Genomic DNA, 144,179 nt, shown 5'->3' on the forward strand with positions numbered 1-144,179 from the left:
CTAAATGTGTGTTTGTGAGGTATCTTGGTGGCATTTTGTTCATGACTGTGTGGGAGCGGGGTGTGTGTTTGTTAGTTTGTGTGTTTGCGTGTGTTCCCAGGCGAGGATTACCTTAGCACTCATTATCACTCATGGTGAAGATCATCATTATAGCCTTGCCTGCCCTGCATGACTCCTCCACCTCCCTCCAGTAACTCACTACTAATACCCACACTGCTCTGAGACACACTGTAGGCTGCAGCGGGCAGCAAAGGGCCCGTGCTGTACTTAAAATGAGGCTGGCTAGCAGGTATGGTTTTCTTCCATCAGGAAAAATGCAAGATAACACAAAATATTAGCTGCGAGTGAAACACATTCATCCATAGAAAGCACACATCTCGAAAGCAGGCAGACGTATGCCGCTGTTGGTATTGTTTTGTCTGAGTGAAAGCTGCTTACAAGCTGCTCCAGTGGTTTACAAATCTGTCTCTGGAAAACAATTTCACTTTCACAGACCTCCCTCACGCCCATTGTTCTCTGTCTTCTGTCTCCCAAGTGGGCAATACAGCCAGCTCACCCCTTGATCTCACTTTCTGCATCGAATGCATTGTTCCCCGATGGAAGCTGCATAGCAGACCTATCGCTTTGTGATGCAAATGCTGCATGTATTAAAAATGGCAGTGTGAATTCAGCTATATATTATTGTTGTTTTATCCCATTTCTGGCAAAGTTCAATTTTCAATTAATTTGCAATTTTGTTAATATAGCGCCAAATCACAACAAAAGTCATCTCATGACACTTTACAAATAGAGCAGGTCCAGACCGACTCTTTATAATATCATTACAGAGACCTGACAGTTCCCACCATGAGCAAGCACTATGGCGACAGTGGCGAGGAAAAACTTCCTTTTAAGAGGCAGAAACCTCGAGCAAAATGGTGTTGAAGACATTCCAACAGTGATTCAAAGTAAAATGAAGATATTGTTTTGTGTAGAACTTCACTTTGCAGCAGCACAAATGCATTAAAGCAGGAATTCAGTGTTTATGAGGTGACAGTGCGCATTTCATCATCAAATTCTGACTGTGACTAATGTGTCTGTTGTGATCTGGTTCCTGTTTTTATTTGGACCAAGCTAGGAGTTCTTCGGCTCAGTTTTGTACAAAACAACATCCCTACTATTCAGCTTTAGACTGGCAAGTTACACATCGGAAGCATGGAAGAGGAAAAATACTATGAAATTATGAAATATATGCCACTCAGTAGCAAAGTAAGGCTTTTGTCACACCAACAAAGTGAACCTTTTTCTCCCCTTTTTTCACTATTTGTCAAAAAGTAATCTTGAAAAGCTGAAACCTGTCATCTAGTTCTTATTGCAAGTTGAAATATAGTCTTTCAAAATACAACCATATCATTATTCATGAGTGACATCAAATCACATTTCACCAACATTTAATGTTGACTGAGAAAAGTGGTGGGTTGTGAATAATGTCATCTCAAACAGTTGAAGTTCTGATCATCTTGCCGCACACCAAGAAAATAATAAGATCCACCAGCCCACACAAGCAAGACAGAGAAATACTACTAATCCTTTTCATGTGCTCTCAACATACTGTAGTTTTAATGAGAACTTGAGCTGTTAAACATACTGCTTTTACAGCCTGGCCTGTAGCCAGTGAAACTTTTAGACCTCCTTATGCTGCAATGCACTGAAGCTGATGGATGAACTTCAATCACTCATTCAATAACATCAGAATGGAAACACACGCTCCAGGGGGTACTTTCTTGGAGATGATCCTGCTCTCCTTTTAAATGCAGAAAAAGAAAGAAAGAAAAAAAAACCTTCTTGGGTCTTTAAATACTGATTTGCTGTGTTATGTGGCACATAAGAACAGAAAAGAACCCATAGGGCACAAAGAAGGCTGCAGCAATGGTTATTATCTCAGTTCATTTGACAATGACATATAGAGACAATCCTAGATGGAATATGTTTAAGCACTTTTCTGGTTGTTTTGCCCCCTTTTGTAGTTCTCCCTGACAAAGAGCCTGTGCTGCAAATTTCTCCAGACGCTGGAGCAGCTCCAGTGGGAAGGAGCGATGAGGTGTGGCTGAGGTGTGCGAGAGTATTTCTAAATGTAAACAGAGGCATTCGCGACCATTGAGTCGCATCTGTCTCTGTCAGCGGATCTGCCTCGTGTCTTTTTTTTCCACACAAAACCCCCGAAATATTCACTGACACGCACGCTCACACATAAATTCATCTCCTTCTCTATCCCATCATCCCAATTCACGCTCCCTTTCAGTTGTTTAATCACTGCAGAGGATTGTGGGACACAGAGCTGATATAAAAAAAAAACAGATATTGAGAGAGCAGATATTGGCTGGGCAGCAGTCGACGCAATTTCTAGTCTCAGCGGTCTCAACTTCAGCTGACCTTGAGGTGGTGTTAGAGGGGGATATAGCAAGTTGTCTGCCTGTCTGGCTCAGCAAGGGTCCCTCTCTCTCTCTCTCTCTCTCTCTTTCACACACACACACACACACACACACACACACACACACACACACACACACTTACCCTCACCTAACTGTTTTTCAATTTCCCTCTCTCAACACGGTCTCACATAAAAGTATATCGTGTTTTCTCTAATCCGTCCACCTCTTATGCTGTCTCTCCGTCTCCCTCCCACTGTCTGATACACTCATACACACACACACACACACCAGACTAATCTCAATCAATTGTAACGCCTCGCGGAAATCAGTGCCTCCCTGCCAATTCCGGCTGCCACATGCACGTGTTTCTTGATTATAAATGAACATTTCTTTTGCTTCTCTATTGTCGGTTGATATATACATAAAAGTGATTCAACCTACGACCGGTTCACGTTTTACTTTTTGGGCTCCTTACCTCTGTGTTCTGTTTCAAGAAGCGGGTCTACCGAGTTATCTGATTAACTTTGCCCAGTAAAACCGAGACCCCTGTCAAATCTGGAACACCGACTGATGTACAACTAAGTTTTTCCGGGTTTTCAGCCAGGAAATGTATCCAGATACCTCAATAAAACTGCTTCTCGAAACAGGCCCTGGCATTTGACAGGTCTGGGTGTATAATAATATAAGACTGGGTACATTCTAAAGAAAGCTGGCAACTACGGGTGCATACGCCAAAAAAAGTCTTCCTCTTGCTTGCTTCAACACTAAAAGAATATGTTGCCACAGGTGTAACAGGGACTCCAGCATTTGGTGCCTGTAAACTAAATTACACTTTGTGCTTTGTTTCTTTGCTAATTACGTAAGTGTGACTTAATATTTACTATTAGTGCTTCTGGGACATCCTACACACAGTATGCTTTTAATTCACACATTTACTCTCTTTATATTTACATATCTTTCTCAGTCTCATACAGTACATTGCATGAAGGAATATTGATTTTTGAATTATGTTTGCTCCCACTTCCTTATCCTCAATAATCCATACTCTGTCTCACTCTTTTACATCTTTGCATACATCTTTGCTATATCTTTGATAAATATCAAGGTTTTAAACTGTATGCTGTTGGTATTTGGTGAAGACCTGTTTGCATTTGAGTGTTTGGAAATAATCAACATTTGCTCTTTTTCAGCTCTCTACCTTGTTCTCAGGCTCTAGAGACTTTTCATCAGAATGGGTTCTGATGGTTTACTGTACATGCATGTCAAAAAATAATAAAAGCAGTAACCACTATGGACAGAAAAAGTAGATGGAGGGGAAAACACCTCATTTCCCCGTTATAGATGATGCCCTGCTGAATCTGCTGAGATTTTAACAACCTAAAACAGAAACTTAAACTATCACATGATGTAGCTCACTAATTAAAAATGAGAGTCCTTGTAAATACAAAAATTTGCCTGAAGCACTCACGAAATCCAGCATTGTTGAAATGTTAACAAAGGGTCTAAAATGGATAACTAAACTGTGGCATGTACGAGTAACCTGGGTTACACGGATTATTTAAAAGGTCATCTATTGCCTCGACTTCAGCGAAGTAAAAGCAGTTGAGCTGCAGAACAGTGTGAGGCAGAGAGAGAAAGGGATTAACCCTCTTCCCCAGGACAGCAGGAGACGGTGCGTGCCTGTCTTCACGAGGATGTGTGCATGTTTCTGTGTGTATGTGTGTTTAGGGATGGCATATCTGTATCCCGCTCACTTCCTCTGTGCATGTGGGATGCAGCCGGTAGGTGGAAGGTGGTCTGGCATTTAAGCGTTTGACACTATCAGTGGTGTGTGAGTGAGTGTCAGGAGTGTGCGGGTGTGCAAGCGTGGGCGAGAGGAGGAGGTAGGAGGAGGAGGGTGGGCGGAGGAAGAGGGTGTGTTTGTGTGTGTGTGTGTGGGCTGGTGGTGGGAGGGATTTCCACTGAACCACAAAGCAGATGGTGCAGATGTGAGTGGGTGTTCTCTGTCTCAGCAAGGCCAAGTTTATCCAGCAGCCGTATGGAAGTCCAGGGATTCATCTCCATCTCGCTCTCCATTGAGGATTCCGCTGCTTACTAGCTCATTGCCAGCCTCGGGCTAAACTGTGAACATTTGTATGTATACAGCACAACTGGCACACTGCCTGCCACATATTGTGGCAAAGTTTAGCTTGGTGAAAGTACAGGCTTTAAATTATGTGAGGTGTCAAAGTGATGCATCATCATCTCGCATTGCTCATCACACAGTGGAGGAGAGGGGTTAGGTGTAGGATGAAAAAAAGGTTTGTCAGAATGTAGCTATTTATAAAAGAGGTGTTGAGTGTCGAGGTGTGAAGCTGTTGACAGCATAGACACCTTGCTTTTCATATCATCTAATAAACCACAATCACACATACAGTAGAGTCATTTCAACATTATTCCTCCATGTTTGGGTGAATGTCACAAACACTTTTCCCATGTAGTTTTGGTTAACATTCTTGACTCCATGGTGGTGGAAAGAAAATATCACACCATTAATAAATGTACGACCCAATTACTCCACAAATCAATTATTCAATTTTCCCATGAATTAACCATCGACGCAATCAGTCACATATGAGTCAGTCAATCACTGTTGATCCAACAGAAGCCTCCAACTCCTTTCTCCCGACACCATTCTGCCCTTCTCCCATCTCAACAGATAAACGAGATGGGAGAAATACTTGTAGATGCAACGTCTGATGTCCCTGCCCGCAGGGCAGCCTGGGGCCAATTTTCATCATTACTTCCATGTTCTTACAGTATTCTACTGTGGCCTGTTCTTAACACGTTGGTGGCATTTTCAGTATGCCAGGTATGCGCCTGTAATCAGGCTCTAACAGTCAGAAGTAATGTCGCTTCAAGAAATCCTGTCTTTGCACAGGATACAGTCCTGGCTCACCCAGCTTGAGCTAAAATCGAGGTGTAGCAGCAAGTGTGTGTGTGAATGGGTGAATGAGACCTGAACTGTAAAGCGCTTTGGGAACTGTTAAGGTTGAAAAGCGCTATAGAAGTGAAGCCATTGATCATTCCAATTCGTTGGTCACATTTAACTTTTAGTTCAGTATCACTGGAGTGCCACTGATGTAAACTTTCAATCAATTAATTCATTAAAAAAAAACAAAATTATATATTTATTAATTAATGGTACCCTGCGCAGGTTTTGGATCCCTAGTTGGGCTGTAGAGCAATATGAGCACATGTGCTGGTCTATGTATCTATGTACTGATCAACAGTTGGTTTCAAAATAATGGAAAAAATGGCTTTGCAAATGTTTCATGAGGAGGAAAATGCATTCAATTTGTCAGAGCTAATACACACAATGTGTTTGGGTTAAAAACACTGAAAGTGTTTACAAAACTCCACATGGTACCTTTAATACGCAAATAGTACAAGAGGAGAATTTGTTAAATTATTTAAGAAATTAATTCAACAATAACATTTTAAAAATAAATCAAATCATCATTTGAAGACAAAATAATGAAATTGATTTATTAATTAACAGATTTAATTATATATTCCTTTAACTAGAGTTTTTAATGAATTATTTAAATGTAATTGCTGCTTTTACTTTAGCGATTTCTCAATCGATTACAATTAGAAACTGAATACGTCTATAATTGTTCTGGTGTCACTCAGGCTCCGTAGTTTTTACTTACACAGCACAAAACAAGGTGGATTACAAAATCCTGCAATGGACATGCACAGTGAAGTCGTATATAAACATCCAAGAAATAAAGTCACGTTTTAGCTGGAGATGAGTCAGCTGCTTAATTAGGATCCAAGAAAAACATGTCATAAAGAGGTAATTGCTAAGTCTTTGTGTTTTCTGGCTTGAGAGAAAGGCAGCAGAGCGGAGTTAGCTAGGTGGAGCTTTTATTGCAAACCACAATAGAGGCTGCAAAGTGAGGTTTGAAAGCTATCAATGTTAAATATAATTATAATTTCATAAAGTAATTGAGTCATCGGTACAGATCAGCTATCTACTGCACCGCTGCAGATAAATTGTTCATTTCTTTTGCTGTGGGGCAGGCAATATCTTACGGTCTCTTTAATTGACCCAGTAAAATGTGATCAAATCTATCTATATTATAGTCACATTACAACATAATAACCAAACTGATTAACCCACTAAATTGCACTTTACCACCATCTGATATGCATCAGTATGTGTCAGATTATGTGTGGCCACTGCTGCAATATTCCCCTGCTCTATCAAAACTTCACCCTGTGGTCATTCCTTGCTTTCCTTCCTTTCATCATCTTGCTCTCATTATAATTATCATCCTCCTTCCCCCTTTCCTTTTTTTCTGTATTTTTCATCTCTCTTTTCTCTATATCTCCCCGGCATATGACTCCGTTCTCCACTCCCTCAGCTCCTTTCTCAAACAAAATCCCACAATCTCTCTCTCTTTCTCTCTCTGTCTAATAAGAATTGGTAGGACCAGGCAGGAGGGGACAGTGGCAGAGCAAATGCCTGAGAGCAGCAATTTGTTCACTTTGGATTGATTAACACACAGTGCCCCGCCTCCCAGCCACCACCAGTGGCCAGCCAATGAAGTATCTGATTGACAAATGAAATGGTGATTGAAAAAAAAAAAAAAAACCCTGCACACACACACGAGGACTTAATGGATGTCGATCCTACCGCTGACAGAGGCCGAGGGACTGATGTTTTGCAGACGTGTGTGACATTTCAAACTGGTTTGGCACAGATGTTCTTTGACCTTTTCACTTATTTGTACACATTTTACACATTTGTCCATTTTTATTGTTGCTTTGTAATTCCCAAATGCATGTCCAAAACAAGCCTATATTCTACAAAACATGGTTAAATACTAATATGCTACAATCCAGGTATTGTGTCATCTTTTTATAATAAATAGAAGGTCACTGGGAGGTGGTCGGTCAGGGTGGCTGAATATTGAAAAAGGCAATGCATACACTTGTGCATTTCTTAAACTTAAGTGCTTGAAGTTTGCTTAACCATAAAAAGCTGCGCAAATCAATATTTTTATATATACAATTCATCAAATGACATTTTGGCTTCTTTCAGCAGTCAGCAACTGTTTTATTGTCTCACCGCTTATCAGTCTTGCTGCCAGCCTCAGCGGGCAGCTGTTTTCAGTGAATCAGCTCTGATGAACCCAAACTAAACTGCTACTTCTATATAAACTACCTGCTCAGCGTCAAACAGCAGACCGACAAAGTTAGCTGGTGAACACAATGGAGCATTTGGAACCAGATATTTTCCTGAGGAGTTGGTACCAAAACAGAGGGAGAGTGAATATTGGACTAACGTTAATCAGATGGCCAGAAACATGACTCCAAGTGAATGCCAATGTCTCTCTGTGTCTGTTGGATCTGTAAATAAGCAATTGTTGGCTAATATGTTTACAATATTAACTCTATAAAGTGAGGACATGTCACTGTTGTGCTCCAAAGTGGCCAGAAAATAAATAAACGGTTTAGCAGATATGTTCAATACAAAAAGGTTTTCTTGTTATGTTGATAGAAAATGTAAACTGGGCCGTGTTTCTTTATATTTTCTGATTGGCATAATGTAATTAGTAAGAGACAGAGTTGGTCCAAGTATAATTTGGTTAAAACTTTAAATCAATTCAATATTAACATGTAATTGATGTGATGCCATCTACCTATTTGACCAGTTTGATTATACTATATACTATACTTTTGTCTGTGTGACTTGTCAACAAATGGACTTCTAAGAGCATCTACAGGGAATACAGGACGAGTGCCTCTTCATGCACAGGGCTTTGAGGTTATGATTAAGAAGGTAAGCCTTCGTCATTCAAAAGACAAAATGAATCATGCATTTCTTTATATTTCTCCCCAGGCAAATACAGAAGAGCTTCTTCTTCCTTTGTTTGATGTAGACCTTTGTAAGTACAAGTCACAGTCAGGTCTGCAGCTGGCACAGAACACAGGATTGGACAGTATTTTCAATGTTATTAAGCAAAAGGTCGATTCAGTTTGTTAATCTGAGTCTGCTCCACGGGTTAAGTGTGAGGGCATCTATGGCAACTGTTAAAAAACACGAAGCAAACAATCAGGTAATGTGACACACTTTCCAGCAGCCATATTATAGGCCCAAAGCTCTTGGGCAACGACAGCTGTGAACAGCTGGTTGTGTTGCTAAAAATATGACTTGGCTCTCTCTCAACTGAACTGAGCACGTGCTTCATTACCGTGCTCTTCTTGACTTGGAGCTGTTCATTTCACTATTGATGCATCAAATCAATGTCTTCTTCTTCAGCTTGTTAGCTAGCGTGTATCAGCATCCTGTTGTGGACACAACTGATTAGTTTTGAGTTAGTTGTAGAAGCTGTTCCCTTGTTGGCATCGATAGCCAGGTGATTACTAGATACAAGCTAAATGCATTATAGCAACAAGCAGATTATTTCTTCTTGAGTGGATCAAAAGCAATACGTTTAGAAAGCAGGCTGTAAAAAGTTTTATGTCAAAGATAGGAGCATCTGCCTTTGAGGATGGAGTGTCAAAGAAAAAAACTTTCTGTGCTAATTTCTTCTGTTCAGCTTTCACATTCATCAAGTGCACCCTCTGGCAACCTCCCCCATTTACCTATTCATTACACAGCCATTCAATCACCTTTTTATTGTCTGTCATAAAACTCTACACTGACATTGTCTCTTGTGGGTGTAACACCTCATATGTTTGGCATTCCCTTTAATGTCGCGATAAAATGTCATTTTGAGAGCTATTTTTATTTGATATCCATGCGGGGGGTAAAAATGGGAGAGCCATATGTGAACGAGGAGTGTGGCAGCAGAAATGTGTGGTGGTTTTATTGGTTGAACTGTATTTACACCTCCTGGTAGAAAATGAGGGAACCACTACGTATTCTCTGGTTTCAAGAGGGTAAAAGCCACAACATTATAATATGAAAGTAGAAAATATATCGATTAATGTAGTAACCAAAGTCCCATTTCATTGTGTTGGCACTTTAAATGCCATGCTTGATTAAGCATATACAATACACTGATATACACATATCATGAAAATAGTCACACTTAGTGTTTATCGGAAAAGCGCGTGGAGCAACTCTTCATGGTTGGTTACATCTATTGCATGCCAAATTGCCGTTGTATTGAATTTACTGCTCTCATGACTAAACCTATCAGCTACTGCAGGAGTTCGTTTAGCAATTTAATGTGTACATATTGAAAGGTGGTAAAAACGATGATACACTAATTTCACAGACTATATTTTTTCATTGTTTTTGATGCATTTTTTCTTTTCATTTAGAAAGGCAAATCCTTTCACACACCCAAAACACAGATCTCTTTGGTGCAATCTTCTGATGACTAATTAGCCGCTAATTTTAATTGATAAACACATCTGCCCAAATTCATTATGTTTCCAGCCCAGTTTATTAAAAGAATGCAATATCAAATTAACCAAATCCGTGCTTATGTGCAATAAAATGTCATGGCACATTTGCAGGCAGTTAACACTTAGACACATAGATCATCTCATCTCTGGCAATACTAGCAGGTGGTGGCGTCTCGGCTTGTAATGAGTTTTCATTCTATGTGGATGGCTGGAAGCTAAATATCAAGTGCTGTGCAGCTGAGCTAGCCTCTTGTAAGCGCCACCACAGGGGAGCTATGACACGCTAACATTCATAATCCGCCTATACGCTACTGTACACGTAACACCATCACATGTGTGGTCACCCAGGCTATACGGGTGCAGTGGGGGACAGGGAATGCGTGGGCACCGAGCGCGCCAATAGAGTGGACAGCTTGCCAGAGTTGAGCAATGAAGATCCAAAGGGTCCATCTGTTGAGAGCATAAGTTGGAATTTTTAATTTGTCAAGCTGAAAGTAAATTCTAATTTCTCCTCAGTTTTTGGCACCATGATCCTCATTAATTACACAGACAGAAGTTCACCAGATACACACAAGTGTGACACCACGAAAAAGTGTCAAATACAGAATTATTGTTTTTTTTTCTGTCTTAAATAAACATTAATATTCATACATCTCTGCATTGGATGGCTGATAACCAGAATGAGCAGCTTGACTGAATCAGTCAGTGTTTTCTTCTCTGTGGTTTGGTCTCATTCATGGGTATCTAAGCATGTTGTTAGGTAGATGGATGTACAGATAATGTTTGCATGACAATGTGCCAGCGTCCATGAGTGTCTCCACACGTGTGTGACGGGCAGAGTGATGATTAATGGCGTTTGTATTATTCCAGGCTGCCAAATTGTTCCCACTAGCTTCTAAGCAGACAGAGGTTAGTGCAATTTAACCTCTGCTCATTCTCTTCCCCTCTGGTCCAAATCCAGCCTCTGCGCGACTGATTACGCTAAGAAACATGCATAAATCATACTTTGTCAATTGTTGGACCAATTCATTATATTTTGCATCCCACTTGGCTTAGCAATTACATTGATTCACAAAGGCCAAGTACAATGCACAATGGGTCCTGTTTACCCTCAATATTGTCCGTGCAGGTGCCAATTACTGTACCTGACGCTCCTAACGCTTTCTCTGGTTAGTGCAGTGTGTATGTGTGTCTGCAAAACCCCTTTACAGGTGTTGATCATACAGGATCATCTTTGTGTGGATGTCTTTGCATTGTATTTGTGTGTTTCCAATCATAAACACCGTTTTGCAGCCTAACGTCACACTAATGGCACAACACACCTCCGCACTTTCCTCCTCCACATACCCCTCCTCCTCTGGAGAGGACCAACGAGAGCTGAGATTCCACATTGAGCCAATTAAGCTGATGGGTAGGTGCTGCGCTGGCACGAGCATATGTTTACGATCTCATTATAAACACACTTCCATGTCCTGATAGGGGCCGCCTCATCATTATTCCGCGCCGAGAGTAATTCCCAGGTCCTTAATTTGGCAACGCACTGAAAACAGCTATCCCGCCAGGAGTGGAAATGTAAATTGAGATTGTCAGTACCTGTGACTCAGAGGTGGTGGTAGCAGGGCGTGATGGTGGTGGTGGTGGGAGGGTTGAAGTACTGCAGCATTGTGGGAGATGCTCGTTGATTGTCCGTCGCTAATTAAAGATGCTTGAAGATGTGACATGCGGGGGTTCCCTCGCAGCAAGGTGACATAGCTGCACATGGGGAAACTATTCAAACCACCCCTACATCATAATTCACTTCTGCTATGGAGCACACGAAGTATGCAGATAGTCAGTCGTCATCTTGCTAAAATATGGCTATAGCCACATCACTGTTCTGCCAGAAGAAGTACGCCAAAATATGCAAAAATTATAATTGGAATATTGAGGACAAAGGTGGACATTAGAGAAGTGGATTATGCCGCCAATGTGGTTTGAAAAGTTTCTGTGGATGTTTGGATACCTTTCCCTGATGTAAGAACTTGTCACAAGTAGATTCTACCATACAGTAAACAACATAAATCAAAATGACCACAGCTGCTGTTCTTCGGGAAAGTGCATATACAAACTTTACAAACATCATCTTTTCAGAGACTGAGTGCAGACCTGTCTTTTCTCAAAATAGATTTGGGGTGGAGGATCACTTTATACAACCCTGCTGCTCTGGGTTAATGCACTTGCCATGTCTCGAGGGAGTCACATATTCAGTGACCAGGATCTTTCTTCCTACAGCCATGTGTGACAGCTATGATTGCCACTGGTTAGATATGGAATGGAAAAAACCCCCATTTTCAATAGAGAATATGCTGAAGTTAAAGTTGCTTTTTGTTTCATGAACTCTTACTGTTTTTAAAAAAAAAAAAACTTTTATTGTCTTTGAAATTCCAAATTCACTCACTTCAATAGGTACGATTGTGGGAACAACCATAAAAAAATGAATGAGTAACCTTAAAACAATATGGAATTCTAAGGAAGCACAAAAGGTATGTCTTTAATTTCTGGCATATTAATGGCATAAAAACAGAAACTAAGCATGGTACGAAAACTACCATTTCTTTCCTATTTAATTTTGTACATCATGCTGACCTTTTTCATTATGGTATAGTCCTTTAAAAGAATTATAAATGATAATATTCTTTTGCTGCCCAGCCATAGCAGTAAGGTTTTAAACAGTTCAATGACGTTCAGAGTCATGAACTTTGGGCAGCATGGCCACCTGTAAAATTTGAATAAAAAATGGAGGCCCTGTGTCTCTATTTCTCTCTATCGCACACATTAAATATGCAGACTCTTGGGTGGATGCTATGTCGTGTGGAAGGAATCTAATTGCACGCAACATAAAGGGTACAGTACTGTACTTTGCGTGCAGAGAGTCCATGCAGTATTTTCAAATTACAATCATCTGCACCTGCCACAGTGGGCCTCTCATCTCTATGTACTCACAGTGGGGATGTTCCTCTGAATGAAGCATGACCAGAACTGGTACATGCTTTCATGCTCTGGTGCACAGTGAGCACATAGAACTGCAAACACACACACGCACACACACACACACACACCACAACACGCTGATGGCGTCAAAGCATGCACACTGTTCCTCACAGTGTGCACACAACAGGTGAACAGAAAGTGTCAGACAGTCAAGAAGGCATCCAGTGTGCACATCGTGTGATGGGAGCACATGCAGATACAAAAATTTACACAAATATACAAGACAACGAGAAAAATTCTGCGAGAGTAATTGCATGAAAACAATACAAGTGTGCACTGTTGGGGGTTAGAGCACTGTATGCAGCTAACAGGGCTAATAAAGTAAATATAGAATGAGTTATGAATATTCATGAGCATGCAGCACGCTGGAATCCTGTGAAGCGTGAACATAACAACACAAGCAGGAGAATACATCACTGTAAATACATCCACATGATTTATGTACATGCCTCCTTGGTGGAGATTGGCTTTTCCTCACGGCAATAAGAGGAGAGACAAACTTATAGAACTTGGAGGTAAAAATAAAAGAAAAAAAATACTGGGATGTTTGAGGTTAAAAGTTTTCCTCTACAATAGGAAGGCCTTAGAATTAACCTAAAATTGAGCCATGGCCGGAGCTGTGACAGTGAGTCACCTGGAGTGGTTTATTGCTGATATGACAGAGAGTTTAATCTTGCCACTTTACTCAAACCCATTGCTTTGAAGTGGGGGGAACATGAGTGCGGTGGAACTGGACCAAATTTCACCCCATATTCCACATAGGTTTCGGTGGCACCCAACAGCAGGCATTCACACCGCCACCTTGATTGGCTCAATAGGCCGTGAAAACCAGCCACTGGCTTCTCACGTGCAGTCCTCCTCTTTCGAGCATCAGCAGTCAGCCAGCCATCCGGTTGCTAAGTGAAAGTGAATCTCCATCAATAACGATTAGTCAGTGCCGAACACTATGTCTCACCCTTTCTCTCCAGCTGTATGGATATAGATGGTTGTTTCTTTTCCACCAATATACAACATAATTACTTGTAGTGAACTGTCAAGTGAAGAAAAGAAAGTTTAGCAATAGCCTACTTCACTGGAGCCTTGGGTTCCAGTTTATACAAGAAAGAGGATCATGTATTGAGTGTGTTTCTGGAATGAACAAGATAGCAGCTAATTAGTTGTAGCTGTGTTTTCTATTACCCTCTGCCCTGCATGTAAAATGCAGCTTTATTTCTCTGCATGTTTTAGTCACGCCGGCTGGCCAAATTTTACAGAACTCCTGAGAATACAACCGTTGTTTCTGCTAGTCTTTTGTCAGAATTAAATCTCACCTTCGCGAGCTTCCAAGTGATGCAATTCCCTAAAGAGTCGCTGGCAGGCGAACAGATATCAGCCTCTGTGCTCTCAGCTCATTGCCCACCAGCAGCTGAGCAGGCGATGCATACATGGCTCACAGCGTGGGAGCAGCAAATAACATGCCTGTATGCTGAGCCCACTGACTGTGATTGTCAAGGTGAATGGACAGGAGGAAATTAGGTTCACCACCCACCAAGCTAGTTATGTGCCTCCCATTATGGATGCAGAGAGCTTTGGTCCATACCTTGAAAATAACAAACAAACATTGCGCAGCTTCAAAAGAGCCATCCAAGTTAAGCTGGGGAAAGGCAGTGAGGCAATTTTCAAGCCAATAGCCTCACCAAAGCATATTAGGCATCTGATTGCCACTTTCATTTTTCTCATTTAGCTACAGATATGGTACACAACTACTTTTTTCACCCACTTAAGTTTGCACAAATCATATTTATGTCGCGCCAGTGTTATACATATGCATGTGCAGTCTATGATTCAGCTGGAAGGGAAACCAATTTCCCCACTGCACCGTAACTAAAAGCGTTTGGAGAAAATAGAAAATGGATTGCATTAACGTGCAGTGCACACTGCGTGGTAGAATGGATATTGAATCATTCCTGTGGTCCCCCACGAGCACAAAGAGGAAAAAATGAAAGCAGTCAAGTAGTAAGTATAATGGCACCCGCGAGAACGACCTCAAAGGCCCACATGTGTAACCCCCACCCCTGTCCTGCGACACGATGCAGTGGTCAGTGGTGGGGATTCAGATGTGATCATTCCAAAGATCAGTGATGGATTATCAGTTTTTCCTCTATGTCAGTCCGGCTATATCTATCTACTTCGTGCGTGTATGTTTACTGAGTGCAATTTCTGATATGAGCCCCTTCTGGCAACTCAGAGGCCAGAGGTCCCTGGAGAGAGTGCATCCTTTAATTCCTCTAAACAAATAGATAGTGGGTTAGCCAAAGCGCCTCTGTGGTGGCACAAGACCAACAACACACAGCTGCCTGGCTGGCTGCAGCCAATCCGCCTCCAAGACATGCTCAGGAGGATAGAGATCAGAGAGAGAATCAGAAAGAGACAGACAGAGAGAATTTGTGTGAGAGAACACTGAGTGCTGCGAAGGGAGAGGGAGGGAGGCCGACAGACGGGGGGGGGGGGGTTGGTCTATGTGAGAAAGGAGAGGTAGCAGAGCAGCATAGAGAGAAGCAAGTGAATAGGACATAGGCAAAATGATGCAAGGTGGGAACGTGTTTCTGTGTGAGAGCGAGATCCAGCAGATATATATGCGTATGCCTGCTTCTAAAATTGAAATTCATGTAGGGCAGAATACAAGATCCATCATATTTCTATTCCTGATGGTTGCAAACATAGACAGATTTAGATAAATAAACCTACTTTTCATCATATAAAAGTCCAACCACATTTCATTCCTAATACCCTCCATAATCATGACCTCATTCCTCATAGTGTGCATTTTAACTTTTCTTCTCACGTATCAATGCATTTTTCTTCTCAGTTTTTACACAACTTTCTATCAGCAGTGGTGGGGAGTACATTACAAGTATAATTCATCAAGTTCTGTACTTAAAACGTAAATATTTCTATTTTAATCTAGTACTGCTTTTGCCAGCTGCAGTTACTAGCTACCTTGCAGATAAGGATTTTACGTATAAAACATGACGAGTTTTTAAAATATGATAGATTATATATAGATATATAAATATAGATTCAAGTACCCAACAGTAAAGTAGTTAAAATATAGTCAACCTCAGCCAGCTACAACACTAATTTTTTGCCATCTATCCCCATTTTCCCACCTAAATATTAAAAAAGGACTATTTTTGATCATTAAACCCTTGTGATGAATTTGGACATTAAGTAAAGTTTTCAAGGATTTACTTCATTGTTGGCCTTCCAGTCGACTTTGAAGGTTGGCTTTTAATGGTCTTATTTGACAGGATCATTTTTTTGACATAGCATTCTTTTTGAAAAGTTGGTAAAATGTTAAAATACTGCATGTAATGTTATTCATCAGTAATTATACCTATGCAATAATATAAAATATAATAACCTTTGTTCTGTGATGTACATGTCATCCACGTGCAGGACCGGACTGGCCATCGGGAGGCGGGATTGTCGGTAGTCGGGCCAGCTGATTGGTCTGGAGTGTCAGACCAGTTTTAGAAATATAAAATGAAATGGGTAAATCGAAGTGAAAGCAACATGGGGCAACATGGGGACTGTCAGCCCCCCCCCCCCCGCCTGCTTAACCTGATGGTATGATCTCTGCCTGTCATCACATGAGATTTGTTGCACACACTGCACGTGGCCGAGCAGTGTGGAGAAAAAATGCACATCGCAGGAGAAAGAGAAAAGGTGGAGCTGAGAGGGAGCTCATTAAAAAAGGCGAAGAGCCCTGAAGAAAAGTGCAGAAAACATGCTGGCAGGGTCGCCCTCAGCACGTCATAATATCACGACTACCTTTACTGAGTTGATTCTGTGTTTCAAAAACTCATAAATGGTATCAGCACTTAATCGTGCTCTGCAGGAAAGCAAGAAAATACAGACTTGTATACTCTGTTCTGTCATGTGGAAGTGATCCAGTTACTCAGAGCTACCAGAGCTTCTTGATGATCAACACAAGTCAGTCAGAGCTCCTGACACACAACACTCCTAATTATGGAAGTGCAATTGAGTAACTCATGAAACCGAGGACAATTGGCTGTTTTTAACTATTTTGGATGTATTATGAAGCAGTGTTTGTGTGTAATAAAACAAAAAAATATGTTACTGGCATAAACATTCACAATTTTCAACATAACGTACAGCATACATGGTGTGTTATTAATGTGTGGAGATTGGCTGAATAATTATCCCAGTCCCAGTAAGGAAACCCCCCAACCTCCCAAAAACTCCACATAATGTCATGCTGATTACACTATACAAGGGCAATGCCAAGCTGCATGGTGTAAAACTGTTGCCAAAAATGGTACAATCCAGCCTGTATTTACTATATGCCGATGCATTGAGCCGAGTCATTGACTGTGGACTGCAGCTTTATCGTTGCTTAAACAGATGGAGCCGGCATCTCTTTGCATCTCGCTGGGTAGGTCACCAAGCTCACCAAAACAGTTTTAATTAACCCAGATCTCTGTAGGGTGAGTTTCTCCTAATCTTTATGTGCTCGCAGCTGGGCAGCACCACCCGCTTGTGTTGGTGTTATGCAACTCCTCCTGCCAGCCAAGAAATGCTACGTACACACACTCACACACACACACACACACACATACACACACATCATCTGTCCTACCCTCAGGTTGTTTAAAAAGGAACAATCTGCTGTGAAATATTTAGCTCTGGTAAAATACAGCTGTTGGCAATGTAGCTTAAATTTTGTTATCTGGTGGTGTCATTTTTCTTGTAACTGGGGATAACCGATCATAAAGTAATGTCATTTCAAAACTTGTGAGTGTATCTATAATAAAATAAAATATTTTCTGTCTGTAACATCTATACTAAATGTCAGGCTTTGGCGTCAGTCCCTCAACATCAAAAGAGCAAAGTCTTCTTTCTAGTGTCATAATTTTGCACTGATGCTCCACTGTCACACAAGAAGAAGCGGCTGAAATCAGACTTTCTTCATTCCTCAAAAGCCCAGAATGCAACGCAAGAAATGTTGTCTTTTAAGTGAGACGCTCACTTTTACTCCTCTTGTGCAGAGGAGCAGTCTTAAGCATTTACTATGATATCATCATCACCATCACTATTGTGCTCTCTCGCTAAAATGCAACAAGTCCATGTATGTTCTCTTTGGGTTATTGTTTTCTAGGAAAAATAGGAAGTTATTAACTGATAGATGTAGGTGAGGCAAGTGAAGACGATGAGTGGTGACACACCAAGACTGACTATTTACATATTGTGTAGGGTGGATTATGAGTCTGGAGTCCCGCCCACCTGTAATCACAACATATTAATATTATATTTTTTAAAAACCTTCATAAATCTGGTAAGTCATTTGGCAAATTTTGTTTCCGCAAATGTGCCTCTGAGGACCATCAGATGTTGTGAGTGTGTGTGACTGATTTCTTTTCACAGGGTTGCTGTTTTGTTGCAGGTCAGCCTGTAGACAAGAGCGCTAGCTACTTGTAGTCTGGAAGGATTTTCTGACTGCTCAATGAATCAACTCACTTTGATCCTTAACACTAGTGTAAGCGCTCAGAGTTTTAATTTCCTCTCAGTCCAGCTAAAAAGATTTATTTTCCTGTCATAGCAGGAAAAGCACAAGTGTAACTAATACATTTAACGATGGCTTGGTCCCATATATATATGTGTGTGAGCCAATGTAAGTACTGCAGCATTAATAATACCAGGTTAAATACAATGCCGTCATTATTAATGTTCCTATGTAAATGTTTGACAAGTAAAAATGTCTGCTGTAAGAAAAGTTTATTTATTCTGGTTGGGCCAGAATCAGAGTTTTGTCGACCCTAATCATGATTCATGTGAGATGCACCAAGAAAGTAAAAATAGTTCAGATAATAAACCATTCAAGTGCCGGAGCATTGACACATTGATGATATTCATGGAAGACACTTTCCTGAAGGACGGGATATTCCAGTCGGTGAGTAAATGTGTGTGGCAGTCTGAAAGGTGCCATCTGGCAGGTTGTAGCATGTGTGTCCGATATTGTCGTACTTCCAGTGACCTGCTAATATGTTATGATGATAAGATATGCTACATCTATTATAGGGCATGGTCTAAATGAAGTCACAGAAAGCAGGGTTGAGGGGAACATGACAGCAGGTGGAAAAAAAGCAGCAGCAGCTCGGTCTGATGGTATCAGCGAGGAGAAAAGGAAGGTGGAGCAACTTCAAAGCAGCTTAGATAGATGGGAGATATTGTCTCGTGAAAGATGCTCGCTTCGATACAAGTCAGTACAGCAAGTGACATCAAAGTGACGTATGTAAGGCAAAGCATGGATGATCTTATTGTCGGATGCATGGATACAGATCCCCAGCAATTAAATTGTAACACATCCATATCTTTAATTACACATGGACAGCGCACACAGCTTGTAAGACCTTCTGTATTTCACCACTTATCTTCTGCTATTTCCCTAATGTGGGCAAACTGCCAATTAACATTCAGGATGCATTTTCTCACTTTATTGCAGCAATGCATTACATTCAAGTGGTTTTGGTTTTGCTGTTCTATTTTGCAGGCACATTTAAATAGTGATTTTCACCACTTGGCTCAGGTTCAGCTCATCCACAGGCACAGAGGACTGTGTTGCAGCTTTCAGAAACCCTCTAAATGACACAGCGGCTTAATTCATTCAAGTTTGTGAGCCATATTCGATATGTCTCACCGTGTTTAAGCACACCAGGAAGTGATTTGCAAAACCTCTGTGAGTGTTCAACACTGACAACCACTGTGAGCACTTTATGAGCTTAGCAAAAGCAGCAAACAAACGACAGCCCTCCCCATGTCACTCCCTCAAGGAAGCCATTTTAGTTAATCCTTGTTCCATAGACCTTGGTAGGGGGGGTCCAAAAATTAATTTAACCACTTTAAAGCCCCCTATTGCTACAATCCCTGGTTCATTTTCTCACTAGAAATCTTCCCTGAAAACATTAATCTTTGCATCGTGCATATCTGATGGCAGTCAGGGGGCTTGAAACATATTACTCTCTCCCCTTAAAAACAGAAGCTGTTACATTTTCTTCATTAGACCTCGGCTACAGCTAGGATAGCACTCTTTTAATCTGGCGGTTTGGTACATTAATCTGCCTCACATATGGTCTTCTGGGTAAATCAGACAAGCTCCAGTGTGCTCTGCACAGGACTGCCCCGCTGGAGCTATCAACTCATCGCTTCCTCAGCAGTAACTAAAGCTGCTATAAGCCGGAGTCAACTCTCATCCACTGTTTCTACACGTTGCCATTTCTGTCTGACACCCTCACGCTAAGACAGGTTCTCTCCCCTAATGTTTTAGCATACAGAGAAACTGTGTGTTTCAAGTAGTTTTTGAATCAGAGTGTGTGTGTGTATGTGTGGGGGGTGTGAAAGAAGTTGTAAATAGACTTGACATCCGTTCCTCCATGCTGTCAGAATAATTTACAGCTGTTAGCTTGCTTTGTCTGGGCTCAGTGTTAATCTTTTGCAAAAATGACACACCTCCGACTTCCCCTGCTCAGCATCAACTTCAGCAATCTAAACTGTCATCAGGATTCGCTGAACTGTTCTTCACCTTCAAAGTATTTTACTAGTAACACATGAGAAAAAGAATGCGAAACCGGGCCCTGTTCTTTGTATGGCACGCCATCCACTCCAAATTTCTCTTCGATTCTTCTACGGTACAGGACTGTCACACTTGTAAAATGTCGCATTTTAACGTAATCCAGCTGGCATTATGTTTCCTAAAATCAATTGTATATGAACAGAATTCTTTATTTATTTTCACAAGTGTACTAGGCAGCCTTTATAAAGAGCCAAAGTGAAACTGGAACTTCTGGGGTCCAGAAATAAGAAAACGTCATACCTTCAAAATCCCATAGACGTTTGTAACAATGCAAAGAACTACAAATCCAGCCTTGGACCATAACATTGGTTTAACTGCCTCAACCATCCCAAACTCCTTCTTACATGATTGAAGCTTTGGTATTGTTGTCAAGCTAAGATCTAATGTTCATGTATGTTTACAGCGATCTCTGATTCTGCACCATTATGTGTCAGGGAGAGATTAGTTCTCCCAGTAGATTTTTTGCTGCTGCTGGAATTCTTGAACAGCTCCCTCAAACAGCAGGGCTTATAACTGTATAACTATTAGCAATAAATGCTAATGCTAACAAATCCTTCTGTCAATTCTGTGACACGTCTCTGACTGAAACTCAGGAACCTATTACATTTATGAAAGCAGTTGTAAAGTACTGTGAATGTGCAAAACCAACTAAAACCACAGGATCACTTGTAACAACAGTGCAGCATCTGCATCTGTGAAACGTAATCTAAGAGGTGTTGCTTTGGCTCACATCATTTTTGGCATGGTTGATTCCATATGCCATGAGTCAGTATCATTAATTCAAAATATTTCCCCCAAAGAGGACTTCATTTCCCAAGACACAGCAGGAAAAACACATCATCAATCATGCAGTCCTGTTGAGCTCTTCTAGTTTGACTTGCCTTATTGTTCATGGGCACAGGCATTTAAAAGCTCCCCTGTGAGATGATTATAGCTGGGACTCTACTGGCATCCTCAGCAATTTGTAAAGTTGGAGATGGCATTTATTCAGAGATCTAAATGCCATCATAATTATCTCAAAACACTCTTAATACAAATCCAGAGATCATTAAAATATGAATATAAATATGAATAGCTAGGAGTGACAGAGTAGTTGTTATGCTAACTTAACATATGATATTCCACTTACGGGCTTGTTAAAGGCAATAAAGAAGGGAGAATTAGCCAATCAAAGGGAAACACTTGCAGTGAAATCACAATCTGGGTTATGACGACAAATTTCGAATATTTCACAAATATCTGACAACCCTTCTAAATGATAGGAGTTTATATAAAACGGTTTCGCTCTCATCGCAATCAGCTGAAAGTGATATGTTGTTTTGACACAGAGGCTGAGGCCTCTAACTGGATGTCGTTAGGATTAAGCAGCAGAATGAGGGTTTGCAGTTAAAAGGTGGGCTGGATATCCTCTCTGTTGGCACATATTTCAGGACATGATAGATGCAGTAGGTACACTGAGGGAGAGCGCAGAGAATTTATTTTTTTTCCCCGAAAGCAGGGATTAACCTCCATTGGTTGTAATTAGATGGAGCAGTCACTTCCACTCCACTACAATGAATTTGTGTACCAGTGGCTCCAACATGCTGGTGCTTCATTTTCTCTGTGATTCATTTGTCTGTGTTGAGCGCTTGCCTTGGGCAAAGAGCTCAAGGAGGTTATATGGGCTCTGTGCAAGGGAGTAGAGACCCCTGTTCCCCAAAACACACCTAACGTGTGCTTTCAAGCCTTCATGGGAAAGCAGCCATATATCATGACAAAAGTGACACTATTCTGCATCACTGATCAGTACCCTGTCACTTCACATACTGTAGTTTTTGTGAATTACATCTGAATTACTTTCAATCAATAAAAATGTTCATTGCAGATAAAAAGTAATCATCAGACATAAAAGTGGTCATCTATACGAGCTCTACATGTTCTCATTGTTCCCTTTGATTTGATTGCCTAGTCACTTGTTCTGGTGTGGATGGTGGTGTAATAATCACCAGCCTGCAAAGTCATAGAACAACTATTCCCACGAGCAACACCAGACCTATTTATTTAACACATTTTGAAATGTGGGTGGTGATTCAGACATCTGGAACCTAGCTAGACTAGACAACACTTGCCTCCAGCAGGTTGACCAGTGGGTACAACACTACACGATTGCCATGGTGAACTTTCCTGCCACTATCTGCTTTCCTGTCTCTCCTCAAACCCCCTGTTACATGCTCACTTGGAATCATTCCATGCACATATTCATACACCTTCAAACAGTTGAACATTCCTATCTGCTCGACATCAGCAAATCTGACTGAGAAAGAAAACCATAATCAATGGCTGATGTGTCCATCTAATCATTAGACTCAGATCAAACAACAAAAATAGAGGATATAATATTTATCAAATTAAATAACTGTCAGAGATGTGGCTTCCATGTAGCAAGTAAAATTAAATAATCATCCCATAAACCTTATCAGTATGGGACCTTTATTGTAAATGAATATATCTTTTTTTTCCGTGCTTGAATGGGTTATCAATTTCATCTCCGTTCAGCCTTTGCATTTTATTGCATGTGTGCACTGCATACACATTATATTAACGGCCTTCAGAACTCTGGTGCAGAAAGATCATTTCAACTTATGATTTATAGTGCTAGTTATTAAATTTACTGCAAGACTAGTGACATATTTTGAATCACCTTTTCTGTTTCCTGTAAACAGAGTTTAGCCACTCTTTTACAATGAAACCAGTTTGATAACTTCACATCACTGCTTTAATATCCATTCAATAACATCCCACTCTTGTTCGATGCTGTGCAATGTACGGCATTTAGTACAAGATACACTTTATTATTTTTTGTTACTTTGTTTTTTAATGATTATGTCAGGGTAAGGGCCAGGGGGACTTTAAGTTGAAAGGAAGGATTAACCTCCATTGGCTGTAATTATGTGGAGCAGCCACTTACACTTCTGTAAAATGGATTTATTTACAAACAGCTTTGCCTGCTGTTCCATTTTCTCTGTTATTAATTTGTCATTTGTCTGCGTTGAGGACTCAGCTCGGACAAAGAGCTCAAGGAGGTAAATGGGTTCTGTACCAGGGAGTTTAGGATTTGGCAGTGATATGTCATTAGACCCCTGCTCCCCAATATGCACACAGATTCATATGTGTGCTTTCATCCCATCGTGGACATCTAGCTAAATCATTATGCAGATGACACAATCCTTCATGACAGAGACAAAACAGTACATCATTGAGTCTAATTTGCTTATAAATCATTATGCAGATGATTCAATCCTGCACCAGCACACCATCCTATCTATTTTTTTTAAATAAATTTCAGCACAATTCTAGAAATAACTATGTAAATCATTGCAGATAAAATCAACCTAATGCCATTATGTGGTCTAAATGAGCTCTGCAAATTTGCAACACACTAGAACAATGGGGTGAGGAGTGTTTGATTAATTGATTTTATGGATATAACAAAGCGGGGTCAGAATAGATAATCTCTCTGCTGCAACAAAAAGCACACAAGGCCAAGAGCAGAACAACACATCCGCCATAACAGTCTTATTTACCAGCCAGAAAATCAAAGCAGCCACTTAATGAATCAGCACATCTCCACACCATCAGCCATTTCAGTAGAGGACAATACAAAACAGCATTAAAATCCATAGTTCCATTGGAGACAAAAACCCAACGTGGAGGATTATCCGCTCAGCAAATTAGACCAAAGAAAAACAGTTAATGTGTTGAAATGGGAGAGAAAGGGGGGGGGGGACAGATCTTTATGGGTGTAACAAGATACAAACAGGCCTATAATCTGCTTTTAACAAGATGAGTGATCATGGCCTTTCATCAGTGCGTTGAAGCTGCACAATCAATGGTGGTGATTTAGCCCCCCCTGAGCTCCAGGGCCCCCTCTGTGGTAGAAGTCTGGATCTTCAGTCATCAGGCACACGTCTTGCACAAGACAGCACCCTCGCCTGCGGTGCGTCTGAACAGGAGTAATGGCAGAGGGGTGGAGAGGAGTTTAGGGGAGGCAGGAGAGGACGAAGGTGGGGGCAATTTGTGCAGACAGAAAACGAAAGACAAAGAGGACAAGAAGGAGGCGAAGGAAACACGAGGGATGGAGGTTTGAAGAGAGGCGAAGACTCTATACTTGTCCACTGCCCTGTTGTCAGGTAAATGCCATCTGGGTGTTTTACAGATGAGACTGTAGCTGTTGGCATTTTGAATACACCTCCTACACTTTATCCTTCTCTCCTCCTCGCTTACTTATTCTCTACACTGTGCCTCCTCTTACACAGGCTCTGCTGAGAACATCGCAACATCTGACATTATCTAAATCTGATATACTTTTAGAAATACCAATAAATGATATTCATGCTGAAAATCAGAGCCAGTGAAACAAATAAGATGGAGAGGAAAATTACACTCAGAGGTATGGTATGATTTTCTTAGTAGCAGGATTGTGCCCATTATACAAATCTTGATTGTCGACCATCACTGAAAAACACTATGTACTGTCAGGTTGAGGCAATGTAGCTAAATACTCCATCTATAGTATTTCTCTCCACCCACACAACCCATCAAGTCTATGCTGTTACCATACTGGAACAGGGAAAACCATGTGGAGAAAACCCTATTGTAACTTTATGAGCGTAATTTGATTTTGTTTGTGGTGACTATTGATCATTCAATAGTCAGACTATTATTAAAATACATTGCATTATCAGAACATTATAAAACTGCAAGAGGATTTTCTACAATATCTGGAATTTGTAAACCCAGGCTCTGCAAATGCTTATGTTCCTTTGGATGCTTTTTACAGCATTTGCAGGTTCTTGGATGTACAAAGGTTTCCTTTTTTTTCAGTAAATAACCGCTGGGCCACTTTCAGATTTGGACCATGGTGATGACAGCACTGTACGAACTCTATTAGCTATCACTCACACTTGTTTCTTCATGTGCAATTTAGGTTTTACCCTGAGGTTTCGAAAATATTTTGAACATTTGTGTCCTACTAAAATGAACAGTACCTCTATATTTCTCTGAAGGCCATGAAGCTCATGAAAAATAGATTTTGAAAGCCTTGAAATATTTTTACTCTGCCTCCAAACCTCTCTGCTCATAGAATAGCAAAAATAACAATAGATGTATTATTGAGACAGGAAATGCCTGACAAAAATCATCCTCTGCCTCCAGTAATATGAGTGATTGTGCCGGGAGATTTGGAAGAACTGTGAGCATACCCACGCCGGGCTGCTCTGATAAAATTGCCCTGCTTGCTCTTAATTCCACAATATTCTCTCTGCTGTTATTGTCCATCTCTGAGAATGTAGGTCAGAGGCAGGCTGTTGACGTTCTGCTGAAAGGTAGATTTACACCGCCACCCAGTCTGTCACAGCTCCTGACTCACTGACTGGACGTCGAGTTCACACCCATCCTCGGAGATAAAGCCTGAAATTTAATTCTTCTTTCTTCTGCCGTCTGTTTGCAGTATAAGAAAAAACACGGGTTAGCGGTAAGCTTCAGCTGTAGACATTGTTATTACATTAAAGCTAATGGGACAGGGTTCCTGTTGCTCATCTTAATTTTACCCCCCACCACCACCACCACACACACACACACACACACACACACACACACACACACACACACTTAGGTGCACAAGTACATAATTATGTGTTGGGCCTGTAACTGTCAAAACACCTCCAATGTACCGTGGCTAAACAGATCCAGTTAAGACACTACTGATGACTCCATCTGCTGCTCTGTATCACTTTGGCTGCATAGCTGGTGTAGACAATGCGTTAACTTCAAAGGAACCACGATTAGCCCACTTGACTTACTAAACTTACTCGCTAATGAGAAAAGTAGCCAATTCCACGACACCTCAAATCCTTTTGAGGCTTTCAGTTGTCTTAATTTCTTAATTTACAGGCCAAATGATATGTTTCTTTTTGCTTTCTTGGCAACGCTGCTTCTTTGCCTTCCAAAGGGTGTGACAGAAAAGACAATGAAATGATCTCCTACATGACTCTCTAAAAAGAAATGCATCAAAAGAATTTTAAAAAGCACAAATCAATCACTTTCTGACCTCACCCCTTTCGACTTGACTTTTTTTTGCTACTTATTAACTTATATGAGAGTGTTAGAATAAGCTTTGTTTAACCAGAATGACCAACCATTCAGGAAACAGGGACCCTCAAGGTTGACCCATATTGGACCCCCTCCCAATCTAAAGACACAGATATCTTCTTCAAAAAAATAAACATAATATGTTATAGGGTAGCCACTTCTTTACATCACCAGATTTCCATGTTGTGCCCGCTAACAGTGGAGCAACAGCAGACTTCTGAGTATATGTTGGGTAGATCAGTCAACATACAAATGCTTAATGTTGCATGTGATTTTCTGTTTCACCTCAAATATTACTTCAGTTTTCCCATTTGTCTATCATCACATGACTGAAAAACAGAAAATTAAAATGAAATTGCATAATAAGGAAGTCAGCAAAAATGCAATGTAGTGCCAAGTGTGAAGATCCTTACTTTTATTATTTTGCCACTGGTTAATTTGTACCTGATGCTGCTTCAGATCGAGCCAAGCCACCAGTCTCTGGCATACTGAACTGTGACATAGTCTTTGATTTCTTCAATTGTTATTGGTTCTTCTACTTGAGTTGTTGCATAGAAAAACTGCCATGTCATGACCTCCGTCCTGGAAGTGGGTTTGGAATATTGTGAAGTATTCCACTTCAACAGCTGGGATATTGTCCTTGGAAAGTGATATATTTGATGTGGAGTCTGTATTTGGTCTTAAAGTATGCATTGTAAAGAAATCGCTGCATGTTTCATGTGCTGCAATTTCAGAATGCCTGACCCACGACACCACTGCAGTCCATCTCTTTCAAAGGCATGTGGTATGGTTCCTTGTAAGAAGGCTAGGAAAACTCCCAGGGAAGGTGTTTTACTTCTCCGGTAGTTGTGCAGCGCAGTACAAAGCATTCAAGAACCATGCCTCCACTTGGAAGACTTTGGTGTGGAAGCAGAGCGGAACTTCTTTGCAACTGCTCATGGCAAAGGACCATGTGACGGCATTGGGGGAACAATAGAACGTCTGGCAATTTCAGGACCAAATACAGAGTCCACAACAGTTGTACCTCTTTGCTAAGGACAATATACCTAAATATAATTGAATTTCTGTTTGAAGTAGACATGTATATTGAAATACACTGCATTTTATTCTCTACTTGAATATAAATAGTGGTGTTACTTAAGATATACATCATAATCATCAATTGTAATGCCAGTAATCTTTCTCAAGAGAAGTAATGGACATTGAAATATATTCAATGTTCAAAATGCTTAGTGTCCTCCATCATGCATGACTCTGGATCACAAAGATGATTAAAAAAAAGATTAATAGAAAATAATTTAAGACCCTAGTTGTCAAACTTGTGCAGCGTGAGGGAATATACTAGGGGATTTTAATCTCCAACCAAGTATTAACTGACAGAATTGCTTGAATGATCTTGAAATGAGATGAAATCACTGAAAGACAAAGATTTAAAATGGATTCATCACACTGGCCACACCTTAACTATTCTATTAGCCTGGTTCCAGAGCTCTGAATCGCTGCCCACATCTCAAATGTTCTCGAACAATTCAATGAATTGGCCATTCAGTCTGAATATCAGGCTACTATTCCATTGCTGCAGCAGCCAAAATGTCAATGGCTAATTACTAATGGTTGCCTTACTGTGGTTCCCAAGGTCTCTGCTAATTGGCTATTTAGACCCAGGGAAATGGCACTGCCTCAAGGCCAGTCACCCCTGGATACCTGGGAATAAGCAACCCGACTTTCACGAGCAGGAGACAGAGGAGGATTAATCAGTCAAGAGAGAGTAGACAACGAGATAATGGGTTTGAAGACTCGGTGCAACATATCTTTCAAGGTTAGAGTGCAAACCTAATGACCCATGTAAAACAGTATAAAGAGTTAATGGAGCCTGGTCTTGCAAAATTCAGGAAATTAGCGTGATGTGTATAAAAGGAAATAACACGGCCCACGCATGTAATGTGAGACAGGTTCATTTTCCTAGCCAAAAAAGGATTGGCGGAGAATACAAACAGACAGTTGATTGTCAATGAAAGGAGGGTAAGGGGTTGGATGGACATTTCCAGCAACCCAACTTCCTCTTCTAATGAATGTAAAGAATCGTTTTTTTTCAACCCTAACCCAAACTTTAAACTAAGTAATATCCATGACATTAAACCTAAATTTAGCCTTCCAGGAGTTCCTATGCCTAGCAGTGACAAAATAAATAGTCCCTGCTCACACATCGTCGGCAAAACCTAGGTATCAAACATCCAATAATATGAGATTTCTAAAAGTAACTCATAATATAACATCAACAGCAAGCTGCATGTGATGTAATCATTTCCTGCTCTGTGGTGAGGATTATGGGTCGCTATCTGACAAGTATTGAAGTGCTGGCAGACAAATTCAGCAATCAGCAGTGTTGAAATGAGCAGAGCACAAGTAAGACTCATGATGGATTTTTTTATATTTCCTGTTTGTTGTGCTGTCGTAAAAGACAAGACTGTTTAGTAAATGTCTGTTATGTTGTTGTTGTGGTTATTCCTCTATTCTTTCTGAAAGACACGCTTGACTTTCAGAATATGAGGGGCTACTTTGAAACGCTTGTATGACGACACTGAATCGTCTTTACTTTATAATCCCAAATCCATGGCAGATATGATTGAGTTCAGAGATATTAAGGCTAAATTTAGATATAAATTTGCAGATTTAAAAAGACAAGTAAGAAGGACTCATAATGAAACTTTTCTGCATACATTAGGACTATGACAAGATTCATTTTACCCTGTTTTGCACTGAGCCTTTCTAAAAAATGAAGACCTCTATCCTAAATAAACATGTACCACGAAATAAACCAGCCCAAATCCTGCCTGTAACCTTTACCTCAACAAACCACAAATCATTTCTGACCTAACTGAAAATGTATTGAATTTTTTTGCTATTACAGAATCCTTCAGATGTGGTGGTGCTCACATTAATCCTGTCCACTACACATGTGTTTGGGTTTATTTGGGTTCACAATTTTATGACATTGTGTTCGAAGTCATTTGAATTATAGAACTATATTAGTGGTCACAAATTTCATTTCTCTTTACTTTATTATTTAGAATTATACTAAAAATCCAAACATTTTCAGGAATCCAGACATGTAAGGGAATTTGCAACACACATTTTCCTGGTGGTCCATTGTCAATATTATTACTACACATTTTGAAATAACAAACGTACACACGCCAGTATACACAGACAGATTCAAGGTGGATGGATCACACATGATCCTTTTTTCAGCACTTTTCCTCCCTCACACTCTAATGTTCGCTTCTGGGAGTTACTCAGTATAACGAGAGCTGTGGACATGAAAACACTTTAAAATAGATCACAAGGTACAGTAGAATGGTACTGGCTTGTATTGGGTCTGACTTAAGCAAGGCTTCGCTCGAGGGTGCTTAAGCAGTCAAACAGCAGTCTGAGTCATGAACAGCAACCATATGTGATCATCATCAGCATGCTTTGCCAATCTTTAGGCCACTACAGTATAACACTAAGCAGCTGAATTTAAGGAAGGTCAGCTTAAATAGAACGCTCAGTGACTGTTGACTGTGTGAATTATGAATTATCTAATAGCTGCTGTGGCGCAAATGACTAAGCATGTAAAGTATCACAAGCCCAATGGATAACAGATCCCTGTCCTGTCATACAGCTATGTTAGATGAAAAAAGGGATCTTTAATTCAAACCATCTGTTGGGTGCCTTAGTCCCTTTCAATGTTGTATAACCAAATAAACCAGACCAAATAATAGATTAATTATTCAGTCTCCTAACCCCAAATAGGTGAGGGGTGTTTTTTTTTCTCCCAGTGGCATGAAAGAAAAAAAGAAAAAGAATGGCAGCAGTCAGCACTATGGGCTCTTGCACTGAGGGCACCGAGCACACAGACAGTTCTATTTCCAGCCACATCCACTCTGCACCCTCCTGAGATGTAGATGAAGTTTTATCCTGGTGCAACAGAATGTCAGCAAAAAAATACATACATAAAAATTAGTGCATCCTTTTTTTTTGCAAGAATGCAAACAAATTAAGTGGCTAAAACAGTCATTCGGACATATTGTGTTTGTTTGCAATTGGAATCATGACCCTCACCTGCCCATTGCAGCCTCCCAAGACAGCAGATTACATCCTGCTGAGTGGTTAATCGGACTGTTGAATAAATTCCCGTTTTAGAGTGTGTGTGTGCGTGTCATGTGCTATTGGATTCAGTACAATGGGGTTTAACACAAACCCCCAAACTATTTGCAGTCTGTACAAAAATTACAAATCTTTGAGGCGAATAGAACCAAAGAGAGGTCAGACTGACGACAAAAGCAATTTCCCCTTCAGAGGCACACTCCACACACACACACACACACACACACACACACACACACACACACACACACACTTGGGTTTTCAATGGAAATCCACCCATTATAAGCAAGTATTGGTGTGTTTGTGTTTCCTTGTGACGTTACCGGATTTGTTTGCTATTTATTAAAATGGTTTTTAAAATGCCCCACTAGAAGACTGCAAATTTGTATATAACTTTCATTAACCAGTTAACATAATCCAGACCAGATTTATTAAGTGATTAGCATTAAGGCTGCTCATTCAGTTAAACAGCTCAGATTTTGTTCAAATTGAGCGAGTTGCTTTGGTACAAAAGAAAACATTCCACACACTTCAGGGTGACCAAACACTGCAATGGTCAGAGTCTTTTATACCTCTCACCACTGATGAGCTAATCAGCTGCACCTGACTGCACGTTAGTGTTAAGTGAAGCCCCCTTGTAGGTTATTGATCAACAGCAATTCCAAGAGGAGATAAGACAGGAGAAGGGAGCCAGTGTAGCAACGAAGGGCAGATTTATACGTTTTTTTTCCATAGTAAGGGGGTTAGTCACGCAGAGCCATGCTGTCAACAGCCGCAAACAGTCTAGCTGCACTGACGTGGTGCGAGTGTAAAGTTGTAATGGTAAAGTTGTGCCAAATAGTGCAAAATATATCCATATCTAGTTGATTACACTTGTTTATATTGAAGAATAACAAAGCTAATGAAGCTTTGCTAACTTGGTGACAGACACATTGCATTTCCTACACTATAAAATCTTCATAATGAAAGCATCCCATGGGTTCACCAGTGGAAAGCTTTTGGTGTGAAGCAGCAACAGCAGGGAAGGTTTGGTTTGCATAAGTAGAATACAAAGTGTTCAGTAAACAGTCAAATAAGGCGGATATCTGAAAGTACAAACTGGAGCAAAGGAGTGAATTTAAACCCCAAACCACAGAGAATCAGGTAGAAGCTACAAAAGTAATGAGAGCTGAACACAAAGAGACTTTTAAACACAGAGCTTTCATGACATTAGCTGCTGAGGACAAAGCTCATATTGTAACAAAAGGTAACAAGGAACTGGTCTTTTCACTTTGTCAGCCACTTGAGGGCAAAATCCTGGTGATAAATTAAAGATAAAATAAAGAGTTTTGACTTCAAAAGTTGACAGAGGCCAACAGCACATACCATTTGTTATGGTCTAATTTCTAAATTCAGGAAGAAAGCGCAGGCTCAGCTGGCCTCCAGGTCCTCTGTAGGACCCAGCTTTGTGGGCCAAGTCCTTCAGAGGATCCCTGAACTGGGACACAGTGACACGACTGAAGACACAGTGAAGATACCTGTATTGGTAAAATTGCACCGCACACGCTGCCCACATCTATCTGTTTTTTCAGCTAAGGAATAGCCTACAATGAGTTACCACATAAGTAAACACTAGATTATGCATGCAATGTCTGCCCTTTTTTCATTTTAAGTAGCAGCTGAGTATTTGGTCAAGTGTAATGCCTCACTTGAGAATTTAGCTAATGATCCATTTATCTGAATTATGTTTTGAATTATGTACACTCGACTCACTTCAGCTTAGACTTACACAGTCTCAACTCCCAAGCTTGTTGGAGTCGAGGGACTGACTTGCTTCACGTGCTCTATCATGAAAGTCCTTTGGAGCTGGCGCATTGACTTTAACAGACAATGTTGATGGACATCCGTTGTAAGTGTCAATAGACATCAATTTCAATTTAATAAGAGACAGAAGAGAAGTGTGATTAGGTACACGTGGTTAAAGCTGAAAAGCCAGCAGCTAAATTTGTCAGAGCAAATAATCAGTTGTGATAAAAAAAAAAAAATAATGAAATTTGTAAAGACTACAGGACGTCCATTATGGTCGCCAAAGGGTGCGTTTTGTTTCTGCACAATGCTGTTGCTCCCCAATGGATGACCAGCGAATATGGATTGTTTTGTGTGAAATGATGTGATACAGTAAAGAAATCTATACTGCATTAACACTCAATTAAAGTCTCATCCTAACCACATCTCAGTCCTATTGGTCGTCCCACATCCCAGGCATGGATCTGCCATCTCGTGCTACACGCTGACACACAGCATGGCGCCGGGATGAATACCACAGCCCAGTCGGGAAGGCAGGGAGACAAGAGAACTCAGCATTTCAACTGGCTGAGCAGAACCCGAGCCGTGGAATCTAGTGGAGCCTTGCACGGGCAAGAGTGACAACGGATCAATACCCGTGATTAATTAACTTCTAATGAGTTCATCTGAGCGTTGAGAGACCCAAAAAGTTGGACAGGTCCCATCGTCTCTTTCTCTCTGACCTATTCCGTCCCCCGCCCTTCCTCTCAGCCTCTCCTGCGTCTATCGATCTGATATGAAGGCAAATGAAGATTATCTGTTGTTTTTATTTGTGATGCCACTCTCTCCTCTTATGGGATCTTTTCTATTTAGTGGTTAAATAAAAACATTTGAAATTATAAGCAGTGCAATACCTGAAATTGATTATTGGTTTCCAATTTTGGGTCGATTGCTGTCTTGGTTCACAGCACAATGCAGGTACCTCATTGTTAACCATTCCTATTATTGTGCATCAATAACACATAGCACAGTGAAGATCGAATGCTATTGAGCTGACCTGATTTTCTGTAGCTACTAAAGTTAGAGCTGCGTAAGTCGTGGTAAAGTCAGTGCAGCGATGGTAGACACACAGGTTCCCACATGTGATTACCCCAGCAGTCATTATGATCCTTCAGAGAGTGAGAGTGAAAGCTGGGAGCGCAGAAGCAATGGAGATGAATGGTCATGTGAATAGGGAAGTGGATTGGGGAGTCCAGGCTCCCCGTGTAGCTTGGTCTGCCATTTTCTCTCTCCATTTCTCAACTCTGAGGGCCGAGCACAGAGTTATTTGTCTTGCAGTGAAATTAGTAATCGCGCCGCCATCCATCATTGGCTGACCTGCTATTGATCGCCACTGCACCTTCTCTTTTCAACTAAATTATATTACAAAAAAAGAATAACAAATGTCTGCACAGTCTGAGTGGTCCACACTTCTGCACGCCTCAGCAAAAAACTCAGAGAAAGGAAAAAAACAAAACAAATGCAGAGACTTTATTTTTTGTGTAACTGTTGTGAGACATGTCAAGCAATTCCATTCGAAGAGATTAGAGTTGTTGTTTTGAAGGTGACAAGTGCGGACAGGCAGGTTTAAACCAACATAGACTTTGAAGCGGGGGGAATTTCCGCTGGCACGGCTTGTTATACACCAGTGACACCTCAGTGACAAATGCTGCATGCTGTTCCCTTGCCCTAAACAATATACAGGATGGAACATGCTGATACAAGCATCGACTTGTAAATGTTTCAGAGGTGAGGCACTTGCCCTCTCCAGTAGAAAGATTTTGCACAACCTTCTGGATCTAAATATAAACTTTCAATTTCAACTACAGCTATGAAAATGTACTGCAGTGCACCAAAATGAGGTCAAGAGCAGCTTTTTTTGTCTAGACTTTTTCCATTACACAGTCAATAACAAAGACAGGCACTGCGCTCACGATTTGCCTGCTATTGATCACTGATGCCCCATGACTACCAAAACATAGTACACAGAGGTCACTTGTCGCCGCATATTCACTTGTGTCCCTTACAATGGCATGACTACAATAGGATTTGCTGTTGCGAGTTAGATTATGAGCTTAGTGGCTTGCAGTCAGTGCATGATACAAATACTGACATGATACAGACTGTTAGAGGTTGGAGTGTGTGGGAGAGAGCTGTACACTGCACAAAATACAGAGAAGGGAAATGTCACTGTGACAGAGAAGAATATTATGTTTGTTTATTTAATTTAAGAAGGGACAACAATGCACATTGATTAACATAAGCACTTGTAAATCATGTAAATGTGCCAGATTTAGCTATACAGGCTATATATTACAAAACAAGAAAACATACAAAAAGTGCATAAGCACATCAGTACAGTCAAAAATAATAATGACTAACCACTACTCCAGATTATGCCCAAAGGTACTTTTTGTATCTGGCATTTTACAATCCCCTCTGGCAGTAGTTTGGTTGAGTTTTGAGATGAGTTTTGATTTGGTTCAATAAATTCATCGAGCGGAGGCAGGAGAGACCGTGAACGGTTTTATACAGAGGTAAATTATCTGCAAATCTGATCATGTTTCCCCAGTTTTATGTACAAGGTGCTCATTCCAATTTATTTCTTTTATTGCATTTTCAAGATTGGTTAACAGATTAATAGGAAGTGTATATTATTCTAGCTTCTTGTATGCTGATAGATCTGCTTTTTAGTGAGCTTCCTTACAGTCAGAGTCATGTTGTGGTCAGACAATCCTGTAACCAGATTGCAAGAAATCTTTATTCTTTCTGGTCTATTAGTGAAAGCAATAAGGAACTAGTATTGTACATTTTGTGTTCCTTTTCTGTTTCCTTTTTGCTTTATCATTACGAATTTTATATTAAAATCTCCTAATAAGATCTCATTATTAGCATCACACTCTTTAAGAAGGTTATTCAATTTATCATAAAACCCACATGGACCCTTGAACATAGTAGCCTATAAATTCATATAATATAATCATAGCGAAAGACACTTGTGCTGAGAGTTCATTTTGAGACCAATACATTCCAAGTCATTCACAAACAACCATTGGAGTGCCAACAGCTTATACTGTCCTTGACAAGAAATATCCCACCGCTGCCCGGTCATCAATTCTGTCTCATCTAAACATATTCTAGCCATGGCCTTTTTAATATGTCAGCAGGGGAGTTTTCATGTAACCACGTCTCTGATAGGTATAGGAGGTCCAAATATGATTCTTATAGAAGATGTTGTAGTTGTTAACTTTTAATACCTCTTCGAATATTCAAATGTCCACATAATAAACCGCTTGGTTTAGGCTGAGAGTCTCACAGAATGTCCCACAGAGGGCATTAAAGCAGTATTAATTACAATACAGCTTTCTAATTGCTGAATGAGAAGGGGATTGTGGGAACATATTGGTAATAGCTGGTCGCAGCTTCCAAAACCTGCAAAGAGGCAGATTAGAGAAACTGAGATTACCGTCGGGAAAAAGAACCATTTATCAGGAAAGGGGTTAAAACCTAGTGCTGCATGGCACACAACCTCTGCATTAAGTGCCTATGTGCATGCATGTGTGCTGGTGTGTGTGTGCAAAGTGACAGGATGAGATGGAAAGGTTCATGTATTAAATCCCCTTAGGAGCAGATCAACACCAGGGCAAAGCACTGAGGTACACGGTCCTCTACACAGAACCCACTGTTTCGCATCTGACCAACAGGCTTCACTCAGATTTTCCCATTTACAAATCCCTAATCCCTAACCCAAGAAGTGGGACACTTTAGCAGAATTCTCAACCATATAATCACAGTACAGCGAACTTTAATCCCACAGGCTCTATACTCTCTCAAGAGTACTGTACATGTTGTGTAAAAACTGTTTGTCACACAGCACAACCCATAAACTCTGATGAAAAGATGGTACCTACTCACTCGCCTCTTCTTTTCTTTTTTTTTTCTGGCTCTCGAGCCATCTGAAAGTCTGCTCTCTGACAGACACAACAGACACATGAACTTACCTTATCTCCTTCTCTATCCTTATCACAATCCTTCCATTCCTCCTCACCTTCCCAACCTCATATCCCCATGGATTCTTTCACACACACCAGATATCCTCTCAGTCATCCAGCGCTGTGTCTTCTTCAAATGTCTTTGCGCCGTGGACTTTGAACTGTGGATGCCCCAGGCACCCAGCAGAGACCTGAGAGGGCCTGCGGTTTGGCCTCCAATCTATCATATCTCGCCTGCAGCCATGAAGAGACAGACTCCTTCCATCCAGCACACTAACACACAGCACAAGTATTGACCTCATCAACAGGCCATTGAATCCCATTGCTTCTCAGATTGCACTCAGATTGAGTTTATGTGTGGAAAAGAGATCATCTGACACTACTTCAAAAAAGTGTGGTTTAGCCACATGGCAAATCTGAGACAGCATTTACCAGTGCTGGAACTTGAACAAGATACTGCTGTAGCTTCTAAGGCAGGTTTTCGTTCCCTGAATCAGAGGCAGTAAATTGAAATTCCTGAATTTATTTTTTAAACTGTAGACAACTAATTTGAATCTCTTGAGTTGTAAGAGTTGGTTTACATGTGATCATTCTCAGCCTCAGGTTTCCTTCATCCTGAACAAAGCATTAAAGGATTTGCTTTTTAGCTTTTTACTGTCTTTTACAAACAAACCAAGAGTTAACCAGCTAAACCAAGTCACATAGACCAACATGTAACTCATTTTTGGTGACCTTTGTAAATTCATGTAAGCCATGCTGTACATGTGCTTTAAAGTACAACAAGTTCATAAAATAAGAATAAAAACTCCACTCAAGTATGTAAAATATACGTTATATTATTAATATAACAGATTTAGAGGACTGCACAACCTTATGTGAACAAAACTTACCAGTGAATTACACAAGTTTAACTGAAGTACGAAATATGAACAAATTGGACGTGAAGGTTAACGAAGGTTAACAGGTTAATGAAGGCTTTCATGCACCTAAATGTCCAAAACCAATCTGTTGTGAAAACCAAAATTTCTCAGCATGTTAACACACTGCTCCCTTTTTAGAACTGCCTGAAAAGAAAGAGCCTTTTTGGGATTTAATCATTTCTTTTTTTCAAAACTTTGCTGTAGGCAGAAAGCCCGTTTTCCCCGAGTGATGCCTAAATGACCACTTTGCTCTCAATTGTATTAAAATCTATTTTTTCGGGGTCTGAAAACAAGTCTTCCTGAACAGACACCACCATTTCCTTTTTCAGCCTGCCAGAGGATGGCTTATAAATGGTCTGAAGACCTCCATTAGTATCTGCATGTGTGATTTATTGACCTCGGGGAGACTTCCGCTGAGGTGTAATGTAACTGGACAGTCAAGGCCGTATTTAGCCCCGATATAATGGATAACTGCACAGAACAGCTTCTTCCCCAAAGCCGTACAGTTGATAAATACACAAAAGTCGACCTAATTGTATGTAGAGTTGTGTATTGTATGTTTTTCCTTTTAGCACTTATGACCTTATGTTTGCGCTGATGTTGTATGTGGTGTACTGTCACAGCCACTCCATCTGTGCTGAGATTAGTTCCACCAGCCTAGCCGGGTAATAATAAAAGAAACTTGAACTTGAGAACAGCAGACAAGAATGCAAAAGACAATTTTCTCCAGCAGAAAGAGCTCTTCCGTGTCAAGTTGTATAATCTGTACTCCAAGATGTATGACTTTTTTCATTCCCAGCCAATAATTGATATTGTAAAATAAAAATGTAATTACAATGTGAACAATGTTTTTAGGTATAAAAGTGTCACCTTGACATTTTGTGGCCCAATCTATCACATGCTAATTAACATAATGCACCAAATGTATGCCTCAGTGAAGGTTGTCCTGCCCTCATCACAAACTCCCACAACTCTGCATCACTCTTCTGATCATCCATTCTGGAGGCAGTGCTGGGCGTTTGAACATCAACTGCCCGTAAACCTTCCTGACAGGAGAATGAAGACATATTTCCCTCGTCTGTCCATGTATCTCTGGTGATTGTCTGGGAGGATGAGAACATCATCAATAACGTAACGTTAGAAAGTGGGTGGGTGGTGTCGCAACAGCTACACAAACATCCCACTGACACCTCTAGGATGCAGTGAAATTAAATCAAATCAAAAGGAATCACTTTGCGCCTGATGCTGGTGCACATACAGTCTCTTACACACACACACACAATTAATAAATAATATTATAATATTAACACACACAAAAACAGAGTCTGGGAAAGCTCCATCTGTTCCTTTCACTGTCCAGTTCTTTATTGTGAAAAATACAGAAACCAAGAAGCTCCCTCCAATTTCTGAATTCATCAACACAAGGGGAGCGTCCATCTGTTTCCAGTCTCCATACGTGGCCGAGTGTACGTTTACCTCCAAGTCAATGCCAGCAAATTACAAAGAAAGAAAGAGGCAGCAATTGAAGGCTCAAACCATTAATTTCCCTGGAGAAAGTGTGCACTCTGCTTGGAGGGCCAGAGTGACCTTTCGCTGACAAGACTGGAGCGGAAGAGACAGGCGCAGTGGACAAATGAGATATTAGAATACAGCAGTAAGAGGGGATGGAGGAGAATACAGACAGCTGGATATATAATCACTGTAAGCATGTCGTTTGACTCATATGTATCCGAAGAGAATTAGAATTGTATATGCTGTAGTATCTTTTTGTGTGTTACTATATCGATGCAATTTTTAATTTATAATATTTGTTTTTTTTTTATTTCATCATGTGTACTCAGCTGTGTTTTGGTCCATGTTGAAAGATGAACCTCTGAATAAATATAAGCTAGCAGGCAAATTACCTTTTTGGTGCTGTTCTTTCACTCAAATGCATTTGATTGAGAAGAAAGACATCTTTGTACAGTATCTATCAACAAAAATCAAATAACAATCCAAAGCAATTTTTTGTTGTGTGCACCCTAGCGCATGTCATATGTCAATCACCAAGCCACTGAGGGCGCACAGACTGGTTTACAGCTTTGAACAGTGCAATTTAAAATAGCAGCAGATTGAGTGTGGGCTTGCATTTTTTTTGTTACGCCGAATTTTTCTGATGCTGAGAACAAGGTTTTGTGAAAACTCATTTAAAAATCTATCCAGCAATTCTGACGGCTGTCACTCAGCACGATGCAGATGAAGTTGAGTTTAAGTTGTCTGCCCAGGTCTAACTGAAGCATTAATAAAACTGGAATTGCATGTATTTTTTTAAGTGTAAATATAGGAATTAAGGTTTTCTGAGGTAGGGAATTTATTTTCCAAGTTCCAGAGTTATTCCCTTTCGAGGCGAGACGCCGACTGAGATGACTGTCTAGTGCTCCCCAAGAAATCATGATTGTTTTGTCACAGTCCTGGTCAACTTTAGTTCCAACACTGACTCTTTACCCAGCTCTCCAGCATGTTGAGAATTTAGCTTTTATTTATGTGCCCATGTGGATAAAGATAAAACTGAAAGAAGGTACAGATTATGCAGAAGAGATATAAAAAGAACCCAAGGGGGTTATAAAAACTCCTCACCTCAAAAGAAAAGGAGCATGGTGATAAATAAAGAAACAACCAAGTCTGATTGCAAGGCCTATATGGCTCAAGTTAGGAAAACAATAAAAGTAAAGGCAGTAGAGCCATACAACCGAAACTGTCTCTTGGACCATATCGCAAATTTCAGGATTTTGTAGCATGTGACATTTTGATGGACAAGGTCACCCTAAACAGGATACTAGTCTGTTGCAAGTTTTCTCATGTGGATCTCTCTTGTGACATTGATGTGTATTGTTTGTTTTGAGACCATTCTTACCTGGCAGGGCTGAAGCTGAGAAAAGTAATAAAGGTAAAAGGCAAGGAGCCATTGTGAGAGTTATAACCAACCTGTGAGTGTACTGGCTCTGGAGTCTGCTCTCAGTGCCACTGGTTTCACTCAGACATTTCTAAATCTGAGTCAATTTTGTATACTGGGTCCTATGCTTGCATAGTAAAGGGAAATTCTGGTTTTAGGCAACCTGGGTCTTATTTTCATAGATTTGGCCATTATTCCTACTGGCAACAATAACACTGTCCTCAACAAGTTAATTGCTGTGATCTATGAACATGATGACTTCCCTAAAATAAAGGGCTAGAAACATGAGCATGATAGAGGTTTTAAAACAACCCTTCAAATTAGCCAAACTTATTTGGAAAAGAAAATAAGCCAATGTTAAAATGTTAAGATACAGAACAACAACCTGGTTCAACTTTGACCTGCTGTACTTACCATGTGCATTCACACAGTTTTTCTGTACAATAAGGGATTATTACCAACACTTGGCTGTGCTTACTCTAGGTTTTTAACTGCAAATAAAGTGGTCTCGATCAACAGGGGTGTCAAGATCAATCTGAAGGGTCACACTGGGATTTCTCTCTCTTTTCTTTAATACTGGTTACTTTCACTGGCTAAGGATGACTAAGAGTCCACAGCCACTCTAGTGCCACTGTGAAGGTGTACTTGAGCACAAAGGTGCTTTGAGCTAAATGCTAACATCATCATGCTAATGTGCTTACAATGACAAAGCTACAATGCTGATGTTTAGCAGGTATAATGTTTACAAATTTCACCATCTTAGTTTGTCATTTGTCACTGTATTTAGTACTAAATGCAAAATACAGCTGATGGGAATGTCATTACTTTCGCAAGTATTTATTTATAATCGTGTATATACAAATTAAAATGTTGTCTTGATGATGGTGCTAGAGGAAAAGTCAGGGGGTCAAAGTTATTTAAAAACGTCCTGAGGGGGCCATGAATGTGTGTACCAAATTCCATGGCAATCCATTCAATAGTTGTTGAGACATTTCACTTAAAATCACAAATATCAACCTCATGGTGGTGCTAGAAGAAAAGTCAGGGGATTACCAAAGTCAGTTGATTCATCCTCTGAAGACCATGAATGTCAAATTTCATAGACATAGAAACTGCTTTGTCTACAGGGGTCACAAGCCAAAATGTGAAGGTTTAGATAATGTTGGCTTGTTTACAACCCATGTTGGAATAATGTAGGATATGTACAGTATATCTGTTATGGTCCTCAAAGCAAAACTCCCCCAATTTTGGGCCTTATTTCTCCAGCACACCAGTTTGAGTCTGGCCAAACACTGTTGCGTCATGATGGCAATACTTTTGATACATGACATGCTTAAATGCATGGTGGAAGCAAGTGTATCTCACACTTCACTGATGTATAGTGCTCACTTTTTAATTTGAATATTAAGACATCACATCACCTATAAATGCTGACGGAGGTCTATGACCAAAACATAGCTTATGTAATAACCTTAGCACTGACAGGAGTGAAGAATTTCACAACTTTCCTTTTTAAGACATCAAATCACAAAACTTCAGGAGCTTAATCAGAACAAGCATAATAAAATACCTTTTGCAAGGGTACATTAGAGAGTTTGCATGGACTAAAAACCAGCAAGCTTTCAGCCAACCTGCAGTCCTGTATTAATTATAACTGTGAGGATGTGAGGATCAGTGCAGTAATCTCATAATATACATCCCCTACCCACACAGAGAGAAAATCAACAGCAACCCCAGCAGTGACTAATGACTAACACCTACTTGCTTGGTCTAAATTACACAGTAGCCACTTCAGTTCAATGGATATGGTGCACTAATGCACATTGCTATGTTGTGTACTGGAGATATATGACAGGCATGGGCACTTGGAAATACCTGAGAGGGTACTCAGGCCAGAAAGTCTAAGGTTATATAATATAGAAATCAATTGAAAAAGCAAAAACATAACAGTGTAATAAACAGAGTGGGAAATTGTGTTTTTGGTCAAACACGCGCAGTAGCTGGCAGTTACCGCAGATCTACTAGCCACTCATATTTTTTACCATTACATTGATTTTTATGGGAGATGTTTTTGTCCAAAGCACCGTACATTTTTTCCTCTCACGCAATCACTCACGCAATTTAAGGTTCAATGTCTGGTTCAACCCACTCTACCATCTTAGCTACAGTCACTTTGGTGCATCAAACAAATTATTTGTATTTTTGGAAATGTTGCATTGCATCTTTTGTGACAATACTTTTTATAACTTTCACAGTAGTGGTTCATTAGTTCACATAATTTTTCAGGATGGTCTCTACACTGATTTCATCATGGTTATGGTTCGTATGGTTATGGTACGGTTATGGTAAGCGGACTTTTGACTGGGTGGTGAAAGTGAAAAAGCAATGCTTTCCATTAGACAAGTGGGTGTCTCAAATTTACCAACTATTCATGTTTTTATCTTTTGTCATTACCATCGCAAAGGTGCACTTGAGTACGGCCCTTAACCCCCGACTGCTCCAGTGGAGCTGCGTAATAGGCAGCAGATTAAAGTGTATTTGCACTGGGCAGCTTCTGGATGTAAAGATGTACCTGCAAAAGAGAGCATGGCTCTCAGTGAGACTGCCCAAATAAATAAAGGTTTAAAAAGACACCTCTACATAAATGTCTAGAAAACGTTCTTTACAGGTTCCCTTAGACTCAATGTGCATAAAACAACGTTCTAAAAACCACCATGGGAACATATAAAAATAGATAAAGGGTAGCAGCCCTGAGAAACAGAAACTTTGCTTTGTAACCATATACTCCTCATCTAAAAACATGGTCCTTAAACATTCCAGTAAGCACAAACAGACTGCTTACCTTACCATGTACTGTATGTCAGTTGTATGAAATGCTTCTAAGAAGGCAATGAAATTACACTGACTGTGTTCAGGAAGGAGCCTTTAATTGGGTCTGAGTGTATTGACCACTGGCTGCGTTATGGGCAGTCGATACACGGGGGGTAGCGGTCAAAGGCGAGAGAACCTGCCCTCCTGCCTACATCCTCAGCTTCATGTTTCTGCCCTTAGGTCATGGTTGTGTCTGTCTATCGTGAGCAAACGTTCACAGAGGAGTCCAGTGAGTTCAACCACTTTATTGCATTTTGTACTTTTAGATTTCGTAATTTAAGACTGTATTTTGTAGAAGAATATCAATGAGTGAGGTAATATAATCCATCTGATGTGTCTTTTGAAGTTGTCAACCTGAACTTTAGTAGTACTAATTCACAAATTTGCATTCATTAATTACAATTAATTACAAGATAAAATGCTCCAGTTAAAGAGCACAAATTATACCAAAACAAGCTGTTGAATTATGCTGTACAAATTAAATGCAAGAAAAGGAATATGAGTCACAATTAATTGAATTTTCTATGACTTTCCCTCCCTGTACCATTCCCTGACGTTACAGACATTACAGACATACCTGTGAAAAATCTTGCCATGTGTTAATGTACTTCCTTCTTTGATGTCATGGAAACAGATCACAAAGCCAAGACTGCTATTTACTAGCCTTAACAATTAAATGGAAATTTGCCACCTGTGTTCAAAGGGGATGCGGATCGCCATTTTTGCATAGTATCACAGAAAAAAAAAAAAAACGCTGCTTACATGAATATGAAGTACACACGTTATTTTACATAAGACACGTATGTAATTATGGGATGTGCAGTGTAACAACTAACCAACTAACAACTGCACCAAAACATGTCTCATGAAAAGATCTACCATGGCATGCTGTGAGTAGTCACCATGCTATCTAGTTTTTGCCACTAAAACATCACAGTGTTATGTCTTGTATTTAAGCTGTACATTTCTTTGTTCAGCTGGCGTGAATCACGCCTGAAATAACCTGTTTTATTATCACAGCGTAATTGCAGTCAACAACATGGCGTGATTAATCAAAGTGGGGTTTTTTTCCGAACCGGCTGGAATTGCCTCTCTCTCATTTAGAGGAGCACATCCAATCATGACATCACAGGCACATCTCAACAAATTAGACGGGGCGGTTTCCATCTAATGATGTTTATCGCTTGATGTGTAGATGTAGGGACTTAATCACATTTCCTTCACTTGGTGTGAAACTAAGTGTTTATCCTTGAGCCAGGCTAACACATTTGTGTTTAGTGATGCTGTAAGTGCATCATGACTCGAAAGTTATCTACAGACGACGTTCAATTACATCCTGACAAGAAGGGAGGTTTTCCAAACTTCACGCAAATGCTTTTCTCCTTTAAGCCAATTAAGGGCTTTTGACGAAAACACTTCTTTCATTATTCATCATAAAGCATGTCGGCCTTGTCAAGTAGGACTGCTTTCACCCTGATCTAACTGCTGTTAAACACAACACCACTGTGAATAGTGAAACGTGTCAGAAACACAGATACTTGCTCCGGGTGCTGGCGGTCTGTTTCCACCAGCCCCTGCCAAGAATTTAGTCCTGTGAAGATGGCCTGCCGAGCTGACGGTAATTAAACTCCACATTTCCATTGATCTCCGTCATCTCTTCCTACATTCTCCCTGCCTCTTCCCTCATTCCTATTCTCATCCTAAGGAGGGATCCTGAATAAATAATGCAGGTTTCCAAGTGCGGGTGTGTTAATTGGCCTGTCTTTATGAGCCCAGAGGGTTCCTGCTGACCTTTTGTGGAGATAGCCAGTAGCCCGGGGCCAGATGCCTGCAGAGAGACAAAGTGAGAGCTGTTAGCCATGGGATTGTGTGGAGGCAGCTGCCCAGAGCCTCTACTCTAGTAGGGATAAAGTCCAGCCTTTGAGCTCATCATGCCGGGTCTAATTACTTGGTCAGCCCGTGATATCTATGATCAATCCAAGCCTAACTGGTGGCCATACTTTATTATCTTTATTTTTCAAGACATTTCAACTGAGCAAACATCAAACAACCAATAATGCCTTACATCGCAGCCATGCAGTTCTTCACATTCACAACAAATGAACAGTACAAGCCTGTTGACAACCGAGGAATGTTACAGTTTGGGTTTAGGTGTGTTACTCATAAACTGCTCCCACCCACTGTTTCCCTCTGTTAAACCAGGGAAACCCCCAGCCACAAGCTTTGCTAACCATGAGGCCAACCAATCAACGTGCAGTAGTCCATACAGAATTTAAGCCTACCCATAATCAATCTGCATTGTTTTACTTAATGCAACAAATCATCAGTACAATCATTTCAAGCAGTAATGTGCTTTGAGTACAGAGAGCAGTATCCTTCCGGTAGAGCCTCCTTTATTTGGCTTGAATTCTGCCCTTATACCGATTTTCATCAAACCTTACTATTAATGAATAATATCCATTCAGTCGAGATGCAACTAGAAATGACAGAGCCACACAAATGCTAACAAATGGTCCATCCCGGTGTGGTGCCTGGCTCTGCAGATGGCAGGTCCAAGAGTCAAATCTGTGACTGCAGGACACGTGAAGGGTGTCGCAGGACGACATGTGAGCCATCAATCATTTATGAATTTTTCAGAAATGCTTTGGACACAGAAGGGTGGCGATAGACTTCTAGCTGAACCTTGAATATTTCAATTATATGTCATTGTTTTCTGTTATAAAGTGGCACAAGCCATGAGTCTGTCCATGCATGCTCCTCTGGTGCCTGTTATGAGTAATGTAATGGATTTCAATCCATTGTTCATTAATTTCTCCACTAAACTCTAGGCTTATAAGTGCCTTGTGTTAAGATGATAGAACACCATGTTCTCCTTGAGAGCTCATGCTATCATGGGTAGGAGTCATTATGTCACTTAGAGCGGATCGTGTATTGGTTTTAATGTAAATAGTGGCCATCATATGTGTCTTTGGATAGATGCTTATGCCCACTGGGAAAGACATTAGCTTGGCCTGTTGTGAAATGCAAACTAACTCACCAACGTTAGTAAGCTTCTACTTTAAACCAAAATTGAATTTGAAAAAAGACCTTGGATTTACCATCGTCCTGTTTCTTGGATATCTAAGTAGAGAATCCTAAGGCTAAACCTCTTGTTGTTTTCCATCAATTTCATAGGCAAAGCTGGCAGAGTAAGCAGATGCATCCTGCCAGGCTCAGGGCTACCCAGCTTCCTCTTTCCCTTCCTGCTCAGGGCTACTTTGAAGCCCCTTGTACCTGGGCGAGTTCTTTAAATCAAATGCACTGCCGTATCAGTAATTCATTTGGGCAGAGTACATGTGAAATGGATATGGAAGATTTATACAGTGTTTCGAGGAAACGATGTATATTTATATGTTCTACTAAGAGGCTTTTAGGGGTTTTTTTTGGCAGGCAGAGAAGTTTTCTTTTTTTTTTTTAAGAAAATGAATAGTTTTGCAAGCCAGACTGGCAGATTACTGACAATCTAAGAAATATAGTCTTTTTTTGTGGTTAATCATGTGCTGCAGTCATTCTTTTAGTGACCATGGGCATGCAATCTTGATGCCCCTGTCTTATCGCCTTTTGTAAGCTTAGAGAAAAAAAGATTTCAATTCTATGCAAGATTGATTATACATTTTTCTCAATATCTGACAGGAAATCATATTATTCTGAAAGATTTAACAGCAGACCACGTTTAAATTCAAACATGGACATGCCATCAGACGGTATCAATCTGGGTCTATTGCTGTGCAATACATGTATGCCACACGTTGTTGATGTTATAGTATGATACCATCTGTATATATCTAGGGAGTAAGAAGATCTCATTATATGATTTCACATTTCACATCATGAACGCTGTAACTGCCAGGGATTGCATATGAATTTTAATATTGGACTTCAGTGGATTGAAAGATTATCAATTGATAAAGTTGTCTGAAATAACTTTGTTGTGTATCATGTTACATTTACTGAAAACGAACGACTTTAGACGGTAATTGTCTTGAGGAATACAATCAATCTGAAAAAGTACTGCATCATTGCACTCCTTGTGGTGCTTTCCCAGAGACTAATACAATGAGAGAACAGAAAAAATAGACTAAGCTCATAATCCAATCTGATTCAGAACTACAATGAGATCTGCCTTCACTCAGCTTGTGAAAAACAGAAGCCCCAAAATAGCCTGGAATTTGGTGGCAAATCCTAGACTCCCTTAATAATTTGATACGCGGAACTGAGGCAACCGCTGTGTTTTAACCATTTCCATTGTAGCAGCTGTGGTATGTAGTGAGTGTGGCTTCTTCATTTTAAAAGAGAACTAGCCACTGTGTCTCACTTACCATACTTTGAGCATATCTCAAACACATTTTCAGGTTCTAAATTTGATGGTATGGAAAAAGATCAAGTCAAGAAAGGGAGCGGTTGAAGTGAGGTTGGCAGTGGAGATTACACCAAATGAAGTGAGGCAAATTACCTAATTCCATTCAGAGACGGTGTGTAATCGGCTTTATCTACCGTGGAGATGGTATTAGACCCCTAAATAATCTGGAATGAGAAGGATTTAAGAAATAAGGAACCAAGAGAGTAGTGCCTCAGCTGTCAGGCCAGGCTTGTCAGCGCACCTTGTAGACTTTTAATCTGACCTGCATCGACCTGGAATCCAGGGGAGCGCAATATGGCTTCTTTATGTAAGACTCCATTGTTCTGAATTGTTTCTTTGTTCAGGGCAAGTCAGGACAAATTGGTCTGGTGTATGGCTGTTACACAGCAACACAAAGCAGACTACATATAAGACAAGTGTTTGATCTTAAGGGTGGTTGAGTAGCTTGTTTTTAAAGTGCAATGGCCACACACTCCTAAATAAGAACCAATAAACCCATGTCCTTTATGAATAAATAATGCTGAATTTAACAAAGCCTTTTAAGTGCTCACAGAAAAGCAGACAGACACATGTGTAAAATAGAATATTTAGAAGCTGTGGATAAGATGTTGTTTAATTATTTCCCTGATTCAAAAGGGGGGCTAGGCTGAATTTTGGATGCCTGATCATGTTTTTTAAAGCGCCACCGTGAGGCCAATATTTCAAATGTCAAGCCATGATTGCAGCGTGGCAAGGGATGGCAATGTGCTGTCAGTTGGTCCACCACTTTGTTCTAGACTAAAATATCTCAAAAACTATTGGATGGAGCGCCATGAAATGTTGTACAGACATTCATGGTTCCCAGACAATAAATCTTAAATGACTTTGGTGATCCTAACTTTTTATCTGGTGCCACCATTAGGTCAAGATTTATTTGGTTTATGACCAAATATCCGCAAAGCTAACATTTCTATCATCCTCCAGTATGCATTGCGTTTAGTGCTAATTAGCTAACGTTAGCATGTTAACTGGCTAAATTAAGATGGTGCACATGGTGTAAACCTCAGCTTGTTAGCATGCTGACATTAGTGTTTAGCTGAAAAACACCGCTTTGCCTAAGTAGGTAGAGCCTCACAGAGCCACTAGCGTAGCGTAGACTCTTAGGATATCCAAACTGATAGAACTGTTACATAATAATATGTTGTATTACTGATGCCTGGGCTATTAGGTGGGTTTCAGGGGGTCAACAATAAATAAATGGAAAATGGTCATTCATAACTGATTACAAATGTTTTTGCTTCACTCAAAAGGTTAGGCCAATCATTTAAATGGAAAAATAAAATAATACAAAGTGTATGATATTTCCCCTTTTGACTAAATTGTATTGCACAGATAAAAATGGCCTCACGTCACAATTCAAAGTGACTAGTGTCACCTCACACTTAATACTCACAAAGACACATAATGTGCATAAACCGAGTTACAGTATTAATGTTTTGCTAAATTGATGTACTTTTCACTTGATTAGAACCACTCAAGACATAAATATTGCAAGGAGCTGACTGTACCAGGGGAAAAGTATGCAGTAGATATGCTACATTTTGTAAATATCTGCTATATTCGCCTTTTTCACACATCAATACAATAGTCACCGAATTAAATGCAAGCAGATTTGATATCAGCATGATGACAAAGCAGCAGGCCGGGACACTACAATACAATAAAACCTACAGACATAAATGAATCACCTTTTGTTTTTACCAACTACTAACACAAAACGACTTTACTGTCAGATCAGATGTTCAACCAGTGCATCAGCCTTAACGACCTTTTTATAGATATTTCCATACAAATCTTGCCACACGGATCATTGTGATAGCCTATCAATTATAGCAGCTCTTTCCCTATTATTTGCAAGTACTGTTATTTTATGCAAATGGCATTACAACACCATGATTAATTTGTTAACTTTATTAATGTTTGCCTACTAAATTGTTGTACAGTTTCAAATAGCAGATTGTATCACCAGCAACATACATCTGCCCTTTAATCCTGATCCTGCTAGCCTATATGTATTTGAATAAAATTAAGGAATTATAGGCCTATCCTTAACATATGATTGACTGAAAGGAAAAGGGACGAGGCTACAGTCACAGGTTCTCTTTCATTTTGATTCTTAACCGTTTTTGTTGTCGAACATTCGTTAAGGATTGCGTTTTATTATTTTACTTTACTTTTCATAAAGACCATTGGTGCACCTGCAAAAGGCAATTTTTTTTCAATTATAGAAAGCTCAGTTTCTTAGCCTGTTTATTCAACCATTACTGTTTGTAGAAGCAATTTTTGTGGGCCCCTCCACAACTTTGGATCCTGTAAATTAGTACCACATGCCCCCCACGCCCCTGCAAAAAATCAATATAATCTACCATTTCATACATACAAGGGAATGATGCAAAATGCACAACATCTGATGTGAATTAAACTGCATCTTTGAAATGCCACAACCAATTAAACTTCAGAAATATATAGCAATGTCTTAATTAAGATGTAGTACTTATTTTTTGTCTTCTAGTGTCTTTCTGGAGCTGTCTCACCAGCCACAATTTATAAAAAAAAAATTCCATCAGTGAGCAGCTCATCCATTTCTTTTGTGCATTGCATCGTGGTAGCGTCGACAGTACAGTCATAAATCGACTGTAATTGCTATGGTTACTGCATAGTTTGAGTGTACTTCATTTTATCACTTTTCCAATGTGAACACACTACATACTCAAAATCTACTTAGTATGTAGTATGGATTTGCGACACGCCATTAGTCTTGTTCAGTTACACATAAGATATCTCATAGACCAATGCTATGCAATTAGCTGAGCAAATTAGCACATTCATGCTCCCAAGGGAACCAACTCTGGTGTTTTTAACGGCCCACGGACTTTCATAGTCTGTAACTCTCAAGAAAAACTAGATATTTCTAGCCCTAAGGCAAGGTAAGAATAGCAAAATTATCAGTATGTTCCAACCTTCCAACACTTGACAACACACATGATGTGTGAAGTACACTGCAACCTCTGGGAGCGGCAAGACCTTAACCCTTTTTTGATCTAATAAGAATGTAAAAGTGTACGTACTTGACTACAGGCTTTCACAAGTTCCTAAAAACTTCTGGAACTTGTTTGAAATTCATTTCAGGAACGCAAATATTCCTCATTAAGTAATTACAAAAGCCACACAGAGACTGCAAATGTCTGCCAACAGTGAACTATTCTCTAATGTGCTACTGGAGATTTGATTTTCTGATTTAAATTGATTGAAATGAGCTGTTTTCTGTTTGAGTTGATCGATTTTTGTTTGAAATCTGTCAGATCTGTGGAAATGAGAGATCCAATTAAATGTTCCTGGGCCGAAAGGCTTCATCAGTTTTCATAGGTTTTTCAGATTTCTTGCTCGCAGGCAGACAAGGAAAGGTAAGAGTAAAATCATGATCTTCCTGCTTCAGGTAACAAGTTGTCATCAAATACAAACCCATATTTCTCAATCAGCTGACAAACATTTCCCTAAAAGCATGTGGACATATGTTCATGAATCAATTCTAAAGTTGGGAATTTTGTTCTACATAATTTAGGTTAGATTGTGAGTGTACACGGCTGTGGACTGAAAAGGCAGCAGGACATCTGCTATCTGTGCCCCTATCACCCAGTAGACAAGACAAGTCAAATCCACATGAGACAGATGCACAAAGCCTGTGTTCATCCAAGCGTCACTCTTTCTCTCTGTCTTTCTATTTTTCTTGTTCTATTTTTTCCTCTCTCCAGCTATCACTTGAAAAGGAGGAGAAAATCAAGGTCAGGCCACCGAGCATGTGAGGTTGCAGGAGAATAAATTTCCACATACTTGTCCTTTCCGACCCAGTGACAGTCTCAAGGAATGTAGCCTTGTCAAGCCAGGTAATATATGACTAGTGAAGACATATGGCATGTTTACATGGGGCTCTTTGTTACCGTCTACCTTCCCTTTCCTCTCTCGTCTCACACATGACACTCAAATCCATAAAGGAAATGATTGGGTGGGTGGGTGCTTAATTCATGACTCAAAAGCAAGTCCACATTGTCGATGTTTGAGTAGAGGAAAATCTAATTAAAATGGCAAATGGAAAGAGGAGAGAGCGAGTGAGTGAGAGAGGGTGAAAGTGAGTGAATCAGCATAATTACAGTTTAATGCAAACAACTCCACATTGTCTTTATTCCAATGAGTTAATGAGGTTACAGACTGGAAAAAACAATTCCATCACTGCTATTGTCTTCTGCAGGCCACCAAGGAAAATGAGCTGTCACCCGATCTTAATGGCGACAGGGTGTTCACCCAGGCCAGAATTAATATCTGACTCCAAGGCCTAATGAGCAGAGTGAACTCTTTGTCCTGCAAGTTTGGAGAAGAAAGGAGAAGAAAAGCAAAAAAATAAAAATAAGAAATGGATGGCGCAGAGAGTAATGGCACTTGTGAGGGAATACATCGCTGTAATTGGATTCTGCTCCTCAAGGGCAATTTCAATTCAAAGATGCCTTATCAGCGTGACGATCGGAAAATTAACAATAATCCCACTGTTTCACTATACACTTAAAACTATACACAAAGACCTAATTAGGTAGCAGTAGTAATAAAGTTGATTACAGCTAATTTCACCTTTTGTGACCAGCACTTGTACTTACTATCCTTTAGTCAGGCGTTATATACATAGCTAACCTTAAATTCACAGTACAGTTATACATGCATACATGTTCATACACTGGAACCCAGTACACAGGGCTGTAGCTGCAACTGAGTGACACTGAGGTCCTTGGATACTGGGAAAAAGATATATAACTCCTATATTCTCTCTTACTTATTCCACAGCTTAATTCATGCTATTAGTTTTGTTTTGTTTTCAGCTGTTCTTTTATTTTCAGCAGGAGAGTAAAAATGCTGCTTGTCTTCTACGTGTCCTAACCCTAATGTTGGCATTCTGGAGATCCCAAGTCCTCTTTAATAGCTCCAAAAACCTACTTAACATTGTTTTCTTTTAGCTTCGTACTTCACAGATTGAATTTGAGCAGAAACAGAAACCCCTGTTGTATCATATGATTCAGCACAATGGATTTCATATGCACTAAATCTGTGATTAGTGTTGGCAGAAGAGTTTACGCAGCACTATCCCTCCCAAACTCCAGATACGTCTGTTAGGATTTCTTTTACTGTAGTTTTATAAAGAGGTCCAACCCTTCTGGGGTCGAACTGGAGTGTATATATATATATGTTTATATAAATATATCCATGCATAGCCAATATGAACATATAAAACATCAGATATTTCTTTATTTGGTGTAATAACAATGCTGTATGGTCATTTCCATATTTTGCGCAGTTTACAGATGCTGCAGTGGGGTCTGGACCCCACATTATGAGAAAATGAAACCAATGTTAACTCATCGACAATTACACGCATATAAACTTGTGTTTATACCCGTCATTTAACATAACTTTCCATCAATGCAATCTCTCTGTTCAAAGGTATTCTTTAAATGTGTTTTGTTGATTTTGTATCTTCTGATGCATTTTATATACCACTTTGTGTGGGTATGTTTGTTCAATGTGGCCTACAGGAACAACCCACAAATTTCTTTAGTATGTGCAGAGTTATGATAAAAATAACTGGTATTCTAACGATTAGTTTAAAAAATAACAGTATTGCTCTGAACTGGTTCTACCTATCATATTTCTCAAACGCATACTGTGAAACTCAGCCAGCAGGGATTCCCTCCCTGAGGAGGAATTTCATTTTCTCTCCTTTTCTTTACAAAGATTTCTGATATATATATATTTTTTTATTGAATTCAAGCATATTTTATCCTAGTCGCCCCATGCTGCGGGTTTTGGAGGGAAGTTGTAAAAAGAGTGATATTGCCTTAAGTGACAAATGTACTATTCCAGCTCAGTCATGACCTAGCAATGGCCAAATGCAGCAAGACATTTGTTATGGAGGCAAACTTCTGCATCTCTTGTACCTTTCTCTTGAATATTTACATATTTTGGAGGACTATGGACTAATGAATATGCCACAGTCAGGCTTGATGTGAGTGAATGATTGATGGATGACCCTTGACATACGCATAACATGAACCACCAACATTATATTTACCTTTTCATTCTGTACTCTAGAGTGAGTAAAAGCCCTCACTATTAGCTTTCATTCATAGACTTTAATTAACACCAGTCCTACTGTAGCTCCTGTGGCAGTGGGACACAACTAACTTTCCCATTACCAAAGGAACTCATTTATGCCCCTGTTCTCCTTTTGATCCGTCAGACTTGTGATGAAAAGAATAGTAGAGCCTCAGCCTAGGGATCCGTTGCCTTTGAGACTCAACAGCTTGACTCATTTCATTACTGTCATGAATTAAAGATCCCCAATCTCCTTTTTTCCATTCGCATGGCAATGATCCACCCTTAGTTAATTTACAGTCGCTCGTTGTGCAAGGCCTCCAGCCTCAAAGCTCCCATGACAATTTACCTGTGTCCTTTTCACTTGCTAGCGCATATCATTGTGATATACTATAATGGAATGAGCGGAGGACTCAGGAGTGAGTGGGCATGTTGTATAATGTGCTGGGGGAGGTATAGTAATCAGTTACAGTACACCTTTCACTTCCTGGCACAAGGAGACGTCTTAAACAGTGAGCCAAATGAGTGTTTTTCTAGCTGGGGATATATTTAGGAAGGGTTATATTCTGGGAATGTCTTGTTGTGGCCAATTTTTATGATCATGTCAACACTGTAAGCTGTGACTCAATTAAGATTTTTTTATATGCAACTCATGTTCTTGTCAATTTAATGATGTTTCTGTTGTAAGCTAGGAGTTACTTATCACATGCAAAAGTTCTTTTACAGCAAGTGTGAATACATTTTCCATAGGCTATAATTCTGTATACAGACTGCAGCAAATGTATGAATGTTGGTTCAGGAAATGCAGCCTTGTTGATAACAGTTCATTATTATTTTCTTTCTCTAGTGAAAAGCCTTATAAAATGCAGCACGGGAAATGCCACTTTGCCTGATACAGTACACTCGAGGGCACACAAACACACATCATACAAATGCATGACAGGATTATGCACACACATGTTTGCCCACACGGAGGCATTCAGATAAAGCAGGAGGGACAGAGACAACTGTGAAAGGTGACAGCATTTCCTTTTCTCGCGGGGTGACCTCGATCTCAGCGGGTCGCTGTGGCGGCTTTGGACTGTGTCTCCACTGGCCATCTGGCCCTGCCGGTCTCCACTGTGAGCAAATACCAGACGAGTGGCTCACTGACATATTCTGATGGTGTGATTCAATATTGGTGGTAGTTGTAAGCTTGGGATTAGTTTTCTGCACATACCCCCATTTTCACTCGACTACAACGCCCACCTGGCTGTGGTTTCCATTCACCTGCTCCCTGCGGTAATCTGTTGGCTTTTTCCCGTCTCAGTCTACATACTATACTGTAATTAACGCAAGCATTTGATCCTGTGCCAGTGTGCCTCAAAACACACACAACTGTATGTGTCACAATTCAACAGCTAAGCTGCTATTCCAAGTGAAAGATTGAGTGTGCAGTTTGGAAAGTTTCCTATATTTCATTATGAATGTGCATGCCAGCAAATGGAAAGATTCCAGATTATTTTATAGGAAATATAATAAATATATACAACATAGTCCCCACTGTGAATTCAATAATTTATCTGCCAGAGCTTACAAACCCATGCTCCTCCTATAAGTCCTCGCTGTCTCTTAGGGCGAGCAGGGAATCATCTTCCACAGATGAGGCTTCTCTGTCCCTGTCCATGGCGCTGAGGTTAGGTGTTTATGTTTGCCGGTAGGGGGCGTGTGGTACCTAAAGATAATAGCACCGCTGCTGTGAATCCAATCCACCTCGGTTTCAGCAAACCCAGCATAGACGCAGACCAGAGCGACGGGGAGCTGGTCTTCGGCTCAATCAGCATTGCCGGAGTGTGTCTGTGCTGCTCAATAATCTAATCACTTCATAAAAACAACCAGTATCACATCAAACGCCAGGAAACGGAACGTATAATGTCGGATTCTCTGCAAGGACACACAATGCCCACAGACAGTTTGACTGTGGAGAAAATACAGACAAAAAAATGTCTGCGTGAGTTGATGGATAATGATAGTTATAATAATAATCTAAAAAATGCTCTAGACAATTTCTAAATAGGAGCAGTAAATCATAATGGGTAGAAATAAAGGGCGTGCTGATGTTACGTCTTAAGATAAAGAGGAAAAAACACAAGGAGAACATATTTTTTGTAGCAGTCCCAGGTCTCAGGTAAGTTTGAGGATTTTCAATGTTTCTCTGTCTGCCCGGTTAACCAGGCAGGACTGAAATCATTGTTTTTTCTGCCGGTTTTTAACAGCTCCGCCTACGACATCAGAGCAGCCAAATTGTCCAGTCCCCGGGAGGAAGCGCGGGTCCCACCAGCAGGCCTGGCTCTGCGCCGGTCTTTTGGGGGTGTTTTCGTATGCATGTGCGTGCCTGGCCGTGTCCGATCCAAATAGATTCGCCTCACGTCACCTTCCTACCCACCCACCCACCAGCACCACCACCACCACCCCCTGCACATAAAACATTCATTAGAGCGCAGCCCTGCGCTGCAAGAAATGTCTGTCTGAATAAGTCATAAAGTCTCAGATTCACTCTTAAAATCAGTTTTCTTTTAAATAACATGTTATTCCAGTACAGTGTTTGTGTAAGCTATGTTCTATAAATAGCCTAACTGTAGTGAAACCAGGCAGAAAACACAGCAAATGACAGAAACACATACAAGCTCGTTTGCTTTACCTTGATTGATGGACAAATTCCACTTTGGGATTCAAGAGGAATATTTTTTGCAGCGTGATACATAGGCTGCCCATAAAACATTCATCTATGAACCCCCCCTCTCTGTCTCTGTCTCTCCCTCGCTCCCTCTTTCTCTCTCTTTCCGCCAAACGCACCTCGCCGCCCCGCCCTCCCTGTCCACCCCCCCGTGGTAAACGCACACCGACGCTCACCAGTGCGGCCGACATCCGCGCGCATCCACCACTTTTCTCTGTGTACTTGGGAAATATACAGCGGGGCCAGAGATCGGACTGGATATGTGCTGCAATTTCAAAACATGGATCCAATACTGATTTTTCGCCTGTGTCGTTGATTCTCCACTTCTGCGTTAACACTTTGAGCTCTTCTCCGGAGCTGTTTGCGCGTCCAGTATTTTGGGGAGGTGTCGACTGGTGTGTCGAGTCTACTGATCCCAATTTGGATGTTTATTGCTGACTATTTTTTGAACCCCTCGTCCAAATGACTGAGCTCGGGTGCAGCCGGAGACGTGGCTCCCCACTCGGGAAGACCTACGGCTAAAGTTTGAAGGGTGCAGGGGTGCTCGAGGCTGTCCGTCTCCAACCGTGCACTGGATTTGCAATTACCCATATATTGCAATAAACCGCGGATATCCTATCTGTCACCACACGCGCTGGGATTCATTCGACTTGGATTTATACAGCCTCTTGATTTCACCCCCATCTAAATCATGAAGACCGTTATTATTGATGGTGAGTACACATTCGACAATAGGACATCTTTGTAAAGTTTTCTCATAGAGCAGACATGAGGATCCTGCTGGGTTACTGCGCAATGATAAAATCCACATCTGGCGGTGTCACTGCTCTGTAGAGAGCAGACACAACCAAAGATAAATCAGATGTCCTAATTGGAGTTTACTCTGCTGTCTCCTCCGGGGTTTGGCACAATATGCGCAAAAACACCTCAGATCTGCACATTAAAAACATTATGGTTTTATTATTGAAGCAGACTAACAAGCGGCGTCAATGCCAGTTATGGATGTTGCGTCTGTAAACGACCTTGACTCAGTGGCTCTTAATTGAGTCGTAATTCAGAGCAGATTCTGCGCGTGCCCCTTTCTTCCCTCTTTGTAGGCTACGCGTGTGCGCATCAGTGCGCGAGCGCGCGTGAGAGAGCGAGAGGCCATGTAGTGTTTGTGGCGGTCAATATGCTCCGCGTGATATCGCAACTGAACGCGGGCATCCGATCAGCCCGTCTGGACGCTGTGGGCTGAGCTTTTCATGAAGTCTGCAGATGGTCCGCTTGGCGGCCCAATAATACCGCTTTACTTTCCAGCTCCTTGGCTTATAATTGGTGTTTTTGTGGCATCGTCCCACTCAGGGTGCCGCCAAAAAGACAGGAAATTGGGCCTTGTAGTTTTCTCCGACTGGACGTGGAGCTATTCTAATGAGGACGGGAATGCTCGTCCATTCCCGCCGGAAATAGTTAAGAATTGTATTTCTTGGCAGGAGCACGCTGCAGGCTGTGTGCCTATCTGTGTCGGTGTGCGCGCGCGCGTGCTCGGATAGGTGGAGGGAGCAGAAAGCACCTGGCATGTCAGTGCGTGCGTTCTCGCCCGCCTGACTGCACTCGCGCCTGTGTTGTGTGTGAATGTGTTTAATGCGGGGCAGAGAGAATAACACTGACATGGCGTGTGGTGTTTGATAAGCAGCACCACCACGAGATAAGTGCATGTGATGCATGTAACATCCAATTTGTTCCATCAAGAGCTTGTGGAAAACCCTCATCTCCACCCTGCCCCACCCCTGCGCACACACACACACACACACACACACACACACACACGCAGAGTGCTTATGCAACATGCTGTACACACTCCCCTCACGTTGTTCATTACTTGGCTAAAACTGCAGGATTATGGTAAGAAAGCTGCAGATTATTGTGGGCCTACAGAGTAACTTTGCATTTCACAACTAGAAAAATCAAAGAGGCTCATCTACTTGTGCATTCTCTTTGATATGTCACAGGGTGATGCAAATTCAAGTGCACACCCCTTCATTGGCACAGAATGGCTCTGGGTCCCTCAGACCCTTCAGGCAGGTTTTCATCATCCAACTGCTGGTGTGATTTAGCACCAGGCCCCTGACACACACCTATGTCTGATTTTCTTTTCCTGCTGCAATTATAATCGGTATCCATCTCTCAGGCTCCTGATTTGGCGGAGAAAATATGGCCTGTCGTGTTTTGTGTTTAAGGTGTCAGAGTGAGGGGGGACTTTAATTTGCACTCTTTTTCAGCCAGTCAGCATATGATCAAATGACTCTGTGGGAAAGCTGTTGCTCGGGGGTGCCGTTGCTCCCTGTCTACTGCCAAGCAAAGCCAATAAAGCCCAAATGAATGGATAAAACCATTATGGTGGAACTGAAAGCTTTCTGTTCAGGAGTTTTAAACCACTACACAATGAGGGCATTTTTTTCAATTAGTTAACTTTGTTATTGTTTTGGTGGTGCCTTGCCAAAAACTCTGCCCTATTTTCAAAAATAGGCCACAAGATGCAGCATCTGAAGTGGAGAGATAATTGTTTAGAACGTATCGAGCTGTAAAGAAAAAGATGGCACGCAAACAAAAAAAAAGAAAAAAGAATAACAATAGCTAATTTGCATAGCGGCATTAGGTGGGATCAAACATTGTGCCATAAACTGACAATGAGACATGGCATCTTCCGCATCCTGAAAGGGAATGTGAAATTGATCCATCTTTGTGTGTTTGTATGGGTGTATATATGAGCACAGGGGGAGGGCTGGGAGGGATAATGTGTGTGTGGGTGTATTGTTCTATGAGTGTATGGGGAGGTCTGAGGAAGGGAGAGGCAGTGAAGACGAGGAAAGACAGCAAGAAAGGAAGAGAAAATGCATTTGGATTTGATTGCGACGTGTGAAGGTTATGCGACTTATCATGCCTGCCGTTTGAGTGACTCGCCACCGTGTTTTGTCCAGTCAAAGTGTCTTCCATCACACATGTCAGGACGTCAGCTGCATGGAAAGTGAGAGGAAAATAATCAGTAGCCCCATCAAAGAGGAATGTGTTTACATTCTTGGGGGTTCTGGATGAGCTTTTTTATCCCCCTCTTAATGGGCCAAGGTCAGCAATGAGATCAGTGAAAGCTCAACTCTTATATATGTTGGATTTTTAACTCCCCACAGTATAAAATGACCATAATATATATGTAGCTGGGAAGGTTGTTGATCAATCCAAATGACTCATTGATTATTCTGCCAGGTGCTGAGATTTCTGGCTTTAATTTCTTGCTTTTTCTGCCCGTATTTCAAGACCCTCCCAGTCTCCCCGGTCTCATTTATTCACTTTTCTCAAGTCTTTAACAATTGCGGGTTGTGCTATGAGCAAGACCTTTCAGCTATGAAGACTAATAAGCCTCATTACCTGTGCCAGAGACCTGAGCAGCTCCAAGAAGAGGAGATAATAAGTTTTGCTAATGCTGTTGCAATTCCTTCTGGTCACCAATAGAGGTCGATAAAGGTCACAGATTGGTTATTGCCCCTTTGTGATGCAGTTTTGGGGGTCATTGGCTGCAACCCAAGACCAAATCACATTGAAGAAGGCAAACAGATTGTTTAGCTTGGCAATTCAATTGTGTTCTGCCACAAAACATATCAGCATTGTCTTATGGGTTGCTAGAAATAGGGTGAATACAGTAGGTAGTTTAAGGGTAATTGGCTCCAGTGCAGACATGTAGCCTGGGTTCCACTTGTCTTGGTCTTATCTACACAACACTGCATTTATTTGTTCCATCACAACCAGATATCTCTTTGTTTCTCTCACAAGTCAGTAACATTCCCATCCAATCACTTATCTGTTTCATAATTTAAGTTTCATAGCAATGGATAATAATAATAACTGTAATAACTGATTGGTAATGGTATTTAAAACTTGCCCAAAAGAGTTTTAATCCCTTAAAATATGCCCAGAATGTAATTGTTCTCTTCATGGGATGCACTACTGGATGATATAATAACATCTCTACAGAGAGGATTTTGAATTAAAATAAGAAGATTTAGTTTTAACATGTAAATATGAGAAGTTTTATGTAATGTGGTAATGCTGTACATCGTCAATATAAAATAACAGAATATCACAGTTTTAGTCTAATGACCCATTTTATAGTTACAACATGGCAACTTTTGACCTTACACTGCAAGATTATTATTGTTATTAATGTTATATTTTATTATTGTTTCGAATGTATTTAATGATGATTTCATATCCAATTAAATTAGGACTATATTTGCAGTCACAACACACAAAATTCAAGAGTTTGTGCAAAAAATGTGATTAATACATGAAAATGTCCTGGATTCCTTATACATTCGTGATCCTGTGAGCCATTATATTTATATTTCTTAAGCATATTTCATAAGTCTAAGGGATGAAGATGTCAATATTTTGTGTTACAGAGCCTCGGTGGTATTAATGCCTTGGTTACAGTGACAGACTGCAGCAGGCTATCTGAGAGCGGATCTGCTATGTTCACTGCATTCTGATGAGCACACTCCTTCAGGGGTTTCTTTTAATTGGCCGTGCCCTTCAAGTAGGACTGCATTTGTTTATACAGTACATGCACACACATACACACACACACACAGATTCCCACTGATACACACACAGGCATGCTGGCCTCAGATATCCTTGGAACTATCCGCTCTAGGTTATCCCATCCTCCCAGCCCTTCACTGCTAATCAGCAAGACAGAGGAACTAAGTGGATAAACGAGTAAAATTCTATTTGTTTATACAGAGGAAGCTAAGGGGCGAAAATATACAGAAAGCGGTAGAACTGGAATACACTATTCCCCCAGATTGCCAGTCCTTAATCCTCTCTGTGGGTTATTATTCTTCTGTCAGAATATTTGGAGGGACAACAAGCAGAAAACACACTGTAGATGCTAACTCCCCACTCCCTACACTCCTCTCCTAAACTAAAAAAGAATAAATAAAAAATAACAATAAGTGTTGGCTCTTGTCTTGAGTAGGGTGTGGGAGAAGAGGGAGGACCAGAAGAATTAGTGTTATGCAACTTTAGGGTGGTGAGGCCAGTGGAGTCTTTATGGGGGGATTTATTTATGTCTTTATTCAAAAATCCACTCTGACACTGTATCATAATCCTTTAAAGGTGCCTACGCATGACAGAGCAGATCAAAACCTCCAATGAGCCTAAGCCCAACCCTAAAATAAAAGACAAGTGAAATTTGCACACAATATGCAGTTACATCAGAGCTGTGTTCGCACCGGAGTCGTGATTATATACCAACCGGCTGAGCCAGCAAGCAACACGAAAGCCCCCCCAGGGGAGCGAATATGAATCTGTTGATTCCTTTAACGCGGCAATAACATTATACGGCTGCAGCTCCTAGCCTGCACAAACAGAGCTGGCTAATTTGTCGAACACGTTGCCCATCTCACTCCACCGCACAGTGTCATCTTTCAATCTGGGGTTTCACAGTTGTTCTAGCTGCGTCCTTGGAGCTCACAGTGCCCACTGTTCTGTCCGTGTATCCATGAAATTTGCATGGTAGTTCTAATCCTACTGCAGATCCGAAAGTGTGCACCGAGCTGGCTGAACGTTGGTGACGCTGATTATACCACAATGGGGAGGCTGACTGATGGCCTAGTAAATTGTTAATTAGACAGAGCAGAAGCCGCTCTTAAATTAGACGCATGAATGGAGCTGTTGTCAGCCTTATAAGTCAACCCTGCTCCGCTCCTCTTTTTGCAGGCTGCAGTGCCACTCAGATAGATAAAGTGGCTGGCTGATCCAAGACATGCAGCACAAGTACAGTGTCACTGATCACAGTGTTAGGAGGAACTGATTAACTCCAAATTTTGACTATCAATGCTGATTCAGAGATAAAAAAAAAAAAGAATAATAATGATAATAATACATAAAGGGCATAAAATAAAAAACATAAAACATACAAAAATATTAGAAACTGTCTAACCTCTGTATATATACAGTACACAATATGTGTGCACAGATCTATAGCAGAGAGCTTGATGATAGCAAAAAGGGAAGGCCCATCAATACTTGGCTTCAGTGAACACGGAGGACATTTTGATATAATTAGCCTCATTTCGCCGACATACGACCCGATCTGAAGTCTGCACTCAGTCCGTATTGGCTGCTGCGCTTTTAACAGCAGGACTGAAGTGTATATTTTAGAGGGAGTATATCCTGAGGAAGAACCTCTGATTTTTTTCCTCCATGGATGGATAAATATTCTCTGGTATTTTTAGCCGTGCTGATCTCATTAGCGTTAGTGACGCAAAATCGAATCCTCATCATCCTGTGCGAGTCTGCCTGTTGTTGTGAATAGTTTGCAAACTCGACAGTCGGCTTTGTCTTTTGAGGCTGCGTCTTACTCGATCCCTGCCACCAACCTCTTTGAGGGAGCTTATGCCAAGAGGGTCACCTTTCTCCACCGTATGCATTGTTGTATCTTATTCTTCTCGTTGTTTATCTTCATTCAAGGCAAAGTTCTTAGGACCTATTCAGAGGGACTGTGTGACTTGCATAAATAGCTGCATATATGGGTGTTTTTATGTGAAGGACATATACTGTATGATAAATTCAGAGACTGCATATTTTTGCCAGCTTTTAAAGGGTAGTTCTAGAGTGTGGGGTGAAAGAAAAAAGCACCTTGAGGTGACGGAGTAAGGTGCGCACTTAATGAAAGAGAGGGCGGCTTACTCAGACAGACAGGCCGGACAAAACATAAATGAGTTGGATAGATGGATGAATAGATCGTTTTCTATAGATAACTTATGGCAATCCATTTATTTATGGCATCAGAGCAACACACTGAAAAAAAGTCTCCATCTTAACAAGGGGTTGTATGTCATTACATTCTAAAATCTAATTTTCTTGAAACAAATTCCCATATGGTTTATTTGACCCATACTGTTTCAAGACTTTAATCTTTAAAGTGTCATTTATTTTATTGGCGTGCAACTATCTGCCTTCTCTAGTCTTGTTTCAAGATAGTGATGCTCATTTTTAGAAGTTTCCTTAAGAATTCTTTTCACTCCTGGTTAGTTTGGTGACACTCGTGGTTACTGTGGTAATAGCAAGTGCGGTTTAATACTTTAAAAAAAACACTCCTTGAGAAGCTACTTTGTCAGAAATAAAACAGAAGAGCAACTGGTGTTTACAGTTCAAACTCAGGTTTTAATAAAATAAGTCAGTCGATAGTAATTGCAACCGCGATCTGATTTCCTGCCGTACAAGGTGTGAGTAGTTTTACACACAACAGCAAGGCACAGTGGAGTTGGTTACCTTGCTGAGAAGTTGGCGGTGTGCAGCCTGTCGCCTGCAGCTCTTTATCTAACAGCTGACTGATGGCTGCTCCTTCTTGTTCTGTTACTCCATTGCACAAATTTAAAATGATCCCTTGATGAAAAATGGCCGTTGTCTTGTTTTGTAGATGCACTTTTGATGAATGATCAACCCTAACCACTGTGACAAACACATTGCATAGGATGTTCCGTTTGCATTAGCTAGCATAACTTAATATGGCTCTGGCACGGTGTAAAGAGAGTCAACAGCCAACAGCGAGGCTTTTATTAATGAGATAAAGTTGCACATGCATGGTAAGGGGACTGCCTGTTATTCCAAAACCCCAATAATCCTAAAAATGTCCCATTGGACTGAAAGTCCATTTGTCCGCCTGTTATCCCAAAAACAAACGGCCATTGGTCCAAACGCCCATTGCTCCATTTGTTCCCAACGGATCTTTCCTTCTTTAAAGTTATAATGGTTAAGATTTTAATGAAATCAAACCCCATTTTTGGCTTACTGTTTATGGCCATAATTTTTCTGCTGTAGCTATTCAATGTATTTACATTCAGTAATTATCTCTCTACATAGTACTTTATTGGTAATAGCGGACTCCGCCATACCAGTGCCATGTCAATTTTCCAATATCCCATTATTCCGAAACCCCAATAGTTCAAAAAATGGCCCATTTGTTGGTCAGCCCGATATCCCGAAAACAAGCGGCCATTGGTCTAAAGGCCCATTGCTCTGAAGACACACACTCTCCTGCAGTTGTTTGTTCAGTGACTACCGGCCCTGTCCGTGGTGCTGAATCGACCGGGGTTCTGCCCTCAGTTCTTGTGAAGAATGACCGAATTTATTAGTGTAAACAGGAAAGTGTTTCAAAAAATACCTCACCATGGGCTATTGGGGTTTCGGAATAATGGGCTGTCGGAAAATTGACATGGCACCCGTGGTAATAGCAGACTCCGCCATTACCAGTAAACTACTATGTAGAGAGATAATTACTGAATGTAAATACATTGAATAGCTACAAATATAAGGCCATAAATAGTAGGCAAAAAACGAGGTTTGATTTAATTAAAATCTTAACGATTATAACTTTATTGAAGGAAAGGTGCGTTGGGAACAAATGGAATTACCTGACTTCTTTGGCAGGAGGCCTGAGCTGCAAAACATTTTATTTTCTCCTTTTGGAATAGACTCATTAAGATGGATGTCTTCTGTAGCAATCCATGTATTCAGTGTGAGATGAAGTGTGTTGATAGATAGATAGAACGATAGAACGATAGATAGAACGATAGATAGAACGATAGATTTTACATCGTGCCATACTTACATTGAAAATTGAGTTAGAACAATGTCATTTCAGAAACAGACTGATTGCGATTTCATGCAGTCACATTGCAATACATTCACAACAGTAATGTGTAATGTGTCTCCCCGTGAGCTTGGTAGGTAGTTCACAGCTGAAATATGAATGGAGAGCCCGTCAAAGGAAATAGGTCGTCACTCAGGGGAAATTGATCTGTTATAGATGTGAAAGCTCATTCCGTAGGTGCTAAACATATATAATATATACCTGTTCTGGTGGCTTTATACACGAATTCCACAAATTGTAGTGTCAGATATAACTTTCTTTCATACACAAATCAATGTCCTCAATGGCAGGTGGGAGGAAAAGGATTTGTCGAGCAGGAAATGCATAATCCTGCAACTGCTGCAGGAGCAAAGTAAGACGTCCTAAACATACTCACAAGCATAAAAGTGGAATCAATGAAAATCCCACTCGTCTGCTACAATAACAGTGCCCTATAACCTTCACTTTGAAAGAACAACACCATTGTTTATCTGCATGTAATTGGACAGGGCTGCCCTCGCAAAGCAAAATACAGGGAAGGGTAACTCCCTCCAAGCTAAGATGTAACATCTGTGTTCAGGGCAGTTCATTTGAATCAGGGGCCCAAAGTAGGTCATTCTTATTAAAATCCAAATCTGACAAGTGTGCTTCACCGGCACTCTCCTTTTGTCCCTGTGGATTGTGTGCTGAATACTTATTCCTTCCGATTCCTTCCTATCTTTCCTTCACTCTTGCTTTCTCTTACTCCTCTCACACTGTGTTGGTCATTCTTCTCTTTCTAATTCTAATACTGTCTTACCCACATACACACTGTCGCTCACCTTTCTGTCTTCACTCTCAGGTGTAAATGCTGATTATCTTGTGTAGATATCAGGCTACGGCAAATTAAATGTGACCGCAGCTAGCCTGCCAGGACGTCCATTATAATGATATCTGTAATCTGCTGGGCTCAGGGGAAGCAGTGGGGAGGGGTGAGAAGATAGAGGGATGATGATGGAGGGGGATTCAGTATATATCCGGTAGCTGGCAGGAGAGTAGCGGACATGGATTTTCCTCCACTGATGAGTTTTGCGTGGACCACAGGACCATATGTCATCCATGGGTTTAAGTCCCATGAACCAGAGTACCATCCAAGGCTGAAACAACATCAAAAGCTGAGGTCATGAACCATTGTAAACAGTATGGCGAGTAAGTGGAAAACTGACCCCCCCCCCCCCCTCCTCCTTGTTTTAGCCTTTTTTTCTTCTTTGACTACAACTTTTGTGCTAAGTGTTCCTTGTTGCCGTGTTTCTGCACCATAAATGGTGGTTTGACATCTTAATCCTTGTATTTTCTGTTGTAAAGTATCAGTTTCAGTAGTGTATGATGATCTGATGGTCTGTGCAGCCGTATGGCAGCAATCAGTGATCATGATAACTACCTTTTTTTTGGTCTTTATTCCATCCACTCCTGCTGTCAGAATTGAAAAAAATGCATCACTTCCTGTTCCCCAGGCATTTTTTCCCAAGAAAGATCTACACTGGGTGTTTAGAACAGCAATATAAATGCTTTGTAATATGTTATCAGCGTCAGTGATAGACCATTGAAACAACAGCGCTTAGTTCCTGCAGTGCAGCATTTTCTCGTGACTCTCATGTGGTAGACCCGCGCAAAGAATTTCACAAGGAATCCCTTTGACATGCGGGATCGGAGAGCACAAAGGAGGAATTGATCTGATGAGCGGAAATATTGTACTGGGGATATGTCGCTGTTGTGGGTGCGTCAGCTTGGCTCGGTTTCCAAAACCTCTAATCAGAAACAGGGCTTGTTTTCACATGCCTGTCCGTGTTCCCAGCAAAGCCTATCATCACAGCAATTATTCCAGGGAGGGAGCTGAGCACTGCCAACACTCCATCTCCGAGCTGTAAACAAATTATGCTGAGGGGTCTTGATGATGTCTGTGTGAGAAACTAAATAATCTGAAACCAATTCTGATCGTCCCGCTGTGCCTGCCCGGGTCCTCAACCAGCAGATATTCATGGGGGTGAAGCTGTACCGCCACTGGAGGGCTGCTGGCTGTTACGGCAGTTCCTTCCAGATGCATGATGTATCTGTGATGTATTGTGTTAGTTTGTTGGCTTCCCAAGCTGTATTTACCCATTTTGCATCTCTCATCAAAAGTACAGACTCCGCTCCACTTGTTTGGATAATGAGTTTTGACAGATCTAGCTTTTTTCCCGTTAGCATAAATCAAAGCCCAGAATTTCCACCTGGCACTTTCAAGAGGTAATTGATGAAGATACAATTGCCATATGCACCCTTAGACGTAATATAATTCAACTTGATGCCATTAAGTCAGGGGAGGTTAATTTTACTGACATGATTTTGTAATTACTCAAACAACTGGTGGCTTGTGTTTTGATCTACCGCATGTTTAAGCTCTTTTGTCTTGTGGAAATTTCTGGTGGTTTTCAATAAATCTTTCAGTGGTTTTGCCGTGGGTAATTGACAGGTTATGTTTTCTCCCCCTCCATCGCTCCCTTGGAAGGCATTAGCATATTGAGTTTCGTGCCTGACTGTGAAGCGATTCCCACCATGCCTTTAAAAGGCATCGCATGAAAAGGCGGCACATTACACTGCTGAGAAATATGAGACAGGAGAGAGTACACTCTTCCTCCACTTTTCCTCTCAGCTCATACACACTTCAGCGGGATGAGCTCGACATGCATGCGCGTGCACACACACATACACACACACTGGCTGCAAGATCCCCCTGCTGCTTGCTGACTCACACAAGGTTTAGGAGGCGGACCGTATTTTCAGGAGGGGTGAGTAGTACATCTTACATTCCCATCTCCCACAGTTAACTTTGGAGAAACAGCCAGGAAATGTGTACACCTTCCCCTTCGAGTTAAAGACACCTGAGCCTCCCCAGGTTTTTCCCCTGTTTGTTGTTGCCTACTCTACACTGAAATTAGGGCTGAAAACTCTACAGAATCTTGTCAGAGGTTTGAAATCACACCAAGGAATCCAACTACTAGACTACAGGAAACACAAAAAATCAAAGTGCTGGAGTACTTTTCCTCCAAAAGTCAATACCAGAGTTTAGAATTACTCTCAACAGCCCGAGTGCCATTAAGTATATTTCTGCTAATAAATTGTCTCATGGGTTTTAAGTAACATACATTAACACCAGAATGAAGGGAAAGAGCTGTACTCTTACCTCCAGTGCCAAATTTTTTAGTCATTCATCAGTTGTCTTTTCTGCAAATATCATCATGTTCAACATAAAACCATACTTCATCAGAATTACATAAGCTACTTTATACTTTATATAGTCTATAGGGGGGGCTTTTCAAATAAATGCCACAGAGCAATCAACATGAACAAACTTAAAAAAGAATGTATAGAGAGGTCAAGAAAGACCTCTACCGTCCATATGTCTTCATTAGTTATTCTAGGAACCAGCAGAATCCCAGAAAGAAGATTATAAAGTGTAAAGACATGGATGCTTTTCAATAAAGTTGACAAACACAAATCCAACGCACAATATTCAAAGTCAAGTAATTAAAAAGTAGAAAAACTGTGTGCTTCAATTGCCCTTTAAGTAAATGTATAGATCAATTAAATAGAAAATAAGGGTAAATGTCACAGAACAGAAAATATTTGGATGCATGCATTTAAGCAGAAATAACTAATATCAAGTAAATACAATAATGCATTTCCATTCAGACTGAGATATCTGCTGTAGTGATTTCTGAACATCTGAAAAGCAACAAGTCCTTGCAGAAACAATTTCCCTGTTACTAGGGATGATCCAAAGACCTCACTATCATCAGCTTTCATTCAGAAGTATTTTCTTCTTGTGAAGGCAGAACGTATTGACAACTGAAACATGGTTTGAATGTTTGAAATTGTTGTACACATTTGGAATATTTGGAAGTGTACAAAAGAATGATTTGTTTAGATTTGTGTTTTTGTCTTTTTCTCTGAAAGTCTTGATTTCATTTTGATTTCCTCCTCAGCACTGGTAGTAGTCTCCCATCTGCATTTATTTTTTATAAATTGTCTTGATTCTACACAATTGACTATATGGAAAGTTGTTTTTTTCTTAAAGAGAATGACTTTCAGCTTTTAGCAGAGTAGTCCCATGTGTCAGCGCCATATAGAGGTCTGTGTATATTATAACAGATGATCTTTTTACCTGTGTGTCTGGGAAGCTATTCCACCTGATAAGGTCTTTCTGCAAGTAGCCAAATCTCACATAAAGGTATTGTTCCATTAAAATTACTTAAATAGGTCAAGACATATACATTCAGCAATTCTACGAGGTCACTTGTGGTATCACAGTATTTCCCGTCAATGGATGCTATCTGCCCACAATGTCGTAATAGAGACCTGTTATTTCAAAAGCTATAGCATCATGCATTAGAAACCATAAACAGCCATTAGCTTCCTCCAGCGTGAGAGCACTGCACCTCACCACCAGCCAGGCTAGGCATTACTCAGCAAATGGAGGGACTGGAGACGGGAAACTTTATTGCAGATGAGCGGATGAAAGCAGATATGGTTTACTGACATGGACTTTATGGGTTTCTCTTCCTCAAAGTAGCCTCATTTACTGAATCTGCAGGGTTTTTATTAGGTTAGTGTTTATTGTGCAAACATTGTCGACTGAAGCTGAAATAATGTTGATGTGTTTGTGTTGACAGTGTTATTTTAGACAGTTTTCACTCTTGAAAGACTAAAACAACAGGCTCTTATTGTAGCTTTTTGCTATCTTTTCAATTTTGCTGTACCCAAATTCTTTCCGCTCTCCATTCATCCCAAGAATATGTTTACTTTGTTATGACAGGAAGATGTCACAATAAAGTCCCTTTCCCTCCGTTGACAATATGATGTTTCGTCTCCTCCAGTGGAAACTTATTATGTAACTGACATTGAAACAGCTCCTCTATAAGGATTCTCTATCAATACAGCAGCACTCTAATTATGTCCTCTTCATATCAGAGCAGTGAGTGAGTACTGCCTGATATGGTTCTTGAGTATGCGATACCTCCTTTATTACTGAATGAGTTTATCCAGCCCGCCCTCTGCCATTGCCGTGCGAACTATCCTCATGTGCACCACCTTCTCAATGAGATAGAGTTCGAGCTGTGCATATTGGGACTGTATTACAGTATCGACTCCTCATCCCCTTAACAGGAGAATCAGCTCCGTTTACGACTAATTAAAACCATTAAAGGGGGCACACGCTAATGCATTTTTGCACAGATAACAGAAACATGGACGGCAGTGGCAGCCGGGCTCTTTTTTACCAGCAGGTCAAGATGAGAGTAATTAACTGGGTATTAAAGTCGCAGCGTGACGTGTTCGCCAGCTCTTCAACGAGACAAGATGGAGGATCGAGTGCAGAGTCCTGAAACGGGTGTCGCCAAAACGTCAAATACATTGCAAATGAGAATATTAGATGAGTAGAACTCATCATTTTTTTAAATGCTGGATCAACATCCAAACACCTGCATTCATAGTGTATGTGTGCAAAGAGTGATGATAAGAATATGTTCGGATATAAATACAAAACCTGCAGAAGGTTAAAGGTGGGGAAAACAGTAGGATTAAGAGCTTGAGAAAGCGATGAAAAAGCTGCTTCCAAAGTTATTACAACTACAGATGGTGCTTTTGTAGACACCCGTTAGTATTGCAGTATTTGCTGAAACTCTGCCTCACTTTGGAGCAACTCTCAAGAGTAAGTCTTGGGAAAAATTATAGGTTACATCATCAGAATTTACATAAAATTGTCTGGCGATTAAGTGAGTTTTGTACCGCAATGTACCAAGTTGTTTGCACTTTATAACATTTCCATTATCTGCAATTCTAATGGAGGATTATGCAGGTTAAATGCATGAAGGACTTACATAATGGCTACGACTGCACACACGTAGTCGTTATTACTGTGCAGCCATTATGCCAGAAACAGTGTTGACAACAGCCTGCAGCCTATGAGCAGAAAGGGTTTTATTCCCCCTACTTGATATACACACATTCCCATCATACAAACTGTGAAGGAGGTTGATGGCGTAAAGTGACATCACTGTGCTTAAGTACAATTTTGAGGCACTGTACTTCTGTTGTATTTTTCATTCCACTACATTTATTTGACAGCAAGTACTTACTTTGAAGATCAAGATTTTACATACAAAATATATGATCTGAGTTTATAAAACATGATGCATTGTTATACATTAAACTACCCAACAGTATTTCATTTAGGTAGAATTTCTTTAACCATCTACAACATAAAATGCTACATAAATAATAATGCATCTGTAATAATCCAATCATATAATATCACACTGACAGGTGCATAACGAATACTTTTACTTTATATACTTAAAATACATTTTGCTGCCAATACTTGGGTACTTGCACATAAGTAAAAGTGGCAATACCTCGAGGTAAAAATACTCATTACAAGTAAAAGTCCTACATTTGAAATGTTACTTAAGTGAACGATCTGAATACGTCTTCCTCCTCTGTCTTTACCTTTGAAAATACAGCCAGACAGGTGCAGTCTGTGTCTCTCTGCAGGGAAGGATGTAGGAATAAGCAGAAATTACATAGATAAATATTCAGTGTCCAGATGTAGATTAAAAAAACAAAACAAAGCCTGGTTTCTGCCACAAGGAGCAAGATGAAAGCAGATGGCTTTAAGAGTTCCTCCACCTACTGTAAGGTAAGCTGTTGCTAAGCTGAGTCTGCAGTTATCTCTCATCCACCGTGCTGAATACAGGAAGAGGGGAAAGGGAAGAGAAAATAAGGGCTCGGCATTCTGTTGCCAGATTGACTCCATCTTCAAAGAGATATTAACATAGCGCTAGTTTCCCTTTTATCTTCCTTTAATTTCAAGGATGCCAGCCCAAATTAAAATGCAATGCGACTGAAATGAACCTAAAATATCAGACACAAAGGAAGGAGAGAAGGAAGCAACATAAAAAAAAGAAGACATGCAGGTTGGAAACATTGATCTGAAAGAAAACATCTCTCATTAACTCCACCTTCGTAGGTCATATTTTCCCACTATTTATGTGAGCTTACTGTATCTTTGCTGTTCATTTTATTGGTTATTCTTGTTTTGTTTTCTTTCTTACATTTTTTAACTCATTTGAAATAAAATCTAATCTAATCTAATTCTGGTACTGTCCACATTTTATTGCAACAAACATAATCAAGCGTGCTGATGTTCCAATAGTCTAAATATTAATACTAATGAACTCTAATAAATAATATAGTAAATCCTGACTGATTACAGAGGAGAAGATATTTTCAGATTGCACAAGTTAGTTGCAGGCTTAATGATTCATTCACAGAACTGTCAGGTTCATTCACATTCAGTTAACGTAAGATTAGATCTGTATGAAATTTGAGCCGTGCTAAATGGGACACTTTGAGCTGTATTGTTATTTTTGTTTAGAGAAGTTATTATTTGAATGTTTGGCGATGGCATCAGGCAGTAAACCTAATAACACTATAATAACACTGAATTTCAATATTTACCAGGATGAGCTGGTTTGTGAATTTGCTGGATTCCCAGGTGACGGTGCTATTTCATTGGTACACAAGATGGGCTCCACAAACACTCACACAAGTAACTGCTCTAATGACTGTTTTCCGTGTCGGCGACAAAAACTCCAGACTTGCAGCTGTTCCCCACTCAGTTTGTTAAAAAATGAGCTTCTGATGAGGCAATGCTGCCTCCCCAATGTAGAGTTAAGCCAAGTGCAACTTGTTCTGAATACCAAATAGAGGCTTTAAATAAAGTCCATATAAATCAGCACAGGCTTCCTATAGGCTGTTCAGATCAACAGGGAAATGGAAATAGCCTATTCTGGATCGACTGCCACCACACAACAAAGAATACATCTAGCAGTGTGACTGCAAGACAAAACCCCCCCTCTCTCTGTCACCCCAGCTCCAGATATATATTTCATCGGCCTTGCGTTACTTTGAAAGTTTCTTTGCCTGCTCTGTTTGTATCTCAAAACTTGTAGTAAATTTTAACCATGTCCCCTCGGCAGGAGTGTACATCCTTTTTCCTTCTCTGTGGAGCCAGCTGGCAGCGTAATGTTAGAGATCGAGTGTCACAACTGCTTCCTGAGCTTCTCAAAAGAAGATTTCAGCTGCTCTTTCCCCATGCGATGTTGCTGTCACCGACACAGCATGTTTAAGATAAAACAGGGAATAAAGGATCTTGGAAGATGATGTAGTAGGACTGGTGATGGCACAGAAGATCAGACTGCAGAAGAGAACTCTGGGAACTGAGAAAGACAGAGGAGGAGAGGGGAAGCATGCATACTAATGCCGCCCTCTGGATTCTTGTCTCTCTTTCACTACTTTGCATAGTGGTCTTTACTTCAACTTTAGAATTCACCATCTTCATGTAATGAGGCCTCCTACACAATATTCCTGTTTCCATATAACTTCCAGACTGAAACACTCATGAATCACCAAGCTGAGGTTGTTTCCATTCTGTGCCGTCAATCTGTCTTCCTGATTCCCCTCCAACTGCCTTTACCTTGGTGTCAACCTGATAGAAGTGTCTGCACTGCACAGAAGTAATTTAGCTATGGTATAGTGTGGGTAATAACTGACACAGCATATTGACTGGGCTAATTGACTTAGAAATGATGGCAGTAAGAAGATAAATGGCGGGGTGTCAGTAGCATTTTTGTGTCATTAGCTGCATACTGTACCACAGTGAATACCTGAGGAGGTGCTCAAATGGGTTATCTGTCTGGGAAGAGGTGATGAAAACAGATGAAAGTGACTGATGCTGGCATTCTCTCAGCATGAAGGAGGGGCAGAGATATAAGGGGGGATTTTCAAAGGCCCATATGTCCATACATGTGTCCAGCCTTGGTCATGTGTCGAGATACGCTGCAAAGGGAGCAGTTTTGGCCATCAATCTTGTCTTTAATAATGACATTGTACTCACCAAGTTAATTCTTGATCTAGGAAAAAGAAGTCAGATGGGGCAAGACACGTGAGCAGTCAGACAGTTGTACAGGATAACTGGAGGTTAGCCAAACTCTATGCACTGTATGCATGCACACATTTTTCCTGTGAATCCAGGAATTATTGTAGACATTTCACTTGATTAAGTGAGTATGTGGTGGAAATCAACAGCAGGAGACGAAGATCTTCCAATACAAGAGACTTTTATTACAGACAACAAAAGCCGAGTTGGTCTGCAGAGCAACTGAATACATATAGAGTCATACAAAGTCAGAAACCGAAACGTTTCGTATTGCACTCAGTGTTTATGTATTGTGAGGCGGCTGCTACGGTTATACGTATACGCTTATTGTGACATGTTGTGTTCATAACAGGATGTTCATGTTTTACACAATATTTTGGAAATAACAAGTCTTACACAATATCATCAATATCTTGGGAATAACCAGTCTTACAATATCAGTGTTGCTCCAGTGATTTAATGTTGTATTTCCGTGGAGTTGGAGAATTCATGAGAAAGAGAGAACGATTGGTCAAAATTGAAGCGGCTGAGGCTGAAATATCCTGACCTTTAGTTTAGTTTGGGTCAAGCTCCAAAAGCACTGGATCTCACATTTCCCATGATGCAACCTGAAAGTGTTTTTTAATTATTATTAAATGTCCACATCTTTCAAACTCCACACCCCCAGTTTGCAACATACATTTTCTGTTATAAATTTGTAGCCCCTGAGCCCCAGCCCACCTAACCCTTATGACATCACAATGACTTCATCAAGGTAATTGTTTGTGTGTTTTGAGCGCTCCCTTCGAAGCGACAGAAGAGATTATTCGACTGTTTTCACAGGCTTAATAGTACTCCTCATGGCAAGTGAAATGAATTTATGTGTGAAATTAACCGGTCAGACTTACTTCAACACACTTTCTGTAGTGCTGTTGGACTCAGAAGAATTCACGTTGAGTAAATACCAGATTTTATTCCCTACATTTATTAACTTTTTGTTCACCTCAAAATCCTTTTGCTTTTTTTAAGCTGGAAAGAATGCAGCACACAATAATAGAATGGTATTTTATGTGTGTAAATGTGCAGAATGAAAAGATTTGACTTGACTTGCGTAAAATACCAAATGGCAATGTTTAACTGCAGGGTTCGATGTTGGACAGAAAATGTCAAAATACAGTTCTGAAAGAATAAGTAGGTCAGAATGGGTCGATGTGGGACCTCTGTCAAAATACATTCACACCACCAACACAATGCCTTGAAACAAGTTCCAGGATTCCCCAGCAACATAAAGTGCATTTAAGGAGCTCACAGACACGTGTTGAGATTTCGGGTGACATCCGTAGTCAACAGGTGCCAGAACACAACAGCTGCTGCTGCTGTGACTCGCCTGCTCTGAAGTTGCCCTGGGGAGCCTGATGCCAGAGCCGGTTTGGGTTCATCACGCATCCCGTTTTGCATTTCTGCAAAGTTTGTTATGGCAGAAATGAGACGTGACAATGAAAAGGCTGAAGGGAAGCAGCAGAAGCAGAAGTTACGTTAGGAGGGGGAGGTGAGCTGGTATTTTAATATCTTTCCTTTTATTCAGGAATGTGCATGACATTTGATTTCCTCTGTGAAGGTATGGGCAAATCTTGCTTGGAGCAATCACTTCAGAAAAATCAGCTTGACTTTAGTGTGAGTAATAAAAAAAAATGAAGTGGAAAAAGAAGGAGAGCTGGTTTGGGAAAGTGTTTGGTTCTCAATCAACACTGCAGTGAAAAACCCAAAAGTTCTTGAGGGCATAATGACCTCTTGACCTCTCTCCAAATAAGAGAGATGGAGAAGGTCTCCAGTTGGCTCCTTTGGTGCCTATTTAAGGAGCCGCCAGTCTGCGCTCCCTATTTTATCTGAGCCACAGAGCGACTATTGGAGTGCACATGATTGATGTGGTCTCATCTCTCAGGCTGTCACGCTCTCCTGATGAGCAGATACTTTATCGACTCCGTTATGGGGAGTGAGTCTAGTCTCACCGCTCACAAGAAAGTATAAGCTCTTTTAGGGAATAGACTCCAAATGGTGACCTCAGCCCTGATCTTCAAAGTGTCGATTTAAGTGTAAGGTCCCATCAGATAAGTTCTCCTGGTAGGATATTAGTCTTGAGAAGAGGGCAGGAACTAACAGACTGTTAGTGCTTGGTGCCAGATCCTATTGACAGAACAGGAAATACTGGGGTTTGAATAATGGCATTAGCTAAGGTGACAACAGTCCATTGATGTTTGCTTTTGATCTGGAGTCTTTTTTTCACCCCGACTATTGGCTCCATTCTGCTGCCAACAATGTCTAGCTGGTCAGCTTGCCTCGCAATCCTGCAAGCTTCTCAAAGAAATGAATGCCTTTGCGTATGCACACATATGGAAATGCCAAAGAAGAAACTATTTCAAACACAAACAGGCCTGATAGTACATTTAAAAGTACAAGCAGATTTTCCTACTGTTGTTTGCTTATCCCTTCTTTGTGCTGTGATATTCAGTTTAGGGAAAAAAATATAAAAAAACTGTAATCCACAAAGTCTCTTTTTCCTTGCAATAAGATGATGGCTTTGCATTTTCACTCCTAAGCTCTGCCCAGCTGTATCAGAGGGCAGCCTTCACAGAGGAGATTGTACAACCCTGTGTAATAGGCTACTTCAGTTATAAAGGGCAGGTGCTTATCTTGTCCATATAGCATCCTTTGGTCAGACTGATCGGTGTATAGACATTAGATCATAACCTTCATGTCCAATTCTGTGTCGACCGACCATCTCTAGCGGGGGAACAAGCTCTCAAATGAAAAGCAGAGGAAATACTGTGGAAAAATCCATTGAACGTGATGCTTTCTTTTTTGAGAAAGGTGCTTTTCTTCCTGTGCCCCTTTCCCCTTTTGTATCTTTCACTGTGTAAGGGAGTCATGGTTAAGACAACCAATTTGTTCCACTATGGGAAGCAGAAATGCTTAGATAATAGGTCTAAGTATCAGGGGGTTGTCAGCGTTGTTTTCCTATGCCCTGTTAACTCATAATGAGAAGACAAGACAAGAGATGAGACTAAAAGTTAGAAGAGTGAGGTAGAGAGGAGTTAGCAACTTTTGATTAGGTTTTACTAGGTCGTGGCCTTCTATCACATTATGCTACCAAGGCTGTCAGTTTTATGCTGTTACCATGGTCGTCTATTATATTCCTTTCTGTCTTTATGACTTTTCTCATTTTTTTTTTTTTTTCATTCTGGTATTTAGCCTAACACGACTTTGGATAGTAGAATTTTAATTGTGAAATCATACAACCAAAAATAAACAGCTTGTTTTACCACAGACTGTTGTTGCATGTAGGCGTTTCCTGCCCTAACCAAGAATTGGCCCTCAACAAGCAAGAGTTTTGACTGGGAGCCAGCATCGTAGACAGGGTTTCCAGTGTTAGGATTCCCAGACTGCAAAGCCTGAGAATAAAAACACCACAGAGTAACACAGTAATAGCACTACACCATTTAGGCCCAAATGCACATGTATAAATATAGAATAATATGTAATAGAAATATGAGGTTCTGAATTAACAATTGACTTTTGTGGTGTGCATTGGTCTAGTGCTACAGCGATTGAGTAATTGATTATTTCATGCACAGAAAATGAATTGCTTAAGTCATTTATCAAGCAGATGCCAAACTTTCTGGTTCCACCTTCTCAAATGTGAGGATTTGTTCCTTTTCTCATTTTCCTGTCTGTGGCTCATGACTGAGAGTAGGTCATTCACTAATCAAAGGGTTGCTCCCGAATTACCCCAAATTGCTCCCCATGGTTAGGCCAGCGCCTTGCAAGGTAGCTCACTGCAATCGATGAGTGAGTGTGTGTGTGTGTGGATGGGTGAATGAGTGGCAAACTGTAAAGCTCTTTGGATGAAAGCGCTAAATAAATGCAGCCTTTTACCATTTATAACGTGGATATCTTTGGCAACAAAACAAGCAAACTACTGACATTCTGGGGAGTTGTTATGTGACTAAACAATTTATCACCTAATCAAAAAAACAAATCGACAGATGAAGCACTAATGAAAGTAACCGTTACTTGCATCTCTACATTGGTCCATAGCCAACAAACTCTAATTTGTAGTTGATACATTTCCTACTATTGTTGTTATTGTCCTTTTTGCTTCATGGACTGGACACAATAAATATTTACAATATTTCAGTGCATCCTTTACGCACAGTACTTTCATGTGACGCACCACATTTGGAAAATGAACAAAATCCATGCCATCTCATGGCTTAGATTACTGTTTGAAGCAACCGTTTTGTTTACAAATGGACTATTGATCCGGGTTTTGTCCTCTTGTCTGCTAATATAATCGCCTAACCAGAGGATAAATCCCTTCTTGACAAGGTGTTGATAATAGGAATTTACCTTGATTAGGGCTATTGACACTGTTCACTGATATTTTTAAAAACACCACTGATAACCATGTTAAACTGATGACAGCTAAGCTGCTGCAGTCACTTTGCTGTGATTTGCCTTTTATACCTTTGGCTAGTGGGATTTGGGCTGTCAAACTGCAAGGCTTAGCTCAAAACAAAAAGATGCAAGAGACAAAAAAGTTTTAGAACATCTCTCTTGTGTTCAGCATGGACACAAGGGCAACATTTTTCATGAATATGCCTTTTCACGTGCACAGACAGATGTTGTCTGGGCAGCTGGAAAAGGTTAACAAAAATGGAAATGAACTGCTTGAAGACAAAGAGCTGCAGATGTTTCTCTGCATTAGAGGTGATCAATTCAATTTCTGTACATTCAAATTTAATGTTGGACTGTTTTTCATTAACTTTATGATTATGGTAGTTGAGTCATATTAATCTTACACTGTCTCCATCCAATTTCATTTTCACCAAATAACTTTATGTCATTTCCCTAGTCCAAGCAGGTTGAATGTAAATAATGTTTTGTGTTTTCTTCGTTTGGCTTGCCTGGTGCTGGCATTTCAGTGTTGAATCATTGCACATTATTAAATCAAATCTGCTGCTGGCGATACAAAATGGAGAATTTCCAGAACTGAGCGGAAGAAGGTCTAGTTAATGGATCACATTCTTTTTTATCTTTCAAATAATGAATCTTTCTATTAATGTAGTGCTGACTTTGATGTCAATCCACAGGCTTATACATCGTTAGTTATGAAGCTGTCTAGTTCTCACTGTATTTAGGTTTTTTTTTTCCCACTGTAGGACATACTTTTTTCATGGCTTTTGATGCCAGACCACTTTATTATTTATCAACATACTTGTAAACCCAGTTACAAAAAAATATTTCTACCCTGGATTTCCATGTCTATCTATTTATCTGTCCATCTATCTATCTAAAAAAAGGAAGGGGAGGCCAAATCATTGCTAAACTCATGCAAATACAGTAATTATTGAAACAGGACAAATGCTGCTTTGTCAGATACAAATGTCTGAACATGCAAAGGACTCTATCAAAACAGTGAAAACATTCATATAAACACTGATGTCTATAACAGGATCATTACCATTAACAGCAAGCCGACATAAATTTGAACCCCCAATGAGGCCAGATAATTTCACTTGTTCCCAATGCAGCATTCCTTGTTTGTCTTGAAATTAGCATCTCTATCTTGATATTGCAGATATCTGCAATAGAATCAAGATAATGACACTTAAAGAAATATCTTGAAGCAATATATGTTGAAAACAGGTCAAATTCTAATTGCACCCTATTGGTAGATTTTTTTATCTTGTTTTAAGAAAATTAGATTTTGGGACATAATGATAATTGACAATAGTATAATGTTAAGATGTAGACTGTGATGTTCTGATGCCATCAGGGACTGGGATGAACACTAGGGGGCAAGCTTAAGCCTTTTTCACGTCCATAGCATATTTAGGCAATTACATCTCCTCTCTCCTCTCCCATCCTTTAACACCTCAGATTGTGTGTATGTGTCTTCACAACGGTATGAGACAGACTGTGAACTCGCACGTTTGTTCATATTTGTTTGGTTGTGAGCTTGCGTGTGGTGAGCCACCCACAATAATCTTAATCCAAAAATAACATTCATTGGGCTATTTACCATTCTGATTGAGGCGAGTTGTGTGGATTTCTGGCATCTCAGATTAAAAATGGATTGCATCCCCAAATCTTTCCCTCTCTTTCTTCCCCTCCCTCTTTCTTTCTCTCTCTCTGCAACCTCGACACACACTGTCAAGTCTCTGTTGTTGCAGGCTGTCTCTTAAGATACACTAGCCCTTCTCTCTTTCTCTATTCTCTCCTGCTTTTATACTCTGTGTTGAGGCTCCAACCCATCGTCTCCATTTCTCCTGCTCCCTCGCTATCGAGAGTCTCTCTCATTGCACGGCGGCTCCTTTGCAGTGTCTTCCTCAATTTGCGTCATTCCTTGGTGTGCGATGTCAGCTCAGGCCTCCTGATCAAATCCAAGCAGCTGATGACTGCTTTCACCCCACATTTAGCTGCCTTGCGTCCGTGTAGCTGCCTCCCTGTTTCCCACAATTCTTTGCTGGTGCGGGAGTGGTGCCCGCCTGTGTCTGCTGGTCTGTCTGCTGCGTTGGTCTGTCTGTTGTTTGTTGCTGGGGATCGGCGAACAGATGGTGTGCTACGTTTCCCCCTGCAGAGTGTGAGTGCTACAAAGTGCGGCATCACACAAGATGGGTTTCACTGCAGAAACGACTACCACAGTAGATCTCTTATACGTTGTGTGTTCTCTATACCTCCCTGCATCCTGTAGCATTCCCCCTTGCCTTCCGAAAGGTTTATCCTCGTTTTACTTTATTTTGCTAAATATTTAATCAAGGATCCTCATAATGCCTGGCTAAAAGTTTTCACACCAAATTAAAGTTGTAAGATTGAAAGGATTGTCCTTGACTGTTTTCAGTGGTGGTGATAACTGGTGAATTATTGAGAGCTTCATTAGGGGACCTCTTTGTGCTATATTACGCTGAGATCCACAGTCGTTTGACAGTTCCCCAGTTCTGTAGAGATTATGGGCTTCAGCAAAACTCCCTTGGCAACGCTGGTGTAGCTAGAAATATATTTGTAGGAAACTAACATGTGGGCAGGACATCCCCCCAGGAGGATGAGCGGGTTAGTACGGATGGTAACTCTCAAGAGGCCCCTCTTGCTAAAATATTAACAAGGTGGATGAATTAATTTCACTTAAAAGACTTCATTTCCTGCCAATGAGTGTTGCCATTGATGTTGCCAAAGCACATGAATGGCAGAGATCGGTAGATATAAACATCCATGCAGCCACCATCATGCAGCGCTGACTAGTGCCACTCACAGCAGAAGTGCATTTTTAACTGCTAATGAATCAGTTGTGTTTGGGCCAATGCCAAGCATTCAGAAGCCAAGATTAAAACTCTGCTCTTGCTAATCATAACAAAAGCCATGGGATTAGTCATTGGAGATAGAGTCAAGGTCCTTGCCCGCACAGCTAATTGAGCTCTTATCTTGGCCCAGCCGGTAATGCCATTAATCATAAATGGCATGTCGTGTTCATGAGAAAGTGTGGAAGCTCCATAAGCTCCTGATGAGCTCTGAAAGTGCATAATGCTTTGTTTTCAAACGTCCATGCAGAGCCTTGTGGATTTTATATGAAGATTAGCCTATCACGGTGTTCTGTTACTTAACTTGGACTCGTACAAAAAGGTAATACTGTGATTTCTTGCTCTTTTTTCATGACCAAATTTGTGTTCAGTTCATTGCGACACAAGCCTCTTTCTGCTGGCTGGTGAAGCTAGTGATAATCTGTGGGAGCATGATTTGTGGCTCAGAGCAGACACAGAGCCTCTAATTTCTTGTTTACTCTACTTTACCGGAGGCAGTTTACCATAGATATAGCCAACAAAAGTGGAAGAGCAAACATAATCTATTGTTAACCACTTCAGTTGCAGCTCAGCTATTCCTAAATGCCCTGTAGAAATGCATACCTGAGAAGCTACACATACTGTAACTCTCCCTGCTTTCTATATTATCTGCCTCAAAGCTATTTTATTCTTTGGAAAGCATGTGTGTATAACCACGCACAGTTTTCTTATGACCTTTGATTGAGCGGATTTTCCCCAGGAGAGAGAAAACATTATCATCTTTCCTTCAAATCATGCATAACTTTAATTGCCAGCCCATGATGGGGTCTATGAGAAAGCTCTAAAACGTGAGCGCTCACATCAGTGTGCACTAGTAAATTAGCATGACAGTGGTGGGTGGCTGCGTTGGGACTGAGGAGGAGGCGGTGGTGGAGACGGGGTTACGAGCTCAGCAGAATGATTGAAATCCCTGCTGTCAGGTGATGGTTGCTCAGGTGATGCAGCACAACGCTAGCGCCTCTCTAAGCAGAATGCAGACGCAGGGAGAAGACTTTAGAGGTTTTCATATGAGAGGGGATCAAGAGGGATTTCGTCCTATGCTGTCTGTTTCTTTCTTGTTTCTTGTCAGGGCCTCGTGCCACATGCAACCTGCAAACATATATGCATAATGTGAAGAGGCACATGTACAACCCACCAGCTAATACAAATGCATCACATGGACAGAAGAGTACACATTCTGCCGTATACGTTATCTCAAACATTCAATCAAAACATGTTAATTAGAAAAGTGGACTAGCGTGAAAGACTTGATGGCTTCTTACAACCTGTCTCTTGGATGTGTCCATGCTGAGTGAGAAATATGGACAGTCGAATAAACAAAACAAAAACCTTTAAAAATGTAGAAGTTGATCATGGAGCCAGGCAATCTCTTTTTCACAATTGTCAAATCCCAGCCTGTTGTGTTTTGCAGCAATGGAAAATGAACTAAGTGCATTTACTGAAGTGCTTTACCTAAGTACAGTTTTGAGGTATTTCCAGTTTAATATTTTATACCTCTGCACTACATTTCAGCAAGAAAAATGATACTTCTGATTGTACAACAATTTTCTGAAAGCTACGGTTATCAGTTACTTCTACCAATTAGCAGATTATGATTTTATGTACAAAACATATGATCAGCTTTGAATATGATGCATTGTTATAGATTAAACTACCAATCAATTTGTAAAAGTCCACCTAAACCAGCTGCAACATTAATGCTGCTTACACTCTAAGGAATCAGTTCTAACAATCCAGTAAATATTATAATGTTATATCCAGTAATTTTGTTGATTAAACATCTGTGTTTTAGCTTAAATGTTGGTCCTAATGGTGGTGAAGAAACTGCAATAATGGTGGTGGCATTGACTCAAACAACATCTGGTGTGAGGAGCACATTTAAGAATCCAAAAGCTGTTTCAGCATTTGTGTGGCAATCTGAGATTGATGGATTATTATTTTCTATAGATGAATGGAAAATATTACAAATCAGCAAACAGTAATATGATTCATTGTTGACGTGCTGTGTAAATAAGGGACCGAATCTCTATAGTTTTATGTCTTTCTTGTTTACCCACATTAGTTCTATGAATCAAAACTCCATGCTTGTCCTGTACTGACACTGGAAAAACTGCTTTCTCACACTTAATGAGTTTTGAATGCTGAAGAAGAGGGGAACACTATTAGCATTAGTTAGCACCTGACAACACACTAATAGTCTGTCTAACAGTCTACAGCTTCGTGTGGTGTTATGTTGCATTGTGCAGTGCATTAAGTCTTAATCAGCAGGGCATGGATGGACCAAAAGTACCATTAAAAGCACTGCAATGCATTTGTATTATTCAGACATATTAGGCCCATTAGCACAAGCACTAGAAATGGCATTCATATTACAAGCCACCAAGAGCTCACAAGCTGGAGCTCCAGGGAGAAAGGAACAGCTGAAGGATGCAGTTTAAAAATACCAGATTGTTTTTCTCCAGGGCTGGAATGACTCATTACCCAGGCAGCAAAGCAGGAAGTCTTGTCAGTTGGGTCGTCCCACAGTACAGTGACACGCAAATTGCACCAGCGCATCACTTACAGTGCTACAGTCATTTTGGGACAGTGACAACAACAGCAATACACACCTACATTTGTATACAACTTCACATAAACACACACACCTGTGTTGGAATCCAGGGAAGTGGTGTGTGCAGATTTTTGTTTTCGGGGAGGTAGGGTAAAGTCTCAGTTGGCTGCCATATGCTGACATGTTTATCCCTTCTTCTCATCTTGTGGTTCACTTATTTAGTAGCGAGGGGTGTTGGGAGATAGGCTGACCAACCCATCGTTCAGATACTGCTGTGCCACCGTGACGACTTGCCACTATTGGATCTCTACTCTGGTCTTATCTGATGGCCGTTCTGCCAGGAGGTGTTGTGAAACCGGTGCTCACACGTCACCAGCTCTCCTCCTATCGCTCTGGATGCAGCTCAAGGAGGTGTGAGGGAGATGTTGAAGGGGTTAGAGGGCATATTGGGGGCAGACTGGCATGGCACTCAGCCTTGGATCATCCCTCACCTCGGAGATAAAGAGCAGGAATGATGAATTCCCAGCTTGAGCTGAGCTTTGGGCGAGCGCTCGACCTTTCCGGTAAAAAAGGTGACTGATCCGTGGAGGCCTCTGATGTAAAGAATTGCCCTTATCAGGCCAACAGGGAGGAAGAGGAGGAGATAGCAGACAGGCGGGTGTGAAGAAATTTAACTGATTCTGGGCTTGGCTGGGTGGGGATGTTCCTAATGTCTTTCTGTCTTCATCCCCTCCTTTTTTGTTACGTATCCTTTCTTCCCTCCATCCTTCTTATCTGAGCTCCTCTGCAGAAAAAAATCCATTTTCCTGCAGTAGGTCGCTTTGTCTGCGCAGGGTGCGGCGGTACTGAGGCGGGTGGTAAATAATGCACAAGTCTTTCTCCTTTCATTCTTCCAAAGGAGGCAGTGCTCACTATAAGACCCTCTCTGAAGTGGGCTTATTAAACCAACCAGGTCGCAGCCATTTCTATTCCTTTTTTGGGGGTGAGGTAAAAGTGAGAATGTCCGTAAAGAAAATATCTGCTGCAAGGGCCCATTATCCCACTCCTTTACCCATTGAAACTAAAAGAGGAATCCAAATGGGAGATGCATAGAGCTCCCAAAGTCACTAAGTGTGCCTTTGCTGCGGTGTACTGCAGAGATTCTGCGGTCAGGTCTTGCCTGATCCTTTGCCGAAAGATAAAAATTGTCGACTTGCTTGAGGTTTCTCAGACAGTGGCTTGCCTTGTAAGTTTTGGTTTATGACATTTATAACAAAGTATGAAAAAGAGTAGCTGATGGCCATTGTCTTCTGGACAGGTTTCAATGCGATGGGGGATGAAATTCAATTTTGAAAAGCTTGCTCAGCTCTCCTGACAAGCAGCGCTGTAACCTTGACATGAAAGTGCTAAGACTTACTCTGGCATGTTTTTGCCTCCCTCTTCTGAGTATCATCATATATTTTCTTTCACTGTATTTGTTTTTGATATGGTCCGGTTTTTCCATTTGCTCTACAAATAAAGATGTTATTCACCTCCTATTTTCACCCAATTTTGTACCTCTACCCTAGAGGTGTTTAATTTTCAGTCAAGATGCTGCAATGGTTGTCATTTCTCTTTAAATCATAGCTGAGTATAGATACTTTCAAGTGTGCTTGAAGGTCTCGATTCTCCACTGTGCTTTAATGTATACAGTGAATACTGTTTGAGTCAACAGAGGCGGCCAAATTCAGTTTCAAAGCTGCAGTTTTCACATGCTTTGGGTTTAAGTGGAAGGTCTAGGAGAGAGAATGAATCATATGTATGCGGAGTCAGGGGAAGATATGAGATCCTATACCTCACTAACGTCAGAAATCCACCTACATACACTCACAGAGAGTATTGCAGCCTCCACAAATATTTACAGATTTTCAATAGTTTTCATTGCGCAACATATCCCAACATATCCCTTTGACAGCACTATTTTGGAAAGAAAGGCCTGTAAAAAAATCCAACATGATAGGAGCAAAACACTGCTGAGAACACTGCTCTTGTTACAGGGCAGAACAGCAGAAGTAGGCCTCGTGTTATTGGCCCTAATACATTTGCTTGCAGGAACTGACTCAAAAGATGAAAGGAAGGGAGAGGTTTGTCTTTTTCAGGTCAACATGCCTCCAGGGCTGCCTACACATCCAAAATAGATGGATCTACAAGAAAGCTGGCCAGAATTAGTTAATGCTTGCACAATGATCTACCTAATTTATTTATTTATCTTATTCCTTTTATTTTCTGCTAGTCTCAGGACATCTTTCTTCCTCTGTCGATTTCTTACAGATGCTTGTGGGAACGCTGTGTCTCTGTATTCCTTCCACTGTGTGTCTGATGAGTCATGCATGGGGACCGAAAAGGAATTAAACAGTCATTGTTTAAGATAATGGATAACTAATGGCTACCTTATGAGATGACGCATGAGAGCATGTGTTGTGTGAGATGTAATTGAATAAGCTGTAAATATGAGTTGAGAGATGCGATGAAATAGACCATGTAAATGCCACCCGCACAACAACAAACTGGTCAGTCACCACAAACAGTAAAGTGGGCGCCACCTGCCCACCTAATCACAGTTATCTGTCTTATTCATCTTCTTCCTCTTAAGATCTCATCAACTTCCCTTTCTTAGACGGTAATCCAGTGTCTCTCTGTCATTCACACATCATTAAAATGTCCTGGTCTTCTCGAAGCACTGGCCATGTATCCCACGCAATTCTCTTTCAAATGAGCACTCCAACATATGTCACGGCGTGGCCGAGCTGCTTTGTGACTAGCATTAAAATAAATGCCATAATAAAAGTCCACAACAATAAATAAAATTTTTGAAACTACCCTGCAGTCACAGAACAGTCAAAAAAAAAGCGGGAGAGCATTTAAGACCTAAATAAATATTAAAAACCTACTAAGTAGAAAAACAACAAAACCCTATTTTATTAAATAACTTGGAAGTTTCTAATGCTGAAATCATTAATCATCCTCAAAAACACCCTAATGAAGACCATGTGCCAAAACACGTAGCTTGACTAAAGTGACGACTACATTTGGTTTTCTTGTTACCTAAACCTGCATTTACTGGTATTTATTGCCTTTAGGGCGGCAGGAAACACGCTGTAAACACACTTTTGACATATTATGCAAATTTTAAGTTGATATGGAAAACTTGTAAGCAAACAATTCTCCTTTTACACATCGGGTAGATATGCAGCAATAGCAGCGTTCTGTTGGAATCGTGTCTCGGCCATCTTAATGTAAATCATACATTCACTCTCTTTTTTGCTCTCCACCAACTCTCACAAAAATGTGTCTCTTTAGCTGCTAAGTACTATGTCTGCTATGTTTACAAGCTAGTCCCTAATTTTGTCCATCTCCCATTTGCTGCTGGGCAGGTAGAGTACAATGGGTTTTAGAGCTGCCTGAGCGGTGAGATTGAACAAAAACATTAAAGTTTCGAGCCGAAAAACTAAAACATTGAGTTGAAAGATGCTAAAATGCTCCTCAGCTGAGGGCAACTGCTGAGTCGGGTGATTATACTCTGTGGGTTTGTCACAACAAGCAACCCCTTTCACATAGTTATTTCGTGATCTGATCCATTGTTAAAATTGATTTTTGCTGCTGTAAACACCACTAGGGGTCTCTCAATCAAAACAATAACGTGGGATCACGGGAGTTGTTGTTTTCATTGTTAAACAACCACTATTGCGATGAAAATATATCTAATGTGACTCAGGCAGAAACCATGTTCACGGAAAAAGGACATGCATTGAAGTTACTCACGTTATGTTTTGTCATGTTATGTAAATTCATTCTAATGAAATAGCCACAGTTAAGCTATATATAGCTATCGTAACTTTAACTTGCTAACTTACCATCAGATGAGTCGACTACCCATACAGCTACTGTAGCTAATGTTATGTTGTGACTTCAATCATGGGGCAGCACTGTTGTTATCCGTGGTCAAAACAATCTCACTTAAAATAACTTAATGAGCATGATGAACGTTGCTGTAACGTTATAACATTACCATATGCGCTTGGAGCCACTCGTCATAATAACACATCACAGATCAATATTAAAATATCGAAAATAATATGAAAATGTGTGGCAGAAGAATTTATTACTGTTACTGAGTATAATTCTGTGAAATTGAATTCCTTCCTCACTCTCTGACTTATCATCTGGTGTTTCCCCAGAAGTTATAGCAACTAGAGGAGGTAAAGGGAATATGACGGCATTCACAGGCGACCAAATGAAACGCACCATTAACTTGAATAAAATTACGTATTTCTGTGGGTTTAAATGTTGTTGGAAACATTTGAGATATTGTAAGTACACAACTCAACAAAATATATAACATAGGTCTAGTCATTTTTAGACATTTTAATGTGGAAATGTTACATATTATATGTTACACATACACCTAGTTAACTTGTGTAGTGGCAGCTCACCTTTTCTACTTTCTCCATTTTAGGCCGGGGTTTTAAAATTTAAGTTTAAAAATGTCCAGAATAACATTCATGGTAAAATGCGTGTGTGGATATTGAGGGAGCAGATGCAATTGCATGCTCAAATCTTTTGAACCATATGGATCCATTTACGCGTGTGTGTGTTTGCGTGCCATGACATGCAGGCATAATATGCATTGTATCCACCTCAGTGAAGTTTATGGTTCTTTGAAGTCACATTTGCTGGTTAAAGCATGTCTTTCTGGGCTCACCCAGTCTCTTCAGATGACACATTTGCAGCTAGTCTGCATAGTCAGCTGGGTAATTTTGCAGAGTGCAATACTGCGAAACTGGAGAAGACTGAGGAAGGTTAGATGACACATTATGACAGTGAAAAAGGTGTCAATAATGGTTTGTCTCGTGAAGCATTCTCAGGCTCATTTTCACCACCTCTCGCCTCAGGCAGCAGATCTACCTGTATTGTACATTGCATTCGCACATGAATGACAAATCTGCCTACTCAAAATACCGCTGTGCTATACAGTACATTCACCAATGCATAACCTTGGAATGACTAATGTGTGTGCTTGCAATTGCTTCTATCCTGGGCACAAGGGCTTTGCAAGGTTAAGTCAAGCGTCCATGTCAAGAACAAGGTGCTGGCATTTTAGAAATCCTTTTTGGTTTCCCCCACAGCTACAATTTCCTACACAGTAATTCTCCAAACCAACTAAATAGATTACTCACAAAATGACTTTGGTTTAGTCTAGACTGGTCAAAGATTAAGTGCTTGTTTGATATATTTTTTCCCCAATTGTAACTCACACAAACACAACACTTCATCCAGAGCTAGTTTCTCTTCGACAAGCACAACAAGTGCCAGTCTAAGAGGGCCGCTGCCAAACACAGGAATTTTGTAGTAATGAAGCTGTCAGAAAGACGTGGAGTGTATAATATTTGCACCCTTTCCACTTCCAGGCCCAGAAAACAGAATAGACCATTCTTTGAGAGCTCAACTATGTCTACAGCAAAGACAGGCTACAATGACACCAAACTAGCATCAAACTGTGTAACCACTCATTACAGCATGTTCTCTGCTCAGACCACCTTAGTGCGTTTTCTCATCTTTACATGCCCAAATATACAAGGCAGCCAGTGGGTGCTGTCACTGCTTTCTCCCTCTCCAGCTGGCACCTCACATGAGGAGGTGTTAGCATTATCTGAAGCTATCATCCAATATTTACTAGGGCTGTTATGCTTTTTATATAATACAGAAGTGATTCATTAGGCCTCATTCGCTTTCATACCAGTGTAGTGCATTAACGCAATCCTCACCAATTTCAAACTGTTGACACAAGAGCCCCAGAACTGCACGAGAGACCAGTTTTGAGAGTGGTGAATCATGTTTTCTTAGAACACCTGAAATGTAAGGACCTCATTCAAAATATGATATACACCCCTTCTGGAATCTACTGGAATCATACCACTTAATTACTTTTTAAAAACGAATTAATTAAAACGAATTAAATCCAGTGACATCAATTTCTGCTGACAATAAACATCTAAAAATCAATTTATAAGTTGAAGTTGTAACACTGATTACAGTGCAAGCAACAAATGTTGGAACAACGGCAGAATTGCCAAAATCTGTACAGATAAAGGTGCAGATCACTGACTCCAAGACAACATAATACTTTCTGTTTGCATCACACAAAGCATTTTGGGAACTGCAGTGGCAAAACCCAGAACATTTTCAATTCAGAAGTTAAAAAAATCCATCAAAATGAGCTAATTCTATCACTATTGCTTTTTGACAGTGCTAAGGTATAAAATGTTTTTACATTCTCATATAGCTGGAGGACTGACATCCTTCTCTATCAATTTATATGCAGCTAACTATGGGCTGTTAAAAGTCTTTGGACAAACAAAGAAAAAACCCAAACAATTTCACAGTGCAGAAAACATTTCCTTAAACATGTATAGTCACAATGGCATTTCAAAGTAATCCATGACATAAGGCCGAGCAAAGGCACTTGGTTGGGATACTTCATATTATATGAGTTCAAGTCTCAACTGATGTAATGCTGTTTCCTCATGTTTGTGTATCTCTTAGCAAGGATAGGTTTTCACACAAATCCTCTTAGTACTTGAGGAGGATGGCGTGTTCTGTTTTAAACAAAAAACGGATGCCTCCTAAAATGTTGTTAACACCTGTGCTAAAGTCTGCCTGAGAGCTAAGCAACACCAAGACACATGGGGCTTGTACTGTAGCAGCTACCCTCATTTATTTTCTCTCCAGCCGTGTGTAGATAAGATAAAGCCGTATACACTCTGTTAAGCAAAAATGCTTGGCTGCACTACTGGCAGCGCGCACGGTACAAAACCCAAAGTAGGGCATTCCGAATTTTTGCTCCTCTGTGGCTTGAAGAGTGCATCTGGACACCCCCACACACTCATGCTCGGCGGATGCCTGCATTATTTTCAGCTTACATTACTTGAATTATGCATTTTACATGGTTTCACATGTGAAAATTGCCCATGTCTGTGACATGTGGAGGTGGGCACAAAGCTGGATTTGAGCCATTCTGCAAAACCTCACGGGTAGACTTGACTCCCAACGCCTTACGTGGAACATTTCATAGTGAGCTGTAGCAGCACTAAGGGCGTCTTGGTTTGCTGCCAACTATACAATAGAGCTGTGAGGAATGCGCCATTTTTGCCCTCTAATCCTGTGGCGCCATGCCACCACACTACAATTAATCCACTATAGTGGCATTTAAGCATACCTAACTCTACTTCTATTTGTCATTTTAGCAGCTAAGTTGATTCATAGTTGCATACAGTCAATGGTGTAAAAAGTAGTGCTAAATCCGTGTAATTTTAAGGAAAAGCAGCAATATCACAATGTAAAATTCTCAATTACAAGTAAGAATCCTACAATCCACATCTTACCGAAAAAGTATCAACAGCACTTGAAGTATCAAAAGTAAAAGTACCCATTATGCAGGCTGAATGTCAGTGTTAAATTATTATTGCTGAAGGACTAATGTGGAAGCAGCATTTTCTTGTTGCAGCTGGTTAAGGTGGAGCCAGTTTGAACTTGCAGCTTCACTTTAAACAATACTATTAGATAATTTAATCTTTAACAATATATCATGTTATATAAGCTGATAGAGTTTGTATGTAAAATATAACTAATTGCAGTTGTTGAACAATATTTACTCTGAAGTGGCATAAAATGAAAAAAGAAGTACTTAAAGATTGTACTTGAGCAAAGTACTTGAGTAAATTCAGTTTATCAAGATACTATCCACCACCGTGTACAACAACGACAGTTTGTAAATGTTGAGCACAACACAGTCTTGACTCCTGTGAAAGAGGATTTGAGCAGCTGGGAGGTCAGTGCATCACTCAAGGGTCGATGGTAATTTGATGGCAGTTGTTGAAAGGGAGTACTCTTCACTTCCACTTTCCCTTTCAATTGTTCGTCGGTCGAGCAGGGATTCGATCCGACAGCCCTCTGATTGCAAGCTCATTCTCTCACTGGCAGGATATTGCCAGCCCACTGCCTATTGTTACTGCCGTCACTTCTCAGTAGTATGACATGAAAATCTGCCTTCCGCAGTTATGCCGAGCCAGAAGTATGTGCTGTATGTGCATTGCTTTTGCTTTATTTTTCTCACAGACAGGAAGGGATGTGTATGTTCACACACATGCATAAAGATGTATGTAGACCCTCATTTTCCACACACACACTTTTGTCTGGCTCTGTTTTTCCTTCTGCCTGCCGACCTCCGGTTCCCTCAGTTATTCATGAGCCATCTGCTTGGGCAAGTGCTGCGTCAGATGTGTGTCAAACAGGACCTCATCTGTCCCCCCTGTTCGTCTTCTAATTGTGTCCTCGTCTGCATGCTGAAGCCTCCACTGATGCCCCTGCAACATTCCATGGTTAGCCAAGGGACTCCAGCTCGACTCTCTGGTCCATCATGTCCTAAATAACCTGTTTAATCTGATGCATCTTTATTTAAGATCATAGCATCTGGTTTATCAATTTTGCAAGGGCAAGCACAAATCTGTCCTTGTGTGCTTGCCTGTGTGTTTGTTTTTTTATAGTGTGTGGGTTTTCTAGGAAGTTGGTTGAAGACGAATGACGTCTTCATTGAGATACAGAAATACAGGCAACTTTTTCAATAAGAAATATTAAATCCACTTATTATTTAGGTCAAAAGTAAATGGTTGTGCACTCTTCATTAAAACCAGAATCACCGTCGTAGTAGCTAAGACATCAATAGGAAGCAAAATTAGACATCACCAAGGTTGGAAAAGTACTGAAATGTACAAGTGAAGAACTATTACTTGACCCAGAAGTAAGAATAATTGCGTTGAAAACTCAGTAAAAGAAGAAAAGTAGCTCTTTTGAACACTATACAGGGTAAATATAGTAGCCATAAAAGGGCCAATGTGGCCCTCTGATCACAACCTTTTCCATATGAATATGCCCTACCAGCCAATCCCTCTGCAATTCAGCGATGCTCTTGAAAGTGCAGACTATTTCTTCTCAATAATAAAACTTTTTCATAGGCTTATGAGGGAAAAGAGGTTCAAAGCAAATTGAAAAGGAATACTCTCCTGGTCTGCCATGCCAGTGTAACTGTAGGCTACCTTTTCAAAAGTAGCACTTTATCAAAAACTCTACGTGAGTGAAAGTAGAAGCAATGATTTTAGAATGTACCCAAAAAAAGTTTAAGTAGACAAAAAAGGATCCATTTACAGCAACAAGAGTGCATGTAATTAGTTGCTTTACATCCAGGACAGCATCACTCAAACCCCATCAGAGCCAAAAGTGAAGGCTCGATGAATCACTCAGGAGTTGAAAACATGAACGTATGTCCAGTTTCTCCATTTTTCAACTTTGTTGAAGTGTAGAGTCCACTTTTATGGCTCATAAAAGAGTGCTGGAGTGTCTGACAGTTTCTAAAACGGATGAAGTCTCAGGAAAAGTGCCTGACTGATCCCACATCTGAGAAAAGCCATGTGAAGAAAAATTCAGGATAATTTGTCATAAACCAATCGTCAAGGGTGGGCCTGAGCTTTGATACATTTGCTGATGTTCTGGGTGAGTGTGATTAAGGAACATTTTTACACAACTAACTATACCTGATGCACAATTGAAAAAGATTTAGCATGGCTAAATAGCAAGGTTGACCACCTGCCATATTTGTTTTTTCAGGAAAAATGGCAATGAGTACCAGAAGGGAGAGCAGAAGGAAGCAGAGCAGTCAGCCATTGATGATAGGCTTGAGAGAGAACACAGAAATAAACAAATTCAACACAGACAAAAGCAGAATTAGAATAACTGACACGAAATAAGATGGTAGAGTCCCAGTCACCTGCCTGTCTATAAGGTATAAATGCCAAACTTGGAAATGTGAAAACTAGAATTATGACCCCTGAAAAGAGTTAAAGTGCAGGTTTAAAAAAGATTTTAAAACAACATATCTATGTCAAAATCTGCCCCCCCTCCCCCACATTTCTTAGTGGAGGAATGTAACCTTCATATTTTTGTGATCACTCCTCATAAGAACTTTGTGTTTGTGAGTCTGTGCTGCACCGAGTTATTGCCCTTTATTACTCTCAGCTCACAAAGTCATTTATAGCTGCCTTGGCTGTGCTAAAATTGGGCTGCGTACAGCTGTCATATCCTATATAGTTCCTCTAAGTTATTCCTTTCAACATGATATGAAAACAATTTATGTATGCATGGATGGATTCACACAAGATACATGACCTTAGAGGGAGGGATCATGACTATATTAAATGCAGGCCCGCCTCTGAGCAACACAATAATGTATGATTTCAGAAAGAGGCCAGGAGGTCCCTCTGGAGAACGACTGTGATTCATCTCTGACAGAGACATCACTTCCACTTCGGGCCAATGGGATAAGACTGTCATGTTAGCCATCCCTGCCCAATCCCCAGCCCTTCAAAGTAAAGCCACCGTGATGAATCGTAGGTCCTCTGAATGTGCTGTCCCAACATGCCCTCTGTGTGCATTGCAGGTTTCAGAGCACGAGGAAGGGTTTAAATATGTGTTGCATTTTCACAATAAGACAAAGAAGTGCTGAATGTTTGTTTCGAGCCCCAAACAGGGACACATGCAAATGAGCAGAGTCTGGCTAAGTGATGCACTCATACAATAAGTAAACAAAGCTGTCTTTGCCCACTCATACCACTCCTGTGGGCATCTCTCTGTTTTGCTACTGAGTGTAGTGTCCTCTAGCTGCTACTGATACCAGTATTTTTGGACTGAAGTCAGTGAACTGATATCATTTATCTACATCACTTACTACAATCATGCCCCATTTTTTTCCTCTCAGTATTTAATTTTTCTTTTATACCACGGGACAAAACTCTCCTGAAATCCATACTAATGACATCATTTAAGGTGAGTTAAGGAAAGACAAAGCAGGTTTCATTGCAGGTCTTTCAGATTGTCATGCCGGAAGCGGACTGAATAAAATCATATCTTCACCTTCACGATCTAAGCAAGGGACACTGAGAGGCCAATATCCAATTTTTGGTAGAAGACAATATCAGCCCAATTTAATGCCCTAACCAGAGTGTCCTCAGCGGCATCAGATGATTTTGGAAAATTTGTTTTGACAGACAATTTTGTTAGTCCAGCAAGGAAGCTGTATCACCAATGAATACTGGTGGCCCGCAATTCTTTAACCTGCCATATATTGTCAGGCTCCTATTGGAAACAACGGCGCTTGTCTTGGAGGACAGGGCGGGGTGAAGTGAAGTACTTTACTCAAAGCTGAGGTGGCTACAGTTTCAGTCAGGAGGAAACAAAGAGGCTTGTCTGCTCTTAAACAGAGTGATGATTGCTACTGTACAATAATATAGGTCTCAGAAGAGAGGCCACTGGCAGGGTCTGAAACAGGAAGGCAGTGCTCGGAGCCTTGTTTTGATACAGCAGATAGGGGGAAAATGAAGTGTTGAAACCAAAGCCGGCAGAAGACGATAAGGAATGAATCTTTTTTTCACCCACAACCTATAAGCTGTATTTTAAGATATTAAAGTTTGTGTCAGTAACTCAACAACAGCTGTGAGGATGTTAATGCAGAACAACCAGCATTGTTGACCAATCAATAGTGTGAACACAACATACAAGTCTCTACGGTGGAAGGTGAGGGTTCTAACTAAAGTCATGCAGAGGTTATTCGGAAATGTGATTATGAAAGAGTGATATAGTACCAAGAAGTCAGGACGCCATGACCAGATTTATGTTATGTAATATATGGTAATGAAATCACTGAGATGCAGATGTGAAGATGCTTCTAGTGACCAAAAAATAATTGGGACGGAGTTGATGACATTGTGGGGCTTTCTGCTGTCATTCAACAGATGCTAACAAAGACAAGACATATTATGCCGAGAGCTGAGGAAACCAGGCTTTGACATGCAACGCGTGGGTGGAAATAGCCTGTTAATGAATAGACAGCAGAGGGGGAAAAAAATGAAGACGGCAGAGGAGATACACGAAGCGTGCTGTGCGATAAAATATTGCTATTGTTAGGCAGTGCTGAGGGAAAAGTGCTGCGATGCAGAAAGAGTGGAAAGTCTTGACAGCTTTCCGGTGGCAGTCTGACGGCTGAGCAGAGAGATTGGAAAGAAAGTGCAGCAGAGGGCTGCTGTCAGGCCACACCAGAGCTCCGTTTAACAAGGTCCAGAGATGAGCTGCACCACAACACATTGCAGGGGAATGAGAAGAGGGAGAGTGGGGATGGGGGAGGGCTGAGTAAGGCTCATGCATTTTTCCAGAGCCTCACTACCTGTCATGCCTGCAAGCCTGGGATTCCTCACATGTGCACGGGAGCAGAGATTGGAAATCCTCAGTAAAGACTGGAGCTGAATAGGATTCAGAGGTTTGGCGGAGTACCTGCCATTTTATGCTGATATTAGACATGCCTGTGACACTTTGACACCATCATCTCTACATGAAGGAATAGGTTAGCATCAATAGATGCACTTCATTTCTGCCTCAGCTACTTACAACTGTGTAATGTCAGAAGTGATCATTCACATGTGGTAATCCAGCCCATTTCACTTATTGTGGTACTGTGTAGCAAGCTGAAATGAATCATGGCAGAGGACAAGCAGAAATAATTAATGCAAGCAAATGCGGAATACGCCTTATTTTAAACATGGATGCCTTCAGGGCAAACACATACAAGACTCTTTACAAGCCTCGCTCTGAGTGCTACCACACCTCTTGGATATCTCATCTTCATGCTGCACTTAGAAAAAATGCTTCAGTCATGGCTGCGCAGTGGAAACTCTAGCAGGGCCTCTCTAGCCCTCTTTCCACCTTGGCCCCAGGCATCAATCTCTTAGCCTGGCATGAAAGCTTATCTCCCAGCGTCAGGCTAAATGTCAACCTCAGGAACGCTGAAACACCATTAGTTATGTCCTCCCTATTAGAGCAAGCTAATTCCACATAAAAGCCACCCACCCAATTTTAAATGAGTCTGCCTTCACAGGACTCTCTTCAGCTGTTTAGGTCTTCACGTCAGCAGTGGCAGCAGGGAGGAGATGTGTCCCCAGATCCAAATAACATCACTATTAAAATAGATGCTGAATAGATGCTGGTTCCCTATTCTGTAGTAATGTGTTGAACGTTACACTTTATGAAAGAAAATCTTTGGGATTTTGTCGGTTATGTAATTTGATGGCGTGTGCTGTGTCATTGGCTTAAATTGTACAAATTGAATATTGCTCATGCAGTGGCATCCTTGATATTTTCAAAAAAGTGTTGTATTTTGTACTGTATTTTGAGGCCTGTGAACATAAAAAAGATTTTTAAAAAAACTACACATTAATTTTATCTACACTGTATTAGACCTACCTTCATGATCTATATCAGACTGATTCTCCAATTATGTTTTCTGATTAAAATGTGTTCTGTCAAGGGTTTATGCATATTACATTCTGACCTAAATTCATCTATTTCTACAGATTTCTGTGACTATATTAGAACTGTGACTTTTAATATTTACATACATTATTTACTAATCCACTGATGTCTTTTTTTCTGTCTCCGTAGGGGGGCGACTCCTGTTTCTGGTGATGTGGCTGAACCTTGTGCCTCAAACTGACAGCTGTCCTGCCAAGTGTGTGTGCTACAGTGAGCCCAGGCCCACTGTGGCCTGCCAACAACATGGACTGTTTTCCATCCCCACTGAGATCCCTGTGCGGAGCCAGCGGATATTCCTCCAGAGCAACAAGCTAACAGTGGTGAGGTCCACCAGCTTCAGCTCTTGCCACAATCTCACTGTTCTGTGGCTCTACTCCAATAACATCAGCTACATCGAGGCTGGGGCCTTCTACGGCTTGGAAAAACTGGAGGAATTGGACATTGGAGACAATAGCAACCTCCGCACCATCAGCCCTACAGCCTTCCGGGGCTTAACTAAGCTGCACACCCTCCACCTGCACAGGTGTGGCCTGTCAGAGCTCCCTGTTGGGGTTTTCCGAGGAATGTTTTCCCTACAGTACCTTTACCTGCAGGACAATAACATTCTAACCCTGCATGACGATACTTTTCTGGACCTTGCCAACCTCACCTATCTCTACCTGCACAATAACAAGATCAAGATAGTAACGGACAACATGTTTCGAGGCTTAATCAATCTGGACCGGCTGCTGCTACACCAGAATCGGGTTATCTTTGTCCAACCAAGGGCTTTTAGTGATCTTGGTAAGCTGAAATCCCTGTTTTTGTTCTTCAACAATCTTACTGTCTTGACGGGGGAGACCATGGACCCGCTAGTGTCTCTCCAGTATTTGCGTTTAAACGGGAACCAGTGGATCTGTGACTGCCGTGCGAGGACCTTGTGGGACTGGTTCAAACGTTTCAAAGGTTCCAGCTCTGAGTTGGAGTGCAACGTTCCTGAGTTTCTGGCAGGAAAGGACCTGAAACGACTGAAAAGTGAAGACTTGGAGGGGTGTGTGGAAACGCCTCAAACCCAGACCAATCTCTTCAGCTCCAAGGCACAGTCTGGGAAATTCCCTTCCACCGAAAACCCTCTCGGGGACACCATTCCCAGGTGTTGCCTTGGAGATAACGACAAGTCCTCCATCCTGTCTGGCAAGAGCCGCCAAATCACTAACAACCCCCTTAAAGAAAAGGAGAACATGTCTAAGACTAAATATAAAGAGCCTGAACGAACGAAAAACGAGACCCAGAACAAGCAGAATGATGGACCACTGGGAACCTTGTCCAACACCCTGGACAAGCCTTTGGAAAATCTAAATCCTGACCTTATAGACACTCTGGAATCATCTACAGCGTCAAACAAAAAGAAAAAGAAGTGCTCCAAAAAGCCCAAATCAGACACCCACTGCATTAAAGGCCGGGGTTCTACTTTGCAAGTGCTGCGCTTTCTCTTCATTCCCATGATCTGGATATCTTTAGCCATGTCTTAGGACTCCTGATCTCACTCTGAACACTGGACTCAAGATTGTTGATGCTCATGACAATGATGACAGAAGATGCAGTGACATCTACAACAGACAGTGACTGAAAAGCGAGGAGTCACGTTGACCCAACATGGGTGAGGACAAACAATGACGAAGACGTTAGAGTACATTTAACAAAATGGATGCCTTTACAGAACACTACAGATCTAATGTATATAATGAATTGGTGCCCAAAATTGTTTGTTCTCTATGTACTTAACTGTACTGTGTCTAAGCTACACTTTGGAGACTCCTCCCTTTTTCCCTCTCAAAAGCTTTTACTGCTTAGACAGACCACTGGAAGACAAAAAAAAGAGACAAAATAACAAAAAAAAAAGATACAGGAAATCAGAGACAGAGCGCACACAAAGAATGTTGGGTCCGTTTAATGAAGATAAACGATCTCCCCCCATTATTTATTCAAAGTGATGCATTTGTTGGGTAATGTTATGTTTTTTATGTTTATAAAAACAAATGTTTTACCTCCCCCAATTTTAGTTCTATTTTCATGACAGAAAGGGTATATGGGTAGCATTTCCCAAAAGAATGCTGTCGATTTGTTCATGGAGATTGAAATGGAACCATAGATATGCATTTTATTTTACTTGTGTACAAGTATGAATATATTATGAATAAAAGTTCTTATTTCGTATATCTGTCGATATTGTGTGGTATTTTCCAGTATGACAGAACAACATGACTCCAGCTTCTTCAATGTGATGATTTGCTGTTTCTCTTATGTAAACACTGACAGTGAATTTATAAACATTGTAAATGAATTATTTATAGGTTTTGAACTACTAGTTGGACATAAACAAGCAAATTCAGACTTTTCATTGACTAAATAACAAAAATAATCACTTACTGGACTAACTTGTGTTTAATACTTGCAGCTCAAGAAGATTTTTTGGGCTCTATTGTTGTTGTACTGTTTTAATGAGGTGAAGAAATACTACATTAGAGAGGACTGTATTCTAAGATTGTCAGCAAAACTGTTCTAAATGTAACAAAATGCATTTGAATTTAGCAACGGCAGCTTATATTATGTCTCACTAACCATATTGAGAACAAAAACCACATTCTTCCTCCCAAACAGATGGTGGGCCCACTGCAGCGTGTTCATTGTTTTTAGGATTGTTGGGAGAGTGATGACCGACTGCTTTGCTAAATCTGGCCTCATCCCAAACCTCAGGCGTCCAGATTTTGTTTGTTTTCTTCTCAGTCTCTTCAGGACGTTGGCATCGCAGTGCTTGGCACACTCCAGAGAAGACCTGTGTGAGCTCAGTTGCAGTGAAATAAAGGGACAACATAAATTACCCTTTCATTCATATGCATTTTGAACTTTTCACCTCTACTTTTCAAACTGATGTAACCACCTATTTTAACTTTTATCTTATATTGGTCAAGGAACCATTGGTCTAAGAATAACACATATTAAAATTAAACAAGCAGACTTCTGTTTGATCTTTAGTAGTTGCAACGTCTGTTCTTGTTATAATCTCCTAAAACTTTCTGAAGGATCAAACAAATCAATGATTATGCTATAACATGCAATTTAAAACAAGGCCATCATCCATCCTTGCAGTATATTTACAAGTCTTTAGTGATTGCTGCACATGCAGAATGATGATGTTGAATGAAATGCCCCAGGCAGCTTAACAAAATTCAGCATACGATTAGACCTAGTTATGTATATTACAAACACTGTCACATTTCTTAGAATTTTGAGTGAATTATTAAACAGTGTATGAAAATACTGTTGGAATATTCAAAAAGTGACTCCTCACATCACAACCTTGACTTTGAGAGCAGAAGAGACCCTCAAGGCGTCATATTAAGTACTGCTGTTCTTTCTTGACATGGAAAATACACTATGAAACATTTGAATAGAAAATAATTTAAGCTTCAAAATGTCAGCTTGTCATACCGTTCTGCAGTGTCAATTTGCCTTTGATATGTCCATGCTGGTGTATCCACAGACCAGGATAATGTAGAGACTTATATTCTGCATCAAATTAATCAAGATCTTGTCAACAATCCTCAATTTATCTCGCACAAAGTGAAAGGATTACAAGGCAGGGTCTCCACAAATCCCTGGAGCTTTCCATTGTCGTCGATTAACCCTGGAAAGTAAGAGGACTGAAGGGGACCTGAGAAGATATTGATCTTGAGTAGGAATCAACAGGGAAAATCAACAATGCCCCTCCAACAGAGTTCACTACCCGCTGCTGATACACAAGCAGCTGCAGGCTGAGAGGATGCCAGTAATTGTGTCTGACTCAGTCAAACCTCTCCTGTATATCTGCTCAGGCAATCATCAACAAAGCACTCCCTATCTGAGTCCCATTCATATGTTAATAACGTCCTGCTACTCCTCTACTCTACAACTACACCTTTATTGTGATGTGTAAAGAGTTCCACAAGTCTGGCAAAGCTGGGACTAATGAAAATCATTTTATTTAATTTTATTTATAATCAAATCATAACAGAAGTTATCTCAGGGCACTTTTCATAGCAGGTCTAGACCGTACTCTTTATAATATATATTTTTTCACTCTGTTGGCCAATATCTTCATAACACATTGATCTAACAGCATATTTTTAATATTCACTCCTTGGCATGCCAACAGACATACAGAAAGACTAGAGACCATCTTGCGATGGGATCACACCACCCGCGATACTCGCCGGCATGTTGATGTTCCCACCCATGAGTACTCGTGTAATAATGTAATAATGACTACTGAGTACTCATGGGTCACATCCACATAGTACTTGGATACAGTGATCTACCACTTAAAACGGCCAGGGGCATAAAGTAGAGGAGCTAATGGCCCCTTCCCCACTTCCTACTTCCGTTGCCCTTGCTTGGACCACACACATTTTCGAAGTTTCGTGACGGCATATTGAATGGCTGTGACGCTATAGCTTTGACAAAATCTGCACACGGACAGACAGACACACGCTGACGCGGCTGGTAATTACAACCATCACTGCCATCACAGGTGTATTTTTTTTTTACAATCCTCTGTTCTGCCCTCTTCACATTAGACCTAACCACATGTCACAAATGAGAGATGTTTAGTATGTGGTTAAGGGCTCCAGAAAATGATAGTAAATTGACCTTGAGTTCAGATTTGGGGTTTTTTTGGGGGGGGGGTTGTCTTTTGACTGTGTTCTGTGATAGAAGTCCTTGTCCTGGATTATTACTTAAAAGGCACTTCTCCGATAAAAATATTATGAAGTGTCTTGACTTCAAGAGCTCTCTTTTAAATTAGCTTGATCAGCAGAAGCATTTCCATGCCGGCAAACACTAGGCCTGTGGATTTGAGACTTTAAAAGAGAGACTCACGCTGAGAGGAAGCTAGAGTTCCTCCTGCATGAATAACATTTGGAACATTTGGCAAGATACAAAGATCCACCCTCACAAGTACATCACATCTCATTCACACATTGGAGTATATATTTTCCCTCCACATTTACACATACAGTACTTAATAATTAGACTTCATGATCTCTCTTAACCTCCCTCTTTTCTTTTTACTCTCAGCAGATTCCTGGTTTTCATGCAGCTCTCTGGGGATTTCCCAGTGTGATTTATTTCAATTGTCTCACATATTTTTGTAATAATTTGAAAATAGAAATTTGGCTTTGTTAGTAGGAGGTTTGAATCAAACATGCAAAGGATGCCTATGGGCACATATTGTATAAAAAAGAATGTCCCAAATGTACAGAAGGCATGCAGAGAGTCACATTTTGTAATATGGTGGTAATCCAGGGCTCCCCAAAATCAAGACATAACAGGATACATATATGGAAATTATGAATTAGGAGATTTTGAAAGATTATTAGTCATCGTTCCAAATGGGTTGGTAACATTGCACTCTCTTTCCCCACTCTTCTTCCTACTTTGGATGGCTAATTCCCTTTTTACTAGGGTCCACATTGCTGTTAGCTCCACTGTCAAGCTCCAATTCCACTTTCCACGTTTTCCAAGTTGGATGTGATGTAAAGTTTGTCAGACTGTACACCCCAAAAAAGGTGACCATGTCCACCTATGTAGATACTCAATAAAGAATAAATAGAACTGCATGGTCAGTGGTCCATTAAGGAGTATGCAGCCCATTCAGGATGTAGCTAGTGATGATGATTTTACATTTTACCTCACAAGAAGGATGATAAAATGATGTGTGCTGTAATAACTTAAGTTGTAAAATTGTCTCATGATATTATAATAATGTGCAGTGTATACATGTGATAAAATCAGGAATGTAACTCAAACTGGACCTCCTAGATTGTATCTCCCCCAGATCTCTCTCCCCTCAGTGCTCTGACCAACAATTTGGAGTCACCACAGCAACGTGGACACAATCCCTCACTGGCTTCCCACCACACTTGGCAGCAATCACTGGCAATTGCGTTAGTTTGGATTCTCAGCCAGAAGGAGGCATATATATATACGTCCTTATTTCTGGACCTTCAAAGTTGATAAGTGTGTCTTGCTGCCACACACACACTAACACACACTAACACACACCAACACACACACACACACACACCATGGGATCATTCCAATTTTCTTCCAGCTGACCGCCCAAGGAGACTCAAAACCCATCAGCCTTGGCCTCTTTACAAGCCCCCCAAGTTGTCGGCAGAGGCTGTGAGGTCTGACAGCAGTGCCATGCTGGGGCCAGAGCTCCATTTAACAGTGCCTAGAAACACGATGACCTGAGCCTGCAGGCTTTTGCTGGAAGTCAAGAACTTTCTCATCAAATGGTGCAACAACTGAAACCCACCCCTCAGTCAGAGCGTATTTCTTGGTCTCAGTAACAGTTTTACCGTCCTTTTGCACTGATGAAAGGAAATGAAGCTAATTATGGGCACTCCATCTGCAGTGAGGGTCCGGATGCAACATGAATTAGCATCTTGGCAGGGAATCAAAAATAACTACAGGCTATGGAAGAAACTCTGGTAAAGGAAAATAATCTGCATAGAAAAATGTTGCATTTAGCTGTTATTCTGCAGCTGACATCCATGTGAATCAGGCTTTCAACATACACCAACACCAATTTGTTATACTACAATAATATCAGGGATGGGTCGATCTCAAACATTGTTGTTAAATCCATAGTTCAACAGTTATGGGTTTGGATGTGAATATTTTTGGGTCGAAGAAACCACTATTCACCCTTATCCAAATAACCATTTAATGGTAGAAAATTGAGGAAAATCTGTTTCTCCCCATCAACACAGCAGAGTGTAACATTTTTAGAAATGATGGGCTTTTTGACACACTATAGCTCTCCATAAAACTCAAAACAGCTTTAAAAAATGAATAAACATCGTACGCTTTTTTAGCAAGGGTGAGGCAGGTGTTACTAACTGCCACTTCCGAAGCAGGTTGAGTAACACTGACTGACTGTTTTAAACTGAAAAGTCAACGAGATTGTGCAGTTGTAAGCTTTTCACTGCAATTTGCTCAGAAACCATGTATTGATATTATTAAAGCCTGGCTGCTGAAACTCCAAAATAGCAAATATTAAATGCATAAATAAAACATTATGAAATAATCATATTAATACCTAAATATATTTAAAAATTAACCAATATATTCTGAAATAATTCAATAAATTATTAACTCTCTGTTCAAATGTTATTTCTTTAAATCTTCGCTGTAACAAGAAGGGCCAAAAGAGAATGTAATGTCTTTCTCTTTGGTTGCTCAAGTTCACATGAGCTAGCTGACAGCTGCTGACAGGCTGGGGGCATGTGATTGGCTGAAGGGCGAGGGGGTGGAGATTGGTGACAACAAACTCATGAAAAGTGACAAAATTCCGCCATGAAATAACAATGCACCGTCTCAAACCCTCTCATACTGAGATGGGCGGTGCTTCTGCCCTGTAGAGAAGATTCAGGGCATTCCTATGACTCTGCCTGTTGGGCCAACCGCCTCCTGCAAGTCCTCCAAATTGAACCACAAAATACGTCATTTGTAACTGCCCTCCAGAAGGACAAGCGTTTTCTGATCCCACTCATCAGGACAACATCAATTGTCAGTACCTTCAAAAACAGTTACGAATCACTGCTGGAAAAATAAATCTGTTTAATGATAAAGGATCTGGGGTGGCCCCAGCAGGACCAATATCAAGCCCAGTACAATAATCTAAAAGGAGTATTGGAAAAATGGTTCTAGAACAGGGGCTAATGGTGATGAAGGTAAACAATAATTACAATATTACCAACTTGGCCTAAGCCGACCAGTTTGAGTGCTTTCCAGTGCTGCCCCAATCCTGCTTCGTTGGCTTTGCTGCTTATTTCATCATTATTACTATTATCAGTATTATATTTGTATTTCTTTTTTCCCTGCACCATACTCACATTCCTTCTTTTTTCTTTTTCCCTTCAATCTTGCCCACATCCACAAAAACGGGCAGACTGAAACACACACACACACAAACACACACACACACACACACCCTGACATAAACAAACACTAAATCAACAGAATACCTAATTTCTACCCCAACCAAGTCCCAATTATAACCACACAACCCATTTATTTATTGTTAGTGGATTTAACCCTCATAATCCTGTATTTGAGTTTTGTTTTGTCCGTCTTGTTTTCTTTATTTAAATTGCAACTTTTACGACACTGAATTTACATTACACATTACATCTACAGTAGTTTTGTATATTAATGTTCTGACCTTTAAAAACACACATTTGCAATTGGTCATTTTTAACTAAAAACTCAAATAAAACAATAATGAAATGACATCATACTCAACTGATTTCATACTAATAAGATGAGGTTAAAATACTCTTAACCAACAAATGATTATGTGACTTTAAATTTTCTCTGTATTTATTCATGGGGTTATTTGTGCAATAATGTCTTCGTTTATTTGTGTAATATTGGCCATTTCGGAGTTCCATACTTTTCATGACATATCAACATATTTTAAATACGTAAACAGGAGAGGACAAGTATCTTTCATGAGTTTTATGTTTATGAGCCAGTTTATATTGTATTATGTATTCTTATAAGGCCTGAAATACAAAGATTGAAAAAAATATTGAGTGCAGCAGTCAAAAAATCTACATGATATGATTTAAAAAAAACAACAACATTATTTTAAATGTATTTCTAGACATTTACTGTAATGATTTCAAGTTCAAGCAGACTTTTTTCTTTGCATGTTACAGGGTGACTTAACCGGGAGACAGAGATTTAACTCTTCATTCCTAATACTCGTATTTAGATTTCATGTAGCTCTGTTTACCCGTGTAAACTTTCTTCAAAAGGAAGTGAGCTTAAAAGCAGGGAAAACAACGAATCCCCGCCTGTTTCTGGATGTCTCTCTATTCACTGAAAATGACCCGCCTTCAACTCCTAATGCAAATTCTAACAGACGCTCCATGTCTCCTCCAGAAAACACCAACCTTTGATCATAAGTAATAAGGCATTTTTTTCCTGAGCTTCAGTAAATGTGACTGAAATATTTGAGTTCATGGCTCGAGGCGAAGGCTTATATGAGAAAGTTTAGACCACTCACTGCAGAGGAGTCCCAGACTTCGACAGAAGGGCTAAAAGTGTTTGCCTTCCATTCTGCATACTAAACGCTCCAATGCTATCATGCTCTCTTTCTATCAAATCTCCCTTCAATTCCCTCTCTATCTCTGTCTATTTCTACCTGTCTCTCTCTACCTCTCCTCCTCTTGCTCACCTTTCTGCACAAGCACACACATACTATAATTCACGCTTGGAATATCTCTTTGAATAATATCTATAAGGATCAGCCACTCAAACAAGTGTTTGATGTGTTTTGAGGCTGCATCGTTTGTAAACACTGCATAAAAATTACCCAAGAGGTTGGAAAAGTTGAAAAACTATAATTATCATCTACAAGTTAAGTGTTTTAAGCATACTGAGTCATTCAAAATAATTAAGAAATATATATATCACACAGTGTTCTCTTTGAATTTCTATTTCAAATAGTACACAGTTGTGGCTATGCTATCTGCTCTTAAGCCAGTTATTCAAATCTCAGGTTCGATGTTTTGGCATATTTTAGCTTATTTGCTTTCTGGCGGAGAGTTAGATGAGAAGATTGATACCATTCTCATGTATATCTTAATGAGGCTACTGCCAGTTACTGCCGTTAGCTTAACAAAAATACTGGGGGGGGGGGCAGCTAGTCTCGCTCCGTCCAACTGTAGCAAAATCCACATACAAGCACCTCTAAAGCTTTTAATTAACACATTATATCTCGTTTATTCAATTCATACAAAACCTAAGAGTAAAGAAAAACAAACAAAAAAAAAAAAACAATCGCTGTTTTGCGGGGCATATGTGCCAGACTGTTTCTTGGCTCTGAGCAGTTGCCTTGGCTCCTAACAGTTGCCTGGCACATAACCTATAAACCTTAGTTTAGCCAAGCTGTAGTCAAACCAGAAATTAATTGTTTTCATTGTATGTATTTTTGTGGTTCATTAATGAATGTAGCCATATATCTTCTTTTAAAATAGGTGCATTGATTGTATCAGCGTTAATATTCAATTTTATTTACACTGAACTGATATTGATTGGTAATTTTGCAGCCATTTGGCTGTTTTGAGATATTGTAGCCGAAACAAACAGAACATGTACCAGTAATTACAGAAGGAATGAACATTTTCTCCCGGCATTATTCACCTCTTCGACTATTCATGTTGACCACTTTTTTGGTAAATTGGTTGTAATGCACGTTACCATAACAAATGCTGATTACACAGCAGGTGAATTGACACATTGCTATTAAAACAAAGAACTTGACCTTTGTGAAATAAAGTGAGAATGTGCATTCATATGATCCAGTGGAATTAATATTTCATACATCACGAGAATGGTTCACTCACATTATGAATTGAGGGGTTAAAATCTTTTATTCCACTGACCATCACTAATTTCAGTGGTCTCCTGAGCCAGCTTCACGATTGTTACTGTATTGGCTTTGGCCCTCAGACCCGACTCTAAAGGTCATATGAGCAGTACCTTCATCCTGATCCTCTTTTAAACGATGAGGATCATGATTCTATTTTTGCCATTAGTGCTATCATAGCATGAAATGCTGCTAAGGGATAATCTCTCAGCATTTTAGATAGGAGTGGACTGAGAATGAGGCTTTCCCCATCCAGGGGAGGTCAAAGTCCAGGGGGCTATTGCAATATTTGTACCACACTGAAAATTATGCAGAATGGTTAGGACACAAGGTTGGAAAACATTTTCCAAACATCACAAAATTCATTACAGAGCTTAAGAATTGTGGTTGGATTGATATCAATACTGAGGACCTTTGCCTGATGAGGACGTCCTATCCAACTCACAACTCCAAGCCTTTTTCTAGGCTTGTTATGTCCATGATTAAGCCTGTACGTAATGAAATCATTTGACTTCCTGGCCAGGAAAGAGGTGAGCTGTACAATTCAGAAGGGGATAATCTCGTGAACCATTTATGTGGGCTGAGCTGCTCATTATTTCTCAATCACGTCTGGATTTGGGAATGTAGAGTGGCAATTTGTTCTCAATCCTAATTCAGCCAAATTAATACTGCACGTATGTTCATACCCAGGCCTGCCCGGAGGGACACAGAGTCCGCACCAAAGCTGCAACTGGAAGCTGCAGAGCTTTTGCAGTAGATTAGGCCGATATCCAATAGGATTTGGTCCTGTACACTTCATGAAAGCACTGTGTAAATGGGTCCATCTAATGATCCAACTTAATATGATTAAAAAGAATAAAGCTACCCATATACACATGCTCTCTCTCTCTTCTGTTGGTCCACCTCTCTCTCACACACACACGCTGCATTACCCAGGGCCCTTCATATTACCTAGTTCCATGCCAGTTTGTGCGGCGATCTGTGCTGATGTGTGGTTATCCTCACAAGGCCAACAGCACACGCAGAGTCTCATAATCTGCTCCAAACCAAATGTCCACAATCCGAGAGCAGGACTCACACCACGTCTACTGAAAAACACCCACCAGCCCTCTGAGCGGCTAATCCACTGTGACGTAACACACAAACATGAACCAGCTGGGATGAATGTAAAGTGATAATCTGCAAATTCATGTACTTATTTATGAATTTCTGATTTGTTTCTTTTTTTATTCAAGTCCTTATACAATATCTTTGGTGTTAATTTGTTAATGTTGGGAGGGTTTTGCACCACAAATAAAATGATTTGTCACTCAAACAGTGTAGCCAGTACTGTGATGTGTATTTTGTATTGTGTGTTCATGCAGCTTCAGGTCCTGTAAGTGGTGCTCCTTTCCTTGTCTGCTGAGGAATTAAAGGCAAAGCTGATGGTTCATCTCTCTGCAGAACTGCAGTGAGGGTAACTGTATCTTGCATCCCTGAAATCTCCACTCCACGAACCCGGCCTTCAGAGTCTAATCGCATGTGCACAACTTGGAGCATTTATGAAGTGAAAAAGACAAGAAGTCAATCATTCAAATGAAGGGTAAGTGATTAACAGTCACAGACGGATGGATATGTTGATTTTCCCAAACTTTAGATTGGACTGTCACTACAGTCAAAAAGTGCAAGTTGATATCAACAAGAACAAATTACACCTCCTATATTTAGAAAAAATATAGTGTCTTTTCTTAGTTGTACTTTATGAACACCATTTCCCTCGCCTGTGTTCACCTGATGTAATAAGCTTTCCTCCACGTTGAGTACTTGTGGTTCTGTCAGGGAAGAGTTCCACTGCTGAACTATGCGAATGAAGAACGAATAAATCCACCACATCATTGCTCATGCCTATAACCCAGTTCTTCTATTCATTTCTGGTGTTGCTGTTTACAGTAAAATAGCCTGTTCCTGACTACCATCACTAGATGTTTAAAAAAGCAAATGCTACAGCATTCATAAACTGGATCACAAAGTGTTATCTCAGTCGACAGTACCGAGTACCAAAAAGATAATTTATTTATATGAAAATGTCATGGATTATCTCTTTAAATAGGAGTTTAGGATTGGAAAGTGTGAGCCTTTTCATCAAAACCAGCCACCGTCCTAACCCATAAGTTACAGGCTGAGATATAGCGCAGGGCTCAGCCGGCATGGAGTAGCATGTTGCATTAATGTACTCTCTACTGCAAAGCCATCTTCACGGCATGAACATGCTCTTAACTGGGAGAGCTAGGCAAGCCAACATTTCTTGATGTACCTCAGGGGCTTAGGGGGACGGATGTCCAATTCTTTATACTTCCGTGGCTCCAATTTTCACTCTCTAATGGAGTGAAACATGTTAAAAAAAAAAAAAAAACCTGCCTTCCCTACAGCACTGCAGGCTGTAGCGTCGCAGCAGTAAAAACATAAATGGATCTATTTTCTTCTGATTTATTATGAATAATTCTATGAATAAATGACAATGTTCCTTCAAAGCTGTTTGACCAAAGCTTTACTTCATTTTTCCACCCTTAAATCCTGTTAATGACATCATTAATATGTATTTATGTATTTGTAAACAAAGACCTCTTTCTGTCAAAAGCAGTCAGGGCATGTTTGTAATTTTCTTTCTACTTTTCTACATGAATTGACTCTTAATTCTGCACCTCCACTGCCAATAACCTGCTCGTGCCTCGCCACAGGGTGAATCTGTCCTGCTGTTCACTCCTGTAAATATGACTGATTCCTTTTAATCCGCACCATTGTGTACTCATTCGTCGCTCAGGTTCTCCTAAATCTCTTCATTCTTGGGCTTAGACAGTGAAGAAAGCAGAAAGAAAAATACAGAAAGAGAGACATGGAGGGAGCAACTTGTGATGCTGTTTATTGCTGGAGTGACTCCAGCCCAACCTATCTCATTAGTCTGTTTGTGATTAAAAACTACTCTCAAGCTGATATCATTAACCTGCCCACACAACCATACACTCTCAATGGGGCCTTACAAACTAGCAAGAAGAAATGAGCTTGCGCCTTGTCTGTGAGCTCTAAATTCACTCACTTGATTCACAGCTGCACCAACATAAGATACAAGATATTGGAAAATAAACAGGCATATATATATACATATATATGTATATATGTATATATATACAGATATCAGATATTGGGTTGGCGTATACACAGAGTAGCCTGTGACAAGGGTGAAAGAGGACGTTTGACATCTATCAGCGATTATGGTGGAATCTATAGCCTTTTCCGCACTGTCACCATTTATAATCCCTTCCTATGTTCCCTTATCTGATTGCGACCCCAGTCACAAGCTTCTCTGTGTGAGATTACAAACATCTGGTGGGTCATCTACTCTCAAGCTGTTATGATAAACTCGGCAGTAGAAAGGGCTTCTGGACAGCTACAGGGAAATTTAGTGATGGAATATCTCACACAACCGAAGTCCTAATGTAATGCTTTGTCATTGCAATGAGATCCACCACCTAATGTCCCGCTGGTGTGGATATGTGATTAAAAAGCGTAATCTGAGAGGTTTGTATAGACTGATATGCAGTATATCACTTCACAGCCAGAGTTTCTCCTCTTAGCTGCATTTTCTTTCAGTGTTATCTCGTCTATTAGGGTGTCAAATGTTGTATCTAGACGGCATTAGTGAAAGAAAAAAAATAGAAAATTTTAAATGTGCAAAAATTGCCCCTGGAAAACACTGAAAACACTGAAATTGTGATGAGAGGAAGAATGATATGCTCCTCCTGAATTTTCTAGTTTATATACAACCATTACCATCTTAAAATCAAAAAGGCTGTTGAATCTCATCCAAAACATCTGACACACTGGGTTTGGTAAAAGATCAAACTACACACCAAATGGAGAATTGAAGCTTGTTAGAAAGGTCTTGCAGGGCTGGGCTGTTATTGAAAGTTAAAGAAAACATTAGTAGGGTTTACATAGCAGATTGTGTGCTAAATATTAACATTTAACTTTGACTCTATGGCCCTGTTTACACCTGGCATTGACATGCGTCTTGGGTGATCCAATCACAAGTGGACAGCTCCAAGTACGTCAGTTCACATCTGTCTCCACATGCGTCTCGAGTGACCACTTGTGATTGGAGTTCCACCAGCAGGTGAAAGTGTTCACTTTTCCAGTGAAATATCTTAACAACTACTGGATGGATTCCAATGAAATATGGTATAGACATTCACGTTCCTCTTTAGGATGAATTTTAATAACTTCTTTGATCCCTTAACTTTCCATCTAACGCCATCATCAGGTCAAACTTTGGTTTATGAGTAAGTACCTGCAAAACTAATGACATTACCATCAGCCTCAGCTGTACTTTGTGTTTAGTGCTAATTAGCAAATGCTAACATGCTAAACAAAGATGATCATGGTAAACTACGTCTTGTGAGCATGTTAGCAGGCTGACGTTAGCATTTAGCTCAAAAGACCACTGTACTTAGGTACATCCAGACGGCATGTCTGTAGATTTGTGGTCTTTATTTCTCCTATGGTTCAAATCATTAAAAAACATAAAAACATTTCTGGAGAATAATTCATTTTATTCTCCATCATATGCAGATCACGATCAGGCTACATGTCCAGCGAAATATTTTTGCATTGCCCCCAAATTCCAAAGGGATGCAGATTTGCATTACTAATTGTTTATCATTTTAATTAGAGACATTGACAAGTAAGCAGATGTCAGCAGCAACTGTGGCTTTGAGCAATTAATCACTTCTCGAGCACTAAATCTGCCTCTTTTAATTCCATTTTCTATCTACTTTTATCAAGTCTGAAAAAGGACAGATGCACCATAAACTGAGATTTTACATTGCACTTTGGGCAAAGCTGTGACTGCAGCCAAGCGAATGTACTTCAATGAGTACCTGAGATACAAATGATGCATTCGTGCTCTCAACCCACACTGCTCCATCTCTTTCAGACAACTTCTTAGACATTCAGGAAACAGAATTTCACTCACACCAAATATAACTCTTGAGTGTGGCAGGAGACTCAACCAAGCAAACTTTCAAATGAATCCACCTGCTAAGACACCCTTCAAGGTCTCTATCAAAATTTTACTGTTCCCTCACAGTTAGCAAGCCCTGCAGTGCAGATGCAAAGATTTTTTCAGGAAAGAGGAAATGAAGGGGAGTGAGGCAGAGACAGGGTGAGAAGGAAAGAGACATTAATAAACAAATTGTGAATCCTCCACGTCTCTATCATCCAACCCTTTCTTTCTGTTATTCTCACCCAAATCTAACAGCTGGTGGCACAAAAAGGGAGAGAGTTTGTTTTGATGTTTGTGCAGAGTTGAGGCAATAAATTGGACAGGGATTTAGCAAATCAGAATTCATTGCAGAAACTTTCTGATCCTGGAGGTTCAAGGGCTCTGGATAAACAAGACTGATTGTTTCAGAGGCATGCATATATTACCCCTATTTGAGCCCAAGCTATTACACACAGACAGCTAAGGGAATATAAGCCCGGCTCATATTGAAGGGATTTTGCAGAAAAGCATGGCTAGATCAGTGAATTTCTTTATGCAAGTGAAGCAGGCATTGAGAGACGTTTCTTATAAAATGCTCAAGCCTTGATACAAGACAGACATGATGTTAAACGTCTTGAGTCCTGCTCCAACAATATGCATGACAGAATAGTTCGTCAGGGGCCAAAACAAAAAGAACAGCTGTCATGTTCCCTTTTCATCATAAACGTTACTGACAATAGCTGACAGCAAAATACTGAAAATATTAAGAATAGACTCAAAATATCACAGCCATCATCATCTCCATCCTCTACCATGACCTCAGAGTTCAGAGGGAAAAAAAGCATCTCTTATAATACCGTGCAGAGGGTGTTGACAGGCGGAATTCACAATATTCTGCCACACACTTCTGAGGACAAGAAACTTAATATTTATGCAGTTCACATAAGGAACACCCAGTTAGTTCACCAACTCTCCACTAAGACTGTGCACTCTGCATTTGAGATCTTCATTTTCCAGAGAATGTAATCTCAGTGAGGTTATTTAATTTGCAGGCTTTGTCCCCTTAAAAGTCCCCTTTCAGGCAAGTGGAAACTCCTTTTAGAGGCAGTAAGTATGATTTTTACTGCCCCATTGCACCAAATGTTCGTAATATATGTTGACAGGGACACTGTTAATGGGGTTGTTGATCAATATCAATGACTCAACGATTACCAGGTGATTTCTGGCCTTCAAAATAGGAGTAAAAATCTGTGCCCAGTGGGATTTCACACAAACACACAAACACTCACAGCAGTTTTAACTGCTCATTTCATTTACGAGGGTTTTAAAGCCTCATTCGTCAGCCTTTTAATATACTGTAGGATTGCATTTTCCTCTTTCTTGTTGGCTTGCTCTGTTGTGAAAATGTGAGTTTGTTGTTTAAGTCAATTAGAGGGTGACTGTAGTGGATGTGATGGGCCAGAGGAAGCCATATCAGAGACTTGTGTAGGAGGAGATCAGTTGTATTGATGTGGTAAGTCCTGCTGGTTGCCAAAGAGGCCAATAAAGATGGTCACAGATTACTTAATGCCCATTTAAGTTGTGCTTTGTGCTACAATGAGTATAGTTTAGACTTTGGTTCAGAAATGAAGTTCAAGAGAGTTAGAAAATAAATAAGGATCTTGCACATGAACGACTTTGTGAACTTTCTCGTATCACCTCTACTCTACTCAGCAATTAGGTGAGTTGTGCATCTCTATGGCAATTACAAACTGGTTGGAAACTTTGTATCTGAGGTGCTGTCTAAAGAGTGTTTTCACTGCATCTCATGTAAGAAGAAATGCATACCGGATCTCCACATGAGGGGAACCATAGAAACAGCTGCAGCCACAGCTGCTACAGGCACGCCGCTGTGAAAGAAACTAGCAAGCTAATTTCGTTTTCACTAATAAAAAGAAAAGATAATCAAAAGGCAAACTATCTCTTACTGTAGTTAGACTTAGTGTAACTTTTAACTTTAGACCTCATCATGTAAGGACTTCATCATCGAAAATATCATCTCTGCTATAAAAGGTGGGTCTAACGAGACTAACGCCTCCATACTATAAGAGTATTTCCCTACTTCTGCCATACTTTCTCTATTCCTGGTTTCAACTGTTCAGCAATAGCGCTGTGGGACTATATAGCCTCCACTTGTCTCCTCCTCATCTCTACTGCCAGTTTTATATTGAATCTATGAGTGCATTGTGCAACATAAACAACTCCTCACCTCCCCCCATGTTTCAGTGAAGTACATCTATTTTCTCTTGCAGCTGTGGATTAATTGGCTTTAGAGCAGAATGTCATTATTAATAGTATCAGACAGATCTCAACCCCTGGGATGAGGGGTACAGTAGGAGTTCCATTACAGTCTGCCAAGCTCCATCTACCTCCTCGGTACACTGATAAAAACAAACGATGTGGATGCACGTGCCACATCAGTGCCATGCATTTCATATCAGATTGGCTCGGTTTTCTCCATGAGTGACTTACTGTAGCATATTTACATGCACAAGCATCCAACAGTGTGTCTATCAGAGTGACTCTGGAAAATTCCATTTCATAGGCATTTGAGTAAGCTGGCATCCCTGATCCACTGTAAGAAGTCTATTATGTGTTTGCTACATCCCATATACTTTATGTAAAGCTTGGTGGAAATGTTATTCTTTTGGTGTGCCCCATTGCATATGATGCACAGCGTAAATGATTGTTGCCCCTTAAATACAGCTCATGCTGAACAGGAAAGAATCAACAATCCAATACTTCAGAGAGAGCAAGCATCATATTATTGGTCCAGATTCCTATTAAACCTAAAACAGAGAGGTGGTTCTTTTATAAAAACCAAATGGATGATAGCATAACTTGCACCTGACAGAACATGACTTTTCAATATGACTGCTCCGAGCACTGTCGCAATACCACGGGGTGTTTTTGTGGAGGAATTCATCAGCTGGTGGAAGGTCATATGAGAGACATTCACCCCAAAAGCCCTTCTTGGAATAGAACACATTAAAGAGGGATGAGCCTCCACTCAGGGAGGAGATTTGCTGTTTTCATATGGTAGGCTGCAGTGCTAAGTGCTAAGATGCACAACAGCATTAATTAAGTGAGATGTCCCTCACATGTTGGTATTATAGAAACATTGAACAAAATCCATACAGTTACTACACTTATACTTCATTTCCACTTCTGTTTCTAGAAATATTTAGCTTAAGCATATCTGTTATTGAGTAACATATTCTAAACAGAAGACAACTGTAATCTGGTATCTATAACATATTTAGCACTCCATATCTTATGTCGTCAGAAATCATGAAACCTCAACATTAGTTTAAAGCTGCATTCACTGATTTTTCTGGCTACTTGGGTAAAGAGAAACAAGCTGAAAACACAATGTCTGATACATCACCTTGACTTGTTATGGTGTACCTGTTAGCAAACAATTTCCGATTTACAGCTGACACAGAGCAAAATGTATTGGCATTTGGAGTCATGTTTCTGGCCACATGATGAATGTAAGTCCAATATTTACTCTACTTTTAGCTCTGTTTTGGGGTGGAAAATATAATAGTTCTTCAGCTGTTAGATGCACCACTATGTTCACCAGCTAGTCGCTAAAAAAACCCAAAACAATGTGCTAAAAGATGCTAAAACACTCACTGGTGCGACAGAGTTTGGTGATAATCCTCTGTGGGTTCCTCATTACAAGCAACGTCTTTCACATACACATCACACATAATAACTTCATCCATTGTTCATATTGTACATGAACATTGATTAGTGCAGCTTTAAATCCTGTCAGCGGTAGCTGAACTTGTCTCTACTCGTTATGCTCTGCTGTTTCTATTCTTGGAACACATTTTTCACAATCTGTTTAGCCTGATGGAATTATTGGTGATATTCATGATTGCTAATTATGACCTGGACATATGGGCAATACATAAGGGTGCATTTAACATAAGGGTGCATGTAACATATTTCACAGCTTCATAAAAATGTGTGATTAAATTCAGTGTTTTTTCACTCTTACTAGGCTCAGCCTTTTCAGTGTCCATGTAAAATAATTTGGATCATTTGGAATGGGATTATAACGACCCAGGCCAATGCAGTAAACATTTCTTTTCTATGCCACATTAAAAAATGTTATTTGTGTTAAAGCCACTGAATGTCCCTTTGTGACCATGGCTTCCAATGTTGGATTTAACTTTATTATGGCGCATAAAAATTCAAGCTGGACCTGAAAGGCACAGAGGAAAGGAATGGCTGTGGAAACAGGTTAAAACATTGCAAGGATAGGACCATAAAGTAATTTTGTTAGCAAATCTTATTGCAGAAGATTTTAGAATTATTTCCATTGTTTCCATAATTATATTCATTCACGATATTTAATATATAAACCTGCTAAGCTTTTAGGCGCCGTCAGAGCTTTTTTGAAAAGCTTAATGTTACATTTCATTTCAGAAAGGGAAAATACACTATTATGCAGCTCCAGTGTTTCATCAGACGCATCATCACCTCATACTAGAAGAGATTCAGGCTAGGTTTCCTTTAGCACTAATATACTCTCTGCAGCTTTTTACTCTGCCATACCCGACTGGTTGTTACCATTTTACACAATCTCCTATTTTTCAGTCATTCAGCATTTATAATGTGTCCTGATTACTGAGTTTGAGAAGCTGCATTATGAAGGCTCCAAATGACTTTGTGGAGGAGCCTGATGAAAGCTTCCTTCAGTGACGACAGGCAGGATACTGTTGTTGAACTGCGCTCAGTGCAGGTGAAACTCATAGGTGGCTATAGCACTGGAACATTACCCAATGACAAAACTATATTCTTCTTCATATTGTGTGCTCACAGAGACAGTATGTGGTTTGTGTGGTAAAGAGGCATTTTTAGTACAGAAGATTAACATTGTGTTTAACGACAATTTGTTTTGGCTCATCCAGGAATGCAAGGTGTGTTGCCAGAAATGCCACCTGGAACAGGGAGCCTTGTGTGATTATGGAGAAAGCTGTGAAAGCTGCCAGGTACTGCAGCTACCATCTAACCCAGCATATTGTTATGAAACCTTATTTTCTGCCACATTCCATAGAAGTGTCTCCAACCTGTCCTGCAGCACTGCCTCCTTCAGCATATTGGTTTAAAACTAAATGTTTCCCTACGCGTATTTGCCTTTTCTGGATGATTTGATCAGGCGATAATATTCGTTTTATTCAAACTGTCTTTTTGTGAGACAGTGGTTCAGAAGACATTTATTACTACTACTACAACAAAAAGGTATCACAGCAAAAATAGTAATATGAACTGTATATAAAGCAACTGAAAATTGGGAAGGATTTCAAAGAAAAACTAATTTACAAAAAGGTGAGCGCATACATATTTTGTAGTTAAGATTCATTTCTGATTCTGATTCAAGTTGCTTGATTCTAGCTCTTGGGACTCCTGACTGAGACAATTGTAGTGAGAGTTGTTGCAGTGTACAGAGGAAGAGACATTAGCATGGATGACCTTCCCCAAAACTGTGGAGTAGGAAGAAACAACCTGATATTCGATTGTTCTCTCTAGGAATCAGGATAAACTCTGCTCTTTACCTTCTCTTCAAAAGCCATGGACTTAAAATCCTGCAGCACTGCACTCCAGTACACTTCTGCCCAACCAAACGTAGTGTCTGTTTACGCCACTACAGTTACTCTCTACAGTAGTCACCGATGCAGTTCAGTCTTCAGATTTCATTCCAGAGAAAATAGTTTGGTCAGTGATGAATGAATCCACAAAGGTATCACATTCCTGTGAGGACGTCAATAAATCTGGATTTCAGTGGTGTCTCATTTGTTGTCATTGAACAACGCCATTCATTGTGTGGGTGAAGGCAAAGCAAATCCCTTCACCTCAAGTAGAAAAAACAATCAGAATCTGTTTTACTGGCCAAGTACAGTGTGACTTGGTGAGTCACAATGAACATACCAGACTCATAAAATTTTTAGAGCATATGAAAAATATGACTACAAAGAACTGCATTTTTTTTTTCATTTACTGCTAACAGAAATGTTTCATCTGGATCCAGATCTGCATCAAAGTATAAAAAGGAAACCATGGGATACTTGCCAGTGCGTGCATTTGTTCTTAATAAAATAGTTCATGTTCACAAATGCTTTGTTAAGGATACACAATCCTGAATCCACACCAAAAGTAATCACTAATCACTTGTTCATTGGCCCAAGGCTAAACTAGTCAGATTCCTTTGATGGAAATCCGTAGAGTAGTTTTTAAGATATCCTGCCAAATCATGAGCAAACAAACAAGCAATTTATACTATAAAGTGCATAGAAAAACTAAAAGTGTTAATTTAGGACGTGGGTCTGTTTTTTAATACAATACACAACCATTTGAAACCAAAGAGCAAATTATTTTCTGTCACTGTCAGAGTAAAGCCAGGACTCTGGCAAACAGTCTTGCATTCACAAGTCTACTGTATACCACTATTACCAGAGTTTCTTTCGAAAACACATGAGCACAATCATCATGTCCAGTCCATTCCTCAACCCCCCTCCTCCTTCCCGTGAGCCTGCCAAGAGAAGCATCGATGAAATGTGTTTCCCTGACTTGTGAGAATGACCGAGGTATTTGATTTTAGCCATAGTAACTGAGGTAATCAGAGGGTGATGAGAAGTGCACAGCGGCAATTTCCGGAAAGGTCACCTCTCTAATGAGGAGCATTAGCCCACTCACCAGCCACAGAGGAACTGAGAACCATTTTGTGGCACACAAGCAAGTGGAGGATGGCAGCTGAGGTGCCTTCAGGAAGCTAGCTTTTTGGGTGATTTCTTTCTGTGGGTTGACCATAGTCTGAGCTGACCTCAGAATAGGCAACAAAATGGACAATGAAGGGTTTTTAAAGCAGTTAATGTGCTTCAGCCTAATGTCTACTCTGTTCAGTCTATCCATAATGGAAATGGTTAACATGGCTGATGATAACATGTTTGAATATTCTGTTTTTCACATTGTAACTGACCTACTTTTGAGAAGATCACTGCACTCACTGGATCAATGCGAAGATGTCAGAGAGCCAAAAGAAACCTCTGCACAATTATGTGTATGCATTTATAGATAAATGCAAGCTTTAATATGCAGAAATCTTGTAACACAACTGCACACACGTGGAGATGAGAGAGGCTAGCACAGAATCATGTGATGTGTATTATTTGATACTAATCATAAAAGTAGTCTTTTTATAAAATGATATGCAGCACAAAGTTGCCACGTATGCAATGTTCCAGGTAAACAACTAGCAGATGTTGGGGCCCCATACAGATAAGATTCATTATTGTTTAGACGTGGTCTTCCTTGGTATGTGAAAGGTCATTCTGAGAGGTCAAGGTATGTGAAAGGTCATTCTGAGAGGTCTCTTTTCCTGACCCCTAGATGGGAAACAGAAGTTTACAGACTCGTGTGTTATAGTAGGATCCCATGTATGCCTAAAGGTATAAAAGACGAGCTTGAACAGTGTTCGAGGCAGCAGTACTGATTCGGCTACGGGTGCTGTACAGGTCAAGATGCGCATGCCTGTTGATCCTGATCTTTGATGCAAATAAACAATATTATGTGAAAAGTCAGTATCAGCGGAGTTTCCTTCCATCATCGGATCATCGCCTACATCTGGGGAATGAAGAAGAAATTAACCACACCTGCATGCTGTTGCTGTATGTTAGGGAATAGTTTTGGACATTACTCTAAAGTCTGTGGGCTGGGAGGGGTACTATACATAGTGCACATCTACAAGGTCTCAGTTAGTGGGAACAGGATAGTTATTTTTTGCAGACCTACTTTGACATTTACACTGATAAGACAGATGTACTTCAACATAAATCTTGCCCAAAGCAGTGTTTAAATGTTCTTCACAAACACTGAAAAATATGCAGCATCATTTGGCTTTTTGTGTCTCAGAGTCAAAGGATATCATTTAGAGAAGCTACCGAGAGTGTGAGGATCCTTTCAAGAATATGTGACAATCAATGGAAAGGTGAGCCATTTTGGCTGGCATCATTAATGTCAAAAGAGAGTAAACCGAGAGTCAGCCCCTCAAACTTGAGTGGCAATCCGAGTGTAAACATTGCACCTGTCAGCTCATTACTGGGGCTTCAGTGTGGCAGCAAAGCTGTTTGCAGGATGGACGGAAGTTGCCTTGTAGCCAGGGTAAATACCTTGCCCTTCTGCTGGATTCCCAGGATTCATTATGCTGCGAGCCAACACACAGTAGGAGCTGTCAGGAGTTACCAGTTCCATTACCCACTAAATCCTTTAACAGGGGCTTTAACTTGTTGAATGAGACTGATATTGATTTAGGGCGGGTGGTGAGGATTGGGAGCAGTAGATGGGTTGATTCAAACCACTAAAGCACTTGAAACAGACCATTGAAAATCAGATCCCACTGAATTATCCACACCTTTTCACTACTAAAGTAATTTCTGCATTGCTACCGTAAGAGTAGGACTCTTCATCAATTTCTATTAATCCAAATCACTCCTCCGATCGCACTTCAAAGTTGCTTATTACCTGTGTTAAATAATGTGGCCCATGAAAAAGAAAATCCCTTTAATTGCAAGGCAGATAAGCTGCTTACCTCATCTGTAAACGAGCCGAGCTCTACCTGATGCAAGACTTTGTTTTCTCTCATTTACTATCCAGCTAATGAAGTGATGTACCCAAAGAGTGCAGTCACCCCCAGCCAATACTGAGTTGTGTGGAGTTTATTTTAATTGAGTGTTTCTTCGTGTGTTTGGAAAATTCAGCATCATTTGATAAGTGGGAAATAGCAGCCATTTTATGAACACTGGGGATGTTTACTGGTTCACCAAATCAACAGGACAAGCTGTGTCCAAAATCACTTCCCAATTCATTAATTCCATATTCTCTAAACACCAGTTTACTCTACACTGAAAAGTACAGTGAGATTTCAGACACGTTCGTATCATCATCATCGTCATATTTACCTTAACTAAAAGCTGTTTTGCTGCATGACTTTATATTTACAGATCTCTCAAAGGCAAAACTTTGTGGGATTTTTAGAATAAGGATTGATATCAGTTTGGTCGCAAGTAGCCTCTACCAAAAGAGAAATGCGACTCCTGGTAACTCCAAAGTTGTCTTATTTACATGTCTTCTTAGCTCGCTTGCTAACGTTAACCACTGGTACGCATACATTCAGGAGTTACCTGTACAGGACTTCTGGGGTGCTGTGTGTAGCTGAGGCTAACATTATGCTAAGGTGCTGATGGTCAGTAAATACCTCCAAAACATTGGCTGACTGAATGTTAAACCACAATGTCTCATTTTGTTGAGAATGTAATTAATTACTTTTTGCTAATGTGTAATTAGTATAACTACATAGCAAACAAAGTGAAGTGAAACCAAAATTAGGTTAATTTGTTTTAATTCATAGCAGTAGACTTGTAAATCACATGTCCACTGCAGGCACCTACTGTATTTCTTTTTCTATAACTCCTGGACAGTGATGATCGTCTCACTGGCTTCGTTCTGGTTTTTTTTCTTATTAATAAACACTATCACTTGGTCAAATTGAAGTGTTGTTAATCTTGTTCAAATTAAGGATGTTTTACTGAGTCTAATACCCTCTATAACATATCAATAGGAAAACAAATACAGTAGTGTGGAGAGTTTGATTTTTACGTTGTGCAATAAGCACAACTGGAGCTGCTCTATTGATAAACGAGCAACTCCAGCAACAAAGGGCTCTTTAAAACTATAAACCTTTTTTATATATCTAATTATATTCATATAAATGTTATAAAAATTCTGTTTTCTTCCGTGTAGGAGAGGTATACAGTAGCTGTGTGTTGTTCCTCCTGGAGGCATGTCTTTATACCACTGACGAGCCATTTTCCATTGTAAGAGTGCGACTCACCCAGGGGAATATTTTGTGCGCCTGTGATTTATGAACCCACGATGTCTTGCCTTGAAGGAAAACTGACAAATTTCTGCAATAATTGAGGTAAATGATGGTTTTGTCTCTTTTTAATTGATCATTTTTACCCATAGTTCTTTGAGCGCACAAAGTATATTAGGTGAATGTCAGCACGATATGCCACAGGAAGGTGTGTTTGTGTGCTTGCTTCATGTAAGAGAGAATTGTCGATGTGTGCAGCTAGAGTGTAAATTGTCCATGGTGAGATGATAAAGATCTAAGAGTTATATAAATGCAATTTAGAACTAGACATGCATTGATTATGAGTATACTTTGCTATTATTTATCAATAAAAACTGCAATAAAAAAACATGATCTATGACCTTGTGGAGCTCAATATTCACCTCTCCGTCTTGGGCTTTTTTTTGCAGATGAGCATCATTCACCTTTGACATCTCTGCAAGCGGTTGAAATACATCCAACGTGGCGGCCTTAAGGGCCACTATTCTGATTAGGAAATGATCAATGCCATAAGAGAAATTGTCCATATGCCACAGATCATTAGCTGACTCTCCCTGAGCGCATAAATGTGCCAAGACATGTCTTTGAATCCATCACTCTCGACGTTCCCAATGATCACCTCTCAGGTCTGTGAAGTTCTCTTTCCCTCTGGCCTTTGTGAGTGGAAATGCACACAGTCGCACAGGGAATGAGAAAACTCATGGGATACACTTAAAAGGTGTTAGTTGATACACATCTTTGTCAAACCTGCAAACATTGTTATGTTACCTCTGACAGTCATATCAGTTGCTTGCAGGGGATGCGTGTCACATTCCTGCCACGCACTTTACACCACAATACCTTTCTCTGTCAAGTAACTGCATCAAAATGATAAACACGCTTCATCTGCTGGTAACATTCACACAAGATAAACGCTATGCAGTTATAGCCAGGGGGAGAAACATTTAAAATTCATAGATGTTGCCAGAGTTACATGTTTTAAGGGCAACTTATTCTGCAAATTAAGGATGAGGTCTACAGCTTATCCGCTAGTTAACAGATGAACAGGGTCGTGCTGAGTTCACAGGTGCAGAGTAGCTAGTGTGTTGTGTTGTTTGAGAACAAAAGTAGGACAAAGTTGGGGCAGTGACATGCACTGACCAGTAAAACCCTAATGTTCATTTCTTCAAGATCAAGCAGGAGCAGCTACCAGTTGCTCCACGGTTGTAGCGCAGCATTTTAATCACTAATCGTGCTTTTGCGATGGGGAAAGTGTCCCAGATTCAGAATGCCTCTGGCTGACAGATCAATTTGACATTATATTAGTGACAGCCTCACAGCGTTTGGAAAGTAGTCTTTAATCCTATGTGCAAGGAGGGAAAGTGCAACGGGAAGCACAGCAAAAAGGTCTCATACCAGAAGACGGCTGCAATCAAGAAATTTACTAGAAATGTCACGTGGTTCCCTTTGAGAGAATGAGGCTGTATTTGTATGATACACTGTGAACATTTCCAGACACTAAATTGTCCTGGACCAGGAAAATGAATGCACGAGTTACTGAAGTTCCTTTCTTAAACAAACTACATCCTTTTTTCAATATTTATATATATATTTACAAGCATTACAAAGTGTTTTCATCTATGATACAGCATGCAGCAACACGAATTGCTGATGAGGCTCTGAGGAACTAAGATCTATAAATCTATTTTTGTACCTTAAAGCAACATCATAGTGGTTTAAAAGAGGTATCAGACCTGTCATGCTATCTATAATGGAAACCTCTTCATGCATTTTTGCAAACATCGGCATGTCCTCCCATTACAATGTAGTTGTGTATCCTATTTGTGTAAATGCATTGCCTGGCTCCTATAATTATTTGCCCTATTGACGAGCCAGTAAGAAGTCATTTCTCTGTTGCCTTGACTTGCTATTGAGTACACCTGTGAATGAACGCAATGCAACGCAGCTGCAGGCCCTTGAAATATCTGCAGTCTTTCAACTTGATCCTGTTTTGCATAAATGCTCTGTAATTTTAAAGATCCAAAAGGAAGTTGCAGAGTGCATTGCCGAATTTGAGTTATGTGTTAATTTTCACGTTTATTTTATATCTCAATATATATCTATTATTATTTTTTTTAAATAAAATGTGAAAGCCGTCACTCACAGTGATGAAGCCAGAGAATTTCACTCAACACTGTAGATCCCCTCAGCTCTAAGAAGCAGCATGTTTTAGCTCATTGTTTTCATTTTCAGGCCTGCAAACTGGGTTGGCATTTAATGCAGAGCCGTGTACTTAACTTCATTCAAAGTTAATCTAATCTTTTAAACAACAGCCGTTGCTTAGGTGGAATACACACCATTATAGTGAGCAGCAGGGTGGTCATATAGTACTTGGGTCCACTGCCACTGTTAGATGGTGACTCACACTTTTCGTGCTTGAAAAGAACTTTCTCCCACTGATCTGAATTGAAATTAGTTGTGTTTTGTTTTAAACACCTCTCACTCAGTTCTAGGTACTAATGGGGAGTGATTTTCACAACATCTTCAAGACCAAAAGATGTGTCCAAGTATAGTATAAAAAGAATTTAGAAGCATTTTCTTTCCACATAAGGAGAAAAAAAGGTAAAAAAAAAAAAAAAAGCTTTCATCTTCTGCTTCTCATTTGCCGTATTCTGATTTGTCCTTGCTGAAGTCACATGGTCTCTAAATTGAGCAGACAATAGTCTTTTTTTTAAGTAATTGTGCAGGGAGTGTGCTAAAAATATGATTTCTAATGATGCATGTTAGCATGTAGAGATTATATGACCATAATAAGTCAAAACAATTTTGTCACAATCAGACAGTGACAAACAGCACTTGACGTGCTTTACAAGTGTGTCATCATGAGCTGCTGTTCGGTCTTGAAGATGTTTCACCACTGATTTAAAAGCCTTCCGTCAGCTCTAGTAGGGGGTCCCAGACATGTTCACCGCTCATTCACACTGTGATGTCACATGAGTCATTAACTGAGGCGTAAAATAGCAAGGCTATGTTGGCATTAACTTGAGATGGACCAGGAGAGCTGTTGCATTTAAATCAGTATTCAGGCCCGTCGTGTGCTGAATGCCTGAACGCCGCAGATCTCTCAGTTATGCCTTGAAGGAATTGGCAGGTACCCTGCAGATGGTACAAATTGTTGATTATGATTAACAATTTCATCAACTTTGGGGGCTCACATAACCAGATGCACACATTCATTTCTTTCACACTACCTGATACTCCTTGAGCTGATACTTTTCTTTTTTAAATAAATTATCTCTCCACAGTTTAATAAATACACCAGTTTTATCTAAACAAATGGGTTGCAAGTAATAAAATAAAAGTGTTTCAGCTCCACGTTGATAAAATCTATTACATTTGTTGTTTTAAACTCTGGTGCTAGCTGGGTAGCTTTTTCCCAGGAAAAATCTCTGGTGCAAAGGGAGTGAAGTATTTTATATTAATTGTTGCTGCAGCAATGATGTTTGGGGAAAACTTAATTAAACTCAGCTGTGATATTGTAACATTGTGACCAGTTAGCCACAGTAATGGGGAAAAATATACTAAAAAACAACAAAATGGACCCAGAAGTGCAGCATGTATTGTCGATGGCTGTTTTAAACAGTGATAATGTGTTTTAGGGTGAATCTTAAGGCCTTTCTTCATGGTTGGGGTTATATGCTTTTATACATACTGTATAAGTCATGGTTCTGGTTATTGTTCCACAGTGCCTCTGAATAATATTCGCCCCTTCTGGACACTTCATGTTTTTATTCTTTTGCTACATGAAATAACAATTTTTTTTTTAATGCTTATTATTAGTCATGTTTATTAGAGGCACTTTTGGCAAATTTGGAAATGTGCGATATTCAACTAATGAAATACCTGACAAATCAAGGTAGTGACTTTGGCCGTATTAGACTACAGAACCGTCTTTGACTTTCTGCCAGTCTCAAACATTACCACTGTAGCAAAGATGATGCACAATACCAGGACCCTGAAACTGAAGCAGCTGAATGGAATTCAGCCGTGATTCACTTTACTATTTTCACTTGTGCTTGTCTCACATGTCAAAATGTCTAACATAAAAATGATGTTGCTTGGTGTTAATGACTATGCAGGGAAATTGACCTACCATCATCATGCCATGTACCATGTGAGTGAATCATCTCTTTTTCATTGAAATGATATATGCCATTTCTCTTTGTGCTATTTTGAAGGTTTAAAAAAACTTTTGCCGTTCGGGTTTCTACAATATGCTCCAAGGGATAGAGAAGTCATTTTGTCACATTTTCAGCAATCCCTGTAAAGTATGACAAACATGTGACAACCAGACTCGAACGCATCATTCCCCCAACACGCTCAAGAGATGTGACAACAGTATTCTGAAAAGTGCTCTGTTTTATTTAGCTCAGCATGAAGACGTTTGGGATTTATTTTGAAAGTTTTGTCAGAATATTCAAACCAAGAAGGTGAGCTTGTGATACCTAATAGCGCTATTCACAAAGCACAAGAATAAATTGTGACATCCTCTACTGTTTGGCCAATCAGATTGTGAAACATGTAACTTTGTTTTCATGTATAAAATAATCAAATGATGCGTTTTTGCCGCTTACTTTAATCCATGCTTCAAAGGTTTGATCGAAGGTGGTTAGATTGTTATTATGTTCGCTGTGTGCTCCTCTGAGGTGAAGCAGAATCTTCAAGCAGTGTGGCCAATTAATCAATCGTCAACATGTGCACATTTCAATAACAAAAGGAACAGCTCCAACACCTTGTTAGCGGTCCCAGGGTGTACATGCCCACTTGTCATAATTACCACCTTTGAGGGCCACAGATTGGAAGCCATCTAAAAAGAGCTGGGTTCCTTTTCCAAGTAATGTCTGCTGCAGTGGATACACACCACCTACTTAGTTTTTCATCAAATTAGTGAGGAAGGCACATGCCAGACCTGCGACTGTGGCTAAGCAGCTGTGCTAATCACAAAGCATAATGCAATGTGGTTAGTAAGGTATGCTTATATTTCTGCACTCTGAGTGTCGTCCTCATCTTTGACACGACTCCAAGATGTTATGTGCTTCCTCTGCAATTTATAAGGCTTTGATAAATCTCTGCATTTTTTGAGATGGAGGGAGGAAATTAGAATGAAAATAAACTACATTTCACAGTAGAGCTGAAACTGTCCCATACTGTGCCACTGCCACTAACTTAAACAAAAAAAAATTGCTGTAATTTGTTTACAATATTTTATAGCATTTTGAGATTCATATAAAGATATAAATGGCTGTATAATTTTAGAATTGAAGGACTCAAACAAACTGTCCTCCTTTTTTAAAACTAAATCTTTTCAAAAGTACAGTGACAGCAAAGTCAGGCAAATCCATCAGTCAGCCAACAGCTCAATCACCTGTGTCCTCCTTTTTATAGACTGTACTACAAGCAATGATAAAACAAAATAGCCATTCTTCAGACGTCAAGCACTCTCCTGTGCAATGCCCCGGTGGTTACTTTACTTGCATTTGTGCCATGGGACAGCTCAGCATGTGCATCATCTGTATACCTGGCCACCATATAATGACTGATTCCGGTCAGCCTAAAATCATCATCAGTGCAGAAAGACAAGCCATATGACTTCTGAGTAAAACAAATAAATTCATGGATTTCAGAAATGAATATATATTTGTAGATCTGGATTAAGATATTTGGAGATGGCTGTGTGTAGGAAGAGGAGATGGATTTGTAAGCTGTCAATGTTTGTTTACAGCTTTTAGATTTGGCAAAGATCAAGCTGTTTTTTTTCTTCTGTTTTTTACTTTTTTAGGGCAGTTGAGACAGTGACAGTTGCTCATCAGGGACATTTTCAGTTCAGTATCTTACCATTTATCTACCATTTCATAAAAGTGTGGTTTTTTTGAATGCCTTATACCCAAGCCACAAAACAAAAGGATGTTGTCTTTAAACAGCTACATAGAGCTAAAGTTGTCTGTGATCTCAGTTTACACAGGACAGGGAGAGCAGCATCTTAACATTAGCTGGTCAGTATCCATCGTCTTCCACTTTCACAACATGTTATGAAAAGATGGAACAATATTAAAAAGAGTACATTATGTGTTGACTCAGTGTAGGGCAGAGGCAGCCTCCTACTCATCCCTCGAGGAACCAGAGACGGGCAGAGAGGATGTTTGAAACGGGGTATGATATTGTGATCTATTTTAAGTGTACTGTATATCCTCCTACCATGATGAATGTACAGTACTGGATGGTTGAGTTTTACCTCCTGCTGCAGCAGGTTACACAGTGAGTAAGGTGTGGCAATTAAAATTTACATTAGTTTGTTACATGATGTTTCAGTGGCAATCCTTGGTTTGTCACAATCATTTCTGTCATTCAACATAATAACTCAAGTATGAGTGTACGAATCACTTAAAACAACGACCAAAGAGGTCACAAAACTGTCCTCAGAAATCATGATAATTTCAGCATCAGTGCAGTAACCACCCGACACAATGACAAGATATGTCCCCAAGATAGCTTGTCTTATGAGACAAATAATGCATCCAACTTATTTTCAACTTGTGTTCTGGTCACCCTCGAAAAAAGACGGCTGGATCAATGTTAGTTTATCAGCATCAAAAGTCACAATGTGACACAACCAAAGAAAACAAGGTTTAAAAGGAATCACACCAAATAATTGCAGTCTTTTTCAACTGAGAAGCCTATCACATGCATCCTGCGTCTATAGGAACGTCAATCAAACATTACTGGATGCTAGATTTGGGGCAAAAGAGTTCACTTTTTCAACGCATTGTCTTTATAAACTGACAGCCCTAATCAATGCAACAGGTTGATGTTGACAATGCATCAGTGCATTTCAGTGAGAAGAATTGTGTTTGTAATTGAACCTGTAATGACTTGCAATGTAATTAAAAATTTCAGTCTTTGGATTTTGCCATCTATGTGAAAGTATACAGAAGATTTACGGTATATTAGAGCAGAGGAAATAGGAAAAAGGCTGATGGAAAAGCTGTAGAAACTTCTGCAAAAGTTTAGGTGGTTATATTATGATTCCCTGAAAGTAATTACTTTGTGAATCTTTCACTTTGCTATATTTAGTGCATCACTTTAATAAATCCTTGTGCTTTTCTTTTGCTTTTCACTGAGAAAAGGTGAACTTAAATGGGGCTGTCATCTAGACATTTCAAATTGATGTATAAAAAATCTCCCTGGACGAATTACAAAGCAATGAAAAGGGTAAATTGTCCATTATATTTTACAGGCTAATTCTCAAAAACTGATAACTCGCTAATTTATACCTAAGACCATGGCACATAAATGATCCCAACATTACTTATGTGCCAACTTATGTGCACATTAGCATCTTTCACATACAGTACGTTAAGGCGTCTTCAGCCTGTCATTTATATACTGTACTGTAAGTGCAACTGATGTAAGACTTACATACAGTATATATACATTGGTCTGAGGAGATTACTGATAACTGAATGTAGTGGGCTCGTATTCTAAAGAAAAATTGGATACATTCACATTACTGGAAGTTTAACCACAGCTATCAGTTATAAAGTCATTATTGTCTACAATTTCTGTGGGGAGCCTGACTGACACGGGAGTAATTTCCCCGAGGATTCTGATAATGACTGCAGGGATGGTCACTTACCCCAACCACCTGACTTGTGGCACTGTGTACACTATCCTGTTATTCTATGCATGGCCTTCGCCTGGATTTTAGAAATACTGAGGTCATGAGGTCTAGCTGTGATTGGGGGGGGGGGGATTCAGGGACATGCCTCATTTCCTGTCCAGAAATATTCTGATATATGAAGGTGCAGCATTAGAAAGCAAAAGGAATTAAGAAATCTTGTCATTCATGCAAATATATTTATTTTGATGATCCTTCATCACCACAAACCTCTCAAAAGGCCCAGCAAGGGCCACTTTTGGAGTAAGGCTAATTGTTTACTCAAAGCTGCTGCCATGCAGTGTAACCTTATTATAACATTTTAGCCTATTTCCCACCATGAATCTTTTTGCCACTGAAACTGTCAGAGTAGACACTCACTCACTCACTCAACTCACTCTAATTGATTCTGTGCACAAAAATTTGGACATGTCACGTTTGAAAGCATATAGGTTAATAGTTCGTGAGCTCAGGTCTGGAACGCAGTTGCTGCTTCTGTTCCTGTGGTGTAACTCATAGTTACTTGTTTTGACTGTGTAGGTCAGGGGGAATACAGTCCATGGAAGACTATAGCCAGGCCATCAGTCATGACATTGACCAATCTTGTTTCAGGAGGTAGGCTGTATGACCAGAGCGCCCCTCCTTATTATTGCCATTCTATATTCTTAAAATATCCAAGAGGATTTGTATCATCCATATTACCAGTCACATATTGGTAAGGCCAGTCAGTGTTGACTGATCTTGTAGTAAGTGTTGCGTGTATGTAGGTTACAGCCCCCTCACCCTCAGTGAATAGAATGACAGGACCGTACTGTAAGTCGTTACATGTATGTGCACATAACCTGTCACAACCCACCATACAAATAAGTCGTTTTAGCAATGTGTCACTTTAATTTAACATTTTAAGAAATATATATATATACAGATGACATGACTTTGGTGTCCTCAATGGTAGCTACCGGCCTGATTCTATGGATGACCCTGGCAAGGTCATGTTTGCCAACAGCACTTAAGGGATTGTATTTTACCCCAGCTGTTTGCTCTAGAAGACCGTTTGACATACAGTACATTGTAACATCAATTTTCTTCGTATTTTCCCTGTGGGATGAAGTATTGATCCTTTTACAGCAAACTCACGCAAGGTAAACTCAAAAAAAGAAAAAAAAGAAAAGGTAATTAGCCTTTTCAGCATCTGAGAATTTATATCATGCTCATAATAACAGTGCTTTTGTCTGCAACTATCAGATCAAACTCATAAATTATCTCATCTGTATTCCAGCTGTATTGCTGTTCTCTTCGTTACCTCTTGCAGCTACAGAGTGATTGTTGCAAGATTTATTAATAAAACATACAGTACCCTTTCATTTTTTTCAGCTTCCTCCCTAACCCGTGATTATTTTTAATGGCAGAGGTGCAGTTTCGTCCCAGGAAACCTGATGACAAAATCACATGACTAGAGGTGAGCTCAAGCAACCCCATATAAATGTCCTTCCCGGCAAACACCCATAAAAACCTTCACTGAGTGCAATTAGATTGAGACTATATATCAACACGCACAGGCCAGATCAATAAAAGTGACATGCACGTATATAGCTAAAGCCAGGCGTCAGAGATGGCAACACCTTTATATTGTGATTCATTAAGCTATTAATGAGGCATTTTACAATATGTCAGCTTGGCGATGATTGACGAGGCTTTACTTATTCCATTTGTACAGTATGATTTCCCAGATCCTGACTCCCAACTGTGAAATGCCTTCATCACAGCGGGAGGAGACTCACAGCCTATGCTAAAGTAGTAAAGTATGTGGATGAGACACTGTGGCAGTATCTTGAGAACAGAATGAAGAAATTCCACTGTAGCCATCAAAATGAATAACTTTTAATCTGTGTTAAATTGGACACATTTGTTCAAAGGTATCAGATGTAAAGCTTTCACGCTCAAGTGCTTTTGATTCATCATAAAAGGGCTAAGGCCTCTAATATGCCTTTGTATTCAACCGATAATGAGTATAAAAATAATGTAATAGGACCTTTATGCATTATTAAGTCTTTGGGAATGGATTTGTGTATAATAGCTTTGATTTTAATTAATTTCAGAGCACAGCATAAAGGTAAGGCAGCAATCACCACATGCGAGACAAGTTGAAGGATAATAAGAGACAGGATGAAGAGAAGGAGTAACTGTCTGGTATTCATCTTCAGGCACTGAGACAAGCTGCCTGACAGTGTCGACATTCGATCCCCAGTGAACCTGATAGGGCAAATACCATCGAGCAGAGTGAGTGTACCAAACCTGAACTGTATTGAGCAAGGAACGAAGGTAGTTTAGGATTAGAAACAGGAGACAAGAAGGTAAAATTGATTGTGCATTTGCTGAAACGAGGCAGGGCCACAGCTTGGCAAATGCCAAGAAATCTCAAAGCTGCGCAGGGGTTAGTGTATCAGTGCATTTGAGCACTGTTCAGTTGATGGAGGAAAATGGCATGTCAGTGACTGGAGTTGTGATTATAGTACTACGGATTGTGGCAGGAGAAGTTCTTCATTACACAAATTGCCTGTAGTTATCCAACATTTGGATCAATATTGCAGCACAGCCTCATTCTCAGGAAATATCCCTGTTTTCTGAATCAAGCACTGAGGTGTATATCTTAGGAATTTACACCATCATAAATAATGCAGACTTTGACTGCAGAATCTGACTTTTCAGTATATGGGTCCGACTGCGTCCACACTCTAATTATATTTGTGTTCCCAAACATGGGGTGGTGCATGGTCCGTAGAATAACCATTGGCCTTTAAGGGAAATGCACAGCTTTAAGACTAGCACAGTTTGATATGTTCTTACAGTGCTTATAGCACCAGCAACTGCCTTTTTGGCATCATGCATATTATATATGTTGCTTTTATGTTCCCATCAATACATGCATGCATGGAAGCACATTTAGGCATTTCTTGTGTTGTACATGTCTGGGTACAACACTTAATATTTCATGCATGCCTTAAGTTGCCCAAAGAGACCGCAAGCCCAATCCACCAACCTAATACTGGAACATACTGGCTACCTTATACAGACTTTTTTGATGGAAAACTCATTAATATTAAAAAATATTAAAGTGTTAACAAATCTAGTTGTTGTACATTTGTTACAGTTTATACTTGTATTTCTCCAGAAATGAATGTCAGGTTAGCCAACTTGTGTTGATAACTGTCTATAAATATTTGTGTCGTGTTTATTTGTTTAATTAATGTCACATATACATACTGTATATCCAGGCGTCTGAGCTTCAGGAAGATAACCTGTGCCAAAAGCTCAACAGTATCTAGTACTTTCTAGATTTACCGTAGGCAGAGAAATAATGAAGTCCTATGTTGATTCATTACTTCATTAAACCTTCGAGAAACAAAATGGATGACTGCTAACTATGCATTTACAATTCAGCAGCCTGACACTGAAGTGTAATTGGAAAATGCATGAGCTGTATTAAATGCCTTCAGAATGAATGCAATGACTTACTGAGATATATTTGACATGTTTCTCCCCATGTATAGTCTGATCCATGATGTAATTTTGTGAAAGATCCATTCACTAAAAACAGAATTTTCTGTTTCAAGGAGAATACTTGACTGTATTGATCACAAAGCTCTTACACGACACGGCTGAAAGATCCAGCGAGGACTGACACTCTGACGAGTTAGCACAACGTTTGATCTTGAAGATTTCCAAAATGTCTAAGCACAGTGGTTACTACTGCAGAACTCCTTTATGCATTTATCTTCAACAGACCCTGTATTCCTATTGCAGATGATGATGAAATTGCCTCTCATCTGACAAGTTACTGGCAGTTTATTGTAATTTCTGATGACAGTTCCTTTTAGAGAAACCTTAAAGCAACCGAAGTGATACTTGAGCCAACAAGGAATGAAAAACAGTACTTGGTGGGACAATGGTGGGATATTATTCTGAACTAGCAAACTGCATTTGCTCGATTTGTGCATTTCCACTTCAAATCTATATGAGCCTTTGTTCAAATGCTGCTTTCATCTACCTCAAGCATTCCAGCTTTCAAGCTCTATGGATTCAGTACATACTAGATTTTTGATGATATGGAACATTAAAAGGTACCCTGTGGACTGTATCTGTCCTTGAGGCCTCACAAACAGAATGCATTCCGTCCTCAAAATATTCATGTTGATGTTTTAAAATATTTTATAAGTTTTCTTCTTTCCTGACTTTTGTGGTAAAGTTCTTGGCACTTTACCACCAGCAACTTTCAATCCGTGGAATAGCATTAAACTGACAAATGTCACACAGCTTCTTTTTCTACATGTTTTATGACTCGTGTTTCCACATTTGCAATCCAACCGGTGGTGAGGTTCGCTAAACTCTGATGCTAACAAACGTCTTATCAAATCTTTTATTCCAAGCAAAGAGCAATGTAGAAAACATTTAGGTGGCTCCTCATCTTAAGCCAGAGCCGATCGTTGCTTTTGCCGGTTAAAATGACAAACACCACCAGCAGCAGATAATATAAGCTGTTACTAATTAACATTAATTCCAGCCACAGTCAAATTTAAATTTTACTACCAGAGTCTATACAGCCAAAGATCCCTTGTGTGCCACAAGAAACATTACTCTGTAACGTCAACATGATTTTGTAGTTCAAGAAGACCAATGGAGTAGTGACTTTTCTCTAGAGAAATTATGTAGGTTAGCTGAACTTTTCATGTCATATCAATATTTTTAGCTTAACTTACAATACAAACAATATTTGGAGCAAATAGTTCATAAAAAACAAGGTGTATAAGTACGGCTACACCTGTTATTGAAATGCATCCGATATTTAATCAACATTTCACGTCTCATTTTCAGGCTACCACTAAAAACTGCAGTCTTCGTGCCTTCTCAGCTAATATTTATAACTTAAAAGCTGAACCTAAATATCTTTTATAAGGAATTCAGATTCAATACAAAACAAAACTGGGATATGCTCACCACAAACTTCAGAATCAGAGAATCAGAATCAGAAACTGTTTATTGCCAAGTAACATACATTACAAGGAATTTGCTGTGGTCTGAAGGTGCTATTGTTTTGATAACAAATAAGTAGAATATAAAAGCTAAAATAATAATAATAATAAAAATAAAAATAAAAAAAAAAATTAGATAAGATAAATAACAACAGTGCAGTGACCAGAATAACGTAAAGTGTCCAGATAAAGTGTCCAGTAGGGGGTGGGTGCGTTAATGTAACGCAGTGGGGACAGGGGTGATGTACGTTAATATAACGTATAGCTTGTGTTTGTGTTCTGGGGGGGGGTCAGTGAGAGTTTGTCAGGTTGACTGCAGAGGGGAAGAAACTGTTTTTGTGGCGGGAGGTTTTGGTCCTGATGGACCGCAGCCTCCTGCCAGAGGGGAGGGGGTCGAACAGATGGTGTCCGGGGTGGGAGGGGTCGGCAGCGATCTTCCCTGCTCTCCTCAGGGTCCTGGAGGAGTACAGGTCCTGAAGAGATGGAAGGTTGCAGCCGATCACCCTCTCTGCAGAGCGGATGATACGCTGCAGTCTGCGTCTGTCCTTGGTGGAGGCAGCAGCGTACCAGACGGTGATGGAGGAGGTGAGGATGGACTCTATGATGGCAGTGTAGAAGTGAACCAGCATTTTTTGTGGCAGGTTAAACTTCCTCAGCTGCCTCAGGAAGTACATCCTCTGTTGGGCTTTCTTGATGACGGAGCTGATGTTCAGCTCCCACCGGAGGTCCTGGCTGATGATGGAGCCCAGGAAACGGAAGGACTCCACAGTGTCCACTGCAGAGTCACACAGGGTGATGGGGGCGGGTGGGGCTGCGCTCTTCCTGAAGTCAACAACCATCTCCACTGTCTTTGAAGCGTTAAGCTCCAGGTTGTTGCTGTTGCACCAGGTCACCAGATGGTCAATCTCCCACCTGTAGGCAGACTCATCCTCTCCAGAGATGAGTCCGATGAGGGTGGTGTCGTCCGCGAACTTCAGGAGCTTGACAGACTGGTGACTGGAGGTGCAGCTGTTGGTGTAGAGGGAGAAGAGTAGAGGAGAAAGAACGCAGCCTTGGGGGGAGCCGGTGCTGATCGTCCGCGAGTCAGAGACGTGTTTCCCCAGCTTCACGTGCTGCTTCCTGTCAGACAGGAAATCTGTGATCCACCTGCAGGTGGGGTCAGGCACGTTGAGCTGGGAGAGCTTGTCCTGAAGAAGAGCCGGGACGATCGTGTTGAAGGCAGAGCTGAAGTCCACAAACAGGATCCTGGCATAGGATCCTGCGGAGTCCAGGTGCTGGAGGATGTAGTGTAGAGCCAGGTTGACGGCGTCGTCTACAGACCTGTTGGCTCTGTAGGCGAACTGCAGGGGGTCCAGCAGAGAGTCTGTGATGGATTTGAGGTGGGACAAAACCAGGCGTTCAAATGATTTCATGACCACAGAGGTCAGGGCGACGGGTCTGTAGTCATTTAATCCAGTGGGCCCTGGTTTTTTGGGGACAGGGATGATGGTGGAGGCCTTGAAGCAGGCTGGCACGTGGCATGTCTCCAGTGAGGTGTTGAAGATGTCCGTGAACACCGGAGACAGCTGATCGGCGCAGCGCTTCAGGCAGGATGGGGAGATGGAGTCTGGTCCAGCAGCTTTACGCGGGTTTTGTCTCTTGAAGAGCCTGTTCACATCTCTTTCAAGGACAGACAGAGGTGTTGATGCTGGAGGAGTGGGGGGCGCTGTGGGGGGCAGCTGTGGTGGTAGGAGGTGTGAGAGTTCAGCCCCAGGTGTGATGAGGGGGTTGGGGCTGTTGGGCTGGAGCTGGTGGGTGATGGTGTGGGGGATGGTGTCAGGACTGTCCCATTGTCTTTCAAAACGACAGTAGAAGTCGTTGAGGCTGTTGGCGAGGCGTCGGTCGTTAGCAGAGTTGGGGGCTCTTGGCTTGTAGTTGGTGATCTGCCTGAGCCCCCTCCACACAGAAGCAGAGTCGTTGGAGGAGAACTGGTTTTGTAGTCTCTCTGAGTACAGTCGTTTAGCTTCCCTCACCGCCTTGCTAAACTTGTACTTGGCTTCCTTAAACTCCGCTCTGTTGCCACTCTTAAACGCCTCTTCCTTTTCCAACCTCAGCTGTCGCAGTCTTGCTGTGAACCAGGGTTTGTCGTTGTTGTAACTCACCCTGGTCCGAGTTGGTACGCAGCAGTCCTCACAGAAGCTGATATATGAAGTCACAGCCTCTGTGTACTCATCCAGACTGTTGGTAGCAGTCCTGAAAACATCCCAGTCAGTACAGTCCAAACACGCCTTCAGGTCCTCTGCAGCTTCACTAGTCCACTTCTTCGAAGTTCTCACAACAGGCTTAGAAAGTTTTAATTTCTGCCTGTATGTGGGAATCAGGTGGACCATGTCGTGGTCAGAGTGTCCCAGTGCAGCGCGGGTGACGGCGTGAAAAGCGTTACTGACTGTGGTGTAACAGTGATCCAGAGTGTTCCCCTCCCTGGTGGGGCATTTAATAAACTGTTTGTATTTGGGGAGTTCATGTCTGAGATTACCTTTGTTAAAGTCACCGAGGACAATAACTAAGGAGTCCGGGTTGGTCCGCTCCGTTTCCAGTATCTGATCGGCGAGTGCGCGCTGTGCGTCCTGCACGTTGGCCTCCGGTGGAATGTAAACACCGACCAGAATGAATGAAGCGAACTCACGGGGGGAGTAGTGCGCCATAGGTCCACTAGGGGTCAAAAACTCCACCAAAACTTTACCTTTTAAGCACCTGTGACTGTTGGGAGTGTAATTCAAACTCCAATTGATTTGGAAGTGCACAGATCTTAACACCTGGAATCACAACCACTGGGTCACTGCTGTTAATCACTATCCTGTCAAACCCTCAAAGACGGTGTTCTCATACTGAAAGTCTGATTTTTATGATCATCTGTTTACTGCATCAACATCTTTGTGCCTCCTCAGGGTAGATGCATGAATAGATTAGCAGACAGATGCACGCTATTTGATTCAAACATTTTGCCGCTACAGATTAGACATTATTGAATGCATGCTTAAGTACTCCCGCTATGGCTCCGTCTGCCACAGGAAATTCTTGGAATATATATGGTGTTTGCTGTTGGAATACATCAATTTTGCTCTACAGTACAACTTTCAACAACATATTTCCTGCAGCTATAATGCAGAACAGATGCATTCTGTCATTCACACAGATCGATCGTTTTCCAGATTGGCAGACATGCAGGAGGACAGATGCACACTGTTGGATTTCTGAAGTTAGCAGTTATCATCATAAGATTGTATTGGAGTTATGGCCAAATCATGTAGAGAGCCGAGAGGTGATCCTCTATAATCCAAGCAGTCGATACAGAGGATCAGAGCTGCTGTTTGGCCTTTTTTTTCTATTTGGCCTTTTGACGGCACTTGATTGATCAGCCTAGTCTTGCCATTTGCCAAAATGGATGACGAGCAAAAAGAGCTGCAGTCAGAGGTATCAGTTGCCTTTGAGAAGCTGACCTTCAAGGCTGTGAGGTTGCCAAGGGCCAGACAGCTTTTGACTCCAGAGGACTGCCTCGGCATTTTACCCCGAGCAAATGCGCACCTGCCTTCATCTGATAGAAATTAGAGTTTGTTTGCCATCTGTCCATGCGGGGGAAACTAAATTCATGGAATGAGCCAGAATTTGTGGGCTATAGTAATTGGTTTTCAAATTCTGGACCCCGAGGTATTTTCAATCTTTCATTATTGTTTTCATATAAAAATGAAAGTTTTTTGTGAGGGTCATAAGTTCATATTGTCCAAATGTATTGATGTGTTTTATCTTTTACCGTCTCCTTAAATCTTTCCATTCTAGTGTATGTTTGCACAAAACAAACAATGCTATTGCACAACCAGTCGGCCGACAGGCTGATGCAACTATGAGGCCATCAATAGTGTGAACCATACTTTCGGCCTCACCTGATATTTTATTCAAACATTCTATGTGTTTTAATGGTGAGACTTTAGGGCAAACATACAGAATAATTGGTCCCCCAGGGACAGGCGACAGCGTGCCTGGCAGTAAGTGACTCACGCCTTTCTCACAGGTCCAGGGTGCATCAGGGCTGGGAATATCTCCCACAATGCATCAGCGACGTTGTGCTCGCTGCTGTGTGATGTTACTGCCCTTTCTTCCGTAAGCAGCTGCAGAGAAAGAAGTGAAAAGATCAATTCCAGTCATATACTCTCTCCTTTTCTGCTGTATACATTAAGATTAAGAAGAGTTGCTGCAAGACAGAAGCACAAGGACACACACTCAAAGAGGAAGAGTCACTCTTCATGGTGATGATGATTTTGGATCACAACAGATGTTTGTCAGTAAAAACTACACAAAGAGAAAATGCGGGGGTATATTGATATTTTAATGTTAAATCCAATAATGGAGAATAAAAGTTGCTGTTTCATTTCTTCTCACATTAAAATTCCATATTGAATCCCCAATAAGCCTTAAACAGATTTTGATATTTAATAATTTCAAGAATAAGCTATTGAGTTTGTTTTGCTCCATGATTTGCCTCTATAATTGACTCACTAAGGTTTTTTTAACCTGGTCGAAATGTTCTTTCAGGGTGCATCCATGCCTTGAGGTTTAATGGTGATAGTCTGCTCAATACTCCAGTTACTGAATCCCAGATTGGCCACATTTTTATCAAGGATCTCTTTCTTTTTAGTGGGGAGAAAATAGCCCTTAATTGATTCCCTGGCAATTAAACACAAAGGCAGCGGTTGTTCCGTAATTGAACCATTAAGTACAACTCAGTAATAATGCCGGCTCCGATACAGAAGGAAGGGTGTTGTTGGCCAACAACAGGGTGCACTTTAATCAAAGCAGCACTGTACCTGTTTGTACGGCCCAGCAAGACAAGCTGGCAAGCCTTTGAATGTTTCACAACAGCAGTGTAATTTCAATGAATTATCTCTGTGACAGCAAAACAATAATTAAACTGGCAGTGACGCCTCCAGGCAGGCAGAGCTGGTGGTAGCCTTTGTTGTAATGCCTTTTCACTTGCTACTGTATTGACAACTACACCTGTTGGGTTTCATTTCTAAGTCTTGTACAGTACCACCGCTCAGTGAATGTCAAGCCAACGCCCATGGTTAGTCTACAAGTGTGTTATTGATTGCTGTGATGGAACATGGTGGAGGAAATCTGTTTTGCTCCACAACTTAATGTCAGACAGTACCCCGACTCTGCAAGCTTTAACCAGCATTCACCTCCAACCTCTGTCACATATTTGTCAGAGCAGATGGATAAACTGTTTGGTCCCCCACTGAGAAGAGGCAGAGCGAAGGTGCCTGACAGCTGCAGCTGCCCTTTTCTCTACCAGGAGTTCTTTTTTTTTGCGAGCATGCGATCAGACAGAGAGGGTGCAATCTTTGGAGCATGCTGTGGTGGATGTTTCTACCTCGCTCATCCTTCAGGATTAGTGTTTAAACCATGACCCAGTGGCTCAGGGATGATGAGAACACTGTTCCAATCTCCTCCTCCTCTGAAGGCTCGGCAATCCTCAGTGCGGACACAGAAAATGTTGTCCATCAGCAATCAGCCCCCACCCCCCACATACACACACACACACTGCCACCAACCTCAAATTAAAGATAGATTTTTCAGACCTCTAAAGCCATACATTGGTCTGATGCCCAGATCCAGCAATAATCTTTATTTGAAAATGAACTGAAAATATCAGTTTCCTATTCAGATGTAGAGCATTGTAATTCAATAAATGTGACAAAGAGTATAATGAAGATTTAAATCTACTTTGCACAGGCACACTCAGGCTTTGACTCCAGCTCTTGGTTTCTCACTTGGATATATACACCGCAATTAGCATAACAAACCCCAGCCTTGTTATGGGGAGAAGCTCTGCTGTCAGTGGTAGCTAAGCGGGTTATAACTCTCTTCAGATTCTCAGTACTTTCCTCTCATTCTTTTCATGTAAGTATCACAGCTTCTGTCTGTTATTCTGGAGTTTGTCTCAAATGTGTAATTATGGTAACCGCATTGTAGTTTCACATCCTATGGTTTGTTGTGTATGTCTGTGAAAGTACTGACTTCAACTTAATATAGCATCGAAGAGGACTGGTAAATCTCTCAATTATATAAAATCATGATCTTATGTGTTTTTGCCTACAGTGACAGTTCCATAAAGTAACTGGTCAGTTCCTTGGAGGGTCCTTGATGAATTTAAGAGACAAACCAGTTTCATGCTGGAGGAGGATCAACAACAAGACAGATTTTTAATGAAATACTTCTCAGTATTCATAGAGCCGTTAGTTAGAACTATTAAACTCTTCTATAAAGGGTCCCTAAATAGAGTCAAAGTAGTGTCCTTTATTTCATCTAAGGCAGCCAAATTTCATTTTAGTGTCGTATTATGAGCATGGCCTTGCAGTGCAACTCTTTCTCCTACATATTATGTTGATACTTATTTGCAACAGCAAATACATTTGTAAGGAAATACTTATGTAAGGTTAGGAAAAGATTCTGGTCTTGGTTTAGTGCTGATTAAATAACTTGATGCATGAGACGTGCACATGTGACGATGAAAAGTCATAGGTTGAATCCTAAATATGCTTTATGTCTTCTGGAAATCCATAATGAGGTTGGCTAAATGATGTATGAAGGTATCTCTTATCTTCATAAAAATAATCTTAAGTGTGTTACAACAGTTTGTTTTTCTCTCTTCACAAACAAAATATATCGGGCAACTTTGTTTTTCTCTGTTCTTTATTACACAAGTTCTTATGACCCTGACTACTTTTCATAGGAGACTGTTTGTTTGTTTTGGTGAGGCTGAAGACCTTGTAAGAGAAAATGAATTCAAACAGAGGTGTCTGAGGATAATAAAGACAGCTATCTGCAATACTTAAGATTTAAAAATATATTTCTAAAGTCAACATGCGGAGAACTACTGTATTTTGCCCTTTATCTGCCATTTCCACATGTGTATTCTTTAAATTCTCTCACACCAAGGTTCAGTTTCACTGCATTGCTTTCTGAGGGTGCTTGAGCATTTTAGTGCTTCAGTTGCTTAACCTAAAAGCATAATATTTTAGTCTTATTTGCTAAGAATCTCCTTCAGAGCACTGCACAAGCAAATGGCCCTTTCAAACACTAATTACAAACATAAATGATGTGCCTCTGCTAATCTGCTCATGGCTGGCAGTCCTTCTGAATGGCAAATCCCTATTAGCAAAGACTGTATATGACCTTTCATTTATAGCATGTTATTTGTGGGGGAGGTTAGTATAGCAAAGTGAATGGATGCAGCCTCATTTTGCCTCCAAATAATGTACATGTTTGACTTTATTCTTGACCATAAAAGGCATGAGGAGGCTTAATGTTTAGACAAGCTGCTATTAGACAACTTTGCATTCTTTACACAAAGTTATTTATTGAGAACTTCATTGTTGTCGTCTTTTATGATGGAGGTCATGCTCTTCCCTTCATAAAGCCTTGAATCTAGACCCTATTCTTTGGTGCTCCTCTCCTGCCCTTTGTATAACCTTAGTTGGATGGTCTGTTCAGCCCAGCTGGTGATGGTTCAGAGGCACACACAGCTGTGCGGGAGTCGGCCTAGAAGGCACTTGTTCAGGGACCTGAATACGATTAGTCCAACACCCAGTGCTTCCTGCTTCAAGGCTGCTATCCAGGGTCCCTGAAATGGGGTGCCAAGGCCACATAGCTTCCTGTCTAAGCTGCTGATTCTTTCCACAGCAGTGGAGGGGAATAGGCAAGCTACTGTGCTTATTTTAAACAAGGAGAGAACACTTCAAAGGACCACTGATCCCATTTCCACCACTTGTTTACTGTCTTGACAACCAAAAAGAGTTTAGTCCCTGGGAGCAGTGCTCTGTGTGAGTAATTACTTTTATCTGTTGAAAACGGTTTCTTCTCAATAATGAACATGCCATATTGAAAAGATTGCATTTTGATCACCTTCCTTTTCTCTGAGGTTTAAATTCATGCATTTGAAATGAACTATTTAGGTCTTAAGGGGGCCACGGATTACTATGTGCAGTTATGGGGAAACAACACTTCATTAAGCAACTGCTTAATATGTATAAATATAAGATGATTTGTTCTGAAAAGTCTGGATGCAATAAATACAATAACACAAACTTTTCTCATGTGGAGGTGAGCTCATTTAGAATCCAGTGTTTTGTAATCTGCTAAACTCTTTGCCAACAGTGACACCACTCATTACACATTCACACTGTTTTCCTTTTTAATGACAGACATCAAATAGACCATTTTTAAAGTTAAAAATTAATAATTGACATCACTTTTAAAAAAAAGGAAAGCACGAAACTATGGAAGTAATTCTTCTACAGAACAAAAAAGTCTTAAAGCTCTCCTTTGAGGAGAAAATGCTGTCACCTCAGGCAGATTTCAAAAAACTT

General features: G+C 40.4%; 1 protein-coding gene across 1 annotated transcript; it reads left to right on the forward strand.

Annotated features, from left to right (window-relative positions):
- The first annotated feature begins 11,129 nt into the window (after positions 1-11,129).
- On the forward strand, positions 11,130-99,119 carry rtn4r (reticulon 4 receptor). Its single transcript, XM_070903782.1, has 2 exons — positions 11,130-11,232; positions 97,738-99,119. The coding sequence occupies exons 1-2, from the start codon at positions 11,130-11,132 to the stop codon at positions 99,117-99,119; spliced, it is 1,485 nt and encodes a 494-aa protein (XP_070759883.1).
- Positions 99,120-144,179: the final 45,060 nt, after the last annotated feature.

This window comes from Enoplosus armatus, chromosome 4 (genome assembly GCF_043641665.1).
Source record: "Enoplosus armatus isolate fEnoArm2 chromosome 4, fEnoArm2.hap1, whole genome shotgun sequence".
Classification (NCBI taxonomy): Eukaryota; Metazoa; Chordata; class Actinopteri; order Centrarchiformes; family Enoplosidae; genus Enoplosus; species Enoplosus armatus.

Coding starts and splice junctions, on each gene's coding strand:
- rtn4r (XM_070903782.1), top strand. CDS start 11,130: ATGGCACAACACACCTCCGCACTTTCCTCCTCCACATACCCCTCCTCC. Junction 11,233..97,737: donor TGAGCCAATTAAGCTGATGG/GTAGGTGCTGCG, acceptor CTGTCTCCGTAG/GGGGGCGACTCCTGTTTCTG.